The following is a 144,179-nucleotide window of genomic DNA, read 5'->3' on the forward strand; positions in this document are numbered from 1 at the left end:
TTGGTATGCACCACAATACAGTACAGTAAAAAATAAAATGAAAAAATAAATTCAGCATCCTCTGCACATTTGGATAAATGTCATTAGAGTATATAGTACTATTTGGTCTCCTGACACAAGACTATATCTCTAGGTAGTCATTTCTCAGTTCTGCAAAATTGCAGTAGGCTATAAAAAATGGTTACAAATAAAATTTGATAGTCACACTTTTGAAGGTTTACAACAAAAAAAATTAAACATCGTAGCTTCATCGGAATGATACGAAACTTAGTGACTTTTATGGTACTTGGTATATGAACACACAAAAAAATTGGGGACAGGATTTGAAAAGTCTAAGTGGTCGTAAAAAAAATAGTCACACTCGGGGCCTTCGGGTCAAAAATGACCGGCCATAGGAAATGAATGGGAAATTGGCAAAAATATGAAAATACAGAGTTTTTTTGTGCATACAATCTACAAATCAGCTACAATCCAGAAAAAAAGCACACAACAGTGAAGGGGTGACTCTCTAAAACATCAGTAGTGCAAAACACTACAATACACTCACACACACACACACTTATACACACAAAAACACACACACAAATGAACGTGTGTCATTTCAAAAGCTAATTTTGGGAAATGTGTGAAATAGAAGCAATCAATGTAAGAAATAAAGTGCACAGCAATGAAAGCATGAGACTGTAAGCCATCAAGGTTGCAAAATAGACACACACACACACACACACACACACACGTACACACACGCACACACACATAGGGAAATATGAGACTGGTGAGACTGTAACAGAGAAATGTGAGAATATGTGAAACAAAATCAATGAATCAAATAAAAGGGAGACATTGGATCCAAAATGCAAAAGTCACACACCATGTCTCTCTCTTGAACACACACACACACACACACACAGGGAAATATGAGACTGTAACAGAAATGTTCTAAAGCAATGTTCAGGTTTGACTGTATTATAAAGTAAAACTGGCGCTTCAAATTACCAGTTAAACCAATCAAACAAACAAAAAACTTGGCAAATAATAAAAAAAAATTGTCTTTGATAATCTCATATGATATATTAAAATCCACAACCTGAAAAGGCAAAGGCAAATATGTGCAAAAACAACTAGAATTCACAAGCCCTTCTACAGAGAGCAGTACATTCACCTAGTGGTTAAAATATGATATTGCTTGATAATTATGCTCACTACACCACCAGATAGCACCAATCTGACTTCAAAAAATTGTTTTCTATAGGCCAGGTCTCTACTTTAAACTGAAATACAGCATTAATTAAAAAATAATAAAAATTATATATATATAAAAATTTTCTATTATATTCAAAGGGGAAAAAATAGATCATAATTATTGCATAAATATTAATTATTATCATAAAATTCTCTCAAAACACCACAAAAAAAAAAGAAAAAATATTATTGAACAAAAATACATTTGATTGATTTTACTGAAAAAAAAAAAAAAAATGATTTCAGGGGTCCGGTCACTTTTGACCGTGAAGGTCCCGAGTGTGACTGGAAAACGAAGAACCCCAGAGGGTTAAATATATATATATATATATATATACACACAAAAACACATATACACTCGGTCAAAAATGAGATAAGGAATATATATATATATATATATATATATATATATATATATATATAGTACTGTGCAAAAGTTTTAGGCCACTAGTATTTTCACAAGCTAAAAAATTGTTTAAAGTAATTTATTTCTACCTTTTGCTGTAGTGTGTCAGTAAAAAAATATCGGTTTACATTTCCAAACATTCTGTTTGCCACTAATTGTAATAATCTAATGAGATTTTTGTTTGCACAAGGAGTCTGTCAACAGCCAGTGCTCCACACTGAGATCTGATCTCACCATCATCCAATCTGTCTCTGGAATGACATGAAGAAACAGAAAAACTGAGACAGACTAAATCCAGAAGAACTGTGGCAACATCTCCAAGATGTTACAAGTGACCTACCTGCAAAGCTACCTGAAAAACTATGCACAAGTGCACATAGGGCAAAAGCTGCTTTAAACACAAAGGATGGTCACATCAAATGCTTATTTATTTTAGTTAATAGAAGTTCATTGATAAAGAAAATCTATTTATGACATTGTTTTTGACAGCATCCTCATTTTATGTTCCTAACTGCCTAAAAAATGTAACAGTACTGTAGCTTTGTAGGTATAGGACTCTTAAAGCATCTTGGAGATGTTGCCACAGTTCTTCTGGATTTAATCTGTCTCAGTTTTTTCTGTTTCTTAAAACAGACTGGATTGAATGATGGAGAGATCAGATCTCGGTTTGCATAAGGAGTCTGACAACAGCCTGTGCTGTATACAAAAATCTCACTGGATTATTCTAATTAATGGCAAAATTAATGTTTAGAAATGTAAACTGATATTTCCTACTGACACACTACAGCAACAAACTGACTTTAACTGACTTTAAACCATTTTTTAGCTGATGAAAATACTAGAGGCCTAAGACTTTCACACAATACTGTATATATATATAGGTATTTTTGAATCTAACAGGTTCTCAGAAGATTTATTTGCAATATACAATAAATTATATTTATTCTATTAGAATTTCAACCATGTTAGTTTCACATTCCACCCTAATTCTTTTTTTTTTTTTTATCCATAGCTCTTTGAGTGATCAACATTTAGCTCTCTAATCATCACAGATAAACCGAACTTTTATAACTATTTCAGATATGCTTTTACCTTTTTTTTTTTTTAACTGGACAAAAATTCTCCATAACAGCCTAACAAGGTGGAACTTCAAGGTAGGAGTGAGATATGATGCTTACCTCAGTTTGTACAGTTGGAGTCTAGCAGGAAAAAGTAAACAATATCACTTTCTAAAATGGTCTTAAATGGAATTGTAGTGTATTTTGGAATGCGAGAAAGCACATACTAGCGAGATATAATATATATATGCTTAGATGCAGTTTAGCCTAGTCATACATAATTTAAAAATATTTGGTTTTTATCATTTCATGGTTTATATTTATTGTGGAAGTTGATTACTTTGCACAGAGGACATGATAAAATTGAATGCATATTTCAATAAAAAGGTGTGTAAAATACAAAATAGTATTTTTAATGTCTATTATCTCTGTTTAAGTGATAAAGAAGACCTAAATATTTAATTTAAGTTTTCCCTGGTGTTACGTTTTAAACAGAGAAATAATATACTATTGCATTCTTTCTATAACGCTTAGCTCTGTGGATAGGAAATAAAAAAAATGTGAGTTAAAGCGATGCAAATTCAGCTTTAACAATTCAAAGTGAGGATATCGGCATAATCAGTCAAAATATTTAAACTGGATTTTGATTTTCGGCAGGATGGAAAGTTGTGAGGGATCGCACAGGTGGGTTTAACAGCAATCACAAATCGAAAGTGTTTCAAAGATTTAGATTCTCTTCCTTGTGCACAAGACAAGTGCGAATAGGGATTATTTTCAGGAGATGACACGTGATGTTCCACTTGTCTTGATTGTTACCAAATTACAGGTCATGTGCACGTTCATTCTTTTTAATTTCCTAAATATATTTTCAAACACCATCATTATAGTACAATTTTATTGTTGCTAACGGGAAAATCTATAGCATTATAATACCTAATGTGAGTTAAATTTGTTAGTACATATGTAGTTGGCTAAACTGCAGTTGTGTGTTTGCACACGATGAAAAAAAATAAAAACAACTTTTTAGGCGGTCCCTATCTTGCTTACCCCACTACGTGGCCGTTCGCAAGTAAGTATGCTGTTGAAACAATACTTGCCCATTTTGTGAAAAATCGTTGGTCGTCAACATTATGTCGCTGATTAGAATGTGCAAACTTTATTGCACATGTAATTAGAAAGTTCTTGAACGCGGAATGTGCGGATATAAAAACTTACTTTACTTAAGTCTTTCGGTTAGAGGAGTTACTGAGCGAATGTTAAACTTCTTAAGGTTCTAAATGTTTCTGTGTTTGGGTTTGTTTAAAAAATGCTACGAATCAGCCGCTGTATAGAATATTTTTATTTCATAAAAGCGGAATAAATTAGTGTCTATTAGAAAACTACATAGACTATGTGGACTGTCTTTTTTTCTTGGTGTTTTAACACTGTTTAATGTTTGCATAGTAATTTTATAGAAATCCGTGTTGTGAGGAGTGATTGAAATGTGCTGAAGTGATCTGAAGTGAAAGAACTCTCTGTCTGAGATGAGTCTCTCTGAGAAAAAGAGGTAAGACTGCTTTATGGCCAGTACAAGAGTGCAGTTTTATCGTTGCAGATTGAAAAAAGAAAGAAAAGAAAGAAAGAAAATGAAAAAAAAAAAAAATGAGGGCTTGATCTTATCCCACTGAATCTCTGTGGAGTGACAAGATTATTGAATCCTCTCTTTGGTTAAGATGAGAATAATAAAGCACAGTTATTGTTGAAAGTCAAATGTATTTAATTTCCATTTACAACTTCAAATGAGACTGAAGGTCTTGTAGTATTTTTTTTTCTCTCTCTGTTCTCTCTCATTAGTGAAAGATCAGGCTCACATGTGTCCAGCTCTGTTTCTGTGAAGATTGACCGTCCAAAAGAGAAAAAAACGTCATCTATTAAAAGGTACTTTATTTGTTTTACATTTATAGCACAGTAATAGCTCATTTCTGCATTGCAATATGTAGAACTTGATTAAATAAAACAATAAATCACAGAAAGACATGTCATGTAATCTGCTTCTGTCTTTAATGAACTGTGACTGGAGTTTCTTTCCAGTAATTGAGTTAGACATAAAGCCAGTAGGGGGCATACATTCAACATGGAAAGACATCAGACAGCCAAATACATTCAATATGCTTCCATCTACATTCATAAACAAATGCACATTTACTATATATTGTATTCAGTTACTGCATTTTATCTTCACTGAGAAAACTCCTGTAATAAGGTGTGTTTTTCTCTGTTATTTGTGTCATTAGTGTGAGATCAGGCTCAAATGTGTCCAGCTCTGTGTCTGTGAAGAGTGACTGCTCAAAACAAAGTCTGCCACCAAACTTAAGTGAGAAAAGAACATCATCTACCAAAAGGTATTTTGTTAGTTTCTCCACCTTAGTAGTTTGTCAAAGGTAGGTTAGCAAAGACTGCTTTTTTTTGTTTGTTTGTTTTTAGCTGTTCAATAGACATTGGAACAGTGGAGAATCAGAAATCTGGGTTTCAAACCATATGTAAGCTGGATTTTATTTTTCAGGAACATTTTTTGAACAAATGTTATGAAAAACTTGTTTTAAGAAATTCTGCAAGGTCAAATTCTGAATTCACAACCCTAACTGCGGTTGCAAACGTGCATTTCTGTGTAGGGCGAGAGCATGTGCAGATATCAGACATAAAAATCCTTCTGTAGTAAAGCATTTTTCTTTCTGTGCTTTGTGTTATTAGTGCAAGATCAGGCTCACATGTGTCCAGCTCTGTGTCTGTGAAGAGTGACTGTTCAAACCAAGGTCTGCCACCAAACTTAAGTGAGAAAAAAACATCATCTACCAAAAGGTATTTTGTGTGTTTCTCCAAAATTAGTAGTTAAGTTAGTAGTCAAAGGTAGGTTAATAAAGACTGTATTTTTTTAGCTGTTGAGTAGGAATTGGAACAGTGGAGAAATGGGACATCTGGGTTTCAAACCTTATGTAAGCTGGGATTTTTTCAGAAACATGTTTTGAACAAATGTTATGATCAAAAGTTAAGAAGAAATTCTGCACCATTTCTAGGTCAATCAAATATGAGTAACAATGATCATGTGACTAATTGTAGACCTGATTTTTATTCCACTAAATCTCAAGAGAGACTAGTTAACTGACAAAAACAGCACAGTTCCAGGACCGCATTTCTAGGACCCTATTTTTTTTGTGACAGCGCCATCAGGAGGAGATCTGATTTTTTTGCTTTTGTGTTATTAGTGTAATTTCAGGCTCACATGTGTCCAGCTCTGTGTCTGTGAAGAGTGACTGGTCAAAACAAAGTCTGCCACCAAACTTAAGTGAGAAAAAAACATCATCCACCAAAAGGTATTTTGTTAGTTTCTCCACCTTAGTAGTTTGTCAAAGGTAGGTTAGCAAAGATTGCATTTTGTTTGTTTGTTTGTTTTTAGCTGTTCAATAGACATTTGAACAGTGGAGAATCAGAAATCTGGGTTTCAAACCATATGTAAGCTGGATTTTTTTTCAGGAACATTTTTTGAACAAATGTTATGATAAATTTTTTTAAAGAATTTCTGCAAGGTCAAATTCTGAATTCACAAACCTAACTGCGGTTGCAAATGCGCATTTCTGTGTAGGGCGAGAGCATGTGCAGATATCAGACATAAAAATCCTTCTGTAATAAAGCATTTTTCTTTCTGTTCTTTGTGTCATTAGTGTAATTTCAGGCTCACATGTGTCCAGCTCTGTGTCTGTGAAGAGTGACTGGTCAAAACAAAGTCTGCCACCAAACTTAAGTGAGAAAAAAACATCATCTACCAAAAGGTATTTTGTTAGTTTCTCCACCTTAGTAGTTTGTCAAAGTTAGGTTAGCAAAGACTGCATTTTTTTTGTTTGTTTGTTTTTTGTTTGTTTTTAGCTGTTCAATAGACATTTGAACAGTGGAGAATCAGAAATCTGGGTTTCAAACCATATGTAAGCTGGATTTTATTTTTCAGGAACATTTTTTGAACAAATGTTATGATCATTTTTTTTAAAGAATTTCTGCAAGGTCAAATTCTGAATTCACAAACCTAATTGCAGTTGCAAATGCGCATTTCTGTGTAGGGCGAGAGCATGTGCAGATATCAGACATAAAAATCCTTCTGTAGTAAAGCATTTTTCTTTCTGTGCTTTTGTGTCATTAGTGTAAGATCAGGCTCACATGTGTCCAGCTCTGTGTCTGTGAAGAGTGACTGTTCAAAAGATGTTGTACCACTTAATTTTAGTGAAAAAAAAAAAACATCATGTACTAAATGGTATTTTGTGTGTTTCTCCAAAATTAGTAGTTAAGTTAGTAGTCAAAGGTAGGTTAACAAAGACTGTATTTTTTAGCTGTTCAGTAGGAATTGGAACAGTTGAGAAATGGGACATCTATGACAAATATGAGTAACAATCGTCATGTGACTAATTGTTGATCTGCTTTTTATTCCACTAAATCTCAAGAGAGACTAGTTAACTGACAAAAACAGCACAGTTCCAGGACTGCATTTCTAGGACCCTATTTTTTGTGACAGCACCATCAGGAGGAGATCTGATTTAAGCACAAACCAAAAACTATTCATTTTTAATCTTTCCAGCTTTTTTTTTTAATGTTCGAGGCATGTCAGCAATCTCCATTTAGCCTATTTAGCTGTGCAAAACAGATCATTGTTCTGCTGAATGTTATAAACTAACATTTGTATTCAAACAAAATTACTTTTATTAATGTACTAATAAACAGTAATTTGTAGCGCAATTGTTTTACCGTTTATTCCAATTCTTGTGTGTCTCACATCAGATGTGAATCGCTGTGCTGCGGCTAATGAACTGAACTCTGCTAAAATACAAGTCTTTCTTTACAAGAAAATGGATTTTAACACCAGAATATATATAGAATATATTGAAATAAATTAGGTAAAATATTTCAAACGGGTTACCAATGGGTATGTTAAGGGTTAGGAATGGGTTAGGACAATAATTAAGTGTATACAATTAAACAACTACATATTCTTTAAAATATAATAATATACTGAATTGAATAGCAAGCACTATTAAATAGTATGGGATGCTAATACATAAATATATACAATAAATAAACAAAATAAAATAATACAAAAAAACTACAGGGTCCTAGAAATGCAGTCCTAGAAATGTGGTCCTGAAACTGCAGCCTCCGGTTGTGCAGGAACACCCTTCTCCAATAAACTCAAAACACACGTGATCATTGTCATGTGGTGAATCTGGCCAATTGTGAAACAGCCATGTGGTCATCAGAGTTCCTGCAGCCGCTCTGAAGAAACTGCACCGGCTGAGTCAGTCAGCTGCTCTCGAATGGCTATCGCAGTACTTTGATGCCACACGTGACAGTCATGAGGCGTCGGTGCCACCTCAAGTCGGACAAAATTTCTAACCAGCATGCACTGCTTCAAGTCAGAATTTGATCGAGCTGCGCAGCGCTGCGTTAAGTCAAACACACCTGTTGTTTGCAATCACATGATTCTGAGGATACGCTAAATGCAGCTGGAGGGCAGGAAGTGATTTTTCTCTATAGGAATCAATAGAGAAAATGTGGAAATTGGTCAAATCGAGAAATTTTATTTCATATTGTGTATGAACATTTGCTGCTCATAAGGAGGAAAAGGCAAGAAATTGACTGAAAAAAAATTGGGAAAAGTGGCTTGTAAACCTGCATCTGGGGTCAGGAGGAGGGTCAGATAATGCGTGTGTGTGCGAATGGTTAAAAGAAATAATAATATTAAGATATAAAGAAATATATAAATAGATACAGGGTGAGACAGTGAGAATTCACTCAGTGCTAAGACCAAACATACATACAGTGCAAATAAGATATTATATTTGCAGTTGATTACAATTGAACCTTGTGAGATTGCGATAAATTGAAGTGACTCACAGCTTTTTTGTGACTATACGAAAGCGCTATTTGCTCACTTTCTAGGCTATAATCAATTCAGAATTTGAAAAAAAAGTTTCGCTTTACATGCTGCTAACAGGAACAGTGGCCAAAAACCCTGTACAGCAGTAGTTTTAGGAGTGACATATGTGATACATAGATTTCACATCTGAAAGAGACGCATACGTGCATTTTCTGTAGGTATGTTCATTCTATGAATCACACGTATGCATGTTTGAGAAATGATAATAAGATCAAATTTAGGATGGTTTCTGCACAACCTTTAATAAATTAGGCCCCAAATATCTTCATATGAGACTGAAGAACCTCTTGTGGTATTTTTTTTCCTCTTTTTTTTGTCCTTTGTGTCATTAGTGTAAGATCAGGCTCACGTGTGACCAGCTCTGTGTCTGTGAAGAGTGACCAGTCACAAAATCATCCACCAAACTTAAGTGGGGAACGACCATCAAGTTTTCAAAGGTAGGTTAGCAAAGACTAACCTACCTAATTTTTTCTAGCTGTTCAGTAGGCATTGGAACAGTGGAGAATCAGAAATCTGGGTTTCAACCTGTATTTAAAGTGGATTTTCTTTTATAAACAAATGTTATGATAAAAAGTTAAGAAGAAATTCTGCACTATTTCTAGGTCAATCAAATATGAGGGACAATGATCATGTGACTAATTGTAGAGCAGATCTTTCTTCCACTGATGCTCAAGAGGTTAACTGACCAAAACGGCACTGTAAATGTCTATGACAGTGCACTGCATCTTTATGGCCAGGAAAATTCTGAATTTGCAAACCCAACTGTGTCTGCAAATGCACATTTCTCTGTAGGACAACATAGCGAGAGCATGCGCAGATATCAGATATGAAAACTTTCTGAAGTAAAGCATTTTTTCTTTCTGTTATTTGTGGTATTAGTGTCAGATCATGCTCACATGTGTCCAGCTCTATGTCTGTGAAGAGTGACGATTCAAAAAAAGAACCACCAAACTTCAGTGAGAAAACATCACCAACCAAAAGGTATTTCATGTGTTTTGCATTATACTATTGCATTAACCAGTTTCTCAGCTGTAGTGTATATGATAGAATATGACTAAATAAAACAATACCAAACTTTATTGAAAACCCATTGAAAAAACATTACCTACCAAAAGGTATTTTGTAAGTTTCTCCAACATTAGTAGTTGTCAAAGACAAAGCAAAGACTATATCAGTTCAGACAGAATATGCTGTAGAGTCAACATTAGAGATCTGGCATTCAAAAAGTTCATGTAAGCCCAGAACCTTTTAGGAACAGCTTTATTAAAAAACAATAATAATAATAATAATAATAATAATAAAGTCAAAGTGAAACAAATGTTATGAACAATGAAAATTAAGAAAAAAAAAATCCACTATTTATAGGTCATTATTAAATATGAGCAACATTGATCATATGACTATTCAGAACTTATTTTCAGCACCAATTATTTTGTGTAGTAAAAACAAATCAAGACAGATGCAGTGGAATCTTGTGAGACTGCAGTTAATTTATTGACATTGTTGATTGTGACATTGTTTTTAAATCAAACATTCATTGAAAGATGTTAAAAACTGGATAAACATAATTGAAGTAACAGAGCTTGATTATGCCTATACACTAGTAACCTGTAGCCTACTATGATTAGAAAAAGTGGACCCACTTTATTTTGTTGTACGTTTCTTGCTGTACTACTATGTACTACTATGTAAATTAGATTTAAATTAATAATTTAATTCAAAACACTATTAACCCTTTCACTGGTGAGTTTAAAATATTCTATCTGACCCCCCAGAGTGAGTTTTTTTAGGCGACCGTTATTTTAGAATGTTCCCTTTATTGTTTCCATAGTGACGCATCATGATTGTCACGTGACACACTGCAGCAGCTATAGCGCTGTATGACAAACCTATCGCTTTTATTTTGTTTTTGTTTTTTATTCAAAATATTCACACACTTGCTTACCATGTCTTGAACTATCTCATATTCCAATTCACGAATACATGTAAGTGAGTGTATTTTGCCGTTTTAAAACTTTTATAAATGATCTGGATCGTGATCTACAACGTGAGATGGGCGCCGCCATGTTTGTTCGCACTGCCGTTCAGAGAGTCCTGTCAGCTGGATTTACAGCACGTAAATTCACCAGTTTCTCCCGAAATACATGCAGTAAGTGGCTGGTGAACTGGGAAAGGACTGGAGTGAATTATATTGTTACTTACACTCTGTGTATCATATATAAATCAACCACGTCTGCAAATTATACTTGAATGGATTGTTATTGCTGCTTCAGTAGACATCCGTGTGTATTTTACAAACTCTAAATGTATTGTTTTACTAGTACTTATGTGTATTTAAATGTTTGAAACCTAAAATAAACGTTATGTGGTGGAAAACACTGCATAATTGTGATTATATGTCTCTCTCTGGCTCAGCGGCCGCCAACGCGCGAAAACTGAATTTGGCAGCTGGGTGAGGTCACCGAACGTTCTAAATCCCATATGTGGGACCGTACTCCCAGGGGCACAGAAATTAGAATCCCACATGTGGGACCGTACTGCTCAAAGTGTTAATGAAGTTATGAATCACTTAATTTACTCAATTTGTTGCATACAAAATTCAGTACCTGCAATAAGAACTTACATATTAGTAAAATATTTGGGACCCCATCAGCAAAGAGACTGAAAGTGAATGTGTACCTAAATGTTGAGTTAAAAAATAGCTCCTTAAGTACTTCCAGAAATACAACCCTATTGGTAATTCTAATTATTCTTTGCTTTGTTTAATGTAATCAGTGACCAGATTTATTTTGCTGACAGGGTTCAATATGAGAAATCAGACACAAAAGTTCACGAGAAGTTCAGAAAAAATCTCCACAGCATATTCCAGGTAGGAAACAAATTCATATATATATATATATATATATATATATGGCAAACAAATAGGTTGATAAATACATTGAATAATATGTATAACATTAGTAAATTTCTCGACATTTGTTCTAGATGTAAATTATTTATATTTTAATAATCTTTGATATGTGAACATGCAATTTGGTTAATTTGTTTTTTTTCTACACCTTTTTCCTTGCTTATTTTTAGGATCTTGAGAACAAAATGATAACGTTTTTGAAGTACGAGCTGGAAAAGTTTAAAAAAATTTTAAAAAAGGAAAACACACAATACTTTTTGAGAGATACAGAGGACACGAGGATCAAAGAAGCAGCTCTTGATCTCACACTCTACTTTCTGAGAGAGATGAAGGAAGATGAAGCTGCTAATACTATAGAAGGTAAGAGTCTTATGAACATACACTGTCAGATTGTCACTTATAAATGTAGTAGATTTTAATGGAAATATATTTGTTTTCCTGTGTTTAGATAAGATGGCCTTCATTCATCTTAAATCAAGCCTAAAAAAAAAGTATCAATGTGTGTTTGAAGGAATTGCTAAGCAAGGTGATGCTACGCTTCTGAACAACATCTACACAGATCTCTATATCACTCAGGGTTGTACTGAACAGGTCAATACTGAACATGAGGTAAGACAGATTGAAGTTACTTCCAGGCGTCATGAATCACAAGAGATACAGGTTGAATGCACAAATTTATTTCAACCTGGAAAAGGCAAGAAGATCAAAACTGTACTGACAAAAGGAGTTGCTGGCATTGGAAAATCAGTCTCTGTGCAAAAGTTTGTTCTGGATTGGGCTGAAGGAAAAGAAAATCAAGATATCAGCTTCATAATTCCTCTTCCATTCAGAGAGATGAACTTAAAGGATAAAGAAAAACAAAGTTTGATGGACCTTATAACTCAGTTTTTCCCAGAGACAAAAGGACTGAACCTTGCAAAGAGGAATAAGTACAAAGTCCTGTTCATCCTTGATGGATTGGATGAGTTTCGTGTTCCTCTGAATTTTGAGGGTAATGAGACGTGGTCTGATGTATCGTCACCAGCCTCTCTGGATGTTCTCCTGACAAACCTCATCAAAGGAAATCTGCTTCCTTCTGCTCTCATCTGGATCACCACCAGACCAGCAGCTGCCAGTAAGATTCCGCCTGAATGTATCGATCGGGTGACAGAGATACGAGGATTCAATGATGCACAAAAGGAAGAGTACTTCAGAAAAAGATTCAAAGATGAGAATCAGGCCAAAGAAATCATTGATCATGTTAAAAAATCAAGGAGTCTTTTTATAATGTGCCACATCCCAGTCTTCTGCTGGATTTCAGCCACTGTTCTCAAGAACATTTTGGAAATGAAAACAAATAATGATCAGAAAAACAGTCAGGCTAATGATGTCTCCAAAACACTGCAGGAATCAAATACTGAAGACACTCCGAAGACTCTGACACAAATGTACACACACTTTCTCCACTTTCAGATCCTGCAGAGCAGACGAAAGTATGATGGAGAATACACACCAGATATTTCCTGGGATAAAGACACCATCCTTTCACTGGGAAAACTGGCATTTCATCAGCTGGAAAGAAACAATGTGATCTTCTATGACATCGACCTGGAAGCCTGTGGTATTGACGTCTATAAAGCGTCAGTCTATTCAGGCATGTGTACCCAGATCTTTAAGAAGGAAAGAGGGATCATTCTTGGTACCATGTACTGCTTTGTTCACTTGAGCATTCAAGAGTTTATTGCAGCCCTTTATGCACATCTGTTTCTAGACATCAACAAGAAAAGTGTGTTTGTTCATAAGTCTACTGAACAGGAAAACAAAAATGAAGCCATGATTGATTTGCTCAAGACTGCAGTGGACAAAGCGCTTGAGAGTGACAATGGACACCTGGACCTTTTCCTTCGCTTCCTTCTTGGTCTGTCAATCCAGTCCAATCGGCTACTCTTACAAGGTCTGCTGACACAGCAAAACGACAATGGCCAAATCAAAAAGGAAATCATTCAGTACATCAAACAGAAATTTGAAGCTAATCTGTCTCCAGAGAGATCCATCAATCTGTTCTACTGTCTGAATGAACTGAATGACCAAACTCTGGTGAAAGAAATTCAGACCCACCTTAACAAAGGAAGTCTCTCATCTGCTGATCTTTCACCTGCCCAGTGGTCTGCTGTGGCCTTTGTGTTGTTGACATCAAAGGAGGAGCTGGAGGAGTTTGAGCTTAAGAAATTCAAGAAATCAGATGAGTGTCTCATTAGACTATCAGCAGTCATCAAAACATGTAAAAGAGCTCTGTAAGTCATTTAATACAATTTGGTTATTTAGCAGCTTTTTAGTTAGCAGCAGAAGAACAACAACATTTATTATAAACACATCATTCCATTGTTATTTTCACTCCAATATGAAGTTATTGTTAACTTCAACTTCCTTATTTTTTTTTTTTTTTTTTTGATTTTGATTGATTGATAATTGGAAGTGATAATTTGTCACTTAATCAAAAATACTAATGATGTCTAGCCAACCAATCTTACAATATTTTACTGACCATATAAGAGTAAGAGTAGGTGGAAAATACATTTAATATTTGTATTTAGTTCATGCATTTTACTGTATTATACTGTATGTATTCAATTTAATGTGAATTGTTTTCCTTGTAGACTGAATGATTGTGACTTAACAGACAGAAGCTGTTCAGCTCTGGCTACAATTCTTGGTTCAGATACCAATCTAAAAGAGCTCAACATTAACAATAATAATCTACGGGATTCAGGAGTGAAGCTGCTCTGCATTGGATTGGAGAATGTAAAGTGTGAACTGGAGATACTGAGGTAAGTAGTGATAACAAAAAAAAAAAAAAACTGATCTCAACCAAACCTAAACATTATGATTTTGTTTTACATATTCCTTTCAAAATGTACATTAAATGGACAAATTATGAATTTCACAGTTTACTAAAGATTTGGGCGTTATGCAGCATGATTCATTTAAATCTCCTTTTGTTTAACTGATAATGTCTAACTTTCATTATCAAGATGTTGAAAAGCAAAATTTCCTAATACACACTAAAAGCAACTAGGTAACGTTTATCATTACTACCATCTAAATCACATATATTTCCAATGTGTAATTGGATGTAGAAGACCCTGTAGATATAGACCCTTTAGATATATAAGGTATAGTTAATTTTTCCAAGTTAATATTCTATTTTGCTTTTGTTTTTCTACGTTTATATATTTAGGCAACCATTAGTTGCTAGAATTAAGTCAGAATTCAGATCCATTTATTAATTTTGAGCTGGTTAATTTGAGCAGTAAGGAAGGCTTAACTTTTTTAGCTCAGTAAAATTTATTTGCTTTCCAGCAAAAATCGTATGTTCTGATCCTTAAATGTGGACTTTAATTAGAACAATCCAAAATTATTCTGATGTAGTGTTGCTTGTATGTTGTGGACCATTCAGATGAAAGAATTTCACACCTATAGTGTTTTAGACAACTGAAACATTGCAACTGGAGATTATCGGGCGAGTTAATGTCTAACATTTTAACCCTCTGGGGTCTAAGGGTGTTTTGGCACCCTGGAGAATTTTGACATGCCCTGACATTTGTGCTTTTTTTTAGTATCTAAAAAACATATTAATGGCTAAAATTTGATTACATTGTAATCAGCACAAACTGGGCCACAATAATATGCAAGCAACATTAATGTACATGTTTGTGTTTTTGAGAAAACAAAGTTTATGCGTGGTTAGTGAAATACTACATTTCTTAAGTCACTGAAATAAGGCCATGTGACATGTTAAATAAGACTGGATTCAGTTTGCGAGAGTGCAACCAGTTTATTGACAATAGTAGATGAAAAAACAAACAAGACGTGAAGTGTGAAGTTGCACAAAGCTCCGGGTGGCACAGGGACACGAATGGGCAGCCGATCTTCCGGGGAGATAATCCAGAGCAATGGAGCGAAACAGGAACAGGACCCAAGCGAGGAATGCAGAGTAACTGGAAACATGATCCTAACATGAAGACGGAAGACAACGATCTGACAACATAGGACGGAAAACACAGGCATTAAATAGACCCCAACAACCACCAGCTGGAGAACAATCACGGTAATACTGCCACGCCCACACACGACACTCCAGAAGCACACACACACAGAGAGAGAGAGCGAGAAATGAGCCCATGAACCGTGACAGTACCCCTCCTCCTAGGAGCGCCTTGTGGCGCTCCCAGGCGAGCCTACCCGGTGATTGTAATCATCAATAAGGGAGTGATCCAGGATGTCCTTAGCCGGAACCCAACTTCTCTCCTCCGGACCGTAACCTTCCCAGTCCACCAAGTACTGGAATCCGCGTCCCCTCCGCTTGGAGTCCAGAATACGTCTTACCAGAAAGCTTCACTCAAATGGAGAAAGGCCCGTGGACGATACTGGTGACGTTTAACCGTTGCTCTGTGGATGGAAACCAGAGGATAGACTGACAGTCGCCCCCAGTAACCGATAAAACTCTTTCCAGAATCTGGAAATAAACTGGGGCCCTCTGTCGGAGACCACGTCATTCAGGAGGCCATGAATGCGAAAGACGTGATCTACAACAGTAACCGCTGTCTCCTTAGCAGAGGGTAATTTGGGTAAGGGAATGAAATGAGCCACCTTCGAGAACCGGTCCACTATGGTTAAAACAACCGTGTTACCTTGGGAGGGTGGGAGGGCAGTAATGAAATTGAGTGCATTGTGGGACCAGGGTCTCGAAGGGACTGACAGTGGTTGAAGTAGCCCCTCTAGAGGTCGATTGGAAGTCTTACCACGGACACAAGCCGAACAGGCCAAGACAAAATCCTGGATGTCACAAGCCATGGAGCGCCACCAGAATCGCTGCTTAACTAGAAAACTAGTACGATTGACTCCTGGATGATAAGCCACGTTGGAACAGTGACCCCACCGAATGACGTCGGACCGTACTCCCTCCGGCACGAATAATTCGACCCGGTGGGCACCCGGGCAGAGGCATTACCCCTTCTAAGGCCGTGCGGACCTTTGACTCGATCTCCCAAGAGAGTGTGGAGACCACAAGTCTCCCCGATATAATGCTCTTGGGAGAGGGTGGGTGTTCCGAATGGTCAAAAATACGGGACAACGCATCGGGCTTGATGTTCTTAGACCCTGGGCAGTAGGAAATAGAAAAATCAAAACGGCCGAAAAAAAGTGCCTACCGAGCCTTGAGCTGGTCTTGAGTCATTTAGCGGATCTAATGTACTCTAAGTTCTTGTGATCAGTCCAAACGATAAAGGGTACCCCCGAACGCTCTAGCCAATGACGCCACTCCTCCAACGCTAACTTGACTGCCAGCAACTTCCTGTTACCAATATCGTAATTGCGTTCAGCGGGAGACAAACGACGAGAGAAAAAAGCACAGGGGTGCATCCTGTCGTCCGAGGCCGAGTGCTGGGAAAGAACCGCACCTACCCCCACCTCCGATGCATCGACCTCCACCACAAACTGACGTGTAGGGTCAGGGGCCACGAGGATGGGAGCTGAAACGAAGCGGCTCTTGAGGTTGGTAAAAGCAGAATCGGGTGCACTAGACCACCTGAACATCGTTTTGGCGGAGGTCAAGGCAGTCAGAGGCGAGGCTAGTTGGCTGAAATTGCAATCGAAACGCCGGTAAAAATTGGCGAACCCCAGAAACCTTTGCAGGGCCTTGCGAGAATCTGGAGTTGGCTAATCCACCACAGCCTTAACCTTGTCGGGATCCATGCGCACTCCCTCGGACGAGATGATGTACCCTAACAACGGAACCGACTGTGCATGGAAGACGCACTTCTCCGCCTTGACAAAAAGCCCATTCTCTAGCAGCCTCTGGAGCAACCGCCTGACGTGCTGAACATGTTCCTGGAGAGAAGAAGAAAATATCAATATGTCATCCAGGTAGACATATATGAACTGATCTACCATATCTCTCAACATGTCATTAACGAGTGCCTGAAAAACCGCGGGGGAGTTGGACAACCCGAAGAGCATGACCTAATATTCAAAGTGCCCCCTGGGGGTATTAAACGCAGTCTTCCATTCATCCCCCTTCCTAATGCGGACCAAATGGTAAGAGTTGCGTAAATCCAAAAAATGGAGGTGCCCTGCAACCACTCGAAGGCTGAAGACATCAACGGCAAAGGATAGGTATTCTTTACTGTGATGTTGTTCAACCCTCGGTAATCAGTGCAAGGCCGCAGGGACCCATCCTTCTTACCCACGAAAAAAAATCCTGTCCCGGCGGGAGAAGAGGAAGGGCGGATGAACCCTGCTGCTAGAGAATCAGAAATATATTTCTCCATGGCCTCCCTCTCAGGAGCAGACAATGAGTATAATTTGCCTTTAGGGGGAGACGTGCCTGGCACTAGATCTATAGCACAGTCATAGGGACGATGTGGACTTACTGAACACTTCCTTCAGGTCAAGGTACTCCTTAGGCACGTTAGACAGGTTCACCGACTCATTCTGCAGCAAAGAACAAGACACAGACGAACAAGCAGACACAAGACAAGAAGCATAACAAGAGTCACTCCACGCAGACACAGCATTGTGACCCCAGTCCACCCTGGGATTGTGGTGGACCAGCCAGGGATGGCCAAAAACAATTGGAGCCAGTGGGGAGGAAGTGAGCAGCAGGGCGATCTTCTCAGAATGGTTACCGGAAGTGATGAGGGTAACCTGGCCTGTAGTGTGAGTAATGTCGGGGAGAGCCTGTCCATTGAGTGCATTAACAGCAAAGTTGTGAGTGAGGGGAACAATGGGAATGTGAAGGCGATGAGCTAGATCAAAGCCCATAAAGTTACCTTCCGCTCCAGAATCCACCAGGGCCAGACAGTTGTGGGATGCGGCTCCCCATTACAGTCTAACCGGGAGTCGTAGATGAGGCTTTCTCAAGTGATACTCCGCCCGACAGTAACCTCGATTCTACTGTCGGGCTGTTCCTTTTACCGGACAGTTCATCAGGAAGTGGCCGGCTGCACCACAGTAAAGGCAAAGTCCCTTAGCTCTCCGTTCTCTCTTCTCCCGGGAAAGCCGAGCTCTACCCACCTGCATGGGTTCTTGGTCGAATGTGTGGCTGACCGTATTCGTGGAGGCAGTAACTGGACTAGCGGAGAAATCCGATATTGGGGTGTTGGAGCAAAGCTGATTAAGCCACTTTAACCCGGCGTCAACTCAGAGCGCCAAATCAATGAGTCCATCAAGATCCCACTGCGCCTGCTCGTTCCACCTGCACTCTGTTCCTCCTGCACTCTGTTCCTCCTGTTGGTCCATACGAGCGTTATTGAGCGATAAAAGCTCCTGGACGGTTGGTGCACTCGTGGAATCCATGGTTTGGTCAGATCGTTCTGTCATGTTAAATAAGACTGGATTCAGTTTGCGAGAGTGCAACAAGTTTTGTGGCAGTCTTCATGTGGCATTCATGTAGCATTCATCTATGGTGCAGGTATCAGATCACTAGAAAAAAACTAAACAAAAAAACAAAAAAAAAAACAAAGGAAAAACAAACATCTGTGAGCATGTTAATATCAGGAGCATCTGTAATATATACATATAGTATGATTTTGTAGTCATAGACTCACACATGCTTTATACTATCATACAAAATTGACAATTTATATCTGAGAAACTAATTATTATTGTTTAGCATGTTAAACACCTACTCACAAACACAGTATTAAAAATAAACTAATATTACTTTTATAACCTATTGTTATACAATAAATAAATATGATTTTATAGTCATAAACACAAGCATCCTTTGTATTGATTATACAATACAAAGCCATTTTATGTCTGGGAAACTAATTTATTATTGTTAAGCACGTCATAATCTATTCGTGAACAGAGTATATGACAGTAGTTTTGTCTAAACAATCTTAGACTCTATTATTCAGTGTTACAGCGTAAACACTATTACTTTTATATTGCATCATTTTTATTTTATATAACATTAAAAAGATCCTGGCGTCGTGAAACATTTCGATGCAATGAAATGAAACATACTTCATAACGTTTCACTTGATTACACGTAGTCAGGAATTATAGTTTGGAAAAAATCGAACTACTATAATGTCTACAAGTTATATCACAGTAACACAACAACTAACGTAAGTAAACTAATAAAAGAAAGACTTACTCTTTCGGTGGATCTCGCCGTCAGTCGCATCATGCTCTTCCTCTAAGGGAAATATAAATCTTTCTCCTCACAGCGCATCTTCTTCCAGTAACAAGATGCAAGTAGCCGAGATGAACAATGAAGTGAAGTCTCCCGCTTTTTTTACGTTGATGTGGGCGGTTCACCGCTTGCGCCTCCACGTGGCTGATTATAATAACAAACCAAAAGTAGCTTGTGGGCGTGATCAAATTAAAAATAATTAGGTTTGACCAGAAAGACTGGACATGGGGTTGGTTTCATACAGATTACTTTAACACATGGTATTTGTTTTCGATAAGACTTACTCCAGTACTGAGTTTTAGGTCATTGTAGTGACACATTTCTTAATGACGATCAGAGAGAACAACGCAGCAGACTGCATACCCTGTTTGTTTGCTTTATTTCACAAAACCACAGAGTAGTGTTGTTACTATGAGCGTACACAACTAAAAGTGAATTCCTTACAGATTCCACTGATGTATTGCTCTTATCTATACGATCAAAAATGACGGAGTAATTGAAGTTCTTTTTGGCATTATCAGAAAAACGGCCACAAACCGTGCCGGGGGCGTTTTTCGACCCCAGAGGGTTAAAGGTCTCTGGGCCTTGTGTTTGTATCAGTTTTTACTTTTCATTGCAGAATTCATTGTAGAATCTCGCTTTAGGGATTAATATTGTTAACTCTTTCCCCACCATCGACAAGTTATCTTGTCTTTCATTAAAAAAAAAAAAGCTTTTAGCCAAATATGAGATTTTATGGCTTCCCATGTTTTCACTGTTATATGCTCAGTGGTGCTATTACAGCTCTCTTGAATGATACCAGAATCTTCTGTTCCAAAACACAGACAAGAAAGTGCAATTGGCTCAAAATATTGCTTAAACAGAGCTTTTTGTTTAAAAGTAGAAGCTCTGTTCTTTATTTTGATGTATTGCATGTTCAGATATTTTGTCATACAACAGTATATTCTGGGGGATATGGAATTCTAGTGAAAATGATCAAAATGCTGGCGGTGTTAAAAGAGTAAATTCCTGCATCGCTATTTAATCAGTTTAACTTTACATTTTCACTCTGGTTCTAGACTTTCTAACTGCAGTCTCACCGAAGATGGTTATAAAGATCTGGCTTCAGCTCTGAGATCAAACCCTTCACACCTGATAGAGCTGGATCTCACAGGAAATGATCCTGGACAATCAGGAGTGAAGGAGCTCAATGATTTACTACAGGATCCAAACTGTCAACTGAAGAAACTGAGGTGAGATGTGATGAAGTAATACAAAATAAATGAAAATGCAGGTGAATTATTTATAGAAATATTATTTCACTAATGCAAACCTGCTGCATTAAAGTAAATTCAAGATTTCACACTTCCGGCGATCATATTTGGATGTTTTTTGTTTTTTGTTTAAAGTTTTTTTGGGGGAATTAGATTATATCCTACTTCATCATCTCTTCTGCAGGTTTTTGAGTCCTGATGCAGAAGAAGCCTGTCAGTATGTGACTGGAGTTGTGGGTATAAACCTGTTACTCCTGAGAGAGCTGAATCTGAGTGGACATGAACTAGTAGACACACGAGTGAATCAGATCGCTGCTCTACTCCAGGATAAACACTGTCAACTCAACACACTACAGTGAGTATTTTTAATGTAGTTTTTATTGCACATTTATGTTATTAAAAAAATAAGGTAAACATAAACACAGTTCTTAGTAATCAATGAATGTTGGAATCAAGCACTTTGTGTTTGTAAATTCTCCCTCTCCTGTTTAACATGTTAGGCTGCGTGATTGTGGTCTAACAGAGGAAAGTTGTTCAGCTCTCTCTACAGTCCTGACATCAAACAACAGCCTGAAAGAGCTTGACATTAGCAACAATAATCTGCAGGATTCAGGAGTGAAGAAACTCCAGAACGGATTAGAAAATACAAACTGCACACTGGAGAAACTCAGGTAAAACACTGTTTGATTTTATAGTAACAATAACTATCTCTTTTGAGTTTTAATAATTATTTATTTTGATCAAAGAAAAATTACTGTAGTAAACAAAATCAGAGGGAAAGACATGCTTGTGTCAGATGATGAATCATGTTTTTCTCCTCTGACCAGAAGAGGAAAGAATAAACAAAATTCTGTGCTTTGCAAAAAAAGTATTCTTTGTATACGTTGCAGCCTTATGTGAAACTACTTTAAATGACTTTTTTCCCCCCACATCAAACTACACTACATACACCATAATAATTTGTGACAACTTCCCAAATTTATTACAATTAAAACACCTTTAAATTATTACTTACCTGAAGCTCTCTGTCAGCTTAAATGGGGGCATATGCACGTTTTAAGGTTTCTCAAGAAATGTTTGATTGAGTTTAACCCCAGGCTGTGACTGGGCCACTCAAGGACATTCACAGAGTTGTCTATAAGCCACTCTTGCTGTGTGCCTAGGGTCATTGTCCTGTTGGAAGGTGAACTTTCTCCCCAGTCTAAGGTTCTGAATTCTCTGGCCTAGGTTTTCATTAAGGCTCCCTATGTTTTGTTGCATTGAGCTTTCCTTCTACTCTGACAAGTCCCGCAGTCCCTGACACTGAAAAACAGCCCGAACTGAAAAAATAGCATGAAGCTGCTACCTCTGCACTTTACTTTTGGGATGGTGCTTTGCAGGTGATGAGCAGTGCCTGCTTTCCTCCAAACATGATGCTTGGAATTAAGGTTCATTAAACCAGAGAATCTTGTTTCTTACAATCTAAGAGATCTTTAGGTAATTTGTTGCAAATTCCTAGTGGGTTTTCATGTGTCTTAACTGTGGAGAGGATTAAGTTTCAATGCAGAGGATTTTCTTTCTTCAGATCCATACTTCCTGTCTCTGAGCTCGATAGGCAGGTTCTTTTGACCTCAGGCCTTGGTTTTTGCTCTGAAATGCATTTTCAGCTGTTAGACCATTTATTGAGAGGTTTGTACCTTTCCAAATTATACTTATTCAAATGAATGTCACAGGTTAACTCCACTCGAAGTGTAGTAACATCTACAAAGATATGAGTGCTCCTGAGCTAAATTTCAAGTGTCCCAGAAAATGTATTAAGTATGAATACTTATGCAGTGGAATCATTTCAATTTTTCTTTATTTCTAATAAAATTTCAAAGTTGGTGGTATATGGAGTGTAGATTGATATGGAGAAAAAGCATTTTAAAGCAGTTTAAAATAAGGCTACTTTCTCAAAGTACTGTAAATTAGACATTTTTTATTAAAACTTTTTTGTAGTAACATTAATTAAATACATTTGATTGTAATAAAACATCTTCTGTAGACTTTCAGACTGCAGTATCACTGAAGAAGGTTATAAAGCTCTGGCATCAGCTCTGAGATCAAACCCTTCACACCTGATAGAGCTGGATCTCAAAGAAAATGATCCTGGACAATCAGGAGTGAAGGAGCTTAATGATTTACTACAGGATCCACACTGTCAACTGAAGACACTGAGGTGAGATGCGATGAAGTAATATGAAATAAATAATGTGCAGGTAAATTATTTATAAAACATTTATTATTTATAAAATATTTATAATAAAATGTGTTGCAGTAAAGTAAATCTAAGGCAAACCCTTTCACACAGTTTCAGAATCTATTGCCATTGCAATCCATGCCATTTTTCACTGAGTTTAGTAGAAAACTGGGTAACACTTTCTATGAAGCCCCTATTTATAATACATTATAATGGCATTTCTAAGTGATTATAATGAATGCATTATAAAAAACCTTATAATATGTTAAATCATCTCATGAATAATCATAACAACAATTCTAACACATTATAATACTTGAGTATTTGAGGTTATAACTTTTAAGATTATGATTATTTATAACACACAATGTTCAGCATATAAAATCTACTTAATTTATAATGGACTATATCATATTATATTTATTTTTTACATTGGGGGGGCCTTCAGGAACGTGGATAGGAACCTGCCTTAGAGTATTAGTAGACTTAGGTTAAGGTTAGGCTAGGTACCAGGTTCACGTACTTGCACGTTGAGTTACTTATAATCAGTTTGTCTTTTGGGGAACCATCAAAATACAGTGATAGCATATATTTAGCATACTACAATAATAATTACTGCTAGCTGACATGCAGTATCATCAAAATAATCAAACTGATAATACAAATGTGTCATATTACACATTCATCTGATCTGATACCTGATCTTATGGCTCTTTGAGAATTATTATTATTATTATTATTACTTATAAGTGGTCTTTGTATGCTTTAAGTAAAGTGACATGCGTAACATGGCAAGATATGAGACTTATAATACGTTATAAATATGAGGAGGTAATCATACTCTTAAAAGCTATAACCACAAATAAGTAAAAATTATAATACATTAAAACTGTTCTTATGAATACTCATGAGATGATACAACATACTATAAGTTTTTTTTTTTTTATATATAATGCATTATGCATTCATTATAATGCCTTAAGAATACCCTTATAATGTATTATAAATACGGGCTTCATAGAAAGTGTTACCGAAAACTAAATTGAATCATGCTCCATCTTCTCTTCTGTAGGTTTTTGAGTCCTGATGCAGAAGAAGCCTGTCAGTATGTCACTGGAATTGTGGGTATAAACCCGTTACTCCTGAGAGAGCTGAATCTGAGTGGACATGAACTAGTAGACACACAAGTGAATCAGATCTCTGCTCTGCTGCAGGATAAGCACTGTAAGGTCAACGCTCTGATGTAAGTTTTTTTTTTTTTTTTTTTTCAATTCAATCTTGCTGCTAGGTGTGTTTTATCTTTTATAAGAGAGTGCTAACTGAAAGAACATATGGAACTTTTGTAATGTGATTGTCATCATCTCCATCAGTAGTTTTCAGCTGTCAACTAATACATACTGGGAAATATTAAGATGAAACTGAATCTGTGTTCTCTTTTTGCAGCCTGAATAACAGCAGCATCACAGAAGAAGGTTGTCATGTTCTGGCTGCAGCTTTAAATTCAAATCCATCAAATCTGAAAGAGCTGGATCTGAGTATGAGTAAATTAGGAAACACAGGAATGAAGATCATTTTGACTCTGTTGAAAAATGTACAGTGTAGATTGGAAACAGTGAAGTAAGTATTTTAAAAGTGTATCCCATTAATGACTCTGCTTCTAACTTGCATTTGGAAGGTTCACTTAACTTTACTTTTGTGGAATTTCCAACATTTTTGTGGACTGACGTTTACAGCTTTTCACCAGATTTGTAGCAACATGTTTATAGTTCTGTTGTGAAGTAAACACAGAGACTTAAAGGTCACTGTGCAGTTTTCCACCAAAACTAAAAGCTTGAGGGTTTAACATTCAAAGATAAAGAAATAAGAATGATATATTAGTACATTATAAATTAAAAATGGATCATTCCATCCATTCTTCAAACGTTTTGTTCAATGTATATGAAGTAGCAGCTAAAGCAGTTGGTTACATAATTGTGTGTGTGTGTGTGTGTGTATATATATAGCCTATTTTTTTTTATTTGTTCAACAGGTTAAACTGCATCAGTATTACAGATGAAGGTTGTGCTGCTCTGGCATCAGTGGTTAATTCAAACCTCAGAGAGCTGGATCTGAGTGAGAATCAACTAGGAAACTCAGGAGTAACTGAAATCTCCAGTCTGCTGAGAAATTCACAATGCAAGCTACAGATACTCAGGTCTGATTTTTTTAAACATGAATCATTGTAAGGTTAAAGCTCCAACTGGTCTGTAAACTGGCATTGTGTAACAAGGAACAAGTCAGTTTATAAAGTATTGACAAACAGTTTCCATTTTTGAGGTGCTGGGAAATATAAATATCCAACTAGTGTGAGGAAAGCTAATACTAATGAAGTCATGTTTTGATCTTTGTTTTTTACTTTGTTGTTTGTCTTTCTGCAGACTTTTGAACTGCAGTATCACTGAAGAAGGTTATAAAGCTCTGGCTTCAGCTCTGAGATCAAACCCTTCACACCTGATAGAGCTGGATCTCACAGGAAATGATCCTGGACAATCAGGAGTGAAGGAGCTCAATGATTTACTACAGGATCCAAACTGTCAACTGAAGACACTGAGGTGAGATGTATGAAATTATACAAAACAAGTGACATTCTGTTGAATTATTAATAAAAATATTACTTCACTAAAGCAATGTTTTGTGCTGAGGTAAATTCAAGATAAACCATTTCTCACTGTTTCCCATCAGAATCAGATGCTATTTTTATTACACCAAGTTTAGTTTAATTGAATCCTGCTTCATTATCTGTTCTGCAGGTTTTTGGGTCCTGCAGCAGATGAAGCATGTCAGTATGTGAATAGAGTTTTGGGTGAAAACCTGTTACTGCTGAGAAAACTGAACCTGAGTGAAAGTGAACTAGGACCCTCAGCATTGAAGGATCTTGCTGTGGTACTGCAGGATAACCACTGTAAACTTGACAAACTGATGTAAGTTTTATCATTATTATGAGATTTTTTTTTTACACTTTTGAACATGCTGCTTGGTGTCTTTTATGTATTGTTGACTTTTAATTCTTGATAAATATATAGTTGAAACTGTTTTTTTAGTTTTATCTGTATTTCTGTTAACACAGTCTGAAAAACAGCGATATCACAGAAGAAGATTGTCATGTTCTGACTACAGCTTTAAATTCAAACCCTTCAAATCTGACAGAGCTGAATCTGAGTGGGACTAAACTCAAAAACACAGGAATGAAAATTTTCTCAACATTGTTTAAGAATGAACAGTGTAGACTAAAAAAGCTGACGTAAGTATTTTAGTCAGTGTGTAAATCAAAGGCCAACTATTAAAAAAAAAAAATCATGCAAATCTCATGTTGGAGGACTAAAATTGTTATAGCCAAAGCTACTAGTTGCATAATTGCATGTATAGCTTATTTGTTTTTCCTCTGTTCTACAGGTTTAATTGCATCAGTATTACAGAAGAAGGTTGTGCTGCTCTGACTTCAGCATTTAATTCAAATCCTTCAAATTTGAAAGAGCTGGATCTGAGTGGAAATAAGCTAGGAAACTCTGGAGTGACTGAAATCTCCACTCTACTGGGAAACTCTCAGTGCACATTGCAGATACTCAGGTTTGAAAAATGAACAGAAAATTTCTGTCAGTACTATATTTTACAGTAGTAAAAATCAGTAGTATGCTTTTGTCTAAAATCATAAATAGAAATGACAAACATGTTTTTTTTATAGACAATTATAGATATCCCAATATGAAAAATTAAGTCTTGTTTTTACTAAATGAGTAATTGAGTACATTTGAGACTGTATTTGTCCTCCTCTAGACTTTCAGACTGCAGTATCACTGAAGAAGGTTATAAAGCTCTGGCTTCAGCTTTGAAATCAAACCCTTCACACCTGATAGAGCTGGAACTTACAGGAAATGATCCTGGACAATCAGGAGTGAAGCAGCTCAGTGATTTACTACAGGATCCAAATTGCCAACTGAAGACACTGAGGTGAGATGTGATAAAAAAATTATACAATATAAATGATATGCAGGTTAAATAGTCATACAAAATACTATTTCAGTAATACAATAAGCTGCAGTATGGTGAATTGCTTTACAAACTGCATTATGGGTGACATGTCAGCACAGTTTAGTTTTAGTTCAAGCTACAGTACAGGTTAAATAGTCATTATTTAGATGTGCTGATAATCAATAGTTTGATATTAATTTTTTCTGAACATGCTTAATTTCCATTCAATTTTCAAACTGTTATTTCCAGTTCTTCACAAATATGCTGTGTCTAGAAAGATCTTGAGACCAATCAGAATGCTAATGTCACTGTCCATATTTGTATAGAAAATCGATATAACAAAAAGTTTTCAAAATTAGTTTCATTCAAATAAACTTGGATGTCAAAAGTTTTTTTTAGGTACAGTAAAGGTTAAATATTTTTCATTAAGAATAATAATGAATATGTTTTGTAAGGCAATGGGACATTTAGCATTCAGAATTAAACTGAATCTTACTTTAACTTTTACAGGTTTTTGGGTCCTGCTGCAGATGATGCCTGCCAATATGTGATTAAAGTTCAGGGTGAAAACCCATTACTCCTGAGAGAGTAGTGAAAATGAACTTTGAGACATCTAGTGAATCAGACCATGATAAACATTCAAATAAATATTTGAGGTAAATATCTTACATCATTTAACATGTATTTGATATAAACACTATTTGCTCATTTGTTTCATTAGGATCAATAATTATTTATTTACTGCAGGATAACATTTAGTTCTGTAAAACTCAAAACAGTTTTGAGCCTGGTGCAGATGAATCAAATTAGTGATCATCATTTAACAGTCATAAATTTGATAACACTGAGTGAATCAGATCTGCTAGATCTTGCAGGATCACTGTCAACTTTCATGTGTGACTTTCAAATGACAAATTATACAGTCAGTTTGATCTTGGGTCCAAATTTAATTTCAAGAACCTTAGATGATCTTCATAGATCTGATTCATTATCTTTTCTCTTTCTGTCTTCAGTCTGTGTGAATGCAGTATTACAGAAAGACAGTGTCTCATCCTGACTTCAGCTCTGAAATCAAACCTTTCACACCTGAGAGATCTGGACCTGAGTGGAAATAAAATAGAAAACAAAGGAGTGAAGCACATATGTGAACTACTGATTGATTTCCACTGTAAACTGGAGAGACTGAGGTGAAGAATATTTACATACAAGAATCAAAATGCTTAAAATCACTTCAACACTTTTATACTCAATGTCTTATAAGGAGCCTAAGTGTTTTGTGATCTGGTGAAGTCAAGATGATCTCTCTCCCACTGTTTTTTTTTTTACAGAATAAAGAGTTTGCTTCTTCTGTTTTATTTTGTACTTTATCTTTTTCCAAATGTAGGTTCAGAGGCTGTGAAATGACAGATGAAGGTTGTTCTGCTCTGACTTCAGCTCTGAAATCAAACCCATCACACCTGAGAGAACTGGACCTGAGTGAGAATAAACTGGGAGACTCTGGATTTGAAAACCTCAGTGATCTACTGATGAACCCACAATGCAAGCTGGAAATACTAGCGTTAGTATCATTATACTGTACAGCACAGCACAGTGTGATTAAAAGTCACTGTTTAGTTAAACAGGCCCAGTTTACCATATTTAAACTGTAGCACTGCATCTGTACTGACTGTAACTCTATAAGTGTCTAAATAAGAAATAATATAATTTAATTTAAAGTATTAGAGAAAATTTACTTGTTGTGTATATGTTCTTTGAGATATTATGAGATTCACATGAATAAGAGACAACAAATGTATGTCTGTAGTTAAAAAAATGAATAAGAAAACAACAGTTTCTGGAATTCGAAACTTAAAAATCAATTACAACTCAACTATAGACTATAATGAAGACTATTCCTACTATTGCTTTTTTTATAAGATGGGCATCAAGCATCTGAATAATTGTCCTTTCTGTTTTTGTCTTCAGACTGTGTAAATGCAGTATTAAAGAGAAGCAGTGTATCTTCCTGACTTCAGCTCTGAAATCAAACCCATCACACCTGAGAGAGCTGGACCTGAGTGGAAATGTACTTAAACACACAAGAGTGAATAAATTTTATGATATACTGAAGGATTCACACTGCAAACTAGAGAGACTGAGGTGAGGAACATTCACGTACAACAAACAAATCAGTGTTTTGGTATTTTAATGAAACAAAATGAAAAGTTTATTTGTCTCATTTCTCTGAATGCAGGTTAAGCTACTGTGCTATAAAATCTGAAGATTGTTCAGCTCTGATTTCAGCTCTGAAATCAAACCCATCACACCTGAGAGAGCTGACCTTAAGTGGGAATGAACTAGGCCAGTTGGGAGCAACAAACCTCAGTGATCTACTGATGAGCCCACAATGCAAGCTGGAAAAGCTAGAGTTAGTATCATTATACTATACAGCAGTCACAGTGTGATTACAGTTTATTATGCTATTAGCTAATGGACTGATGATTCAGTATGTGTCAGTAGAAAAAAAAAAAAAAGCAAAAATAATTTCTGCAAAAAAAAGGACAGACTAAAAAACTAGCATAACATGAATGACAATAGATTATTCTGATAGTTATATGGTTTTTACAGGACTAATGGTACTTTTCACTAAATCAGTTTTTATTAAGGCAATGGTAAACTAGAATCTAAAAATTCTGTACAATTTTCATGATTTTCTCAAATGAACAATGTGAAGACAGTCAATTTAAATGTCCTTTTTGATCTTAATCTACAGTCAAATTTTCTGTGTGCAAGTGTGAAGATGCTCCAGACTTTGGTATCGTAACTTGTATAGTCAAGTCTTGGTTTATGGTTCTATAATTAAGTTTACAGGTTTTGGTGGAATATTATTGACAGTATAATGTTTATTCATGATGCATTTAATTCAGATGTGAACTTAACATTGTCTTTTTTTGTCTTCAGTCTGTGTAGATGCAGTATTACAGAGAAACAGTGTCTCATCCTGACTTCAGCTCTGAAATCAAACCCTTCACACCTGAGAGAACTAGACCTCAGTAAGAATAAACTAGGAAACTCTGGAGTTGAAAACCTTGGTGTTCTGTTGGGCAGTTCACAATGCAAGCTGGAAAAACTACAGTTAGTATCATTACACTGTACAAAAACTTGCATGACAATACATTCTGCAGAGCTAAAATGGATTCTGTAACATCGATGGTACTTTTTATGAAATCTAATAAAAGAGGTAATGAAATGTATGTTTTTGGAGGTTTGCTTATGAAATAAACGCAGTCTACTGTGATTTATAATAACAACAGTAACTACATTGGCATGCAGTAAATTAAACTTGACTTTCTTCACTTAAATATGCTTCCATTTAAAAATTAAAGAAGTTTAAGCTACACTAACATGACATTAAATTGACATTGTAATTTTCTCACAGTAGGAATGTGAAAATAGCTGTTCAACAATTCACAAATTTGTACATCTACATTTTTATTGTTCACAATTTTAATCTGGATATTAAAAAATGTTTTTTTGAAAGTTTCTTCTTACTTCTTGATCATATAAATAACTGCACCAAACTGCAAACATTTACTCGGTTTGGAATAAAATTGAGGTGTTTTTGAGCCCAATATTTCCACTATAACATATTATTGTATATGAGCCATTAAATGTTTTTCTTTGATATTTTGTCTAAAGGTTAAAAAAAAAAAAAAAAATAATATTTTCTTTATCTGTCTTTTATCTTTCTCTTTCTAGTCTAAATGACTGTGGTATTACAGATGTTGCTTGTTTGGCTCAGTCTTTGGCTGAAACAAAAGCACTGCAGTTTTTAAAAGAGCTTGATCTGAGTAACAATAAAATAGGAGACTCAAAGCAGCAGCTCAGTGACGTGCTACGAAACCGGAGGTGAGTAAACATCCATTTGTTGCAGACATGCTAACACAAACAGACAAACATCATGTCAGTTGTTTGAAATGTATTATATTTCAAACAAATATTGTTTTAAAATTGTGTATGCTAAATCATTTAAAATCAGTAACTATTTTGATTACAGAAATGTAATCTTTGTTAAAGTCTACTTTGTACTCAAAATAATTGAAATATAGTAATTAATTTTAAACTTGTTCTACTCAACACCGTTGTTCTCTTCTGATTCCTCCTTACAGCCTGGAGAAAGAACATTTGCTCAGATGGAAAGCTGGTGTGAACTACATTGGTAGCTTTAGTGGATGGTTAACATCCTGGTCTAAAGCTCAGGAGGAACCTGTGGAATTAACAGAACAAGAAAAGTCACTGTCAGATGATGAATTCTCCATTTAGTACTGTTATAAATCAAGATGTTTGGCAGTAATTTTGGTGAAATATTGCTAAACCACAATTAATAAATACAAAAATGCCAAACTTACAGCTAAGCTTCAAATAGCATTGATTTAACAAATTGAAAGTTTACAGGTGGAAAAGGTTTGAAAACCTCTAAATTAAATAATGCAGTATTAATAGAAACACATGATTAATGTTACATGTTTATTGTTAGTTTAGTATTCCATCTACATCAGGGGTGCCCAACCCTGTTCCTGGAGATCGACTTTCCTGCAGAGTTTAGTTCCAACCCAATCAAACACACCTGTCTGTAATTATCAAGTGCTCCTTGAGATCCTAATTAGCTGGTTCAGATGTGTTTGGTCAGGGTTAGAGCTGAACTCTGCAGGAAAGTCGATCTCCAGGACCAGGGTTGAGCACCCCTGGTCTACATCATAATGATGTTCGGATTAAACTCATCCATAATGAAGCAATTAGAAAATTGCTCACAATTGTGATATCAAATGATACAAACTGAAATTCTAAAATAAAAATTTAGTTATTGTGGGCTAAATATACACAAATTCTTATTGTCACACCCCTGTGGTCTGTTTTTGTGGTTTCCCCTTGTGTATGCCCTTATTTGGTCTTTCCTGTTCCGTTTCCAATTATGATGTCATTGTCTAATCTATCACACCTGTCCTCATCTGATTAGTCTGTGTATTTTAGTTTGGTTCTGTTCCCCTTTGGTTTGTCAGTTCTTTTCGTACAAGTCTCTTGCGTACTGTTTGTGTGTAATTCTCTGCTGTTCCTGTTCCATCTGTGGATTATCTAATAAATGTTCATGTTCCTGATCTCCTCATCCCTACTCCTCATTCCCCACACACGACGCCCGTGACCGAAGAACCGAACGCAAACAAAATGTTCTGGGTTGAGGAGTTCCTAATGAACATTCAGCAGGCGGAGAGGCCGTTAGAGCAATATGTGGAGGAATTCCTGAGAGTTATACACCTGGTGAGTTGGAGCGACGCTATGATCAACGTGTGTTTTCAGATGGGGCTAATTGATGACAAATTGTTCTGTTTCATAACTCCTGACGATAGCCGCAGACCCATAGTGGATTTTATCAACTATGTCCTTGCTCTTTGTAATTCCAATTTCTATGTCGCTGTGGAAGATTCTAATCTAATCTCGTAAACACGCGGCCGCTCCAGCTCACCACCAGCCAGTATCCTCCATGTGCTGCTCCAAACGAGCTCACTGTCTCCTGTGCTCCCTTGCTCACCCAGTTCTCCAGAGCTCATCCTCAGCTCAGAACCCGTGGTCTGCTCCCGGACTCAGGCCGCGGCCAACTCACGGACTCGTGCTCGAGTAAGCCTGTGACAGCCCCGCATTCTGGAATTAAGGTGTCAAATATGGCAAGCCACATTTATCATAAAGACACTATGGACCCATTTGGATTACATTCTCCTTCATCTCCGCTGGTCCCGTCCAGCTTTCCCAAGCCCTCCAGAGTGCCCTCCAGAGCCTGAGCTTCCTCCTGAGCACCCTCCAGAGCCTGAACGTCCTCCAGAGCGTCCTCCAGAGCACCCCCCAGAGCCTGCGCCTAGTCACAGAGTCATAGTGGATACTATAATGCTTTTTTTGCCATTGTTTTGTATTGTACTGTATAATTTATTGGCATATTGTAAATGTAGGATCGCATATAGTTTTATTTTCAGTCTTTATTCTTCTCATACTGTGTAACATATAATCATAGTTTTATATGCAAGGCTGAACTACCTCCTATGTTTCCATTAAGAACTGATCAACAAATATCATGGTGCACACAGGAACTGGGAAGTATGCTAATGCTTAAGCAGGCAGAGTGGGAGATCTATGTAGTAGTGATTTGTGTTTCTTATCTGACACTTTTCTAGTATGTGACATTAAGAAAAGACTCTTCATTTCCACCCTGGACTCTGTGTCTCTTTATTCCATGACCAGCATTCTTGATGTCACCTTATTCATGATCTAACATTATTGGCATCTCGAACAGAATAAAACCCGTGTCCTTTGTCTGCACAAGTTCCTGTTTTTTTTAGAGGAATACTGGGATACTCTGGAATAGTGAGGATATTAAAATTTGTATACTTTTTAAGCACAAAAGTTTGTGTAGCACAGGCTCTGGGATGGGCGTCCACGACACTACAAATCACGTCAAATATAAACAATTTTTTATGTTCTGAAACAAAATATAATCTTACCCTTTAACTCCATTCCAAAATCTCAGATAGCCATACAATGAAAATAAATTTTTTCTGGTGCGTTCAATGGACGCATTACGTCATCACTTAACATGCTCATAGAACTCAGTGTATAATCAGTGACATCATTATTAAGAGGCTGCTCCTCCTTTCTTTAATTGTTGATCCTCATCTGCCTTCACTCAAAAGCACATGGTGCTCTACAAGCATTGAGTAATGGATGTAAGAGATGTACTATAAATATAGACAGAGATATACTTTCATGATGTGAACAATAACAAATCAACATTAGATCAATATCACTGTCTCCACTGTGTGTGCTGTCAGATTTAATCAAAAATTCAATGTTGATCCAACATACTTTAAACATGAAAATTTCACTCTCAACTAAAATGATTATATAAATCAAAACTTCCACCCCAAAAAGAAAATGTAGTCATTAATCACTTACCTCCATGTTGTTCCAAACCTGTAAAAGCTTTGTTCGTTTTCCGAACAAAATTTAATTTTGGATGAAAACCAGAAGACTTTTCACTGTCCCATTGACTGCCAGGTAAATACCACTGCCAGGACCCAGAAAAGTATGAAAGACATTGTCAAAATAGTTCATCTGCCATCAGTGTTTAATTTTATGAAGCGACGAGAATACTTTTTTTTATGCAAAAAAAAACAAACAAAAAAAAAACATTATTCAACAATTCGTCTCCTACTCGTCAGCGTAGCGCCATTTTGGAGAGTACGCAAACTGTGTATGCCGTTCTGTGTCAGCCGAAAATGGATAGGTTTTCTACGTATGTTTATGCTCTGATTTGAACAAATATCGTATACGGCATATGCAGTTTGCTGATGCGAATGAGACAAATGGTTTTTTTTTTTCTTTGCGTACAAAAAGTGTTCTCGTCGCTTCATAAAATTCAGATTGAACCACTGGTTCATATGGACTATTTTGACGATGTCTTTCAAACCTTTCTGTTATAACTCTTATTATTGTCTCCTTGCTGTCTGGGTGCTGATCATGCTCACTGCTTCCAGTTAATCGATCAAACTGCAGATGGGTTATTTTCATTAAGTAAAAATAACTTAAAAATACATCTTGCTAACACAATAAAACAAAATAAAAACATGACAACATAATAAAAACATGATTTTTTTAAAACAAATGTAAAAAGTTATCTTTTGCAAACACTCTTTAATTTCCACTAGCTTAATCATGCACCTCTTAAAAGTAAAATGTGTGTGTTTTCTTTTGTGAAAATGCATTTGTGTTTATGTACCACAGAACAAACAGGATCAGAGCACACAGATGAGAGGACATCGAGAGTCACTTTAGATGCTGCAAAAAGACTTCCTGAACAAAAAGTGCAGCTATTTCCTAAACAAAGATTGCTAAATAAAATGTCTAGTTTAATGCATTCTTTATCTTTTTAAACTGCATTAACATTTTTAACATTTCAATAACATTCTGCATTGCTCTTCATCAGAAAATTCTCATTTCAGGTTATTTCTATGTCTAACAGGCTTTCTGAGGGTTAATTTATGGTTGAATGAATAAACTTCTCAACATCTCACACTCTCATGAACATGCATACACAATGTCTAACATTGCATGCAATAAACCACATGCATTCAGCTCAGAGGTCACATTTACTGACCCCAAGATGGTCTGACTTGAAAACATAAACATCTGGTTTCCACACGATTTTTCAACAAATTGCTTTCAGCTGTCTCTTTGTAAATGACTGAAATTAAATGGTTTCTTCTGCTTTATTATTCTGCTAAGATCAGACGCACTGATGTTGGACAATAACATCAGTTATTGTTTATTATTGTTTATTATTCTGCTAAGATCAGACGCACTGATGTTGGACAATAAACCGTTTCCTTTATACCAGGAGAGACTCACATCACTCACATTCACCACTGAACACAGCAATGAACAATTCTGCTGTGATGATCTTTCTGATACTAAGGGTTTTGAGGAAAATCACTGATGACAGGAAGAGTTAGAATACCTGAAACGTGAAGGAAAGAATAACATTTCAGAGACAATCAATTACTGAAAAAGATGTGTGTAAAAATCCTCAATCATAGATCTAAAAATAACTCAATCCCAGATAGTTCAGACTTAAATTTGATTAAAAAATCCATTTCAATATAATTTATTCAGTTTACTCACCACAGACAGCAAGATTGAAGCTCTTGTATTTGACCCCTCCATAAATGACTTGTAGTTTAGAAAGTCCAGAGTGTAATTTGTTGATGTTTGTGATGGTCAGAGATCCTGTCTGCTCATTTATCTGTAGTCTGCCTCTGAATATTTCATTATATTTTTTGCCATCATATATAGAGCGGATCAGACTATGGATTACAGCTAGACGATTCTCTGAATTTTTAAGCATAAATGTCCACATTATCTGATCATTTTTCTGTACACTGTAAAAAACAATTTGCTGAGTCAACTTGAAATAATTTGTAACCTGGCTGCCTTAAAATGTTAAGTTCAGTCAAACTCAAAAAAAGTTAATTCAGCTTGAAATGTTAAATTATACTTGACAACTTAGATATTTGATTTGAATCAACTTAACATTTTAAGGCAGCTGGTTTACTTACCCATCTGTTAAGTTTAGCAAACACAAATATCTAAGTTGTTACTTAGTACAACTCAACATTTCAAGTTGACTAAACTTATTTTAGTTGACTGAACTTAAAATTTTAAGGCAGCTGAGTAACAAATTATTTTAAGCTGACTCAAAATGTATGTCAGTAACATCAGTGTGTAGAGTACCAGAATCTCCCACCATCACCGATATCATCTCTATTTCATCTGTATAAACACCAGACACACCTGAAATGAAACAGTCAACAACAAATCACAGATTCTCATCTCACATATCTTTCAGAGTTTAATAATTTATACGGCGTATACTGTAAAGCTTGCTTTATTCATTTTTCACATTTAAGCATTTGGGGTATGATTTTATCCAAAGTGATTTACACTTAACCCTTATGCGGTCTCAATTTTGGGTTGTACATTCATGGTCTTTGGGGTCTCTAGAGACCCCACGCAACAAAATTTAATTTTGTAACAAAATAAGTTTTGTTTTGTTTTTGTTTTTTTCTAAAACAAATTACATTTTTCTGTTCATTAATGTTCTTACTACATTTGTGCCATTTTCGGAGGATTGATTATGATTTTTTAAATTTATATAAATTAATAAATATATATATATATATATATATATATATATATATATATATATATATATATATATATTATAGGTTTTTATACAAAAACAGCTTTTTGTGTAAAATTCACTTTATGAAAGACCCACATTTTTAAATTTCACTCATGGGTATAACATGGATCATTTAACATGGTTTGGTGTAAGATTTTTGCCCATCATTTGGAAAATGCCTTTTTAAAATTAAAAAATTATCATTTTTACCAGTAGATGGCTGCAGAGCCCCACTATTTACTATGTGCAATTTGACTTACTGAAAGACATTTTTTTACAAGTTTTTTCAGTAGGAAAGGAAAGGACGTGACATGTGGTCAAGTATTGTGACCCATACTCGGAATTTGTGCTCTGCATTTAATCCATCCAAGTGCACACACACAGTAGTGAGTAGTGAACAAACACCCGGAACAGTGGGCAGCCATATTGCTATCGCTGCGGCACCCAGGGAGCAGTTGGGGGCCTTGCTCAAGGGACTCACCTCAGTCGTGGTACTGAGGGTGGAGAGAGCACTGGTTATTCACTCCCCCCACATTCAATCCCTGCCAGATCAGGGACTCGAACCCGCAACATTTCGGTTGTAAGCCCGATTCCCTAACCATTAAGCCACGTCTTTTTTTTTTTTTTTTTTTTTTTTTTTTTTTATTATTTTATCTACATATTATGAAATCACAATTATAAACATAAAAAATACTTTTTGTCAAAGTAATGGATGAACTGATACATTTTGAATGGATGAATTTTGAATTGACATTTTGATTCTAATCGTAATGTAACATTATTGAAAAACTTTTTTTTTTTTCAGTACAAAAAATATTAAACTTTGACAAAAAGTAATTTTTATTGTTATAATTGTGATTTCATTACATGTAGATATCAATCCAACTGAAAAAAACTTGTAAAAAGATGTCTTTCAGTTAGTCAAATAGCACATAGTAAATAGTGGAGCTCTGCAGCCAATTTTAAAAAGGCATTTTCCAAATGATGGGCAAAATCTTACACCAAAACATGCCAAATTATCCATGTTATCCCTATGAATGAAAGTTAAAAATGTGGGTCTTTTATAAAGTGAATTTTACACAAAAAGCTGTTTTTGTATAAAAACCTAATTAAAAAATATGTATTTATTAATTTATATAAATTAAAAAATATACAATAAATCCTCCAAAAACAGCACAAATGTAGTAAAAACATTAATAAACAGGAAAATAATATTTGTTTTTTAAATTTTGTTGTGTGGGGTCTCTAGAGACCCCAAAGACCATGAGTGTGACTGATTTTACACTAACATAAAATCTTTTTTTTTTTTTTTTTTTTTGTAGATCTAGATAGTGCTGACAGTTTTACAAAGCCTCATGTCATTTCGACAAAGAGAACATTTTTTAAAAATTAAGCAAAAGTCATTTGCGGGTCAAAAAGACCCCGAAGTCCGCATAATAATCCAACTATGCACATTGCTTTCTCAAACTCCCAAGCTAAAATGTAAAATCCTCCTTCTTGATGAATCTTGAACATGTAAAGCATGTAGAACACACTGGACGACAAAGATTGAGTCCAGACACCAGTTAGTTACGTAATCCATACAAATAGAACAATTCGGAATAAGACTTTCCATCAAATATATAAACAATCTGTGCATATAAAAATGTACAAAAGAAAAGAAGAGCTTATGTTTATATCATCAGAATGTTAATCTACTGTCAAAGTGCTTGAATTTATAAACTGATTATTTCCATAAATTTACTTCATTGTACAGTTTGATAACACACTTTCATAAAAAAAAGCATTTTTATACATACTGTATTTACAATTTATATTGTTACATTAGTGTTCTGCTTTAGTTTACATAATAACATCCTTATTAAGATAAGAATTTCATGCATGGGTTGTTACAATTATTTCTTCAGAATAAACAGATAGTTTCTTAAGGCCCTTAACAGATAAAGTTTTGTCACACAGATGGTGTAGTTGCAAGTAGTTCTTACTGAAGCTCCACCCATTGGCTCTGCAGTGAGCAGCAGAACTTCATTTGGAAAGCTTTAAAGGCAGATTTTTTTTTGCTCCCTCAGATTCCAGATGTTCAAATAGTTGTATCTCGACCAAAACCGTACATGAAAGCTTATTTTTTTCAGATTTCAGATCTCAATTTAAATAATTCTCTTATGACTGGTTTTGTGGCCCAGGGCCACATATGTAGCTCATGCTGGTTCCAGTTTCTTCTCTTGATCTGTTTTTTGTTCTGTTTATCGTGAGTTCATAATCAGAACAGTATAATGGGATACTCTATTGTCTGTTGTGAAATCTGTCTGTTTGTGTACTGAATGCCACATCAGTAAAATCCACCTCTTCCTCAGAAGTCTGAGCGGTTTAGTAAAAATACATTTACAAAAATAAAAAGTAAAGCTTTAATTTATTTGAAATGGAGGTTAGACAAATTTGTTGGTGAGTTTGAACACTACAGCTGCATTAAATCTTGATTTCACAACAACATAGATACATAATAACTTATTATTTTTTACTAATATTAAACTAATATTAAACAGTGTAACACCAATGAGAAATTAGTATAAATGAACAATACCAGCAACAACAACAAAACTATATACATTTAAGCAAAGTTTAATAATTTTGTCAATATGGTGGCAAAATCACCATGAACATCATTAACTTTGAAAGAACATTTTGTATTTTCAAGTCAAGTGTTTAACAATAACACCAATAAAATAACACATGAAATAACTTGTTAAAATGTTCAATTTAAATTATTTTATTAGTAATTACTATGGACTTACGTTAGACCTTGCACAAAGGCTAAAGGGAGCAGAGGATCTCCCAGAACATCTGTTGTATCTATAAAATAGACCACAATATAGGTTTTAAATTCAAATGTGCACAAACGTGTCAGATTAAAAAAAAAAAAAAAAATGGAGCTTTATTTTTAACAGGGAAAGTTCTGTTCTCTTTTACAATTCTTTTAAAATAAAGTTTTACAGTTATCTAACTTTGTTAGTCAAAGCGGTATATTTTGCAACAGTGAGAAACCTTCTGAAATATGGAAATCTCAAAAGTTTGTTTTTTTCCATTTAAATTTGGTTTCAGGGGGTGCATGCAGAAACATCCCATTATATCACAGTAATCATTAAATTTCTTATTTCTCTTCTGTCTATATGTGTCAACACAAAATTATTTTATGTTTTTTTTTTTCATTTCTACCTATACTGACTTTTAGATAACATTATTTTTTTTAAATACTGCAAATAAAGAAAAAGAAATTCTGTTGTGTCCCACATGGTTGCTGATCATAACAGAGATCCAGAACCAAACACAACCCAAAATTAACCCAAATCAGCTGAACATTTTTGTGGGCCTCTGCATCAAAAACACGTTTCTTTATTTAATGGGCTACATATGTTGAAGACAACGCCCCCTGGTGTCTCTCTATGTTCTGTCTTACTGAACGCTTCCAAATCTGAAGTCATAAACTGCAACAGCAACAGCAACCACGCCCACCAGAGCAGAGACGACTAATCGGATCACAGCTTCAGTAGAACCACAACAATGAACAGAGTCTGAGGAAAGAAACCAAAGAACACGGAAATATTAGTATGAATTTTAGCTCTTTCAGGTCTGTAAATAGCACTAATATTACCACTGACGTGCCTGAACATATATGACAGAGTTTGCTGATGTCCAGATGTTTGGTCTGGTTGCTTATGGGATTGTTGATCACACAGCTGTAGGTGTTTTTATCCTGATATTCCAGAGAGAGACTAATGCTGAGATCAGACACACTGATGCTGGACAATAAACTGTTTCCTTTGTACCAGGAGAGAGTCACATCACTCACATTCACCACTGAACACAGCAATGAACAATTCTGACTTGATGGTCCTGATGAAGATGAGTCTATAATGAGATGAAATGAGTCTCTAGTGATGACAGGAACAGGCAGATGAGCTGGAAAATAATTAAGGAAAGAAACATTATCATTCAGATGCTCCAAAACATATTTAACAAAATAGTAAGACAACTTCCAACTATGTACGCATATAAAATTAAAAAATTAATGGTTCTGCCTAAAGGAAGAAGAAACAACAGCACAAACAGACAAGGTTTCTCACAATCCCAAACTGTGTAATATTAAAATGAGATTATTAGAGTACTACTTTACTCACCATAGACAGTGACACTGAATCTCCTGTATGAATTTCCTCTGATGATCTTGCTGACGATCAGTAGTTTATAAAGTCCAGAGTTTTCAGCTCTGATGTTTCTAATGGTCAGAGATCCAGTTTGATTGTCCATCTGCAGACTGTCTCCAAATGTCTTATAACTGTCATACATAATGATGTTCTGGTTATATATTTCAGCAATGCGAGTTTCTTGAGGTCCAAATATCCACAATAGCATATCTTTACTCTGAACTTTAATGTTAGTGTGTAGAGTGACAGAATCTCCCTCCATCACTGATACTGACCTAATTTCATCTGCATCAACAAACACACCTGAAACACATATACAAATACAGTATATTATTATCAAACTGAGACTTTAATTTAGTGATTAAATAATATACTAAGAAAAGTTACTTACCGCAAAGGATAAACATGAGAGCACACAGATGAGAGAACATCATTCTGGATCTGGAAACTGTCATGTTAGATATATATCTAACAGGTTTGAGTCTAACAGGTTCTCTGAAAATGTATTTGTGGTTTTAAGAAGAAACTGGCCCCCTCACACTCTCAAGAACACACACACACACACACCGTCTAACATTGTGTGCATTATCTGAACATCCTCTCGGCACTTCAAACCACACGCATTCAGCTCAGATGCATTTAATGACCGCAATAACACAAGATCTGACACAAAAACATGAACATGTGCTGGTTCACACTGGCAATGTAAAAATGATTGACTTTCGAAATGAAATATTTTACACAACACATCAAAATGCTGTGAATAATCCCCAACTTGAAAGAAACATCATAACACATCATAACACGCCCACATAAAAAAAAAACCCCAAGGGTTTACTGATTTAATCTCAACACTCTCACGTGTCTGTGACATTGTTTTAGTAGAAATGTATATCTCATTGTATTAAATACAGTTCTCTTTTTATAATTGTGATACTCTTCCCAGATAGCACACATAAATCTGCAAGATGTCTGTTAAAAATCGCTTGATATGTAAAACCCTTGGTAGCACACATATATCACAAAGACGTCTATTTGACGTCTGTATTTACATCTGGAAGATGTATTTTTTAGAGTGTTTGGTCATCTGCAATATGTCTATAGGACGTCTCCTATAAGATGTCAAATAGACATCTATTAGATGTCTTCAAGATGTCTGTCAGACATTTGTACACAGCAGATGCTTCCCAGATCAAGTGATCTTTAAAAGACATCTTGCAGACGTGCATGTGCTATCTGGAAAGCATCTACTATGTACAAACATCTGACAGATGTCTGTAAGATGTGAGTTCTACAAACATTCTAAATCATAAACATCTTAAAGACATCTAAAAATACATCTTTCAGATGTAAATGCACGTCTATTTGACATCTGATAGGACCCAGATAGAAACGTCCAAGATGTCTGTAAAGACTTGATCTGGAAAGCATTGCAGATAAATGTCAGACACATTATAAATCATAAACATCTTAAAAAAATATGTTTTATGTAAATGCAGAGAAAGACACTCAAAAAAAATATGTTTCGTAAAAAATGCAGAAGTAAAATAGATATCTCTGTGATGTACGTATGTTATCAGGTGAGAAGAAGTCATTATTTTTGTTTTCTTTGCACACAAAAAATATTCTTGTAGCTTCGTAAAATTATGGTTGAACATCAGATGTCAAATGGACTATTTTAACAATACTAGATTTCAGTGCCTTGACTGTGGTAGTACTTGCTGTCTATGGAAGGTCAGAAAGCTCTCAGATTTCATCTCAAATATCTTAATTTGTGTTCCCAGCCTGTTCTGAATAGCACATTGAAAAAAAAAAGAAAATAGGTTAAAAATGTGTCTGATGTATAGCTTAGCATTGCTGACAGATCTCAGTAACACTGAGATGTTCAGTCTGGTTGCTGATTGAGAATTAGAGGAGCTGAAAAACATAAGGAAAGGACCACTAATACTGACAAAAGTTGGTAGGGTTTGTATGTAGCAGGCATTTATTAATTTTGTTGTCCACTGGGTGGCACTGTGTCAGTTTGAAATGAATACAACTGGAGCCAGTTTGGTAGCCCTTTCCTGATTTTTTTCTGAAAAATGTAATAAACCAACAATTTATCTATTCAATGTATATTTGTAATAATTTGTATGATCAATTCCTTTTGTGTAATTTTACTGATTCATAATTATAACAAAAAAAATAGTGCTGCATGATTTTAGCTGTCTTGATCATTGTGTCATGTGCTTATATGTCACAGCCTGAAGTGATTTCTGTTACAGACAGAGAAAAATGTCAATAAAAATTGAGTAAATAAACTCATCAGACAAACTGAAACACATTTAAGAGCTAAAACTGTGCTTTTAAGAAATAAGCCTACTTTCATTCTCTCTAAAAATGAGTTGAGAGGAAGTAGATGAACAAAGTCAACAATCACATAAAATCTTTTGTATTGATTGTGAAATCAGTGACCTGTGACAGATCTCTCATCTGAAGGCTGTAGATGATCTGTGTGTATTCTGACATGCTTTTCTCATCTACAAACATAAAACAAGTTGATTCAGTGTGGTTTGTCATTTATGAAAACCTGAGTTAGATGAGATGAAGGAGAGACTGACCCTCTAGTCCTGAATTATTTTTGTTGCACAGATGAAACACCACAGGACAAATCACCAAAATCACAGCTGATAGAGAAATCAGCACAAATGGAAGAAAAGATACTGACAGAGAGGCTGAAGTAATGAGAAAACATTATGATAAACTCAATACATCAAACTAGAAATATATAGCATGTTTATGTTAATTAAAGGGGTCACCGGATGCCCATTTTTCACAAGTTAATATGATTCTTTAGGGTTAATGAAAAGTCTCTAATATACTTTGATTAAAAATTCTCAATGGTTTTGTAAAACAACACCATTTTTACCTTGTCAAAATGAGCTCTGCAAAAATCACCTCATTCTAAGGTGACGGCACACCGACAGGCATCTGAGAATGGCTTGATTTGAAAAAGGGGGTATTATTTTTACAGATTAATTAAAAACCACTGCATGGATTTTTATCATTATATGGTAGATACACTGCCAACACACATTAATGTTCAAACAACATGAAAAAGTGAACTTAGCATCCGATGACCCCTTTAATACACAGTTTAATCTTTATGATAAAATGTTTCACATACCTACACGTGTGTAACAGAATTGAGTGATGTCCAGATATTGAGTCTGGTTGCTGATGGGATTGTTGATCACACAGCTGTAGATGTTTTTGTCCTGATATTCCACTTCCAGAGGCAGTGAGAGACTGATGCTGAGATCAGACACACTGATGCTGGACAATAAACTGTTTCCTTTGTACCAGGAGAGAGTCACACGACTCACATTTACCACTGAACACAGCAGTGAACATTTGTACACTGCTGAGCTTTCAGATGATGAAGGACAGTTTGAAGAGTTACTGGTGATGACAGGAACAGGCAGATGAGCTGGAAAACATGTGAAGAACGATATATTCACCTCAACAAACCCTAATTTTTATTGTCGTAATTTCTGATTCACTACTACCAGATCAATAATAAGCTTCACAGCCATTTATACATATAAGAATTGAAGCTATTTGTCTTGCCATAGACAGTAATATTAAATGTCTTGTCTGAGTTCCCCTTGTTGCTGCGGATCTGTCGTTTATAAAGACCAGAGTCTGTGGTTCTGATGTTTCTGATGGTCAGAGATCCAGTGAAAGAGTCCAGCTGCAGTCTGTCTCCAAATGTCTCATCACTGTTAAACATATCAATGCTCTGCTTATAGAGTTCAGCTGTTCGAATCTCTTGAGGTCCAAACATCCACAATATCTGATCATCTCTCTGTACTTCAGTAACATCAGTGTTTAGAGTGACAGAATCTCCCTCAGTCACTGATACTGACTTCATTACATCTGTATCACCAAACACACCTGAAGAACAAATAAAAATATATCATTATCAGACATAGACTGAATAATTTAATTTCCTGGAGCTTATTCACACACTTCTAAAATATAAAACGTATCTTTAAAGTTTTGTGGAACTGCACTTGTGTTTAACTAAATGCTCCACATTTACTGATTAAATGTATTATAGAAGTATTTTAAGAGATACTTACCACAAAACACAAACAAGATCAGAGCACACAGATGAGAGGACATCATGCTGGAAACATCCAACTGAGAGTCACATCAGACACAGAAGAGAAACTTCCTGAAGTGCAGCTACTTCCTAAATCTAGACTGCTAAATGTTAACTAGTTTTAGTGGTCTTCATTCACATTTCAACTCTGACTGCACTATCTATTCAAAGTTTAATCATTTTATTATCTTTTTCTTAAATTGCATTGACAATCACAACATCATTCTGGATTACTCTTCACCTGAAAACTCTCATTTCAGTGTCTAGCAGGTTTTCAGAAGGTTTATTTGTGGTTGTAAAAAAACAAAACAAAAAAAAAAAAAACTGCACATCTCACACTCTCATAAACATGAACACAAACACACATTGTCTAACATCATGTGCATTAGCTGAAGATCCTCCCAGCACATTAAACCACATGCATTCAGCTCAGACACATTTACTGACCTCAATAACTGAAGGTCTGACTCCAAAACATCTCATGAACGAGTGCTGCTTCTCTCACAATATAATCACAAATCTTTTTCAAAAGATTTGCGCAATAAGTAACTGAAATAAAACAGACTAATCTGAAGTCAGAAAACACTGACAGAGAACCAAACATTTATTGTTAAAATTTTAAACACAACTATATGACACTGTTTTAGCACAAATTCATATTTTAATATGTAGGAATTCACCAGGTTCATTTACAATCAGCTTTAAATTAAATGTTTAAAATGTTTATATTTTATAAAAATTGTTGAAATACATTTTTTTTTGTTCATTTTCAACCTTGTTAAATTGCATGATTTATTAATACCATTTAAAGAAAATGTGTATGTGAATAATAAAGTATTTTTATAAATCATGTTGTAGTCCAGTGAAAGCAGTCCTGTGGTGTATTATGGGTGATGATCAGTGATCTGTGTCAGATCTGTAGATGGTAGATGATCTGTGTGTATTCTGACAGACTTTTCTCATCTACAAAAACAAACACATGCTGATGTTGAGTGTATTTAACATCAGGTGCTGATTCTGCAACTTCACATTAATTATATAAAGCATATTTCTGATTTGCACATAAAAAGTCATTTTATGTCAGTTGTAGTAATACTTAACTTCTGGTGTTTCTTGGTTGCATGTCCTGCAGCAACAGCAAAACACACATGCAGAAATGAGCAGCAGCAGCACACAAATGGCTGAAAGTGGCAAGAAATATGAACAGTAGGCTGTTTCTGCAAAAAACAAAGAGAAAATAGTCAGTCCATTCATTCTGACTTTATTCAGACACAATATAAACAGAAAATTTGGAAAACAATTTTGAAAAAAAAAAAATATATTACTGCTGACATACCTGAACATGGCCCGCAAAGTCCACTGATGTTGAGATGTTTGGTCTGGTTGCTGATGGGACTGTTGATCACACAGCTGTAAGTGTTTTTATCCTGATATTCCACCTCCAGAGGTAGAGAGAGACTGATGCTGAGATCAGACACACTGATGCTGGACAATAAACTGTTTCCTTTGTACCAGGAGAGATTCACATCACTCACATTCACCACTGAACACAGCAGTGAACATTTAGACACGAATGATCCTGATGAGGATGAAAAACACTGTGAAGAATCACTGGTGATGGCAGGAGTGGGTAGAGGAGCTGGAAAACATGAAAGAGCAAGTATTACCTAATTATTATCATCAAAAAGCAATAAGATGATGCAGATGTTTTCTTGCAAGGCTAATAAAAAATAATAATTTTAAATGCAAGACTAAGAAAGAAATTAATGCTTGTACATCTACTCTAAAACAATGACTGATAATGAGCTTTTAGACACTTTTATACAGTATGCTAAGTTCAGACTAGAACTAAAAATAAACAATTATAGCATTAGTGATATTACTGTTTACTCACCATACACAGTAACACTGAAGCTCTTCAATGAGGTTATTCCATTGATGATGACAGTCAGTTTATAAAATCCAGTGTGTTCAGATCTGATGTTTCTGATTGTCAGTGATCCAGTCTGATTGTTCAACTGTAGTTTGTTTCTAAATCTCCCATCATTACTCTCAAAAATAAAGTTTATTTGGTCCCTTTTAATGATTTCAGCTATTCAAGTGTTTTGAGGTCCAAACGTCCACAGTAACTGATCATCTCTCCATACTTTAACATCAGTGTGTAACATGACAGATTCTCCCTCCATCACTGATACCAACTTTATTTCATCTGTCACAGCAACAAACACACCTAAAAGAGATTTTTCCCCAAAAAGGTAGTTTAGTTCAAATTAAAAGTGAGGAATTAATTTAACTAATTATGGCACATTTTTGTCACGCCTGGTTTTACAAAAATATTGATCATAACCTGAATTCAACAAAAGCAAGTTTAAAATTTAATCACTTACAGTTTGTGATGAACACACATAGAGAGAAAACAACAGACCCCATATTCTTTAAAATGTGTTCAAAAACAATTAACAGGAATTCAAGAATAATCCAGTTGCACAAGCTTTCTCCAACGAACACATCAATTCTTCTTAATGAGCTGTAAATGAACACACTGCTCACTATTACACAATGAAATGTTTGAGCCCAGACCCCATAAACTGGTCTAAAAAAAAAAAAAAAAAAAAAAAAAAAATACGCAGACCACAACAGATCTCAATAAAACTCTCAAACTGAGCTGCTACTGTGTCAAAGTGTATGAAGAGCCTTAAACAAACTTTTAACAGATAACTGTTTTGCAAGTGGGAGAAACTCTGCCAAGGACGGTCCCAAGCCCGGCTGCAAAAGGAGGAGGGTGGTCGCCGTGCCGACGCGACCAGAACCAGGAAACTGGGGAAACTAGGCACGAAACCGCATGGCCACCGAATCAACATTATTCGTTCAAGCTACCGCATCCGGGGGAGCCGATGCGATAGCACTGGGGACCCAGGGTGCTGTCGAGAAGTGGACTACTGGCCAAAGAAGAAGAACCATCGGAATTTCGCCTAAAGTGGCAATAAATTTGGGCGCTTGGAATGTCCGCACTGGTCATCATGTCGGCCAGAAAGAACTCATCGCCGAAGAACTCCGGCGATGTAACATCCAAGTCGCCGCTGTATCGGAACTTCGACTCGTGGGCTCGGGCACGACGATTGTTGCATCCCCAACCACTGACGTGACGACGATGCTGTATTTCTCTGGCGGTGAGAAGCGAGAAGCCGGTGTTGGTTTTATGGTCGATCATCGAACTTCCGCCAGCATCATTGCTTTCCAGCCAATCTCTGAGTGGCTTGCCGTTCTGACTATCGAGGGCACCGTCACAACACACGTCATTGCAGTCTACGCCCTAACCGAGACAAGCCCCGATACGAACAAAGACGACTTCTACGAACGCCTTCAGCTTATCCTGGACGCCACGCCAAAAACCGATCTTATCGTCATCGCTGGTGACCTAAACGCGCACGTCGGATCTGAAAGACTCGGCTGGGAGGCCACCTTGGGACGTTTTGGCCATGGAGAAATCAACGACAATGGACTTCGGCTCCTGTCCTTCGCGGCAGCCAATAACATGGTCATCGGGAACAGCATCTTCCAGCATCCTCTCAAGCACCGGCTCACCTGGAGAAATCCGAGTGGTAAAGATTCAGCGATGCTGGATTACGTCCTCATCAATACCCGATTTCGATCATCCCTTCAAGACGTCCGGGCGATGAGGGGCCCGGACTGTGGATCTGACCATTATCTTATCCGCGCCCGACTACGACTGAAGCTCCATTGTGCCAAACGAGCAGCACCAAAGTCACCTCGACTTGACTGGCGACAGCTAGCCAATGCTGACCGTCGCCAAGAATTCCAACTAGCCCTTTCGAACCGGTTTGCCCAGTTAGCCGACTCAGATGGCGTGGATGAAGAAGAGCAAAAGATCGCCGAGGCTATCATCGACAGTGCTCGTCCACTGTGCCCGCCTATTCGACGTCGAACGCAGCTCTGGATATCAGAGGAGTGCCTTGACCTGGTGGCCAAGCGGAAGAAGGCAAAGCTTGTCGACTTTGAACGGTATCGGCAACTAAATCGGGACATCCGTAGGATGATGAAGAGGGACCGTGAAGCCTACTGGGACCAAGTGGCTCATGATCTCGAAGAAGCAGCGTCGAGGCACGAGTACCGAACACTCTACCGCACGTTGCGTGATCTTAGTGGCAAGTCCAAGTCCATAAATGACAACATCAAGAAAGCCGATGGCACTTTTGTTCGCTCGGCGGCCGAACGCCTGCAACGTTGGAAGGAATTTTTCGACGGTCTCTATAATCACGACCCGCCTCAAGGCCCGCCTGTAGCGCCGCCAGTGATTGATCTACCACCCGTGCTGATGTCCGATGCCGAACCGACTCTCGAAGAAGTCAAGCTCGCTGTGTATGCCTTGAAAAATGGGAAGTCACCTGGACTGGATCAGGTTGCCGCGGAAGGAATCAAGGCCGGTGGCGACACCCTCCTCCCTCGACTCCACAACCTCATTAAGTTGATCTGGAGACTCGACAAAGTTCCAACAAGATGGAAGAAGGCCATCATCATCCCGATTCATAAGAAAGGTGACAGCCGAGAGTGCAATAACTATCGCGGAATCAGCCTTCTTTCAGTCGTCGGCAAAGTCTTCATGAAAATCCTGCAGTCGCGACTCCAAATGCATCGCGAACAGACGAGCTGAGAAGAACAAGCTGGATTCCGACCAGGGCGTGGATGTTGCGATCAGATCTTCGCCCTCCGGCAATTGGTCGAGCGATATATCCGATATGGACAGCGAACAGTGATTGCCTTCATCGACTTCAAATCCGCCTTCGACTGCATCGACTGGACGGCGTTGTGGAGAACGCTAGAGGCAGACCATGTCCCTCCGAAGATCATCAGTCTCCTTAAATCGGCGTACGATGGCTCAACAAGTCTTGTGCGTATTCGGAACGACCTCTCCGATGAATTCGAGATCAAAACAGGCGTCAGGCAAGGTGATGTAGCGTCCCCGCTGCTTTTTAACATTGTTATTGACGCGATCATGCGCAGAGTATTCAATGGTCGCCGCGGGGTTCAATTCGCAGATGACCAATTCGTAACAGACCTCATGTTCGCCGACGACAGCGCCATCTTTGCGCAGGATGATGCCGAAGCCACGGACATCCTCTATGACATCGCCCGCCACGCTCGACCCTATGGCCTCAAGATCAGTGCCGAAAAGACTAAGGTCATGACAACCGATGGATCACCAGCAATTGTATATCTTGAAGATGTGCACCTGGAACAAGTGCAAAAATTTAAGTACCTCGGCTCATTGATCCAAGAGAAGAAAATTGCAGCGACGGCGGACATTCACTCAAGAATCGGACAAGCGACGGCTGCTTTCGCCTCCCTCCGACGGTGTGTCTGGAGGAAATCCAACGTCATTCTTTCTACGAAGATCCGCCTGTATCGATCGATGATACTCCCAATTCTCCTCTATGGATCTGAAACCTGGGTCATTCTCAAGCAAGACCTCAACAAGCTCGAGGTATTTCAAATGCGATGCCTGCGACAAATCCTCCAAGTCTCCTTGCGTGACCGCATTAGCAACAACGAGATACGCCACCGATGCCATGATCAACCATCAATTGACGAACAAATTCAGAGACGGCAATTGCGATGGTTCGGCCATGTTTGCCGCATGAGCGATCATCGATTGCCGCATCGTCTGCTATGGCGGCAGTGCCCTGACCACTGGAGGATTAGACGCGATGCGCCGAAGAAGATATGGGTCAAACAGATCGAACACGACCTTAAATCACGTCGTCTCAACTTCGAGCAAGCAAAAACTGTAGCCACGGATCGACAGGCTTGGAAGAAAATTGTTGGTGAAATCGATACCCCTGCGGCACCCACAGCAGTGTATTGGCTTCGAGGACGACCCTCCCCGCCGACCGCCAGCTAGGGACCAAAGAAGAAGAAGAAGCAAGGGGGAGAGCTATACATTCTGACTTTTTATTTCAACAGTTTCATTTCTCTAAAATATTACATATATGATTACAAGAAATATCTTAATCTTTCACTTATTGCTTCATCTCGCTTACAAACCACATCCTGTGAAACCAAAAGGCTGTTAACCACAGTTAACAGAGAAACATAATCTAATCACATGACTGAAAATAATGTCTGATTTTGAAAAATCATTGAAATAAATATATAAAATGTTATACATCTGGACATTATTGTGACATAAAGAAGCAAACATGAATGAACACAGAGAGTATGTTTTAGTTTGTTTATTTTTCAGCAAACACAAACTTACAGCCATTAAATTTACACCACAGTAAAAACATCAGGTACAAAAGAACAAACCTGCTTGAGTACAAATGCTAAAACCTATTGCTATCAAACAATTTCAGTGAACACAATACTTCAAGAAGTTCATGCTAGTAAAGTCAGCCTTTTTCACTCAGCTCTAATGATGAGTTTGACTAACTACTGGTTCAGATCGTATTTTGTCAAGAGCGCCATCTGGCGTCGAAAAAACCGCATTATACAGACTAGTTTCAAAAACATGCAAGACTGTATTCTTTAGTAAACCTAGATTAACAGTGCATTATTTATTGTAGTTTACATAATGTCAGCATTCTTTACGGGAAAGCAAATGTGTGGCACTAGGCATACTTCTTAGTTCTAATTCTTACTGCATACTTCTTCATACATCTTTTTACTTTGTACTGAACACCGTGCTGAAAAAAAACCAGCTAAAACCAGCTTAAGATGGTTGGCTGGTTTTAGCTGGTTTAAGCTGGAAGTAGCTGGTTTTAGCTGGTCTCCCAGCCTGGCCAAGCTGGTCAAGCTGGTCTCCCAGCCAGGCTGATTTTAGCTGGAAGTAGCTGGTTTTAGCTGGTCTCCCAGCCTGGCCAGGCTGGTTTCAGCTGGTTTAAGATGGAAATAGCTGGAAATAGCTGGAAGTAGCTGGTTTAAGATGGAAGTAGCTGGAAGTAGCTGGTCTTAGCTGGTCTCCCAGCCTGGCCAGGCTGGTTTTAGCTGGTTTAAGCTGGAAGTAGCTGGTTTAAGCTGGAAGTAGCTGGTTTTAGCTGGTCTCCCAGCCTGGCCAGGCTGGTTTTAGCTGGTTAAGCTGGAAGTAGCTGGAAGTAGCTGGTTTTAGCTGGAAGTAGCTGGTCTTAGCTGGTCTCCCAGCCTGGCCAGGCTGATTTTAGCTGGTTTAAGCTGGAAGTAGCTGGTTTTAGCTGGTCTCCCAGCCTGGCCAGGCTGGTTTTAGCTGGTTAAGCTGGAAGTAGCTGGAAGTAGCTGGAAGTAGCTGGAAGTAGCTGGTTTTAGCTGGTCTCCCAGCCTGACCAAGCTGGTGTCCATTTGACCTAATTACAAATTAATCAGTTTGTTTCACTTACTGACAAGATTCAATTCAAGGTAAGTTTAGTATCATAATCAGGTAGGCTAGATGATACCTCTTAAATTATTCTAGTTGTTAATGATAATATAATTTTAATATAATTAAAAAAGACACGTGTTGAAAAACGTGACAAATTTTTGAACTTTTATAAGGAAACAGCCAAGCGAACAAAACTAAATTAATGTTATAATAAATCAATGAAATGTGCAATGTGAAATGTGAAATGTATTTTTATTTTGTTTATTTATTTATTTATTTTTTTTTACATGATTCCCAATTATTTATATTCACAATTTCTAATATTTGTAGAGGCTTTACATTTTTTTATTTCAAATGTAATAATTAGCAATTCATTACATTTTATCTTTGAAACAAATCTGTTACATGACTGCATTAATTTAAGTTTCTTAAGGGTCAAGATCTCACTTTATCTGCATCTCATGTGCTCCATAAAGGTTTTAGTTGGTCTCCATTTGACCTAATTACAAATTAATCAGTTTGTTTCACTTACTGACAAGGTTCAATTCAAGGTAAGTTTAGTATCATAATCAGGTAGGTTAGATGATACATCTTAAATTATTCTAGTTGTTAATGATAATATATCTGAGAAGAGTCTTAAATAAATTGTAGTATAAAGTATAGCATAAAATAAAGCTAGCACTCAAAAAATAAGCATAGAACTCAAATCAGATTAAATTATTGTCTGAAGAAATACATTCACCATAGTTGTATGACCAAATATAGTCAGCTGTTTTATTTTTAAGGAGTGTTTTGGTATTAGATTTTTACACAAAATATAAATTAAACAAACACAGTCTTTATATTATAGATAACAATCACCTGCAATTAAAAAACACTAGGAGAAAAAAAAAAACGATATCTTTAACAAGAAGTGCTTAAAGCATAATCTGATCACGTGGATCACGTGGTGGTTTGACACAAACGTACAGCATATTGCTGTAAATTTTAAATTTACAGAGGCGGGATTTTCTTCAACGGTCGACATTCGGGAGCAGCAATAAGTACGATTCACAACTGCGGTAAGTGATTTATTTCACTTTTAATTTGTCATGTTTGGTAACTGCAGTAGTGTATTAAGGTGTCTACATTCGCGGTAACCGCAGATTAACGAATCCTCCGTCCGCGGGGCGTGAGGGAGACTTGTGCCGGGTTTAAGGAGCGCGGTCGCGGGAGGATTTCACACATTCCCCGGCCTCATAGCGGCTATAGGCGGAAAATCTCTGGGTTCCTACGGTAATAATTACACGCTTCATCGACAGCAGTTGTGATTCACGGGAACGTCGTGTTGTTCAGCACACTTTCTCGTTATTATTTTATGATGTAAATCAAATTTGCACAAGCAGTCATCTGTAAAAACAGGGGCGCCGAAATGAAACGCGTGACGTTACTTAAGTCTCGCAACTCACGGCCTGTCACGTAAACTCTGAACGGTGCTGTTAAAGCGGTTAACGTAAGCAGAGAGATGTGCGAGAACCTTTGATAACTCGCTAATTCGCTTATTGTTTGATTTTAATGCTTTTTGCTAACTTTGGTTTAAAGAATGAGTTAATCCAGCCCATGTTTTTGTCTGGCCTTTTCGCAGCATACGGTATATTCACTCCAGAGTAACCTTACCAGGAGTACACAGATGGTGATGTGGAGTTAATTCAAAGGTAATGTTGCATTCTAAGAATTTGAATACCTGAATTTTACATGTAGATATGTTAGATGTTTCTCAACTCCAGAAGAGAGACGATTTTTAAGGGAGAATGATTCAGATATCTCAAAAGCTAAAACTAATGTGAATTACATATTGTTTGTTTCCTGACTGATTTGTAGATATTGCAGAGGAGCTAAGAAGTCGAAAGGAAAAGTGCCATCTAAAACAACAGGGCAAATGGTACAGAAGAAACCGGTTGAAGTGAACTCAAGTTGCCACTCTTCTTTGCAAAGTGAAGGATTGTCAGCAGAATTTCTGAAATGTAAGACATACACACATACCAAGATCTCCTTTTTCCTTTTATTATATTCTTTTATTATCTACATTGCCGTTCAATAGTTTGGGATTAGTACGATTTTTTATGTTTTTTAATAAATAAGTCTCTTCTGTTAATCAAAGCTGCATTTAATTGATCAAAAATACAGAAAATAAATTGAAAAAAAAGTAATGTTGTGAAATATTATTGCAATTTAAAATGTAGTTTTTTGGGGGGTTTTTTGTCTATTTTAATATACTTTAAAATGTAATTTATTTCTGAATTTTCATTTTTCGTAATGTCTTTTCATTACTCCAGTCTCACATGATCCTTTATAAATCATTGTAATATGCTGATTTATTATCAATTTTAGAATAGAATAGTTTTTTTGTTTTTTGTTTTTTTTTTGGAACCTATGATACTTTTTTCAGGATACTTTAATGGATAAAAAAAGGTTTTTTTGTTGTGTGTTTTTTTTTTTTTTTTTTTTTTTTTTTTTTTTTACTTTTATCCAACAAGTATGTGATAAACTGAAATTGATAGTAAAGACTTCTATTGTTAGATAAGATTTCTATTTTCTGTTTTCTATTTGTTGAGAGGTAATCTAATTTTTCTATTCATTCATGCATGCACTATATGTAATCATTTGGCCTGCCCATGACTAAAAATTTCTGGTCAACTTAAATTATAATAAACTATATAATTTATAATAATGAACCTTTAATTGCCTATAGCCCATCAGCACTCAAGCGCACACAAAGCTTGCCACAGAACACTGGCAGAAGTAATGATTATGAATGTGTCAGGTAAAGAAAAAAGCAAAAAAGACTGCCTTAACATTATAATAATTCATTAATATGTGTTTTCTGTATTTTTGGCTGCAGTGATAAAGTCGATAACACTTGTCATCTCTACAGTGGATGTGCACGTTTGATTGAATGGATTAAACAATCTGAAAATATTTGTTTTCCATTTTAACTGGCTTATTTAAAAGTAGACATTTCGCTTTCTATAGATACATTTTTTCATGTCTGTGAAGTAAGCATGGAGTTTCTGTTTTTTTGACACCCTCAAGTTCATGTGTGTGTGTATATATGTGTATATATATATATATATATATATACACACACACACACACACGTTGGGTTTACATGTTTTATGGGGACATTCCATAGGCGTAATGGTTTTTATACTGTACAAACTGTATTTTCTATCACCCTACACCTACCCTACACCTAAACCTAGCCCTCACAGGAGACTGTGCACACATTTACTTTTTCAAAAAAACTCATTCTGCATGATTTATAAGCCTGTTTCCTCATGGGGACCTCACAAATGTCCCCACAAGGTCAAAATTTACTGGTATTACTATCCTTGTGGGGACATTTGGTCCCAACAACGTGATGAATACCAGGTGCACACATGCACACATATACACACACACACACACACATGTATACACACACTTCCATTTGGATATATAAATTTTATCTTTATTTTAGCAATAAAAGGAACAACTATCAGGGGCATGTTTCTAAATTATTGCAGGCTATGTCTGGGATAAAAAAGGGAAAAATACAACAAAGACATGACACTATAGTTTTTTTTTGTTTTTTTTTTAAGTAGTTTTACTTGTTGAAAATTAATAATCTAAATTATTTCTTTTTTAAATCTGTTTCAGTGACTGGCGGAAACAAAGGGAGCCTGAAAGAAGAGAGAGAGAAGAGGGAGAAACAAGTGGGGCATTACATATCCCAAAAAAATACAAGATATAATAAAAAGAAAAGAAAAATGAAAATGCATAATATGTTTAGAATTCTACTATTGTTCATCTTCACCATTAATCCTTAAAATAGTTTTAGAATTGTAATCATTCCAATTATTTTGTAAATATTTTGTAAATATTTGTTATTAAAGGGGCTGTAAGATCAAATAAAAATTGTTTTAATGGTTCCTTGTGGTCCTGCAGATTATTAAAAGTAAACATATTACTTATTTGTTTCATTATTTGTCAGGAAAATTGGGGCAGACACTACGTAATCAATCCATCATCAGAAATTTTGACTAGCTAAGACCAGCCTGACCAGCTTAAACCAGCTAAGACCAGCCTGGCTGACCAGCTAAGACCAGCCTGACCAGCTTAAACCAGCTAAGACCAGCCTGGCTGACCAGCTAAGACCAGCTTAAACCAGCTAAGACCAGCCTGGCTGACCAGCTAAAAAGACCAGCCTGACCATCTTAAACCAGCTAAGACCATCTTAAACCAGCTAAAACCAGCTAAGACCAGCCTGGCTGACCAGCTTAAACCAGCTAAGACCAGCCTGACCAGCTAAGACCAGCCTGGCTGACCAGCTAAAACCAGCTTGACCAGCTAAAAAAGTGGCCAAAACCCCTCTAAAAACAGCTATGACCAGCCTGGGAGACCATCTTAAACCAGCTTGACCAGCTTAAGCTGGTTTAAGCTGTTTTTTTTTCAGCAGCGCACTACCTGGCTAAAACTTGTTCTTGGCAATTATAATTCTACAATGCTCAAAGCAGTGTAAATTCATACATTTTACATCAATAATCAAACCAATCTGAGATTACTGTCTTAAACGGATTGTACTTATACTGATAGGCAGCAATAAATGACACATAACATGTTTTAATGACATTAGCTTTAGCATAGTTGTTTTTAGCTAAAACGTTGTTTAAATTACTTCTTTAGAATACACAAACAATTTTTAAAGCTGTCGATTGAGAATTATGCCTTTTGTCACACAGATGGTGTAGTTCAAATTATCTACCAGCAGGGACCGACTTTATCATGGTACATGTAAAACTCAAAAAAATAGCCAGCAGATGGAGCCTCAGAACAGCGATTATACATGTATTCAATAGTACTGTGTGTTTGTTTAATACACGTTATTTAATACATGTTAATGGTTTTTCAGTTTTTTTTTTTTTTTTTTACTTTTCTTCCTTTTTTGATGTCTTTTTCGTATTGTTTATCACGACTATGGTATCATTATCAGAGCTTAGTGTAATGTGGATGGCTTTGAAAATATTTAGCTATACTAAACGCACATTCAAGTCAAGACATGATTGTTATGAATAAAGCTGTGCAGCTGCAGACAGCGCGATCAAAAATGCATGAGGAGTCAAGTTAACTTGGCAGCAAGGCACTTATAGTGCAATACTCGATTGTCTGTTGTGAATACTATGAAATAGATTTAATAGCAGTTTAACTTTTATGTTTCAAGGTTTTTCTATACTATCATATGTCACAACATGATCTGTGCTAATAAACTAAGTGCTGTAATAATACGGTCTGAATGATTATAAACTGAAAGCCACCTCTGAATACTCAGTCTGATTCTGTCCATTAGTCTCCTGTAAGAAAAAAAACACACATCATATGCTTTGAAGCACAAAGATTTAGAAACTCAAAGCAGCAAATTCACAAAATAATACAAATTTAGAAAAATAAATATTGTAAGTCCAAATTTTACCAAGGCTTGGAAATTAAAACATGGAATTAAATATCATTGGATCCAAAATCAGAGCCATTGCACTCAAAAGGATCAACAGACCATGAGCATCATTTTTGAGATATTGTCATATCTGAACAAGATAAAATACATTTTACTGTTTTAGGGCAGGTTTCATTATTCATGTTGCAAAAGAAAACAAGCAAGAATCAGCACAATAAGAAAAAGCCCAGTTTTTTCGTAAAAGTGCAGATAATAACAAAAATATCTTACCATATCCTGAGTTCTGTTTGTAGTAAATGTTGGATCAGTATAATCCACCTCCTCCACTGCAGTCTGAGCTGTTTAAAGCACACACACACACACACACACATTTGTTTTTTGTGAATTGTGGGGACTTGCATAGACTTCTATAGTTTTTATACTGACTAAACGATATTGTCTATCCCCTAACCCAACCCAAACCCTAAACCTACCCCTTACAGGAAACATGTTTCCATCATTACATTTTCAGATGAACATCATTTACTATTTTTAATAATTTTTTTAACATTGTGGGGAAAGCAGGCCGAATGAAAAAATGAAAAAATGAATGAAAAAATTCAGGTTTCACTATCCTTGTGAGCACAATGTAGCAAAAACAAGTACACACACACACACCTTAAATGAAGGTTACAAGATTTTATTGGCACTTTTGTGCACTATTATGTCATAAACAGTCAATACTTGCTTTCTTGTGCTGTTTCTTTGCAGATCCTGCGGTGACAGAATATCTTCATAGCTAATACTGAGCTCACTAGCAGCAGCAGCAGAAATACAGCAGCAAATATCAGTGGTTTGACAATCACAGGTCGAACATCTGCAATGAATAAAGAGAAATCAGTCATTACGGTCCATTCATTTCACCAGACTTCAATCAAGGTGAAACAACAGCAGATCTTGTGGGGTATATATCATAAAAAGATGCAACTAAATAAACCAAACTAAAAAAAAACTTTGATAATCAATTAATCTGCCAATTATTTACCTCAAACATGTTATGTTTCTATCACTTATAGATATAACACATAATATAACAGTAAAGTGCAGTTTATGTGCTAAGATACAGCTCAGGCACAAATATGTGACAATGTGAGTTCAACAACTTTCATGAATCATTTAGTGACAAACCTAAACAACAGTATTAACCAACGTAGTTTGGTGAAAAGATGTACCTGAACATGTCTGACAGACATCAGTGCTATTGAGAAGTTTAGTCTGGTTAATGGATGAATAAGCAACTGCACAGCTGTATGAATCATCTAGACACTCAATCTCCAGAGGTAGAGAGAGACTGATGCTGAGATCAGACACACTGATGCTGGACAATAAACTGTTTCCTTTGTACCAGGAGAGACTCACATGACTCACATTCACCACTGAACACAGCAATGAACATTTCTGCTCTGATGATTTTTTTGATACAGGAAGGTTTTGAGGAGAATCACTGATGACAGGAACAGGAAGACCTGAAATATAAAAGAAAAAAATATTTTAGGAAAAAAAAAAACAATTACTAAAATGAATGTGTGTTCAGATCCTTAATGATAGATTTTTAAAAAAAAAAAAGCCCAGATTAAAAAAAAAAAAAAAAAAAAAAAAATTTGAACATTTTGATATGATTTATTCATCTCACCGTAGACAGCAATACTGAAGCTCTTGTGTTTGACGTCTCCTTTCATGATCTGTACTTTATAAAGTCCAGAGTGCAATTTGTTGATGTTTGTGATGGTCAGAGATCCTGTCTGCTCATCTATCTGGAGTCTGCCTCTGAATCTCTCATTATTCTCTTTATTGTCATGCATAGAGATGATCTGTTTATAGATTTCAGCTATATGAGTCTCTGAACTGTTATGTCTAAATGTCCACACTATCAGATCATCTCTCTGTATTTCAGTAACATCAGTTTTTAAAGTGACAGAATCTCCCTCCATCGCTGATATTGTCACAGTTTCATCTGTATCAACAACAGACACACCTGAAACAAAACAGTCAAAAAATAACAAATCACAGAATCTCATCTCAGATGTACTTCATTAAAAAAAAAAAAAAAAATACTATTGAAATTTCAAAACTTTGAAGTATAAATGATAAAAACACATCAGATACAAGGAGTATCCTAACATGACCTCCACACCCAACACTCAAAAAAATAATTCATTGGATGAACTTAATTAAGGGCAGGATTTCCATCCAATAAATATGTGTAACCCCAACTCATAAAAATTAAATTCATGCAATGAAATTTAATTGAGTTGAGCCAACTCAATTTGATCAAATATAGTTTAAATGAAATTGATACATTTATGAAGTTAATATTTTATGCTCAAACTAAAACATTTAACTGGAAAACAAATAACTAGACAGAAATCCTTCTACACTCAAAAAATTACACATTTGATACTTAAATTTAGGCATTAACCAGCTTGTTAGGCATTAGCCATAAGATGGCTTTCCATGGCATGCCCAAAGTAGTTGTTTATTTTATTATTAGTCCTCAACCCAAGCTCATGCTCTACACTTCACCACAATGGTAACCCCCCAAAACATTAACTCTTCAGAAACTGTTTTAAACACAAACATTAAAGAGGTCTCCCTATTGTATAAAATAACATTTTATTTCAACATTTACTCTCTTTGTACAAAGCATGCAAAGCATGATGGGAAGGGGAAATTCACTTCCTAGTTACACAAGTAAAATAATTTATGTACTCTCAACTCAAATTAATTAAGTGAAGTGTTTGAAAAAATTGTGTTGGATTAACTTAATTTACTTAAGTAAATTGAACAAGCATCAAATGGTATTTTTGGTCTATTTAATTGAAGCATGTTCTTTCAAAATGAAAATACTGAGTTGTACCAAAATGCAACTGTTTCAAGTCAGTTTAACATAATGCAAGTGTATAAATGGGAAACCTAACACAATGGTGTTAAATGAAAAGGATTTTTTTTAAATAATCTGAACAGTGTTGAAGAATCATTTTTATGAGTGAAGGAGATAATTATTTACCATTTTGTGTTGACCTTGAGCTCTTTTTCTAGTGTGATGGATTCTGGGAGAAAGAATATGACTGAATTTGTTGCAAAACATTTTAAAGGGGTCATCGGATGCCCATTTTCCAAAAGTTGATATGATTCTTTAGGGTCTTAATGAAAAGTCTATAATATACTTTGGTTAAAATTTCTCAGTGGTAATGTAAAAACACCCTTTTAGCCTGGTCAAAATCAGCAAATCAGCCTATTCTATTGCATGTTCCTTTAAATGCTAATGAGCTCTGCTCACCCCCCCCTCTCTTATCTTCTTTTATACTGTGGAGTGATGAGCTGATCTTTTTACTTCAGCGCATTTAGCCGCAAAACTTGCTAGCAGATTATTATCAAGGGCGATTTGCAAAGAAGCATAAAAAACCCCTTATACTCACTTCTACTGTTGGTGAAGCTGGATCATGAATGATTCACGGGAACATAGAAGCATTTAGGTAGACCAGGGGCGCATTCCCTTTACAAACAAAAGTAAGGTTAATCATCTGAGTCTTCAGCAGTTCAGATGTGGGGAGTAAACGAGGTGGTATGTGAAGAAGCTGAGAATGGCTTGATTTGAAAAAGGGTATTTTTTACAAATTGAATAAAAACCATTGGGTGGATTTTTATCATTATAAGGTGGATGTGTACACACACTGCCAACACACATTTATGTTCAAACAACATGTAAAAGTGAATTTTGCATCCAATGACCCCTCTAAAGTTAAAATTAGATTTCATATAAAATATGAACGAGTAAAATATGAGATGAAAATACTACAATAAAAGTGGCTTTGATTTAGTTGGAGCTAAACTCTTTTTAATAAGAGCTGGACCTTGAGCTCAGCTGAGAATCCCTGGTTTATGGTTTATGGTTTTATCAACACATTTGTACATTTGTATTAAAATAAATAAATAAATAAATAAATATTCCCTGATTAACCAAGCTTTACATAAAACTAACAAAACAAGCTCTAATTTAAGAAAATATATTATGCAAACATCTCATATGTAATTATATTAAATTATTTGTTAATTGTATTCAACAGATTTTTTTTTTCACTTTTTTGTTTCACTTTAAATGAAACACTGCAAGTGTATTGCAAAAGGTGTTTCATGCATGTTTGCCCTAAGTTTTTGAGGATTTACAACGTTCTGTCATGCAGACATCACCAGCGTTTTATTTTGCGAATAATTTGGGGAAGCAGTTAGTTAAACTGATTCAACGTTTAGAAACGCTTCGTTGGTCCCATCACTATATAAGACTAAGCTACATAAAATGAGGCCATAAAAATAAATTTGTAACTTACCATCTAAAAGCCAGAAGTAAAAACAGATAAATGAGTAAACCATATTTCTCAACAGCTCAGACAGATTGTAATCTGTTTACGCACATGAATGAAATGGGGGCTCTGTGCCCACGTGCTATAACAGAGTACGAGGCGGGGCTCTAGGTGGGTTAAAAAAATGTAGGCTTAAAAAAAAAAAAAAAAAAAAAAAAAAAAGGAAAAGAAAAGAAAAAAAGAGCGACAGAAAGAAAGAAAAAGTCACTAAAATGTAATTTAATTTTTAATTGAATGTATTTGTACCTTTTATATATTAAAACAGTCCAGTGCAGGGCTCTAACTTCCTTGCGTACCGCCAAAGTCACAGCATTAGCGGTTCTGCTTTTTGGCATCAAAAGGTTGCAGGCAAGCTCATTTTGCGCTTGTTTGGACAAGCTTGCTGTCTATAAACGCGTTATGGCAGCAAGGGCTCATTTTAATCATACAAATTAAATGCAATGTAAGGATGATAATAACAATTGTAAGGTTGAGTATAGATCAAAATATTGATATTTTAATAGATAGATAGATAGATAGATAGCTTTTGGAGTTAAAAAAGATAATGGTCTTAGTAGAACAAATGTATTTATTCCACAATATGCAATCAGACAATACACTGTTAAAAAATAAATAAATAAAAAAAAAAAAAACTGTAGAGAGAGTGAAAAAATAAGAGTTTATTTTCTAATAGACTAATAAATTAACAAGAGAATGTTATATATAATCAGATGCTTGTAATTGTTTTGTAGGAAGTTGTGAACTACCTTTGCCTTTGCAAACACAAGTATATACACTGCAGAAGGTGGTAGCTGACAGTAAGCCACGATTTCCTGTAACTCAGACAGCATCTTTGTTTAAATGTACAGGTGCAAAAAAAAAAAAAAAAAAAAAAGAATATCATGAAATCATGAAAAAGTAAAAAAAAAAAAAAGTTAAAAAGTGAATATATTCTAGATTCATTACATGTAAAATAAAACATTTCAAAAGTTTTTAGTTTTAATTTTGATGATTAGAATGTACGCCTCATGAAAGTCAAATATCCAGTATCTCAAAATATTACAATATTTACATTTGAGTTTCATTAAGTGACCATCCCTACATTATAAATTCCAGGTATCTCTTGTTCTTTGAAACCACACTAATGCTGCTTGGCAGTGGTCCAGGAGACAATCATTGACACCCTCCACAAAGACAGTAAGTCACAGAAGGTCATTACTGAATGGGGTGGCTGTTTACAGAGTGCTGTATTAAAGCATATTAAATGCAAAGTTGACTGGAAGGAAGAATTTGGGTAGGCAAAGGTCCACAAGCAACAGGGATGACCGTAAGCTTGAGAATACTGTCAAGTAAAGCTGATTCAAACACCTGGGAGAGCTTCACAAGGAGTGGAATGAAGCCGGAGTCAGCGCATCAAGAGTCACCATGCTCAGACTTCTTCAGGAAAAGGGCTACCATGCCACTTCTGAAACAGAAACAACGTCAGAAGCATCTTACCTGAGCTAAGGAGAAAAAGAACTGGACTGTTAGTCCAAAGTTCTCTTTTAAGATGAATGTAAATTTTGCATTTCATGTTGAAATCATGGTCCTAAAGTCTGGAGGAAGACTGGAGAGGCACAGAATCCAAGCTGCTTGAAGTCAGTTGTGAAGTTTCTGAAGTCATTGATGATTTGGGCTGCTGTGACGTCTGCTGGTGTTGGTCCATTGTGTTTTATCAAGTGTAAAGTCAATGCAGCCATCTACTAGGAGTTTTTGGAGCAATTTATGCTTACATCTGCTGACAAGCTTTATGGAGATGCTGATTCCCTTTTTCAGCAGGACTTTGCACCTCCCCACAGTGCAAAAAAAAAAAAAAACGCTTCCAAGTGGTTTGCTGACCATGATATTACTGTGCTTTATTGGCTAGCCAACATGCCTGACCTGAACCCCACTGAGAATCTATGGGATATTTTCAAGAGAAAGATGAGAAACAGTCGATCCAACAATATACAAATGAATAATAGAATAATAGAATAGTAATAAGAATAATAAAAAAAAAAAACTTTTCATGATATTCAAATTTTTTAGATGCACCTTGGAAATAAATCTGTTAAATAAATAAACAAAAATAAGACCAGACGACAAATGCAATGTAACCTACAACTGTTAATACTTAATAAATGAATAAATAAATAATTCCACACAAAAAAGATGAAGATACTAAACTGCTTCAGATGATAATTATTGATATATTTATACTATCAACATTAGCAGTTAGCATTTAGAGTAAGACTGTTTATTCCGATGCTAAAGATAAGTGACACAAGCTACCCTTTAACAGACCACCAACCTGCCTATACACTGAAAGCATGTGCATAGCCATACAATCAATAGCCTTTGGCCAACAGACTTAGAGAATACCACAGATTATTTCACCTTGACTCAATAACTGAGCTGTAGTGTGTGAAAGTACAAGAAGAACCTTTTGTTTATTCTGCTTCTGGCATACAAACAAACAAATAAACAAAATAAATATACATGAAATGTGTACCATGCAAGATCATTAGAATATTTTCTTTTTAAACCCATTTTGTTTACATTTTTATTTGCAATTACATTTGTGATGTTACATACTGTAACACTGGCCCACTTGACTTTCATTGTATGGACCAGAAGAAAAAATAATCTTCAAAATATCTTCTTTTAGGTTCCACAGGAGAAAGTAAGTAGTTTATAACAACATGATGGAGAGTGAACTATCCCTTTAAGAGAATGGAAAAAGTGTTGTGTGGCTGTTTGCATCTCTTACAAAAACCACATCCTGTAAAACGTCACTCAAAAAAAAAAAAAAAAATCTCATCACACAATTGGGTCATACTCAGAAAATACTATAAAAAAATCATTTAATCAATCATCATTCAAAAACATTATTAAATCTAACTTAAAAAAATAAATAAATAAATAAATATAAATTTAATAGATTTTATACATTATAGATTTAATAATGTTTTTGAATTGATGGAAAAATCACAACAAACATGTTTGAACTGCCTTTTCGTCCTCTGAACTTTTACGTACTAAACTTTTTGTAATAATTTTATTTGTAATCATTTTGCACACTTGCTTGACCTTGCACCAATGTTTTACAAAAATAAATAAATAAATAAAATTAAAAAAAAAAATGAGTAAAAATACATAAACAGTAAAGTTTATAGTGTAGAAGCAGTGTATTCAGTGAAAAAGGAGAACTTTTTGTTTTTCTGAACCCTATAATTTCAGAGGGTTGCATTTGAAAACACACACTGCCCTACTATTGTCATGTCATGGTGTGCGGGAAATGAGGAGTGATGACGAGAAGGTCCAGAACAGGCACATTTATTAGACAATCCACACAACAAGCAGGAATGGACAGGAACAGCAGGGAATCCAATGTAAAAACGACACGGAAAGACTTTGAATGAACGGAGCGACATCAACAGAATGACATAAAGTGACTTACAAAAAGACAGTAAGAACCGACCACCAAACGGTGAACACAACCTAACTTAAATACACAGACTAATCAGACGAGGACAGGTATAATCGATTAAACAGTGACATAATAATAGAAGACAGAACAGGAAGACCAAATAAGGGCATACATGGGGAAAAACACAAAAACAGTCCACAGAGGTGTGACAACTATAGTGTATTGTAAAATATTATATGAAAAGATGTCCAAATTCACAGTACTCATATAACAGTCAAAGAAAAATACCAGAAGACCTACTATTTGATGTGTGCATCTGATGGAAACTATCCCATGAGGACACAGGAGAGGATTTGTGAATGTAAGTATGTAGTCTGGATTACATTCATTGCTACCCATATTCATACTATATAGAACATACTTTTATTCATACTATATAGAACATACTTTTTAACAGTCGCAGTGTAAGTACTTGTTCAAAAGAAAAACATACTGTATGATTTTGGATGCAGCCTAAGGTTTATAGATAAGTCTATAAGCTTCAGCTGAACATGTGTAACCCCTTCTGGTTCTCATGTTCGACTCTCCTGGAAAAGATCACATACAGACAGTTTACAGAGTTCATCCATGTACTGTATTTACTAGAAAGACCAAAGATAAATGAGAAAACACCAGACAGACATGAATCGATGCTCATCCGTTAACAACACTGACATTCATCTCAACAGCTCGTCTTGAACTGATGGCTTTACAATCAATAAATGACTTTGAGGTTGTCACGAATCTGGCCGGTGACCTTCGGTCTGCTCACCACCAGATGTCGCCCTCTCACTCCATTGACATTCACATTACACTGACTGTTACACCACACTCGGACTATGTTCCCCATCAGCCATTGGGCTGATCACCTTCATCCAATCAGACACAGCATATAAAACCTTGCCAGCTGCTGAGTATTACATTGTTTTTACATTCCTACAGAGCCGTTGGCTAGTTAGCTGTGTTAGTTCTCTGAGTTTTGTATTTTCGCCTGCTTTCCTTGTTTTGTCTGTTATGCTGCCTGCCCTTTGAAACTCTAGCCTGTCTATTCGGAACACCCTTTTGCCCAGCCCCTTGGATTACATTCGCCGTTGATCAACCCTCGCCTGTTCCGGATTACTCTCTTGTTTTGTCCATATATACCTGTTTGCCTTTGACGACCCTGCCTGTGTTTGACCATGTCTCTGTCTAAAGCCAATAAAGTTATGCAGATGGATCCGCCCGCTTCATGTCTCCCTCGCCACGTTAGAGACATGATTATGAACTCGGTCTCTTTTTTTGTTATGCTTTTTGTGAACATGAACAACATAAAATTAGACAAACAATAATACACCTGAAGATAAATGAGAAAACACCAGACAGACATGAATCGTTGCTCATCCAGTATAAAACTGCTGAAAAATCATACACATAAGAATAATCAAAGTAAATACACAGAAATAAAAGAAATACAAAAGATTCCATATACACGTGGTGCGCTCGATCACATGTAAAATACAGTGTTGGGAGTAACGCATTACAAAAGTAATAATATTACAGTAGTATATTACTTTTTGCTGTAACGCATTACTAATTAAATTTGGGTAATAATATTACTCCTTACAGTCTGAGTAATGCAAGTTACAACAACATATTTTAACTCAAAATTAAGTAGTGAATGCGACACCAAACTCTCAACAAGGAGAAATAGCACGAACAACTCCTGGAGACACCTGGACTGGTGCCCCTAACACTAAGGTAACGGAGAGAGAGAGCTGCAGGGTCGGACAAGAGAAAGAATGCAGCGGAGGAGCGTAGACAAGCAATAAAAATTAAGTAAAAATAAAAATAACAAAATCTGTTTTTTCAAATGAAGTCATAGTCATATAAAATAACTTGAAAAAAACTGTCAGGGCTTTGTTTTTTTTTTTTTTGTTGTTGTTTTTGTTTTTGTTTTTTGTTTTTTTTGAATGGTTACGTTATACTTGCCTACTTGCCAGCTATCTCCAGGAGTTACATTTTATATTAATAAACATTAACTTCAGATACCAGTCAGCAATCGCAGGCAGTTTGTGTCAAATGAAAACAGTTTCTTTTTATTTAAAATAACTTGAAAATGTGTCAGGGCTTTGGTGTCAAATAAATACATTTCATATGTTGGTAAGGTTACATTATACTTGCCAACGATCTCCAGGAGTTTGCATCAAATACATTATATATTAATAAACATTAACTTCAGATACCAGTCAGCAATCGCAGGCAGTTTGTGTCAAATAAAACATTTTCTGTCCAAATAAAATAAATTGAAAAATGTGTCAGGGAGCTGGTGTCAATAAAATACATTTAATATTTTTGGTAAGGTTACATTATACTTGCCAGTGATCTCCAGGAGTTCGCGTCAAATACATTATATATTAATAAACATTAACTTCAGATACCAGTCAGTAATCGCAGGCAGTTTGTGTCAAATAAAAACATTTGCTGTCCATGTAAATTAATTTGAAATGTGTGTCAGGGCTTTGGTGTCAAAATAAAACATTTTATATTTTTGGTAAGGTTACATTATACTTGCCAACGATCTCTAGGAGTTCGCGTCAAATACATTATATATTAATAAACATTAACTTCAGATACCAGTCAGCAATCGCAGGCAGTTTGTGTCAAATGAAAACATTTTCTTTTTATATGAAATAACTTGAAAAAACTGTCAGCGATTACATGTTACTTGCCAGCGATCTCCAGGAGTTTGCTTCAAATAGGTTTTATATTAATAAACATAACTTCATTAACTTTTGCTTATTAGTATGTCTGAACTGCATCATCAAAGGTCAGCAGCAAAGACACTGGTTAATAAAATGGGATGAAATACATAAAGAATATTTGTTACTTGAAAAACTAATATTATTAGGTAACTTGCCTTACTTGTAATGCGTTACCCCCAACAGTGGCCGTCGGTGTTGTTTGAACACAGCAAATATTTAACTGTCTATATCACCAGCTTTTAAGAGTACACAATCGTCATTCAAAATAAACGCAGATATATGAAATGTGAACAAAGCAGTGCTTGATTACCATTTTGAATATCAGTTATGCTGATCACTTTCTTCATTTTAAGCCCTCATGTTCTTATGATAATATTCACATACTGGAATGCTTGGGTACGATGGCATAACATCAAAGTCCTTTTAAGGCTTTTAGGGTATTCAGCTGTCTTTGGTAAAATTAGAGTGGTCTTCTGTTTGTGCCGCCTTCATTTACTCATTTTCATCACTTTCGTTTTAATTCTCTTGCACTGACTTGTTCGCGAACTAGGCCGACTGTCTCGATGCAATGCTCTGAAAGAAAGTCTGCGGGAGCGGGCGGGAGTGGACACGCACATTGCGGGCGCGGACGGGAGTCGAACACGCAGGTTGCAGGAGTGGGCGGGTTTAAAAAAACAGTCCTGGACAGGGCTCTACTTCGGAGCTTCCGCGTTGAACGTAACATTACTACTTGTCTGGCATAGTTTCTATTTTATTTGCTACTTTTTGATATTAGGGTTTTTCTTTTATTTATCCGTTTAGTAGTTTAGTTGAGTTTAGTTGAGTTCCTGCCTTTTGGTTCAGTTTTTGTGAAACAAAAACAAATATGATAACAATCAGTACAGAGTGAATGTTTCACTGTAGGTGTTTAATTACCAGGAGATACTTAAGTCATTTGTGTATGACAACAGAAACAAGAAAAGAGCAGGTTATATGAGTAAAAAATTAAGTAGCTTTCAAATTGAAAAGGTGAATAGAGCAGCATTTTCCCAATACATTCCCCTACTGCACATTTAGCACATTTCAACTCAAAATATTAATGAAGTCATCCCTTACCTAAAGTGCATTACCAGACTTACCCATTATCACAATTATTAAGTTTCATTAACAGCCCAGCAGAGGGAGCCCTTAGCACAGCGATTACACACACCCTACAGCAGGGGTGGCGAACTGCGGTCCTGGAGAGCCGCAGCCCTGCAGAGTTCAGTTCCAACCCTAATTAAAACTCACCTGCATGTTGCTTTCTAGTAACCCTTCAGACCTTGATTAGCTGGTTCATGTGCGTTTGATTAGGGTTAAAGCAAAACTATGCAGGGCTGCGGCTCTCCAAGACTGACGTTCGCCACCCCTGCCCTACTGGAAGGATTTGGTCTCATTATGCCAGTTCTTAATCTAGCTAGTTGTGTAACTTTTCTAAGCTTTTTTTCCTTCATGTGATCCCTTTTCGTTCTGTTGGTCATAAGTATTGACTGTCTTAAACTCTTAATAATCTCCAGAAAGAGTCAATGACATAAAACATACCCAAGAAGACAGTTATCGTTCATAGATTCACTTTCAGTAACATACTGGACCCAGTTCCAGTACAGCACTGATGTGTTTAAAGGCTGGAAAATACTACTGTTAAGTAGCTTTCTTGGACTGGTTTAACTTAGTGGGGATCGTCACGGGGCATCGGTAAGAATGCACAAAAGTCCATGAATCCAATCACTGTTTTTAATAAAGTTTCAAGCCAGCTGCATACACATTGCAGTGTGATTGTGTATGGGTTTACAAAGGTGTGTGTGGTTTTCTATAATAAAACAGAAATACAATAATCAATTCACGGCAATAAACGACAAAGAAACACCCAGATCAAATGTACAAACACGTGTGGACACCATACTATATATATATATAATTGACCAGTACGGCATGCGATCATCGTCTTTGCTGCCTCTCAATCATACATAATCTTATGAATCCACACAAATACGGCTTGCTGACATTTGTACAAGATATACATAAAGTAAATACGAAGTATTATTCATTACCACACTTATGCTGTGCACGTTAGATCGCACGTGCAGAGACAGCGTACATTTAGAGTGCTAGCATTAGCTTCACGGCGATATAGATGCATTAAACATCAGAACGTTTGAATACAGCGATATAAACAAGCTTAAAGAACATGTACAAATATATATATATATATATATATATATATATATATATATCGGAAATAAACTTACTTTGAAGTTACGCACACTCATCTATGGCTTGAAAACACAGGAGCCCTTCATCACATTTTAGCAGAACATGAACAGATGCGTCAAACTTTGGGGGTGGGTCTAAACTACGCTGTCAATATGACTCCCAATCCACCAATAAGAACAGAAATAATAAACTCCGGTAAACTTACTAAGCCTTTTCAACAGCCGCCCCAATTTACGTAGTAAATTCTACTTCAGAAAAGGCTTACGAGTCCTTGTCATCATCAGGTAGTGGTGGCAAACAGACAAGTTTACTCACTGGTCGGATGTATTTCCGACCCTGCACTTGCACTTCAGCAGTTCGGATTCTCCCGTCAGCCCCTGGTACTGTGGCTGAGACCTTACCCACTGGCCAGAGGGCTCGAGGCAACTGGTGATCTACTATCATCACTACTGTCCCAGTCTTCAGATCTTTGCCAATTTCAGTTGTCCACTTATTTCGAGTTTGCAGCTCAGGTAAGTATCTCTTGATGTAGTGTGCCCAAAAATGGTCGGCCAGGACTTGGCTGTGTCTCCAGCGTTTTCTGCTAAGTAATTCTGACTCAGGGTATACAATTTGGGGTAAATCAGGGTCTGGCCGCCCCAATAAAAGGCTGTTTGGGGTGATGGGATCCACATCTGCTACATCCGATGACACGTAGCCCAGGGGTTTCGAGTTTAAAATCCCTTCAATCTCTGTAAGCACTGTGCTTAGCACTTCTTCCGTTACATGTTGGATTCCAAGTGTAACATTCAGGGCGGACTTTAGAGATCTGATTTCCCTCTCCCAGAGTCCACCAAAGTGGGGAGCTCCAGGAGGATTAAATTTGAACAGAATTTTCTGCTTTGCCAGCTGATTTTGCAAGGTAGGTTGCATGGCGGCAAACGCTTCTGATAGTTCCCTTTGTCCTCCCTTGAAGTTTGTTCCCTGGTCAGAATATAGTTCATGGGGAGTTCCTCTACGTGCTATAAATCTACGCAGGGCCATGAGGAATGAATCTGTATCAATTTTGGGGAGTAAATCAATGTAGACTCCTCTGGTCGTCATACATTTAAATATGATTCCCCACCGTTTTTCAGTGCGTCGGCCTACCTTGATTGTAAATGGCCCAAAACAATCAACTCCAGTCGAATAGAATGCTGGGCGGTAGAGCCGAAGTCGGGCTGGTGGCAAATCCGCCATCCTTGGCACATCAGGCTTTCCTCGCCATTTTCTGCATTCCTGGCATTGATGTTGGTGTCTTCGAACCGCCTCACGGCCCCTAATGATCCAGTATTTGCGACGTAACTCAGCGAATACTCTCTCTGGGCCAGGATGATGAAGTTTCTCATCATAATGCTGGATCAGGAGTTGACTGAGTGGGTGTTTGGGATCAAGGACAATTGGATGGGCCATATTTGGGTTAAGGTCACTACGTCTCAGACGGCCACCAACTCTTATAAGCCCAGTAGACTGGTCAAGTTCTGGTGCAAGCGATATTAATCGGTTGTTGGAAGGCAAGGATTGGCCACTTGTTAATAATTTGAGCTCAACTGGGAAACACTTAGCTTGGGCTTGCTTTAGGAGCGAGATCTCAGCAGCTGCGTAGTCTTGTGCAGATAAATCTTTGGTCTGATTTGCTTGGTTTGACAGCTCTTGGGCTTCATGTTCTACCAACTGATTAAAGCTGCGGTACAGTGAGAATTCTTGCTCTAGATCAGAGAAGTCTACGGTGGTCAGACTGCAGAAGGTTACCTTTTTCTCTTCATCTGTACTCTCTGGGACTGATTCCTCTGGGTCTCCAGGCCAGGTACTTGGGTCTTGCTGCAAAAAGTGCGGTCCTTGATTCCACTGACTTGACATTGATAGTTGCTGAAGTGTTCTTCCATGGGTAATGTCATCAGCAGGATTGCTCTCAGACTTTACATAACGCCATGCTTGAGGAGAGGTCAATTCCTGAATTTCTGCGATCCTTGTACCCACAAACACCTTATATCTGCATGAATCCGACTGGATCCAAGTTAAGACGGTTTTTGAATCACTCCACAAAGTCACACTTTGAATGTTCAAAGTAAGCTCCCTTTCAAGAACTCTTGCCAGTTGAGCTCCACTAAGTGCTGCACAAAGTTCTAGCCTGGGTACAGATAGCTGTCGTTTTGGTGCCACCCTTGATCTCGCTGTGACAAATGCAACCTCGACTTGGCCTTGAAGACTCTGTGTTCTCAGGTATGCCACCGACCCATAAGCATGATTTGAAGCATCGCAAAATATGTGGATGTCTCTTATGCAGGTCTCAGAGTCTAATTCTTTGCTAGTGTAGCAGCGTGGAATTGCAATACTGTCTATGTACTGCAGTTCCTCTTCCCATTCGCGCCAGGCTTGTGAGAGTTCACTTGGTAGCAATGGGTCGTCCCACTCACGTTTTTTATCCCACAGTCTTTGAATCAGTACCTTAGCTCTTGTTGTGTAGGGAATAATATAGCCTAGTGGGTCATACTGACTAGCTAAGACTTGATAGACATACCTCATTGTGGGCACTTGCGGTTCCCTCGGTCGAGTTTTGTAGCCAAGTGTGTCCGCTTGGCAAACCCAACGGAGACCCAAGGTAGACTCAGTGACATCCCATTGCTTTTCTGAAAGCCAAAGCTCAATTTTCTCTGATCTGACTTCCACAGGAAGGTGAGCAACGACAGAAGGAATGTTGCTAGCCCATTGTCTTAACTCGAACCCACCAGAAGCTAGAAGAGCTTGCAGCTTGTTCACCAGTTCAGGCGCCTTGTCCGCAGAACTCACACTCTGCAGATAATTATCCACATAGAAATGTTTCTCTACAGCCACACGTGAGTTTTCACCTGGATCAGTGTTCTCTTGGACGTGTTTGAGTACGGCAAAGGTTGCGCAGCATGGACTGCATGTAGTCCCAAATGGCACAACTTGCCACTCGTAGACACTGGCTGGAATATCACGCTGCATATTCCGCCATAGAAATCTGAGAAGCGGCTTGTCCTCTGGAAGCAGACGAATCTGATGAAACATGCCTTTGATATCACTTGTGATCGCAACAGCATGCTCCCTAAAGCGAAGCAACACTCCTAGTAAGGTGGAAGTCAGAGTCGGTCCAGGCAACAGATACTCATTGAGGTTATGGCCTTGGTATTGAAAGGAACAGTTGTACACTACTCTATGCTTACCATTATGGTGTACCATGTGGTGTGGTATGTACCATGATTCAGGAGTCTGGTCAACTGCTTCAGCTGCCAGCTTGACGACATAACCACATTGCTCAAGCCTTTCAATTTCTTGGTTATACACCTTTGTGAGTTCTGGACTCTTGTTGAGACGTTTTTCCAGTGCTCTGAGGTGGGGAAGAACCGACTCTTTCGGCGCTTTCAGTTGAGGCATGTCTGGTTTTCTCAAAAGGGGTGTAGCATAGCGGAGCACTCCCTCTACATTAACCCTTGTTGTCTTGGTCTCCAGAAGAGTTATGGCCTCTTGATCGCAACGTGAGCGTGTGACCACTTTCTCATTACGGTATGGTAATAAGTCAAGCTGCCAGAGCCTTTCCACATGTTTCAATAGTTCTGATGGTGCTGAAGTCACTGATGTGAAAAGGCACTGTTGCTCTGGGATCTGGTGCTGGACTACGTTAGCTGGCCCTTGGAGTGTCCAGCCTAATCTGGTCCTGATAGCAGCTGGCCCACCTGGTGGGCCAAAACGCACCGGCTCCATGGGGGTGATCAAGTGGTGATGATCAGAGCCTATAAGCAGCAATGGCTGAACTTGAGAAAAGGCTCGCAGGGGTAGTCCTCTGAGATGTTGGTATTTCTTTTGCAGAAGGGTAACTGGATGTGAGTGCTTGGCCAAGCCCAAATTTTCGGCAGTGAAAGCACCCTTTATTTTGAACCTTTTGTTTGGCTGAAATGCAGGGGATAAAGTGAAGGATACTCTTTCCCCATGAATTACTTGAGCATCATGTCTGACTGTTGTCAAAGAAAGGTTCTCAGTTTGCCCCTTAAGCTTGAGCTGCTGTGCTGCATCATGAAGCAGGATGGTGCGTTCAGAACCATCATCCAAAATTGCATAAGCCATCAGTGAATGCTTACCATTATGCAACAGGACTTTACTGATTTTCAGAAGGACTTGGCTACCACCTACTGGCCGATCTAGGTACAGTGTCTGACTTTCACGAGGTCCTTCAGAGTCTTTAATCTCTGTTGATCTGCTGTTGATGTCATGCAAGACAGTCAGGTGTTTGCCCTTGCAAGTTTTACATGTGGCTTTTAATCTGCAGTGGGCAGCTTGATGCTTCCCTCCACACCTCCAACACCTCTTATTCGACTTAATCCAGTTAGTTTTGAGCTCACTGGTTAACTGAGTGAAGTTGGTGCATTGATTAAGATAGTGGTGGTTATTGTCACAGTAATGACAGTATACATTCTTGCCAGGGCTTTGAAGTTCTGCGGGTTTAGCAGCGGGAGTGTTGGTAGGCTGATCTACACCGTGCAGGATGGTCGTTGTCTGAAAGATGTGCTTACGCTGTCGTGGAGCCTCTTTCAGCTGAGCAGTACGTCCCCTTGCATCACTTGTGTTGAGATTACTGTCAGTAGGTTGCACCTGCAGCTCGAATTCAAGCCAGTGTGAAAAATCAAGGAGATTCGGAATAGGATTTCTGAGGGGGTGAACATATCTTTTAAAGTTAGCCTTGAGATCGTGAGGGAGTTTGGAAAGGAGTCTTGCCACATGTGAGCCACATTGCAATTCAATAGCTCCCTTTTCATCCAACTGATCAAGCATACCCACCAATGCTCGGACTCTGAGAGCAAACCTCCGAAAGGCCTGAGTGTCTCCACTTCGAATATTTGGCCCGTCCATTAAGTCAGCAATTTTCTGTAATGCCAACTGATGAGGCTGTCCATAATGCTCAGTTAGTGATTGCATTGTCTGGGTGTACGGATTACGAGAGTTGCTGTAAGAATCAGCTATTAATAAGGCCTCTTCAAATTTCAGATGTTCGAGCAGAATTTGATATTTAAACTGTTCAGTTGCGTCAAGTGGCAGCAAATTATCAAGAGATATTTTGAGTCTAGCAAACTGTCGTGGGTCCTCTGACGTGAAGTCCGGTATTGAAGGTGTAGGACCTCGATAGATGCTCTCTCTGGTCAGAGGTGGCGGAGAGTGAGAAACAAAATCTCTTGGCTGATAATGAGGCCTTGGGTCGTCAGTTCGTTCTCTGGTATGGGAGTCAGGTAAAGGGGGAAGGCTGCGTACCTGAGGCTTTGGTGGGATGTTTCTCTGATCATGCGAATAGCTTGGGCCATGTGCAGGGTGTGCACTTGTTGCCTGCTGAGGTTGCAATGTACCTGGAGGCCGTGGATGATTGTGGATATGTCTGCTCCTTGGCGTGGACTGCAATCTCAATTTTGAAAGATCACCTGTCAACGTAGCTTCATGGTCAAACTCCTCAACTGCTGCCCTTGCAGTTCCATCATCTGCCACTAAATTTTCTGAAGTCTGCTCACTTACTTGAACTATTAGTGACTTATTAGAACGTGGAGCTGGCACTGGAGGGACTGTCTCATCTCTCATCCCTACTCTGCGTAGTGAATAAATGCGAGGCAAAGGTGAAGGACACTGAGAGAAGTCAGTTTCATCCCTTCTGGAGCTGCGTTTTAAGTCCTCTATTGTTTCATGCAGATGTCTGTTCTCTTCTCGAAGCTTCTGAATCATCATTTGCGCATCTCTGTCTACATAAGGTTCTCTGATATCTTCAGCCCCATCTTCACTACCTATTTCACGCCAACTGGTAAGGGGTGTCATCTTGGCAGCTCCCTCTATCTGGTAAGAAGTACTCTGAATTTCTGACTCACTGTGGCGAGGCTCTGGTGGTGCCCTAGACAAGGGTGGATATGTATCCTGAAAGCCTCTGTACTCCACTTCATAATCTTCCAAGTGGCGTGGAGGACGTGACAACCGCTTTGGTCGGACATCAGGCTCATGCTCTGGCTCTGAATAGGCTCTGGACATCTTCTTCCGTGACAATGACCAATCCGGCTCGAAGGACCATTAATGTTAAGTAGCTTTCTTGGACTGGTTTAACTTAGTGGGGATCGTCACGGGGCATCGGTAAGAATGCACAAAAGTCCATGAATCCAATCACTGTTTTTAATAAAGTTTCAAGCCAGCTGCATACACATTGCAGTGTGATTGTGTATGGGTTTACAAAGGTGTGTGTGGTTTTCTATAATAAAACAGAAATACAATAATCAATTCACGGCAATAAACGACAAAGAAACACCCAGATCAAATGTACAAACACGTGTGGACACCATACTATATATATATATAATTGACCAGTACGGCATGCGATCATCGTCTTTGCTGCCTCTCAATCATACATAATCTTATGAATCCACACAAATACGGCTTGCTGACATTTGTACAAGATATACATAAAGTAAATACGAAGTATTATTCATTACCACACTTATGCTGTGCACGTTAGATCGCACGTGCAGAGACAGCGTACATTTAGAGTGCTAGCATTAGCTTCACGGCGATATAGATGCATTAAACATCAGAACGTTTGAATACAGCGATATAAACAAGCTTAAAGAACATGTACAAATATATATATATATATATATATATATATATATATATATATATCGGAAATAAACTTACTTTGAAGTTACGCACACTCATCTATGGCTTGAAAACACACGAGCCCTTCATCACATTTTAGCAGAACATGAACAGATGCGTCAAACTTTGGGGGTGGGTCTAAACTACGCTGTCAATATGACTCCCAATCCACCAATAAGAACAGAAATAATAAACTCCGGTAAACTTACTAAGCCTTTTCAACAACTACATTACTTTTGTAAATATTTATTTCACACAATTTTGTTGTGTAGTGATGGACACGGAGACTGACATTTCATTTGAGACTTTGATTTGATCCAGTTGGAGGATATCAGTGTAGGAATGAAGCGCAGGTGAGTTTGCAGTGTCCAGAAGAACTGCTCAATTACTGCGGCAGGCTCTGGCTCTCCGTCTGCGGTGGGCTCAGGTAGCTCTGCCCCGTGGGGTGGCAGTTGACTGGGCTTTGGGCTAGCAGCCATGATGGGAGATGACTCTGGGCTGGTGACACTCACATGTGATGACCCCAAGCTGGACTCCACTTCGTCCACGGTGAAAGCTGTTCCAGCGATCCACAGCACGAAGTTGATGTAGATCTTAAGTGACCAGCTCGGCGTTGCCGAAGCGGATATCCTCTACCAGCCCACACCAGAATCCCTCCAGGTCTCGGCCGTCTTGGAAAATGAAGATCGTGGCCCCTGAAGGGCTATGAACAGGGCCACGTTAATTGAGGCCAGTTCTAGCCTTGTTTCTTGTGGTCAGTTATTCTGTCACGTGTAGTCAATGGAAGGCGATGAAGATAAAGGCAATCAACAAAAGGCTTTAATTATAAATCACACGATACATGACGAATAACAATTCAAGGCAACATAAACACATGTAGCTCTAAAGAATAACCGACAGAAAAGAGACTTTAAATAGGGTAGCTTAATGAGGGGAACCAGGTGATGGGAGTAATAACGAACTAATGAAAACAGGAACATAACCAAATAAGGACAAACAGGAACTGGAAGGAACCAACATAAAATGACTAAACCAATATGCAAAACAAAACACAAGAAAAGAGTTCATAACTGTGACATGTAGTATCCTTAAGACACACTTTTAACGTGTACTTATAAAGTATAAAAGGGCATTCAAATACATAACCAGTATAATGTCAGGGATTTTAAAGAAATAAAACACTATGATTCTAAACACCCAAACCAGCTTAACATGTTCTGGCATTAAAATGAAAAGAATCTGCTCTCTCATAACTACAGACAAAATGTCCTATGAGATCAGGAATTATCACAGGAATAACTGGAAAAAAACATGGCATGATATCAGTGCATTTTTGACACTTCAGACTTGTGGTCTTCCTTATAAAGATTAGATTAAGAAAAAAAAAAAAAAAAAAAAAAAAAATATATATATATATATATATATATATATATATATATATATATATATATATATATATATATATATATATATATATATATATAGCAAAGAAATACAATGTTAAAATAACAGTCACATTTTAAAATGTCAACTAAGAAATCTTTCATAGTATAAAGGTTTAGGTGTTGTTACATAATGACATATACCCCTACATGATCTGCCCTATAATACACAGTCTGCTACCATCCATCATCCATCTATAAGGAGAAAAAAAAAAAAAAAAAAAAAACACTTCAGGAAGTGCTGAACAAAAAAAGTTTAAATTAAAGCAAAGCAAATTCACCAAATATTATCCAGAAATGGGAGAAAACTGTAACACCAACTGGCAAGTTCCCACAAATTCTGAAATTCTGCAAAAATGGTAAATTAAATATCCCAGAGAATCCAAAATGCCAGTACCAAAACAATCCAACATCTATTCAACATAAAAGTTTAATGATCATGAAAGAAATTGCACAGATTCTGCAGAAGTACTGGACTGCATAATTAGTCTGCATAATTAGAGCTGTTCAGTAGGTCAATTATAAAATGAAAGGCATTTTTAAGAATTTAAAATGATGGTTAGAAGAATTTGCTGTAATTTTTCTGAAAAAAAAAAAAAAAAGATTTTATCTGAGACCACTAGCAGCAAAACAGCAACAATTGCCAGTGGTATGAAAAAAGAATGGAGAACTGGCTACTGTAATGGATAATACAATAACAATCATTACTGTAAGACACCAGATCTGACAGGGCAAATATGCCAGACAGGTTAAAGTTGAATATTTCATGAGGGAAATATGACAAGTTTCACGTTTTTGAAGTGAAAGTGTGCAAAGAATGTGAATATTATGCTCACAGTAAAGAAAAATGCTAAAATGCTCACATTTGCTTGTGAAAATGTGAACTCAACAACTTTTATCAAACATCTAGAAATACCCTAGCAGAAAATTTAAGTTATCTAATAGGAAAGTATTTATCATTAGGCAAAGAATGAGAGATCAGATGCACTGATGCTGGACAGTGAGAGAGAGACTGATGCTGAGAGCAGAAACGCTGATGCATCATTAGCGCTGTTTTAACTTACTGTTTGAATGCTTTCACTTTTGACTGGAGTTCACCGTTTTAAAATTATATGATGGCAAAAACCTGCTTCGAGGGCCCGGTCTTATATAACTGTGTATCAGTAGCACGATTTTCTATTTGGCGTTTTTGCTAGCATATAAAAGGTGCACACATTCATTCACGCAAACACAAAACACCATCATGGTAACACACAACACTTAAATAATGCAATAAACATTCATCAAACAACAGAAGATGTACATAAAGCCCAAATGTACATAGCTGTTAACACAATCTATTTAATATATAATATAGTGAATATCAGTTTACAGTTTGGACTGTAAATTATGATGATTTAAACTTTACTTTCACATGTGTATTGTCACGCGAGGAATTCAGTGAATATCAGTTTACAGTTTGGACTGTAAATTATACATTGATTTGTTCTTTTTTACTTCTGTATAATTAATAATAATTAACAGCTTTTTACTTTAAAATTACATGAAATGTCTGGCTAGATCTTTTATAGTTTTTCCCTGTATTTAGTACTCGAACTTAAATTATTAACAGTTTTTTTGTTTGTTTTGTTTTTTTTTTTTTTTTCTGTAGCGTTTTTACAAAATTTTACTGTTAAAATTACATCTTTTTTCAGTGCACTGATGACGGGAACAGTTAGAAGAGCTGAGAAGCACTAAATAACTAAATAAATTAATTAATTAATGTGGAAAAATCAGGTATCGAAATAGATGTAAAAGATCCTTATTCATCATCGATCAATAAATGACAATCCACATCCAGATGGTCCAGATGTACATGTCTTAAAATAAATTATCTTTTAATATGATTTATTAAGGGCACACTGCCGACTGCTCTGTGTGTGTTCATGGTGTGCATGTGTGTATACTTGTTTATTCCCCACAAGGGAAATAAATGATTAAAAGTAGTAAATTATATTTATCTGAAAGTGTAACAATGCAAACAGGTTTCCTTTAAGAGGTAGGTTTAGTACTATTGTTTGGTCAGTATAAAAGTAATAGAAGTCTATGGAAAGTCCCCCCAGTTCACAAAAAAAAAAAAAAAAAAAAAAAAAAAAAAAAATCAGTGTGTGTGCACATGGATGTCTCACTTTCATCCACTTTCACTTTTTGTTTCACTAAACATTGACAACAATATTGAAACTTTGTGTCTGACATCATCTCTATATATTTAAGAAACATCAGTGCTTAAAGAGAATCTCCCTCCATCACTCCATTTTTGCTCATACAGATCATTCCAAACTGCAGTGTGTTTGCTTCTATTTTTGTCATCGCGGTTTCCTTTCAGTGAACTTTCGTAGAGCGCCGCGCCACATGATATGAACCAAACTCAGCAGCATATGTCACTCAGTCTTTTCCTTTCGTTTCGTTAATCTGATAATTAGGCTATTTTAAGTAAATTACTTAGCGTATTAATTTTATATATCTTTGAATTAAAAAAAAAAAAAAATGATTGTGTTATTTTTAAGTAAACTTAATTTTTGTTGCTTTTCCGACCACGCATCTCTCTCTCTCTCTCTCTCTCTCTCTCTTAGGTTAGTCTTAGTGGCACCAGTCCAGGTGTTTCAGGTGTTACTCTCTATTTCTCCATGTTAGGTTAGTGTTAGTGGCACCAGTCTGTATTTTATACCACTATATTATACTACTACACTACTACAGTAATATACTACTGTAATATTATTACTGTATTTTATACCACTATATTATACTACTACACTACTACAGTAATATACTACTGTAATATTATTACTTTTGTAATGCATTACTCCCAACACTGATTAAAGAGCAGCGTTGGGCTGGATGTGCTGTCAGCAGTGGCCACCTACTGGTTGCTGAGTGCTGTGGATGGATTGACTGCAGTGAGACGGGCTTCATTACAGTAAGTTGCTAAGGAGGGTCTCCCTTCTTCCTTGAAAACCAGGGGTTTTCTAGATGCAGTTTATAAAAGCAGCTAAGACTCCATTCCACACAGACTTCATGCCCATGATTGAAGAAGCATACCTTTAACAAGAAAGAAACGGCAAGTTAAAGCCAACATCATTTTCAGGTATGTTAGCAAAAGGTTGAAGTGTCTTTCTCCAGTCCAATGCACTTGTCTAATGCAACTGTCAAGTCATATTGTAATAGTTTCACATTACATCTGTATGTTTGGGGTTAACTCACAACAAATCTATTTGTGCTTTCTTTCTTTCTTTCTTTCTTTCTTTCTTTCTTTCTTTCATTCTTTCTTTCTTTCTTTCTTTCTTTCTTTCTTTCTTTTTGGTAACAATATTACATGTAATATTTTGAGTAGTTTTAAGGCTTATTTTTATGGAAAATACATAAATCATTTAAAATTTCCTAAATTATTTAGTTTATGACTTTAATATAGATTAATATAAATTTAATATTATCAATCTTAATTTGATTGTTTGAATTAGAAATTTAAACAAAGGCATATACATTTTTGAATTTGACATAAAATATGTCATACTTTTAGTAAAATAATGCCCAATAGCAAATTCAGTGCACAGGGCGCAGAAATCCTAGTGACAGCCCTGATGGTGGTGTACATTAAAGAAACACTGTTTGTAAGATCATTTGTATAAAATCGAACACAGCAGATTAAAGATAAAAATCTAAATGCTTAACCTTAAACCTTAAATTTGTCATTGTTTTTTCTGTGGCAAATAATAGTGTGGCTTAAAAGTTGTTAATAGCAAAACTTATAAAACCATTTATAACACTATATTACAGAACAGTCTTAAAAGTGAGAATGGGACATCCCTAGTTTTGAACCTAACAAAACATTATGTTGTTGAAAAAACTGAATGGTTGTGATGCTGTATATCACAAGTGCTGAGCAAGTTTCTCTCTGGCTCTCTCTGACTTTTAGCCTGTGCTTGGTGACATACAAAATGATGCTTTTGCTCCTTTTGGAAATATTTGTACTGTGAGAGAAATTAAATATAGTTATTACCTGACAGATTTTATGAATGGTCTTTTCATAATTCTATTAACAAAGGGAAGGACATATGTGGTGATCGCTGATGTCACACAGCTAACTTTCATGTTGCATTTAATAGTAGGTTTAAAGTCTCAAATGGGTTTAATCCAGACTCTGCCCCTTCGAAGTAAGTAAGGCATAGGGATGGAGTTCGCCCGCAGTAAATACACAAAAAATAACAAGCAGTGTTGGGGAAAGTTACTTTTAAAATTAATTCAATGTTGCATTACTTCCTAAAAAGTAACTAATTACATTACATAGTTACCTTTTATGTCAATTAATGTCTTAAATTACTTTTGCATTACTCTGGGCAGGGCTTTTTTTGGGCTGAAGGAAAAGTAAATTCACAGTAAAATGCAGATGAAGAAAGTTCAACACTCTTCAGCAATAAAGATGAAGCACCAATGTCAGTTTTTCGAAAGTAATGTTTGTTTATTTGTATGGTTAAATTGGATCATTACAGGTCAGCAGCAAAGACAATGGTTAATAAAATGGGATTGAATACTTAAAGAATATTTGTGTTAATTTCTCCTGAACTTATTCCAGAAGAGGAGAGCTTTCAGTTAATAAATGGAAAAACAAAGTAACTGGCATTACTTATTTTAAAAAGTAACTCGGATATTTTCGTATAAAATAAAAAGTAATGTATTACTTGAAAAAAGTAATCTGATTACAAAATTCACGTTACTTGTAATTCACTACCCACAAAACTGATAATAAATGCAACAAACATGTGAGAACAATCAGAGGAAACAGAAAACAGGAGCACAAGACTGAACTACTAACAAAACAAAAGCACAAGGAATTTGTGACTGAATATTACCTGAGGATATTATTGCTGAGATCAGCAACACATTTGTTTGATATTGCTAGCTATTTTTTTGGCTATTTTGTTCACTCTATATCACAGTTAAGACAATTTTCTTTATCTCAAGGCTCAATATTTTACATTTCTTTTGGAGTTAATGTGAATTCAAATTCAATAAAAATGGCAATACTTACAACCACTCCAAAACACTTTTTTTTTTTTTCAATATGACAGATGAAATCTGTCAGTTACACTCTTGAGTTGTTGTTGTTGTTTTTTTATTAATCTAGTGTGTATTTACAAAGTATTGCTGTTATTGTGAATGTGAATTATCATTTAATATTGACGTGTTGAATTACTAAATAAATAAATTTTCTCTTTCCTTATCTTTCAAACTTGCAGTGTTATGGATTTGCCGTCTTTGGAGGCAGTTCTTCGGCTTCTAAATGAGGGAATTCTCTGTATCTGTAACATCTGCAAGTCTCTCTTGGATGCACAAGGTGGAACAAGTAGCATGGGCTCCACTATTGAACAAACCTTATTGAGGAACCTTATTGAGTATGCTGAGCAGTGCCTGAAAAACTCAAAGACAAAGATTGAAAAAAGATAAAGATATTTAGAAGAACGCTTGGAGCAGCTTACTAAAGAAAAAGAAAATGCTGAACAGCAGAACACACAAAATGCCACAGATAAATCTGTAGAAATACAAAAACAGAGAGCTAGACAGAACACAGGTAAAGGTGTAACAATTGGAGGGGCAGTACTGGCTGCAATACCAATTATAGGATGGATTCCTGGTGAGAAATCCTCCCTGATCCACTACTACTTTTTATCATAATCGTAACAACTAACCAATATTTGTGGCTGATATAATTTCTTGCTTTCCACTAGGTATAATAATGATGGCTGTAGAAACCAGCGAAATTGTTAAGGCTTCAAATGCAATCAGGGATGCTGAAAATGCAAGAGAGAGGGAGATCGAAGAGTTGAAGCAGAATCTACAGTTCACAGCTGATATTCAGGAAATGGTCAGGAGAGCTGTGAACCTTCTAAATGTTCTTAAAGGAAGACTCGCTGTAGTGGATAGACAAACTCAAAGCTTCATCTTCTGGGAGCCTGTGAAAAAGGCCATGGAAGATGTGATGAAGGCAGCAGAAAAAGTTGCAGAGAATCGGCTCGTCTTTGGTCAGAATGTATCGGGTCTTGTAAATACTTTGAGGGAGAATATTGAAGAAATACTGGCTTTAATTAACTAACCCAGTATTTCTGAACATGACCGCTATCACTGATCATCATCAAATTAATGCCTAGAAATCAACCTACAAATGCAAGAGGGGCAAGAAACAAATAAAGACAATGAGATACAAAACATGAGATATTTCATATAAAAGCATGACATAATAAACAACCTCAAAAGTGCATGTTATATCAAAATGTAACAAATTATCAGTACTTTTAATAATTAACAAATGATGATTATGATTTATGCAAGGGCTTGACAATGTCATGGCAAAGCTGTGCAGGATTTTGCATGATTACAGATATGTGAATTACAGTTAATTCATGTTAAATAACATGTTAGATTTCTTTGATTAATCTTCTTTTATACTGTTTACTTGTTCATATTTACAATAGTAATGTTAGTAGTAAAACATTATTAATAACACCAATATTACTATACTCAACTACTAATAATGAATAGCATCGCTAGAGTGATGAATGAATATGTTGATGATTATTTCAAGTAAATATAAATTTTCAAGACATGCATTACAAGTACATCACTTCGAAGAATATTAAAAGTGACCAGCAGATATTACTGTTTTTACACAGAACAATTCAAGCATAAAATTCTAAAGGTGATGGTTTAACCTGCAGTTATTGGACAAGTTGGTTGTCAGGATTATAGTCTTGTTTGTTCTGTTTTCCTTGTGTTTTTCCCCTTGTGTTTCTAGTACATTTGGTTTGTCTTGGTTTTCCTAGTGTTTTTCCCTTATGTTTCTTGTGTTTTGGTTTGTTCCATTTGCTCCCCCTTTTGGTTTCGTGTATTGGTTTAGTCCTTGCCCATATTTGTACTTCCCCTCGTTTGCTCGTTTGTAGCCACTCCCCTGTCTCTGTGTATATAATGTTCTCTGTGCCTCACTCCCCTTGTCTGTGATTATATTGTCTTCAGTGTCTTTCCGTTTGTCGTGGTTGCTGGTTCCCTGTGTTTTCCTGAGTTTGTTCATATTGGATTATTTAATAAAGCCGCATTTGTTGGATCTCCTCTCTCCTCCTGCTCCTTCCACGCACACGCACGACGTACAAACCGTGACAGAATCACCGACCACAAAACCGAAGATGATTCGGGCTGAGGTAGCTTTGAGGAGACTGCGGCAGGGCGGTCGTGAGTTGGAACGGTATGTGGAAGAATTCATCGAGCTCTCCCACCAGGTAGGCTGGCACGAAGCTTCTCTCGGCGCTGTGTTTGTTTTGGGGCTGGATGATGAGACGATACGCTGCGATCTTCCCGCTTGTAGTTTCCCCTTGATCGAGCTAATCAATCTGATTCTCTATTTAAACGGATCTGATTTTGAAGTAGAAGAAGTTCAGAGTCCGATTAGGTCTCATCTTCCGGCCCCCTCCCAGACACAGCGCAACGCGCCAGCCTGCCCTAAGCCGAGAACCTCCACATACCGTGTCAATGGCTCGAACCGCCAGCCCAGTCCCAAATCCCCAGTCATCCTCCAGAGCTCCACCGCTGTCCTCAGCCCGATGCGGCCGGCCTCATCCCCGCGCTCTAATCCGCCGGCCACCGCCCAGAGCCCAGTCCCTCAGGCCGTCACGCCAGAGTCTGCACGCAAGATGGCTGCCGCCACGCCAGCGTCTGCTCGCAAGATGGCCGCCACGCCAGAATCTGCACGCAAGATGGCCGCCACGCCAGAGTCTCCAGCCAAGATGGCCTCCGTTCCTGAGCCCCCAGCCAAGATGGCCGCCAAACCTGAGCCCCCGGCCAAGATGGCCGCCAAGCCTGAATCCCCGGCCAAGATGGCCTCCGTTCCTGAGTTCCCGGCCAAGATGGCCGCCGAGCCTAAATCCCCGGCCAAGATGGCCGCCAAACCTGAGCCCCCGGCCAAGATGGCCGCCAAGCCTGAATCCCCGGCCAAGATGGCCTCCGTTCCTGAGTTCCCAGCCAAGATGGCCGCCAAGCCTAAATCCCCGGCCAAGATGGCCACCAAGCCTGAGCCCCCGGCCAAGATGGCCGCCAAGCCTGAGTCCCCAGCCAAGATGGCCGCCAAGACTGAGCCCCCGGCCAAGATGGCTGCCGCACCCGAGCTCACTGACCCGCCAGAGCGCCCTCAAGCGACCGCTCGCACAGAGCCTGCTCATCCAGTGTCTCCGCTGGAGACGCCCAGCCCTCCAGAGTCTCCGCTGGGGTCGTCCAGTCGTCCAGAGTCCGCTCGCCCCGAGTGCCGTCCAGGGCTCGCTCCACAAGAGCTTCCTTCAGAGCCCACGTCTCCTTCGGCACTTCCTGAGCCAAGTCAAGACACAGCTCCACTTCCTGAGTCCAGTCAAGCGGCTGAGTCAAGTCAAGCCACGGCTGTAGTTCCTGAGTCAAGTCAAGCCACGGCTGTGTTCCCCGAGTCAAGTCAAGTTGCAGCTGTGTTCCCCGAGTCAAGTCAAGTTGCAACTACTGAATCAAGTCAAGTTGCAGCTGCTTCTCCTGAATCAAGTCAAGTTTCCGAGTCAGGTCAAGTTACAGCTGTGGTTCCTGAGCCAAGTCACACTGCAGCTGCATCGGCTGAGCCAAGTCACGTCACGGCTGAGTCAAGTCACGTCACGGCTACATCTCCTGAGTCAAGTCAAGTTCCTGGTGCGTCTCATGAGCCAAGACAAGTTCCAGAGCACACACCAGAGCCCGAGATGCCTCCAGCGCGCACCCCAGAGCCTGAGCTGCCTCCAGCGCACCCTCCAGAAACCTTGCCTGCCGGAGAAGCCGCGCCAATGCCTCCAACGGTGTCAGCTTCTGCTGTGGAACCGATTATGGTGGCGGCGTTCATCTCTGAACTCTCTGCTTCTCCCCTTTCTCTGTCCACCTTCTCTATCCCTGCTCTCTCCAGGTCCCCGTCCTTGACGCGGTTGCCCGCACAGCCTTGGAGGGCTCCAGCTCGCCCTCCAGAGCCGGAGCTCCGTCCAGCTCGCCCTCCAGAGCCGGAGCTCCGTCCAGCTCGCCCTCCAGAGCCGGAGCTCCGCCCAGCTAGCCCTCCTGAGTCGGCTCCTCCTTCAGCGCACCCTCCTGAGCCGGCGCTTCATCCAGCGCTCACCAGGGCTGGCAGAACCCTAAATTCCCCCAAGAAAATTTTGGGGGGGGGGTTACTCCCCTGTTCAGCCATGGCCCAATGGACTGTGTGCTAGGCCATGGCTCCCTGAACTCCCCGATCCGCCATGGCCCAATGGACTGTGTGCTAGGCCATGGCTCCCTGAACTCCCCGATCCGCCATGGCCCAATGGACTGTGTGCTAGGCCATGGCTCCCTGAACTCCCCGATCCGCCATGGCCCAATGGACTGTGTGCTAGGCTATGGCTCCCTGAACTCCCCGATCCGCCATGGCCTCCCGAGCTCACTGAACCACCATGGCCTTCTGGACTGTCTGCCCGGCCATGGCCTCCTGAGCCCCCAGACCCGCCATGGCCTCCTGAACTGTGTGATCCGCCCTGGAGCCCGTCCCTGTATCCTATGTCTCCTGTGTCCCTGCCTACCGGCCTCCAGGGCGCCCACCCTCCCTCCCCCTTTAGTTTGTATTCGGCGCGAGACGCGCCTTTTCGGAGGGGGGCGTTAATGTCAGGATTATAGTCTTGTTTGTTCTGTTTTCCTTGTGTTTTTCCCCTTGTGTTTCTAGTACATTTGGTTTGTCTTGGTTTTCCTAGTGTTTTTCCCTTATGTTTCTTGTGTTTTGGTTTGTTCCATTTGCTCCCCCTTTTGGTTTCGTGTATTGGTTTAGTCCTATATTTGTACTTCCCCTCATTTGCTCGTTTGTAGCCACTCCCCTGTCTCTGTGTATATAATGTTCCCTGTGCCTCACTCCCCTTGTCAGTGATTATATTGTCTTCAGTGTCTTTCCGTTTGTCGGGGTTGCTGGTTCCCTGTGTTTTCCTGAGTTTGTTCATATTGGATTATTTAATAAAGCCGCATTTGTTGGATCTCCGCTCTCCTCCTGCTCCTTCCACGCACACGCACGACGTACAAACCGTGACATTGGTCAATTACTATAAGTGTTCTACCTATATTTATACTTTAGAGTTTAGAACATCAAAGTGTCTCTTTAAATGCTGTTCAACCATGCCATTGTTACAATTAATTCATTTAAAACAGCGGATTGTGCTGTACAAGGTATAAAATAAAACTACTAGTAGTAAGAATAACAATGCTGAACAAAATGTCACTTAACAACAGACTTGAAAAAGACTACAATGCGTGTTTTGGTTTGGATCATCATTTAGAAAATTTTTAAAACACTAATAACCTAGATAACATTCAGTATGTTTGCAAAGTAATATACACGTGTAGAAGTGCAGTGGGTTTGCTTAGTAACACAATATTTTAACAGTTGTATATACCCTATATATGCTATACTTGTATATCTTTAATGTATTTGCTAAACTCTGCAGAAACATTTTGAAAAAACTGTGATCCAGCCTTTTTTCCTAAAATTCATCAGTGTAAACAATTCTCCAAGGGCATGTTTTCTGTCAAGCAAAAAAAAAAACACCACTGTATTATATTTTTTTTGCATGTTCAGTGTGCAGTAGTTTGTCATAGCACTCATGTTTGTCAAATAAACAGTGTTAATTATGAACAACTTCAATTTTGAATTCAATAGTGTCATTATTCAGCACATTTTAGTTGAATGTTAGTTGAATTCATTCAGCTATAAAGCATGTGCACAAATACTGTATATACAGTATGTAAGTATATTCAGTACATATTTATTCTATATACAAAACTGCTAGAAGGGATTATTTCTTTCTCAAACCACTGTTAGTTTTTATTTCACATACTGACTCCACATACACTACTATAATATACTATTATGATTTGGACCATAAACAGGAAGAGTAATAAAGAGCTGCAAATTAATCTGTGAGTATTATTATCTTAAGAAAATTGTAGAACTCCAAATAAGAAAAAAAATAAGTCCTTTTACTGCAAGTGTGTAAAGCCAATAGAACATGTAAACACAAACAGGAAAGTGGCTAACTGCACACTCATCCAATACAGGCTGAAAAAGTCTAGCAAAACATATTTTTACAATTTTTTTTTACAACCAATATTCACCCTTTTTCTAGGTAGATAAGAAGACAGATAAACAAGAATCAGCTGAATTCAATATTCACAAGTATAGAACTCCAAGACAGTCTGGTCACTGACATATACAGCATAGGATATTAAAAGTATATAGCTACAACAGATGAAGTTGCTGCCATGCAGCAGGGGTGCTGTAAAAGGGTGGAAGGTTCCAAGGGCCCAACGAGGGAGCGAGGGCCTGAATGTGATTTTTACCTATAGCTTTAAAAAAGGAGTAGTGAACAGTCAGTTCACTGTCAGTTCACTTTTGAAGTACTTTTTTTTTTTTTTATTATTTATTTATTTTTTTTATTTACCTATGTTTAGTTTAGGGCAGTGGTGTTTAAATTATTTCTTCAGAATACACAGATACTTCTGGAGAAAAGCTGTTATTGGAGAAAGATGATTTGTGACTAACAGATTTAACCATGCCAACCAGCCCAATACATTATCTTACTGATTCCTGTAAGTCACACAAACAGTCAGCAGAGGGAGCCATTAGCACAGCGAATAGATTTACACTGGAAAATAAATAAATAAATAAATAAATAAATAAATAAATAAATAAATAAATAAATAAATAAAAATATGGTTTATTCTTTCATATTAACAGTACGTTCAGGCTGCATATGACTTTTCAACAAAAAGACACATATTGTCCAAGAAAACAACTGTATAGACTCTTTTCGGTAATGTTTGCAAGTTACCACTTTTTAAGGTGGAGTAATATACTAAAGGCATTTTTACATGCATGAGCCCCTGAAACTCCTAGCATTGAGTTGATGGTATATCCTACAATCGTCTCAACACGACTTATACCATTGAATCACATCCATTAGCTTCCTGTAAGAAAAGAGACGCACATCAAGAACAGAGCTGATACTACACATGCTTAAAGCACAGATTCAGTGTGTCCCATAGAATTCAGCCATCCATTAAATAAATAAATAAATAAATAATGTATATAAAAATGGCCACAAGCAGACACACACAGACACACACACACACACACACACACACACACAAAACAATACTTAGCAGGGCGTCTGTAAGCAATGCGATTTAGTGCGGAGAATAACAAACATCTTACAGCATCTGGAGCTCTGTATGGTATTAATGTTGCTTCCGTATAAACAACTTCTTCATTAGCCTGAGCTGTTTGATAATAATTCATCAAATTAAACAAATTGTGTTTACAAAATTTGTTGCCACTTCTAAACATTTGTATAATTTTTTGTTTTTAAATTATTCATAATACTTGCCATCTTGTTTAGTTTGTGCATAGTTTTTACGGTGACAGAACATTGACAAGACTACAACTGTGATCAACAGCGGCAACAGCAGGAAATACAACCAAAAAGTAAAGATCGTCTGGATTCTGCAACATATAAAACACAAGAAGTCATCAGACTACTGTAAACACAAACAGTCATTGAGCTTCTGCTGCACATTATAGCACCGAACTGATAATAAATAATTTAAGGGGCACTGGGAACGATCAGATTCTGATTGATTCAGTGTGAATATAATATTGACATACCTGAAGGTGTCTGACAGACTTCACTGATGTCCACATGTTGAGTCTGGTTTCGAAGGTTTTCACTGTCATCAGCTTCCAGTTATTTTTAGTGGTACAAAACAGCTCATTATTTTCCTTGATATCACAAACTAGTATTTCTTAGCCAGTATTTCTTGGTAAGATGTTATGCACTTTAAAAATTACACGTTACAGCTGTGTTTACTAGTCCATTTAAAATTTTCATGTATACAGACACAGTCTATATTTTATTACACATAAATGACTGGCAGTAAGTGAATTATTACAGTAAATGTATGTGTAAAAATGTATTTCCTTTGCATATATAAATATATTTTTGGTCCCTTACACACTTAATTTATTCGAAGGGATAACAATACACAAAACGTGTAACAATTATCCACAATAAATATATTAAAAAAAAAAAAATCCTGCATTACATAATTAAACATTCTGTTTAAAGAAAGGATATTGGTTTATAGTTTGCTGATGGAAAATAAAAGTAGATGGGAAATGCATTTTATTTTTAAGAAACCCTAATTTTTATTGTTGTCACTTCTGATTCACTACTACCAGATCAATAATAATCTTCACATGCATTTATACATATAAGAGTGGAAGCCATTTGTCTTACCACAGACAGTAACATTAAATATCTTGTCTGAGTGTCCTCTGTTGCTGCGGATCTGTCGTTTGTAAAGTCCAGAGTCTGTGGTTCTGATGTTTCTGATGGTCAGAGATCCAGTGAAAGAGTCCATCTGCAGTCTGTCTCCAAATGTCTCATTGCTGCTAAACATATCAAGATGAGATCAGACACACTGCTGCTGGACAATAAACTGTTTCCTTTATACCAGGAAAGACTCACATCACTCACATTTAACAATGAACACAGCAGTGAACAATTCTGTAATCTTCCTGATACTGAAAAGCTTTGAGGAGAATCACTGATGACAGGAACAGTCAAAAGAGCTAGCAACAACAAAGGAATTATTGAAGACAATTATTAAAATGAATGTGGTTGCAAATGCTATCTGTGCATGCATCAAAAATGCATGCACAGATAGAGTAGATTAAAATACTTCTTGATATAATTTATTCAGCTCAGCACAGATGGCAATACTGAAGCTCTCATGTTTTATGTCTCCACCGATGATCATTACTTTATAAAGTCCAGAGTGTAATTTGTTGATGTTTGTGATGGTCAGAGATCCTGTCTGTTTATCTATCTGTAGTCTGTCTCTGAATCTCCTATTCTCACCACTATCATATATAAAGACACTCTGTTTATAGAGTTTAGTGATGTGAGTCTCTGAATTTTGTTTAAATGACCACAGTATATGATATTCGCTCTTTATTTCAGTAACATCAGCGTTTAAAGTAACAGAATCTCCCTCCATAACTGACACTGACTTCACTTCATGTGTATGATCACCAAACACACCTGAGAAAAAAAGAATCAACAACAACAACTCACTGACTCTCATCTCAGATGTCTTTATATCCGTTTATTTTATTTGAAAAAAATAATTTATTAAACAATAATAATTTTAAGTTCAAGAGCTAAAACACACCAGATACAAGGAGCATCCTGACATTATTAGTCTACACATAAGGAGATAATTATTTACCATTTCCATTTGATAAGCTTGATGTCTGTTTCAAGTATAATGGATTCTGAGAGAAAGAATATAACTGAATTTGTTGCTGTGTCAACTTAAAACCTGCAAAAACATTTAAAATCATTATTAATAATGATATAAACATCATAAATAATATGAACAAGACAATATGAAGTATCATAATACTGCACAATAAAAGTGGCTTTGGGTTTCCTCCACTTTATCTGAACTTGACTTGTTTGTTTGAACATTTATGCAGAGGCTTTTATGCCCAAAGACTTACATTTGATGAAAGTTTGATCAGTTCAGTCAGGTCATTATTGTTACAACTGTAGAAATATGACTTATTAAACCTAGAACGATGCAATGTACTAGTGCATTTATCTGAAAAGGCTTAATCCTACCAATGCATGCAAGAATAATGAAAAGCACTGCATTGTGTAGCTTCAAACCAGTAGTTTGGAGCATGTGTTAAACTGGCATGATTCACATGATTTTGAAATGTTTAAAAATTTCAGTGGTTTGCAGCTAGGGGCGATCTCTGTGAAGCCATGAACCATTGTCAATGTCAAGGGTTTTCAACCAGGAATCACTAACCCTGCACCTAGAGAGTTACCATCCTGGGATACATTTCCCAAATGCATCTTTATCCAACTATGGTCACAAGTTCCGTTGAACTTGGTAATGATGGAACTTGCTTTTGGGAAATGCATCCCTGCAGATGTCAGTTCCAAACTTGCTCCATAATACCTGTCTGTAATTATCAAGTAACCTTGAACACCTTGATTAGCCTGATCATGTGTGCTTGACTGGGGTTTTAAACAATCACAAAAGACTGGGCCATCAGACCAATCGCCGCAAATTACTGTCATGCAAAGGAGTGGTTTGGACAAATGATTCGTTTTAACGAACCGTTTGGGAGTCGTTGAGCAAATAAGGTAAAAATAAATGCATATTATAAGACAGTAAAATTGTTTTTGACCTTGCATGCATGTCAACTTGTTGTTGGGGACTCCCAAAATCAAAATATGAACCTTTTATAATCCATAATAGGGGCACTTTAAGCCATAAAAACAAATTTGTAACTTACCATCTAAAAGCCACAAGTAAAAACAGAAAAATAGGTACACTATATTCCACTACACTATATTATAGCACTATACATGCTATAACAGAGAGCAGAGTTTAAGTGGGCAGGGCTTTAAATGGGTTGTACTAAAGGTCCATACATACATAACCACCCCTCAAGTGTAACCTAGAAAATCCCTGCTTACCATGAATGTTTGTATATAAGCAAGTTGTTATTTGTTTGTTTGTTTGTTTGCTTGTTTGTTTGTTTTTTGTTTTTAATTATAATAATAATGAGAACTGTGAAAATGGTCAATAATGTATTTGGAGACATAAAAGGTAGCTAGCTAAATTGGTATTAGCAAAACAAAAGTGTCAGTTTATTCCACACTATGCAAATTAAGTACAGTACAGTGTTACTGCTCAGCTAAGTCACAAGTTTCATGTTATGGAACGGGTTGTGCTGAACACATAGATGCACAAAGAAAAAGCCTGAAGGTAGTCTTTCATAAATTCATATGTGACAAATCCACAGAGAGAACAGCAACACATCCACACATACAAGGATAATTAACAATACACACCTGAACTGAATGACGAAATCAAATCAACAACCATGACAACCATGAGTGAAAATGTGCAAAGTGAAAGTCCAAACTCAGTGATCTGATCATGACAGAATGCCCCCCTCTCGGAACGTGCAACCTCACGCTGTAAGAGAGAGGAGGAGGAGATTGCGAAGGAATGGTGAAAGGAACTGGTGGATGGATGGTATACAGGCAGAGAGATGCAGGAGGAGGACAGCAAACAGAATCTACCCAGCCGGCACATGACCGACCTTCAACGTTGAAATTTGGTTGAAATAAGGGCAGTTGTTGTTTCAACGTTGAAATTTGGTGAAATAACAATGTTGTTTATGAAACGTTGAATGATGAATGATAAACGGTTGAAGCCCAGTCAACACAAGACCGAAATTCAACATATGGTTGAAGTAACATCAGTTGATGTTTTAGTGAAACAATACCTTAAAAGGTGAAATGGCTGAAATAAGATCTGTGTTAAATCATGTCTTCAAAATTTCTTCCTTCAAAAATGTTTACTTTAATAATAATAATTAATTATTTAATAAAATATTACAAAAATAAAAATGTACATGTTAAAATAATAAATTATCATTACCAACAATAAAATGTTAAATCATTTTTCAAAACCATGCCTTTTAAATTATTCCTATTGATCATGTTTTATTTCATGAAACCTATTTTAAAATGTAAATGTACATGTTAAAATAATTATTATCATTACCAACAATAAAACTAAATACATTTTGTTACCATGTTGAAACAATTCCTATTGGTTGTTTTACCTTAGTGCTTTGATCATGATTGGTTAATGTGGCTGTCATCACTGGCCAGTGAAACTGCACACTTTTCAATTAGTGAGGCTGTGAGCTGCTCACTGAAATTATTTGGTCCGTCGATTTATTTTATATGCGCATGTTAAATTTGTATTTTGAGCTAATCTGAATTGTGAAATGTCAACGCGGAGAACAAAAACCGCAACACAGAGGAAGTAGATGTGATCTGCTTGGTCCTGCAAACATACAGTACTTGCTAAATCAGGTATAAAAAAAAAAAAAAAAAAAAAAAAAAGAAAATAAATGTTTATTATTACCTTTCAAAAATAGTACAAGCGTTTACAAATGGGCAAAGGACATGTAACCTGCAGAACTTAAATACCTATGTGTGTATGTGTGTATGTGTGCATATGTATACTGCTTTATCACAGATGTTAAAAGTTAGATGCTAATCGCAATTAGCATATTATCACCCTAACAATATTCACTCATCTGATGTTATGTGTTGCTGGTATTTGTTAATGTCTGTCTTTCAGAGATTCACATGTGAATGCTATGCATTACTATAGACCTGTTTACATTTTTAATCGTATAATAGCAGTCTCAAAGATTACATATTCTGTTTTTGTTTTCTGAATATCATAGAATCAGAATCAGAATTAGCTTAATTCGCAAAGTGTGTGCAAACACACAAGGAATTTGTGGTTTTTTAAGGTGCTCCTGGTACATACATACTTTCAAACATACATACATACATACATACATACATACATACAACATTTAAATAAAATAAAAAACTTAAAAATAAATAATAATGTATGAATCTGGAACAGATGATTTATGTACAGATTTGTGCATTATTTTCTTTATATAGAGCTATATAAATAAGAGATGTGCATGAGTATTTACATAATAATACTACAGAAGTTTACATAATACTACAGAAAGAGACAATAATTAGAAATGGAGAAAGAAATACAAAAATGAATTGTAGAACCCAGGTAATGATTCATGTTTATCTGTTTAAGCTGGAGATGGCATTTGGGAAAAAGCTGTTTTTATGTCTAGATGTTTTAGTGCTCAGGGATCTGTAGCGTCTGCCTGAGGGGAGAAGTGCAAACAAGTTGTGTCCGGGGTGAGAAGGGTCTTGGATGATTTTTTCTGCCCATTTCTTCACTCTGGAGATGTATAAGTCCTGAAGATTGGGCAGGTGCACACCAATGATCCTTTCTGCTGTCCTAACAGTCCGTTGCAGTCTTCTTATATCTGATTTACTGGCTGCCCCAAACCAGACAGTTATAGAACTGACTCAGTGACAGTGGAGTAAAACTGTGTCATCAGTGCCTGTGGTAGATTGAACTTTTTCAGTTGACAAAGAAAGTACAACCTCTGCTGGGCATTTTTTACAATTGAGTCAATGTGAATGTCCAACTTCAGGTCCTGGGAGATGTTAGTTCCTAGGAACCTGAATGAGCCTACTGCAGCCACAGTGCTGTTCATGATGGTGAGAGGGGGAGTGCAGGGGGCTTTCTCTGAAAGTCCACCGTCATCTCTACAGTTTTGAGCTTGTTGAGCTCCAGGATGTTGTGACTGCACCAGAGAGACAGCTGCTCAACCTCCTGTCTGTAAGCAGATTCGTCGCCATCCCAGATGAGACCGATGACTGTGGTGTCATCTGCAAACTTCAAAAGTTTGACAGAGGGGTCTTTAGAGGTGCAGTCATTTGTGTAGAGGGAGAAGAGCAGTGGGGAGAGAACGCAGCCCTGTGGAGCTCCAGTGCTGATGGTGCAGGTGCCGGATGTGAGTTTTCCCAGCCTCACTAGCTGAAAATGTTTTTATTTGACACAAACTGCCTGCGATTGCTGACTGGTATCTGAAGCTAATGTTTATTAATATATAATGTATTTGACGTGAACTCCTGGAGATCACTGGCAAGTGTAATGTAAACTTAACAAAATATGAAATGTATTTATTTGACACCAAAGCGCTGACCGTTTTTTCAAGTTATTTTACATGAACAGAAAATATCTTCATTTGGCACAAAGTGCCTGCGATTGCTGATTAGTATCTGAAGTCAATGTTTATTAATATATAATGTATTTGACACAAACTCCTGGAGATCGCTGGCAAGTAAAATGTAACCTTAACAAAATATGAAATGTATTTATTTGACACCAAAGCCCTGACACACATTTCAAGTTTTTTTTTTTTTTTATATGGACAGAAAATGTTTTATTTGACACAAACTGCCTGCAATTGTTAACTGGTATCTGAAGTTAATGTTTATCAATATATAAGTTATTTGACGTGAACTCCTGGAGATCACTGGCAAGTGTAATGTATCCTTACCAAAATATGAAATGTATCTATTTGACACCAAATACCTGACACACTTTTCAAAATATAAAAAGAAAATGTTTTTATTTGACACAAACTGTCTGCGATTGCTGACTGGTATCTGAAGTTAATGTTTATTAATGTATAATGTATTTGACGTGAACTCCTGGAGATCGCAGGCAAGTATACTGTAACCTTACCAAAATATTAAATGTATTTATTTGACACCAAAGCCCTGACAGTTTTTTCAATTTATTTTATATGAACAGAAAATATCTTCATTTGACACAAACTGCCTGTGATTGCTGACTACTATCTGAAGTTAATGTTTATTAATGTATAATGTATTTGACTGGAACTCCTGGAGATGCTAGCAAGTGTATTGTAACAATACCAAGAAAAAAAAAGTTTTTTTTTTTTTTTTTTTTGACACCAAAGCCCTGACAGTTTTTTCAATTTATTTTATATCGACAGAAAATGTTTTTATTTGACACAAACTGCCTGTGATTGCTGACTGGCATCTGAAGCTAATGTTTATTAATATATAATGTATTTGACGTGAACTCCTGGAGATGTTGGCAAGTATAATTTAACCTCACCAAAATTATGAAATGTATTTATTTGACACCAAATCCCTGACACACATTTCAAAATGTTTTGTATAAAAAGAAAATATTTTTATTTGACACAAACTGCCTGCAATTGCTGACTGGTATCTGAAGTTAATGTTTATTATTGATGCAGCTGTGCTATTTTTACTTCCTCATTGTGATTTTAGCTGTTTTGTGGAATCATAGTTTCACGAAGGCCTAGTTAGTGAGGAAACTGACTACGTTAGAAAACTCATATATATGAAGCTGTATATGTGATGACAACATTCTAAAGTATCAATTTTGAAATCACGCAGGATGTTAAAATTGTTTTAAAACCATAATATAATATTCAGCAGTAGTAATCCTCTGAAAATCAGGCTTTATTAATCAAAACTCTGCTTGTAAATCATACTGTGTTTGAAAAGGAATCAAAGTTACTGCCTCTAGCATTCATTTTAACTGGAAACTGCAGTGATTCATACATATAGGTAAGTTTTTTCAGGTTTGCAGAAATGTATATAGAGGCGCGCATGTCCAATGAGCCTAAGTTGATTTAAACTTAAACCAGAAACTTTTTTCAAGTTATTTTATATTAACAAAAAAAATGTTTCTATTTGAAAGAAACTGCCTGCGATTGCTGACTGGTATCTGAAGTTAATGTTTATTCATATAAAATATATCTGATGCCAATTACAGGAGATCGCTGGCAAATCTGAGGTAACTGTTCAAAAATATGAAAAATCTTAATTTTACACCAAAGACCTGTGTGAAAGAAAATTTCATTTTACTCATCTATTTGCTTATGGATTATTGTGTAAGGGTCTGCTTTATTTAGACCTGCTATAAGAATGACATAAGAGAAGGGTGTTAGGGCCCTAAATATAAAGATTTGAATCTTGGGAGTATGACGTAGCAGAATGTATTTGTCTGACTCTTACTACATGTGGAAAGTAACCAGTTAGGAGATGTAACCTTGAAGACTAGGGAAGAGATATAAATTGGAGTGAGCCCTCCCTTCTGGGTCGCACTCTGCAGTAACCTGTGTTTCTGTATGACTGTCTGACCTTCTTTGCAAAGAATAAATTATAAAAGAAATTTGATTGACTTTGTCTCTTACTTTGGTAAGAGTCGATTTTATTTTGCCACAAAATAAGTGGGAAGTGGGATTCCTTGGATGTGCCTTTTGGACCCGAGAGCGGACGGTGATTGATCATCCTAGACTTAGAAATCACAGCCCAACCTGACTAGATTGAGGGATGAGGGACCGACCGCCAGGGCCCAGGAGGGACACCACTGGAATCAGTAAACAAACCCAGGTGGCATCAGAACTCTCCGAGACAGATCAAAATACTCTAAAATAATTTGGTTATGAAACTAGAGTTTTATTGGAATTGGGGTTAAAATAATAAAAAAAAAAAGAATATAATAAGAAACAAAAACAAAAACGGGACGAAGCATAGTGGCTGGTCCGATTCGGTGGGCAACATGATTAGATATAATTTCCAAGGGAAATTAGAATCACGAATACAGCAAGACCATCAGCAATGTCAGCGAGACCGGCAGTACCATCACCAATACCGACAGCACCGCATCCACAGGCGGCAGCAGCTGGAGGGCAAGAGGAAGAAGAAGACCCCGAAATGATTCCCGAAACCCCCAACGAAGAGGAAAGAACTCACAGACATCCCCCATCACAGAAAAGTATGACAAGAAACACCGTAAAGGAAGAAACCAACACGAACTATTGTACAGCTGTTGCAGAGCTGGCTGAGGCTATAAAAGTAGCTTTTCCAGCACGTTTGGACACATCAAAGATTAGCAATTGCTGCCAGACCAGAGAGGAGTCTGTTCAAGACTATTATCACAGACTGTACGAGACTTCAACAAGCACAGTGGTTTGGATGAACCCGACGACAGGGGAAATCAACCCGGCACCTGGGAGTGCCACCTGCGAAGCTGGTTTCTGAATGGATTGAGACCAGAAATTGCGCAAGCAGTGAAGGGCAACTACATTGAATGGAAGAACGGACGTCTGGCTGCCATTTTAGCACATGCTCTGCACGCTGAAGAACAACAAGCGACAAAGAAAGAAAGAGCAAGGGCCAAGACTGACAAAGACTTACAGCTAGCCTTAGTGCAGGCTGTGTCAAGACCGGGAGGCTATTCGGCCCCCCCGAAACCAACAGATGAGGGGGGAAGAGGAAAAGGACAGGGCGGAAGACCCTCAAGCTGGACTGAAAGAAACCCAGAGCAATGGGGTTGTGTGATCTGTGGGACTGATGATCATCTGACCAGAGAATGCAGCAAATGCAGGCTGTGTAAGAAGCATGGTCACTGGAGCCGAGAATGTCCAGAGAACCAGCAAAATCAAGCAGAAGACTGAAGCAAGAAAGACGGAGAGCAGGGAGGAGGGGTCCCGGGTGAGCAGTCAACAACTACAGTGCAGGGAAGTGAACATCTTTTAATATCACATACACACACATACACTGATGAAAATACTGCTCTTTGCAATGAAGAAAAAGCTTGCTTTTGTTTGAGTGTTTCAGATTTAAACAATGAAATTTTTGATAAATTATGTTTGAAAGTGAGGGGTTTCTAAAAATGCCGAAGTACCCCTTGTTAGTGGAGGGAATATAAGTTGAATTTTTACAGATTCTGGGGCTACCAGATCTTGTTTATGGCCATGTGACTTGCCATGTCAACCAGTACTGACTGATAACATAAATGACTCCACTTCTGTATCAGGTCATAAAATTTTTGAAAAATTTACAGTGCCTTTGAATTGTGAAACAGAGGGAGGCCGGGTGTTAAAACATGCATTCACTTATTTACCGGCATGCCCTGCACCCATCATGGGTCGAGATTTATGTGGGGGTCAGAGTGGCAGAACAGGAGGAGCAATTGTGCTGTCTGTGAGCTGAGCATCAGTGGGTTTATGATTGGCACATTAAAAAAAAACAACAATGATTGGGCTCAGATGATATGTGAATTGGCTAAAGATCGAACAAAGCCATTTAACACAAATCATGCAGTTTGACAATTTACATTGCATGTCACATGTCGTACCAGAAAAAAAAAAAAAAAAAAAAAAAAAAAAAAAACACTATGAGAAAGATTGGTTTAGAGAAGAAAAAGAGTGAAACTTTGAGCTGTGATGAAATGTTTTGGACAGAAAATGTGTGTGCGGTTTCAGTCAGCCTGACAGAAAAACACTTTCCGTTTTGTCTAGTGGCAGGAGAGTCTGTGCCTCACTTATCTGTTTCCAAGGCCACGGATCAGTTATGGTGTAAAGTAGGGAGATTTGTGAAGAAATCTGTTCATGCAACAGACTGGTGTGAGATAGGTGGGGGTATGAAACACAGTAAGAGTGTCAGACTGCAAGTATGACATTAAAGTAAATAGAATTGTGACCCCTATTGATAAAAGCACAAAAGAAAATCATTGCAGGGCAAATATTTGCACCTCAGACATACACCCTGCTTTGGCAGAGGTGCCTCCTAAATTGTGGATAAAACACAAATATGATGTGGGTTTGATCAAGGGATGTGAACCGGTTGTAATCACTCCAAAATCTGATTACAGGCCGTGTCAACAACAGTATCCTCTGAAGGCAGAGGCAATACTGGGTATAAAACCAGTATTTGAGAAAGAGGGTATTATAATGCCATGTAATGATTCTCCAGTGTGCACTCCAATATTTAATGTGAAAATGATAAGGGATAAGGGCCAACCTACAGAATGGTGTTTTTGTCCAAGATTTACAAGCAGTGAATGCAGCTGTCAGACAAAGAGGCCCCATCAGTGCCAAATCCATACACAATCTTGTCACAAATTCAGCAAGATGCAACACTCTTTTCAGTGGTAGACTTGGCTAATGCATTTTTTAGCATGCCACTGGACAAAAAAAAAAAACAGTGGCTACTAGTTTGCATTTGAATTCAATGGCAAAAGACCATAAATTTACGTGTTTGAGTCAGAGTTTCTCAAACACCCCCTACGATAGATAAAGTGCTTCAAAGAAGCCTAAAACCTTTGACCCTGACAGTTGGAACTGCTTTGCTATAGGAGATCGCTGGCAAATCTGAGGCAACCGTTCAAAAATTAAAATATTTATTTTACACCAAAGACCTGACACTTTTTTTCAAGTTATTTTATATGAACAAAAAATGTTTCTATTTGAAAGAAACTTACAGGAGATCGCTGGCAAGTCTGAGGCAACCGTTCAAAAAATATTTAAAATATTTATTTTACACCAAAGCCTTGACACTTTTTTTCAAGTTATTTTATATGAACAAAAAATGTTTCTATTTGAAAGAAACTGCCTGCGATTGCTGACTGGTATCTGAAGTTAATGTTTATTAATATAAAATGTATCTGACGCCAATTACAGGAGATCGCTGGCAAGTCTGAGGCAACCGTTCAAAAATATTTAAAATATTTATTTTACACCAAAGCCCTGACACTTTTTTTCAAGTTATTTTATATGAACAAAAAATGTTTCTATTTGAAAGAAACTGCCTGCGATTGCTGACTGGTATCTGAAGTTAATGTTTATTAATATAAAATGTATCTGACGCCAATTACAGGAGATCGCTGGCAAGTCTGAGGCAACCGTTCAAAAATATTTAAAATATTTATTTTACACCAAAGCCCTGACACTTTTTTCAAGTTATTTTATATGAAAAAAAAATGTTTCTATTTGAAAGAAACTGCCTGCGATTGCTGACTGGTATCTGAAGTTAATGTTTATTAATATAAAATGTATCTGACGCCAATTACAGGAGATCGCTGGCAAGTCTGAGGCAACCGTTCAAAAATATTTAAAATATTTATTTTACACCAAAGCCCTGACTTTTTTTTTTTTCAAGTTATTTTATATGAACAAAAAATGTTTCTATTTGAAAGAAACTGCCTGCGATTGCTGACTGGTATCTGAAGTTAATGTTTATTAATATAAAATGTATCTGACGCCAATTACAGGAGATCGCTGGCAAGTCTGAGGCAACCGTTCAAAAATATTTAAAATATTTATTTTACACCAAAGCCCTGACACTTTTTTTCAAGTTATTTTATATGAAAAAAAAATGTTTCTATTTGAAAGAAACTGCCTGCGATTGCTGACTGGTATCTGAAGTTAATGTTTATTAATATAAAATGTATCTGACGCCAATTACAGGAGATCGCTGGCAAGTCTGAGGCAACCGTTCAAAAATATTTAAAATATTAATTTTACAACAAAGACCTGACACTTTTTTCAAGTTATTTTATATGAACAAAAAATGTTTCTATTTGAAAGAAACTGCCTGCGATTGCTGACTGGTATCTGAAGTTAATGTTTATTAATATAAAATGTATCTGACGCCAATTACAGGAGATCGCTGGCAAGTCTGAGGCAACCGTTCAAAAATATGAAAAATATTTATTTTACACCAAAGCCCTGACACTTTTTTTCAAGTTATTTTATATGAAAAAAAAAATGTTTCTATTTGAAAGAAACTGCCTGCGATTGCTGACTGGTATCTGAAGTTAATGTTTATTAATATAAAATGTATCTGACGCCAATTACAGGAGATCGCTGGCAAGTTCTGGGGTAACCGTTCAAAAATATTTAAAATATTTATTTTACACACCAAAGCCCTGACACTTTTTTTCAAGTTATTTTATATGAACAAAAAATGTTTCTATTTTGAAAGAAACTGCCTGCGATTGCTGACTGGTATCTGAAGTTAATGTTTATTAATATAAAATGTATCTGACGCCAATTACAGGAGATCGCTGGCAAGTCTGAGGCAACCGTTCAAAAATATTTAAAATATTTATTTTACACCAAAGCCCTGACACTTTTTTTCAAGTTATTTTATATGAACAAAAAATGTTTCTATTTGAAAGAAACTGCCTGCGATTGCTGACTGGTATCTGAAGTTAATGTTTATTAATATAAAATGTATCTGACGCCAATTACAGGAGATCGCTGGCAAGTCTGAGGCAACCGTTCTAAAATATTTAAAATATTAATTTTACAACAAAGACCTGACACTTTTTTCAAGTTATTTTATATGAACAAAAAATGTTTCTATTTGAAAGAAACTGCCTGCGATTGCTGACTGGTATCTGAAGTTAATGTTTATTAATATAAAATGTATCTGACGCCAATTACAGGAGATCGCTGGCAAGTCTGAGGCAACCGTTCAAAAATATTTAAAAAATTTATTTTACACCAAAGACCTGACACTTTTTTTCAAGTTATTTTATATGAACAAAAAATGTTTCTATTTGAAAGAAACTGCCTGCGATTGCTGACTGGTATCTGAAGTTAATGTTTATTAATATAAAATGTATCTGACGCCAATTACAGGACAAATATGAAATGTATTTTTTTGACACCAAAGCCCAGACACACTTTTCAAGTTATCTTATATAAATAGAAAATGTTTTTATTTGACACAAACTGCCTGCAACTGCTGACTGGTATCTGACGTTAGTGTTTATTACTGTATAATGTATTTGACGTGAACTCTTGGAGATCGCAGGCAAGTAATGTAACCTTACCCAAAACATTAAATATTTTTTTTTTTTACACCAAAGCCCTGACAGTTTTTTCAAGTTATTTGTTTCAGGTCCTGTTGACTTCCATTATATGGACAAAAACACAATGAAAGTCAATGGGAACTGAAACTGTTCGGTCAACAGTATTTTTCTAAATATCTTTTTGTGTTAAACAAGAAAGAAGGGCATACAGGTTTGTAACGACATGAGGGTGAGTAAATGATAATTTTTATTTTTGGGTGGATTATTCCTTTAAGGGATTGTTTACTCAAAATGCAAATTCTCTTATAACTTACCCTCATGCAATCCCAGATGTACATGGCTTTCATTTTTCTTTTTCCCTTTAATGCTTACTTAATATTTCAGCTTATTGCAAGATGTACTTACCTCTAAATAAACAAAGTAGTGGCTTCCACTTAGTACTTGATGTTAAGCACATAAATGAAGAGAACAGCAAATGCAGAGGACGTATCTAGAAGGTCAATCACAGGAAAGAAGACTTTGCTTTCAATCAGCAGCATTTTTTTGCTGTGTAGAATTGAATCTCCTAAAAAAAGTCAATTAATTTATTGTGTTCATGTTTTTTATAGTGATATTTGTGACTTTACCCCCCCCCAAAAAAAAAAAAAAAAAACAATTTTCACATTTGATTATGGTGTCAATAAAAGATGTAGATGTTGGGGCCTTGCTCATTAGTTCAAAAGGATTGTTTTAGTGTTAATTTCGTCACCTATTTTTAATTTAGTCTTAGTCTTAGTCTTGTGCCAAATGTCCTTGTTAGTTTTAGTCATATTTAGTCATTCACATATCTTTTTTTTGTTAGTCAAGTTTTAGTCAACTAAAAGTCTCGTCATTTTTGTCTAGTTTTAGTCAAAAAAGAACTCAATATATTTTAGTCTAGGTTTAGTAAAAAAATTGTAGTCTTTTTTTAAAATAACACATTATTACTGAGATTATTACTGATACACATTTCAGTAAAAAAAGTGTTTCACATATCTCAAACATTGGTTAAATGTCATAATTACCTGACAAAATACACTTGTTGAATGATTTTTGTTGAATGCAAATGTTAAACGTGTCTGGTTTTCAATTTCTGATTTAGGAGACACATTCACAAATGATTAACCTGTTCTGAAGAGCATTTTATTTTAACCAACACAATTCAAAAGCTGGGTCCCAACAGACTCCGACTGACAACTTAAGTTACAAAGGTTTTTAAAACTGTTTTGGTTGCCTTGTGTCTCATGTTTCTGTTCAAATCAGAAATAAAATAAATATACTCGGAAAAACTGAAAAGAATAGGCCTACTTTACTGTGGGCCTAAAATACAACCTATTTACAGTCTAGGTTGATCTTGGGAAATAACAAATAAGATTTAACAAGGCTTTAACAAGGATCAACAATTAACAGTGATGTTGTTACTACAGCTGCTGATACTAAAGCTTACTACAGCTGCTGAAACTTCCACTTTAGGAATGAATTAAACAATCAAGTTCAAAGGCAAGATTTGCAACAGAATGCAAAATCCAAACCATTGAGGGTTATTTAAAGTAAAATAAAAAAAAAAAAAACTCTAACCAAACTTTAACCAGAGCAGTATTGCAGTTATCACTCTAGGCTTTGTTAAGTTTTAGAAAAGCACTTCTTTCTAATGTAATTCTTGCTCTGTTGCGGCGGCCACTTGAAAGCTCTCCAGTTAAACTGAAGACCCGCTCTGCAAACGCTTCGGAAGCTGGCATTGCCAGAAGGTCTAATGCCAGGGGTTTCAGCAGTGGATACATGGTGGAGCTTTGAGAAGACCAGAAATCCATGCCGGATTCTTCTGGGTTTGCATGGGACAGGGATTCTTTGAATTTTTGGACCTCTTGTCTGATGGAGGCCTTTGGCTTTGATGATGGCCGATGGGCACTAAAAAACCTGAATCTAGGCCGCTTTTGCAGAGGCACCTCTGAGACCTCTGCATTTCTAATGTCCTCATCATCTGTCACCTCTTCCTGGTATGGTACACTGCGAGACGTGCGAGTGATGTACTCTTCAGCTTTACTGAGGAGATTCTGTATGTTGTCATTATCATTGTCAATCAGGGTCTCTGCTGACACACTAGCGTCAACAAAACAAGCAGCTGCAGCAAGAGGAGAAAAGTTGCTTGCCGACACATCCAGAAAACAGCTGAAGCGTAAATCCATGTTTGCAGACATCTTCTGTGCCAGTGTAGCTACATCCCTGTAGCTCCTGGCATGAGCAAGGGAGAAGTCTGAAAGGTGGCTCCTCAAATCCAGTATTGCAGGGACAACCAGGGAGAAACAACACGTGTCACTTTCAAGCACCTTTGTGTGTTCTGCAAATGGAAGGAGCAAATCTTTGAGGATGGCCACCTTTTACCATTCACTGGGCAGCAGGCAGTCCCAGCCCATGGTGTCAGCCACCGATGTCACGTGGTCCTTTACTTTGAGTAAACGAGACCACATCAAAAAAGAACTGGACCATCTGGTTTCACAGTCTTTGATGAGAATGAGTCCACATTGTTCCAGCAACCATTCTGTGGCAACAGATGATTTGCGAAACTGTCTCACCAGATGCCGGACCTTGTCCAGTAGACGTTTGATTGCTTGTTCCTTTTTTACCATGTTGACGACAAGCTGAAGGGTATGGACCACACATGGGGTCCTCTCCAAGGTTCCATATCTGATAGAAAGTTTAACACAAAACAACAATTATTTTCATTAAATCCTACAATAACTATTAATCTATACAATAGCACTTTATCACTACATAAAATTAATTAAACATTTATTTCAGATTCTTTTTAGATTCAATATCAAATATCTATTACAGTGAACAAGCTCTCTGTAATAACAAACACCATTCACAGACTGACCTTTCGTCTGCCTCTTCCTCTTCATCACTATCCTTGTTGGAATCGTTCTCATCAGAACTGGTGTCCTCTTCTTCAACGCGAAATGCAGAAACCATGTTGCTTCCATTATCAGTTATTATCATGATAATTTTTTCCTTTAGGATCCCCCATTCTTCTGTGCATTCCTCCACAAGAGTGACAATAGAATTAGCAGTGTGTGGGTGAACCATTTGCTTTAGGTTCAGTAGTATGTGTTCAGCTTTACTGTCCTGAACATTCAAATAGCAAGCACTGACACCCAGGAAGGAGGCGGTAAGCCCCTTTTTAGTCCATATGTCAATGCCGATGGTTACTTTGCGGGCCATAGCCAGTCTGTTTTTGAATTTTACCTTTTCAGCTAGGTACATTTGGTCCACTAGATTTGTAATTTTGGTCTTTTTTGGCACAGTCAGTCTTTTATCTATTTTCTCCAACATGTTGATGAATTCCTCATCTTCTACTGTCCGTGGAGGGTGGGCTGTCCGAGCTACCCATTTAGCTATAGCCTCCTCTTTAATGCGTTGTTCCTGGGAGTCTGGCTTGTACTTGATGTGAGAAAAAAATGCACCTGACATACAGGTCCTTTTCAAAAAATTAGCATATTGTGATAAAGTTCATTATTTTCTGTAATGTACTGATAAACATTAGACTTTCATATATTTTAGATTCATTACACACAACTGAAGTAGTTTCAAGCCTTTTATTGTTTTAATATTGATGATTTTGGCATACAGCTCATGAAAACCCAAAATTCCTATCTCAAAAAATTAGCATATCATGAAAAGGTTCTCTAAACGAGCTATTAACCTAATCATCTGAATCAACTAATTAACTCTAAACACCTGCAAAAGATTCCTGAGGCTTTTAAAAACTCCCAGCCTGGTTCATTACTCAAAATCGCAATCATGGGTAAGACTGCCGACCTGACTGCTGTCCAGAAGGCCATCGTTGACACCCTCAAGCAAGAGGGTAAGACACAGAAAGAAATTTCTGAACGAATAGGCTGTTCCCAGAGTGCTGTATCAAGGCACCTCAGTGGGAAGTCTGTGGGAAGGAAAAAGTGTGGCAGAAAACGCTGCACAACGAGAAGAGGTGACCGGACCCTGAGGAAGATTGTGGAGAAGGATTGATTCCAGACCTTGGGGGACCTGCGGAAGCAGTGGACTGAGTCTGGAGTAGAAACATCCAGAGCCACCGTGTACAGGCGTGTGCAGGAAATGGGCTACAGGTGCCGCATTCCCCAGGTCAAGCCACTTTTGAACCAGAAACAGCGGCAGAAGCGCCTGACCTGGGCTACAGAGAACCAGCACTGGACTGTTGCTCAGTGGTCCAAAGTACTTTTTTCGGATGAAAGCAAATTTTGCATGTCATTCGGAAATCAAGGTGCCAGAGTCTGGAGGAAGACTGGGGAGAGGGAAATGCCAAAATGCCTGAAGTCCAGTGTCAAGTACCCACAGTCAGTGATGGTCTGGGGTGCCATGTCAGCTGCGGTCAATGCAGCTAGCTATCAGGAGATTTTGGAGCACTTCATGCTTCCATCTGCTGAAAAGCTTTATGGAGATGAAGATTTCATTTTTCAGCACAACCTGGCACCTGCTCACAGTGCCAAAACCACTGGTAAATGGTTTACTGACCATGGTATTACTGTGCTCAATTGGCCTGCCAACTCTCCTGACCTGAACCCCATAGAGAATCTGTGGGATATTGTGAAGAAAAAGTTGAGAGACGCAAGACCCAACACTCTGGATGAGCTTAAGGCCGCTATCGAAGCATCCTGGGCCTCCATAACACCTCAGCAGTGCCACAGGCTGATTGCCTCCATGCCACGCCGCATTGAAGCAGTCATTTCTGCAAAAGGATTCCTGACCAAGTATTGAGTGCATAACTGAACATAATTATTTGAAGGTTGACTTTTTTTGTATTAAAAACACTTTTCTTTTATTGGTCGGATGAAATATGCTAATTTTTTGAGATAGGAATTTTGGGTTTTCATGAGCTGTATGCCAAAATCATCAATATTAAAACAATAAAAGGCTTGAAACTACTTCAGTTGTGTGTAATGAATCTAAAATATATGAAAGTCTAATGTTTATCAGTACATTACAGAAAATAATGAACTTTATCACAATATGCTAATTTTTTGAAAAGGACCTGTAGATGGCCTCTCCTCTTTCCTGGCTGGTTGCTTGACCACATCTGGAATCTATTGTAAGAATAAATACAATGAGGCCTCATTAAATGAAATAATATCAGGAACACAAGTGTTATAGTGGAAATAAATAACTTAATGAAAAGCCTAAGATCAAAACTGTAGGTGTATATATTGTTTATATATATATATATATATATATATAGTAAATTACCAACTGAATGCAAGTTATAAATGGTATTGCACACACCATTATTAATGATATTTGGAGGAATATTAGCCTACATGTAATTGTTCAACTTGATTCCCTTACATATACATTTGCTTCTAAGCCTAATTACATTAATTTTGATTATGATGTGATTGTGACAGGGCGTAGGAGGAGGTTTCAGGTTGGGGGTGCTGAGTTTTTTTCTGTCACCACTTTTGAATAAGAAACAATATCAAGGCTATAAAACTTGTCAAAACTCCGCAAATCACAAAAGTATCAGTGAGAACACTCGTTTAAACAGAGCTCTGGAGCTTGACTGCAGTGCACATCACATTTTTTACTTTATTGATACTGCTTTTAATCGTAATGCAACGGACCCGTCATCGGGACGTCATGTACAATAAAAGAGCCTGCGCAGCGACAGGAAATATAATTTAACACAAAAAGCCTGCCTAGACGGTGGACTTGCGCGGCGTGTGGACGAATTCTTTCTACGCACACACTATTTTATTTCTTGATAACAGACCGCTGCTAACTATAACACACCGTTGCCATGAAAAACAGAGCGTTGCCATGAGCACACAGGATTCTAACCGTAGAGACGGAGCGCACTATCTTCTTTAGCGGAAGCAATACAATCGTTTTTAACTCAATAAACTCCTTTTTAAATCATAATTTTGTGTCAAATTATTGATTTATTTGGTAGGTAGGCATGTAATAAGCGGGATCCGCTTCGCGTTGGGGTCCTAATCAGCCTGTTGGTGTTGTATTAGCTAACGTTACAACCGCCTCGCTCTATCCTTTACATAATTTAACATAAAAATAAAACTTTTTAAATAGCCAACTCAAAGTGTTTATTACAAATAAATGTTAATGAAAAAACATGCATTTACAGCACCCCCACTTTCCGCGCCCGTGATGTGAAGACCCACACATGCATGTGGCAAAATAAGTTAACATAAAATATATATAACCTGCTTAATGTGCTAAAACACCATAGCTAACTGGTTGATTTACAGCGTAGATGCCTAAAATCAGCATTAGCTTATGAGACGTTAATTTAGGTTAACTTACCTGAATGTGTGGGTGGTTAGCCTTTAGATGTCCTTTAAGGTTGGTAGTGTTTTTCCCCGAAATTCTTTGTCCGCAGTGTTTCCCGTCAGTTATGATGACACATTCTGACTTTTTGTCAGTATCATTGTACTTAAAATGCGACCAAATATCGAGCCTCTTCCTTCGACCTAGCATGTCGTCGTCGCTCGTCACTCGTGTTCGCTTTGTGTGTTCAGCAGGAGTATGAGACCTGTAACTTGAGCAACAGCGCGAAGCCGCGAACTCGTTCTGAATATTTTAAAGCCGTAACAGCTGATGAAAAAGCAGAGACGACTGTAGACAAAAATGAAGAGAGATTTTATCTTAGTTTTTATTTTATGCAAAACATTTTCGTCTCGTCTTTTTTCGTCAACAATAATGCATGTTAATTTAGTCTTAGTCAGCGTTTTTGGACAGTGGTGCAGTCTTGTCATCGTCTCGTCTTAGTCATGAAAAAAAAGGTCGTTGACGAACATATTTCGTCTCGTCTCGTCTGACGAAATTAACACTAGATTGTTCGCCCAAAAATGACAATTCTATCATCATTTACTTACCCTTGTTATTCAAAATGCATTTGAGAAGATGCTAGGTAGAAAGTTAGATATGAGCCATGAATAAAGTGACAAAAGGTTTATTTTTAAAAACCATCCCTTTAACATCGCTAAATCATGTACTAAAAGATCTTACCAAGCATGATCAGAGTAGTGAAAGTCTGGTCTTTGCATCTGCTGCAGTTGTTGTGACGCACCCACCCACCGTTTTTCTAAGTGTCAGTTTTAGAAATTATCAGTTGTCAATTACACAAATGGAAAAAAAAAAAAAAAAAAAACTACTTACTGGCTAAAGCTGGCCTCACACTACAGGATTTTTATTCCGATTTTGCTCTCCCGAGAATCGGAGCAAAAATCTTATCGAGCACCTCGATCGGTCCCGATGTTCGACACGGATTATCTGGTAATGTGAGACGTTCACAGATCGAATCTTGCACTTCCCGATCTGCTCTCACACAAATCGGGGCCGCCCCGATCATATCAAACATGTTTGATATTCAGGCATGGGCGTCGGAACCATTGAATGCTGGTGGGATAGGACCCACCCACTTTTAAAGACCAATGATATCGGACCCACCCACTTTTACCGTCTCTAATTCGCGAATTCACTTTTTAGAGCGCCATCAGTCAAATCCATTCCACATGACGAATGCGCTAATAGATTAAGCTCTATGCTCACGTGGATGAACATGCAGCATCTGGGGTGGAGGAGTGGACGGAGCGGGAGCGGGCGCAATCATCAAACATATTTCAAAGGAAGCGGGCGCCACGGTCCTGACCGAATCGCTGTCTATACTAGGTGTGTTTAGGGAATATTCGCGCCTGCTGAACTCCTGTAACACAGCAAAATAAACGAAGCATCTGAGCGTATCTGCTCCTCAGATACACCTAAGCCTACCCGATACTTTATTCAAACTTTTCGATTATTTCCTTCACTTTTATTTTTATTGAAAACAAATGCCTTTCCGATGTAAAATGAGATGTGAAAAAGCAAAAGATCGATTTCGGCAACTCGCGGAAGCGAACTCGGGTCGTTTGCATTAAAAAGCACTAGCTATTCGCCTTACCGCTTATGCCAGTGGAAACGCATCCTGGAACAGGCAATATGCATAATCACTTTATATACAGTAATTTTTGGGAGGACCCACCCACATTTATTTTGGACCCATATATTGATTGTTAACTGCTTTTTTTTAAATGCTATTTTTTTTTTTTATTTATATACACACACACACACAAAAATCATTAAAATTTATACATAAAAGAACAACTATTTCTAAGAGTTCCTTGTAAGCAAAATAATAAAGCGTCATGTAAGCAAAAGAAAAATAAAGGTCTCTAAAAAGTTGCTGAGCTGTCTGAATCACATCGATTCACATTGTTCATTTGTTAGTAAACTAACTGTGCTCTATTATAGTATGCATACTAACTGCAGTAATAGGCACTTTGTACCATATTGATGAAGTAAACTACTGATTAATACAAATGCATTTCTATACTCAGTTCAGTTTACTTTATGCTCTTAAAGGATGGAAGTTCACTTCCAGAACAAAAAACAAAAATTACAGGTAATTTACTCATCCCTTGTCATCCAAGATGTTCATGTCTTTCTCCAGTTGATAAAATGTTTCTGGAGGAGAAAACTTGCAAAATGCAGCTTCAAGTGGCTCTAAACGATCCCAGCTGAGGAAGAAGGGTCTTATCTAGCAAAATGATCACTCATTTTTTTGAAAACAATTGACAATTTATATACTTTTTAACATCAAAAGTATATAAACACAAGTTGGTCTGTGTGAACTTTTTTGCCCCCAGTTTAATACAGTCAGTAAAGTTAGGGTATGTTGTTTGCAGAAGTACTGACCCAGTGTCTACAAAGTGAACATGCAAAGACCAACAAATGCACTTTACAAGAAAAAAGGTAAAACAGCAATATAGGAAGATTTTGAAAGTAGTATTAACTGTATTGACTCCGATTACATAGACTACGCATGTGCATTGTTTATATAAAAGGGTTAGAATTTAATAAGGTGCCAACTAGAGAACCAAAGAAACCAACCAGTCAACTGTGTCAGCAGTGACCAAGCCTCTCATCAGCAGAATAAATAAAGAATAAAAGGCTAAGCTCATCTTTGCTGAGGAGCATGTTGTGTGGAAAGAGGAGAACTGGTCCAAAGTTCACTTTAGTGATCAGAGCGAGTTTAATTTATTTGGGTCAGATGGCACCAAACTGAGAAAAGACTGAAGCTAGACTCCGTAAAGAAGTCAGTGAAAGGTGGAGAAGGAAATTTGCTGGATGTCATCACAAAGTACCATTTATACCTTACTAACTGCATATTTGTTAACTGCAGAACAAATAGAGTTTAATAAGTTTAGTTGTGGACTCCTTTGTCTTTGGGTGTTGTGAAACACGTACAATGATTTTGCACAAATGCTTTGGGAAACTTGAGTACAAATGTATTGATGAACAATAACATTGAGCTGTTGTATAAAATAAATACCAACAGTTGTGTTTTAAGTCGTTTTGTAAGGTAGAAGTCAAACTGTGAGAGTCATGAGCAGGAAGCAGGGAAAAACAAAAAAAAAACAAAAAAATCCCACTGTCAACCACATGCTATTCATAGACACTACTGACACCTCATAAACAAACCTAACGTCCAGCAGACACATTCTCATGCACAAACTCAACAGATAAAAACATGTCTATACAGAATGAAGCAAGGTTCATTCTCACTACTTTTGATGAGTATTTCACCTCTACATTTTGCACTTGGAGAATTACACACAGTTTTGAGACTGTAAAGGGATAATTTGCCAAAAAAATAAATTTGTCACCACACTCACTCTAATATCATTCCAAACCCATAAAATGTTGTTGTCATAGTACCAAAATTTCAGTATTCGGTACCAATACCAGTGAAAATCCACAGTTCTCTGTACCAATTTCAGTACCAAAGCAAAACACAAAACACATTAATTGAACAACACTGTTTTAATAAGGTTAAACAAAAATAAAATGTACAAAAATCAATGCCATTCTTAATACTTATTTAAAATTGTAATGTAAATAAATTTCACCCAAGTATTTCACATTTAAGTGTTAAACTGCTTTAAATTACTTCTTCCCCTACACTCCATACTCCATAATGACAAAGCACAAACAGGTTTGTAAACAACTCTGCAAATTTATTAGAAAAACAAAACAAAAAAAAAAAAAAAAAAAATGATTCCATTGCATAAGTATTCTTACCCTTTTCTGGGACACATGAAATTGTAGATGTTACTACACTGCAAATGTGCTTCAACTACGTACTGAGCGTTTTATTTTCAATAAATTTACAAAGTTGTCACAAATCTGTTTTGTGCTTTGTCATTACAATGTATGGAGTGTAGACTGATGTGGGAAGAAAAGCAAAATAATTTAACGCTATTTAACATATGGGTGCAACAAAACATGAATTTTTTTTTTTTTTTTTTTTTTTTTACATAAATATGGCGCTGTTACACGTGTGATGATTATAAAGACAAAAACACAAGCACTCACACATCAATGTGACACAGCTAAACTGACATGTAGACTAAATACAGATTAAATGATCTTACCGATTGTGCTTTTCTTCTACTTAACGTTGGCCCTGCATAAGTGATTTTCTTCTTCTGAACTGTTCAAACATAAATAGTTGCATTAAAACAACTAGACTCAATCCTAACTATATCCGTTTCTTTACAACACATGTATTTTTAACAAGCAGTAACACAATTTTTTTTATTATTTGTAATTAAAATATAAATGCAGTTTTTAAAATTTTTATTGTAATTTTGTCTATTAATTGATTAAATATTTAGAGTATATTTTTCATAGTTAACGCTTGCCTTTTCTGTCAATTTTTCTACATTTCTTGCAGATGCAGCACATCACGACTCAACAGTTTGTTAAATGAAGGTAGCTCCTGATCTGTAATCAACAAAATGAGCCATTAGTGTGAGTGAATGTCAGTCTAATCTACAACAAACACTATCAAACATCAGCACTATAACTTAATAGATCATAATAGATCAAACATACCAACATACTTGAACATGGCCAACAAAGTTCACAAATGACCAGATGTTGAGACTGGTTGCTGATGGTATTGAGCACACAGCTGTAGGTGTTTTTAGAGAGTTTGTAGAGAGAGACTGATGCTGAGATCAGACACACTGATGCTGGACAATAAACTGTTTCCTTTGTACCAGGAGAGTCACATGACACGCATTCAACATTGAACACACCAGTGAACAATTCTGCTGTGAAGAATTTTGTGAAAAATCTCTGGTAACAAATAACGTATCTGCCATTGCCATTAGCCCTTGACAGGCTCAGATTACAAGTTATGGTGGGCTATTTGAAACAGCGATACCAAGAAAGGTTACTCACTACAATATGGTGCACATGTAACAGTTATCATGCTTTTGATATCACGTTTTGCTGGTTAGCTTTGTCCTTGACAGGGTACAAGATGACCTACAATCTAAAATTTTAAATTTCTGAAATTGTTTTGTTTAAAAGAAATAATGGTAAATTAAAGAAACTGAATATAAATTAGGAAATACAAAAAAAAAAAAATAAAAATAATAATAAAATAAAATAATATATATATATATATATATATATATATATATATATATATATATATATATATATATTGCATATATATATATATAACTGCACAGGGCACCAACGACCTGGTGATGTTTTACTTCACAGTAAAAATACATTTGTATTTAATGTATTACTATAAGATTGAAAATGTATATTTATGACCCTGAAATACATTTTGAAATATATTTTGCTATATGAAGGACGAAATTAAATCTATTTTCAGTTTGAGAAATATATACCTCACTGTTTATAACATATTGAGCAAATAATTAAATTATATTTTGGCCAGAAAAAAACCTGTATTGGTCTAATTCATTGTTTTGACAAGTGCTATTATAACCTGCATACATTTCCTATAATTATATTTAGTTGTGTACGTTTCGCATTGGACATTGTTCGTAGACAATTTAAATAAACTCCTGAGAGTGAGAAGTGTGCTTTAAGAGAGTTTAATTTCTGATGGTTTAATGTAAAATATTGCAAGGATTTTAACAAACACTTAATTTTTTTTTTTTTTTTTTTTTTTTTATTAATATTTTATTACTACTATTTGCTACTCTATCCACTGGTTTCACAGACAAGGCATAAGACTAAAATGCATGTCTAGGCTGTTTTAACTGAAAGAAGATATGCACTGGCATATCTTAAAATACGTCAGTGTAAATGTTTTGTATCAAGGTTCCCACCAGTCATTTTTATAGGTCAACAATCTCGCAAGAAGCTGTCAGCGACACCTTCTGTCACCCACCGAGCGATGCATCTTTGGGTGTTGTGAAACACGTACAATGATTTTGCACAAATGCTTTGGGAAACTTGAGTACAAATGTATTGATGAACAATAACATTGAGCTGTTGTATAAAATAAATACCAACTGTTGTGTTTTAAGTCGTTTTGTAAGGTAGAGGTCAAACTGTGAGAGTCATGAGCAGGAAGCAGGGAAAAACAAAACAAAACAAAAAATAAGGTGAGGTAATAAATGAGGTAATAATTCGCACGCTCAGGTGCAAGAATGTAAAGCAGCGTCTCGCTATGGTAAGAGTGCTTCAGATGAGAGATGGGTAAATGAGCGTGTCACACCACCGGACGCCCTGGGTCATTCTTATTGATATGGTGTGATGGGACAGCACTCACCACCCAACTTTATCCACCGCCATCCAAGACAGCAATCCCGCGAGAAGTTGACTACACAGGTCAATCAATCACCCACTGAGATGCTTCATCAACAAAAGCTGCGATGCGAACATTACCTTGTCTTTTATTATACTAGCATTTTTTTCTATATTCATACATATTCTATTGTCCTTTATAAAAATTATTTTGTTTTTACTGCATTTATTGTATAATAACTATATTATTACTAGTTATTTCATACTTTTTTTATATTTTAATACATTATTGTTTTTATTTAATTGATCATCAACTAATTATTTTATTGTGTATTTGTTATTTTATTATACATTTAATATTAATGAATTGTATTATTGGTATTAATTGTTGTTGCTATTATTTTACTTTCATTCATTTTTATCATAAATATTTTATTATTATTCATATTTTAAACGGTTCCCTCATATTTGCCAGCGATCTCCTGTAACTGGCGACAGATGCATTTTATATTAATAAACATTAACTTCAGATACCAGTCAGCAATCGCAGGCAGTTTCCTTCAAATAGAAACATTTTTTGTTCATATAAAATACCTTGGAAAAAAGTGTCAGGTCTTTGGTGTAAAATTAATATTTTTCATATTTTGAACGGTTCCCTCATATTTGCCAGCGATCTCCTGTAATTGGCGTCAGATGCATTTTATATTAAGGAACATTAACAGATACCAGTCAGCAATCGCAGATGGGAATTTCCCTTACACAAAGATGCTCTAAGGGCAGAAAGGAAAATGATTGGTTGACAGATTCAACCAATGAAATTGAAGCAAAGGCGGGGTCAGGAAATTTGGACGTGTGGAGGGAATACTTCAGACAGAAACGTTATTAGCGCTTCGTGGGAGGCATTTGTTGCAAGGTAAGTGAATTTATCATGTATTTTATATAAAAAAAATATTAATAGATCAACATAACTCTAACGTTTACTGAGATAAATAGCCGGCAAAGACGCACAGAGCAAGTAATCATCGACTACATATTATATCATATGCATTTTCATTCAACTGCTTTATCAGTCAATCGCACCAAAGCTGCTTATGGGGTAGATTGAGTAAAACATGCTCTTCCAATGCTAATGCGCTGTCCGTGATACCGATATGAGCGAGAACAGAACTCGTTCAAATCTCCGTGACATTTCATTAGTCAGTTAGCGCTAGCATTAACATTAGCACTACTCTCAGGGCAGGAGTAAAACTAACAGTACTAAACTGAATTATGCACTGCTCTTGGGGCAGGAGTACTCAGTATTTTAGTATTACCATTATGTTTAGTGTACTATGTGCTGCTCTCAGGGCAGGAGTAAAAAATAACAGTACTAAACTAAATTATGCGCTGCTCTCGGGTCAGGAGTACTCAATAGGTTCGTATTACTGTTATTTTTACTAAACCATGCGCTGCTTTCTGGGCAGGAGTAAAAATAACAGTACTAAACTGAATTATGTGCTTCTCTCAGGGCAGGAGTACTTAATAGGTTAGTATTACCTTTATTTTTAGTGTACTATGCGCTGCTCTCAGGGCAGGAGTACTCAGTTGGTCTGTATTACATTATCATTATATTTATAAAACAGTAGACAATTTCTGTATGATTGGTTGATCTTTTATTTTATTCTTCAGTTACCTGGAGGAGTTGCAAAATCTGGACAGATCAAAGGAGCTAACACTGAAGATCTGATACTACTGAGTCCAAAATGGTGCAAAAATGGAGATGTATGAAAAATGGTGTAAGTTTGGTTCCACCTGATAAAAGCACATAATAGCCAGATTCAGTCGGTAACTGTTAATCATGGGGATGCAAGCGATTTTCAACATTTACAGTGCCATCCAAATCCAGAATGTTGGTGTTTTTCTCCCACCACCCTCATAAAAATTCTCAGCCAAACTACATGCTGTTTTTTAGACACCAGGGTTGTGTGGTCGAAGAAATCGATTCAAAATGAACTACAACAAAAATATTTCATAACTTCTCCAGCACAGCGGGTAGGAGCTGTTAAGAACAAAAAGACAAGAAAAGTACTTAAACATTTTAAATTAGTCATTATTATGGCAGTAATAGGTATGCAATACAATTTTAAAATATAGGCCTACAATTACATACATAAAAATATAAACCAAGCAGCCTTGTCATTATAGTCCCTCATGTCCACTGCGTTCTCTAAATTTAAAAAAAACCCAAAATATCAAAAGCAACTGTGGCGGCAGATCATTTTCTTATTTAGCGCCTACATTCTGGAACAATCTAGCTAACACTGTTCAGGAGGCAGACACACTCTGTCAGTTTAAATCTAGATTAAAGACCCATCTCTTTAACCCAGCCAACACAACACATTAACACATTTCTATAATTCAAGTCCATTAAAGGATGGTTAGGCTGCATTAATTAGGGCAAACGGAACCAGGAATAATTTTCATAACACCTGATGTACTCATTGCATCATAAGAAGAATGGCATCTACACTAATATTAGTCTGTTTCTTTCTTATTCCAAGGTCACCAGATGATGGATCAGCAGCTAGAGACGACTTCTACATCCCTAAATGTCCTAAATGAGTCCTCTGCAATCTGACTTTGCTGCAGCATGGAACTTTTGCATTATTGACACACTATTGTCCTATTAAAAACTGTTGCTTTGACACATCCCGTTTTGTTAAAAAGCGCTGTATAAATAAACGTGATTGATTGATTTACCTTATTTCTGCTAATCTTCACATTTCTCATGACACCTATCATTTTGAGAGATAAAATTTAAGAAAACCATTTCAGCTATAGTGGGTCTCTTTTTGAACCTGAGATTTAAATAAATAATGTATTATTAAATTTAAATTTATTCTTAATCCAAGCATGTGACATTTAATGTATAGCAGACAACTACAGGTCCTTTTCAAAAAATTAGCATATTGTGATAAAGTTCATTATTTTCGGTAATGTACTGATAAACATTAGACTTTCATATATTTTAGATTCATTACACACAACTGAAGTAGTTTCAAGCCTTTTATTGTTTTAATATTGATGATTTTGGCATACAGCTCATGAAAACCCAAAATTCCTATCTCAAAAAATTAGCATATCATGAAAAGGTTCTCTAAACGAGCTATTAACCTAATCATCTGAATCAACTAATTAACTCTAAACACCTGCAAAAGATTCCTGAGGCTTTTAAAAACTCCCAGCCTGGTTCATTACTCAAAACCGCAATCATGGGTAAGACTGCCGACCTGACTGCTGTCCAGAAGGCCATCATTGACACCCTCAAGCAAGAGGGTAAGACACAGAACGAAATTTCTGAATGAATAGGCTGTTCCCAGAGTGCTGTATCAAGGCACCTCAGTGGGAAGTCTGTGGGAAGGAAAAAGTGTGGCAGAAAACGCTGCACAACGAGAAGAGGTGACCGGACCCTGAGGAAGATTGTGGAGAAGGACCGATTCCAGACCTTGGGGGACCTGCGGAAGCAGTGGACTGAGTCTGGAGTAGAAACATCCAGAGCCGCCGTGTACAGGCGTGTGCAGGAAATGGGCTACAGGTGCCGCATTCCCCAGGTCAAGCCACTTTTGAACCAGAAACAGCGGCAGAAGCGCCTGACCTGGGCTACAGAGAAGCAGCACTGGACTGTTGCTCAGTGGTCCAAAGTACTTTTTTTCGGATGAAAGCAAATTTTGCATGTCATTCGGAAATCAAGGTGCCAGAGTCTGGAGGAAGACTGGGGAGAGGGAAATGCCAAAATGCCTGAAGTCCAGTGTCAAGTACCCACAGTCAGTGATGGTCTGGGGTGCCATGTCAGCTGCAGTCAATGCAGCTAGCTATCAGGAGATTTTGGAGCACTTCATGCTTCCATCTGCTGAAAAGCTTTATGGAGATGAAGATTTCATTTTTCAGCACGACCTGGCACCTGCTCACAGTGCCAAAACCACTGGTAAATGGTTTACTGACCATGGTATTACTGTGCTCAACTGGCCTGCCAACTCTCCTGACCTGAACCCCATAGAGAATCTGTGGGATATTGTGAAGAGAAAGTTGAGAGACGCAAGACCCAACACTCTGGATGAGCTTAAGGCCGCTATCGAAGCATCCTGGGCCTCCATAACACCTCAGCAGTGCCACAGGCTGATTGCCTCAATGCCACGCCGCATTGACGCAGTCATTTCTGCAAAAGGATTCCCGACCAAGTATTGAGTGCATAACTGAACATAATTATTTGAAGGTTGACTTTTTTTTTGTATTAAAAACACTTTTCTTTTATTGGTCGGATGAAATATGCTAATTTTTTGAGATCGGAATTTTGGGTTTTCATGAGCTGTATGCCAAAATCATCAATATTAAAACAATAAAAGGCTTGAAACTACTTCAGTTGTGTGTAATGAATCTAAAATATATGAAAGTCTAATGTTTATCAGTACATTACAGAAAATAATGAACTTTATCACAATATGCTAATTATTTGAAAAGGACCTGTATGTGACAGGCCATATGAGCAGTGCATTCCTGGGTCATATGATCACACTGTGAATAAATCAAATCCATGAGTCTTATCACTGAGGTGCCATGTACATCAATTTTTACATATGTTCCTACTGTTTGAATAGGGCTTCTCTCACATTCACTTGGTGATACATAAATGTGATTACAAAAGATACCAGTCAATTTTTGTGCAACCACTTAATGTTTCTCCCATGGACTATTGCAGAGAAATTAAGACTTGTAATTTTAATTATAACTTGTGAGTTATTTATTTATAATAATTATTTTTTTTAATAATCGTGTTGTTAATGTTGTATCATTCAATGTCTGTTGTACAGATTGTTTAAGAACAAAATGAAAGAAATGTTGATTAAAACAGTGAGTTAAATGCATGTATAAAACACAGGAACGTTTCACAACAAAAAAGTTCAGCAAGATGTATTATTAAACTATTATTAACTAGTGGATATCATCATTCCTAGAGGTTTTTAAGTGTTTTGTTTTTATGTTTTTTATTTTTATTTTAGACATGAGTCAACAAATTTGAACAGGCTCCCTTTAAACCAAGCCCAAAGTCAGAGGTTGCTTTTCCAAATATCTTCCTAAAGCCAGTTTCTCAGTCTCCAGAAATCTTTGTAAGGTCTTCCTGCAACTGAAATGCATAAAGAATTTTGCTTCAGTTTACACCGACAGTCATAATAAAAGAAAGAAAGGGAAAAAAAAAAAAAAAGAATTTTACCTAAACTATTTAGTATGGGATATTGAATCATGAACATCCTCATTTTCATATATTTTCTGGACCACTTTCTTTTGTGCAAGAAACTTCCATGCCAGGAACACTACATCACTGACCATCTCACTGCACAGCATATGAAATATAGCAATGTAAACAAACAGAATTACTAGCAAAATCATAAGATTAAAGATAAAAATCACTTACAACTCCCTCAAAATTCCTTACAGTTCCTCACAATTTCTTAAAGACATGTAATACATCCTTAAACGCTGCCATTCCTAGAGCCTACTATACTCAGTTTGGCCTCAGCTACAACAACAATGATTGAGGGCAGATCAGAGTAGACGTTTGAGGGAGAGCTAATGAAGTCCATAGGCTGGAATTATGCAAAAAAAAAAACTAACCTAAGGTAATTGGTAACAGGAAGTGAGACTGGAGTTTCTGACACTTAATATGGGCACTTAAAAAAAAAAAAAAAACAAGATTCTCAACTAAAACTAGATGAACTTAAAAAGAAAGTCCAGAGATTCCCTTTCTCCAAGTATGGACCAGTGACGACTTCTGCTTTTTCCAAGAAGTTTTTCTGCAAAGAGAACAAAAACTACATGAAAGAGTCAATGACAGGCCTATAGTCATACAGAAATGATGTGCGTAGTGCATAGTACATGACAAATAACAGTAATACGAACCTATTTTTACTCCTGCCCTGAGAGCAGCACATAGTTTAGTAAAAATAACAGTAATACTAACCTATTGAGTACTCCAGCCCCAAGAGCAGCGCATAATTCAGTTTTAGTACTGTTAGTTTTACTCCTGACCCGAGAGCAGCGCATAGTACACTAAAAATAATGGTAATACTAACCTATTGAGCACTCCTGCCCTGAGAGCAGCGCATAATTCAGTTTAGTACTGTTATTTTTACTCCTGCCCTGAGAGCAGCGCATAGTTTGGTAAAAATAACAGTAATACGAACCTATTGAGTACTCCTGACCCGAGAGCAACGCATAGTACACTAAAAATAACGGTAAAACTAACCAATTGAGTACTCCTGCCCCAAGAGCAGCGCATAATTCAGTGTAGTACTGTTAGTTTTACTCCTGCCTTGAGAGCAGCACATGGTTTAGTAAAAATAACAGTAATACGAACCTATTGAGTACTCCTGACCCGAGAGCAGCGCATGGTTTAGTAAAAATAACAGTAATACAAACCTATTGAGTACTCCTGCCCTGAGAGCAGCGCTAATGTTAATGCTAGCGCTAACTGACTAATGAAATGTCACGGAGATTTGAGTTCTGTTGTCGCTCATATCGGTATCACGGACAGCGAGGTAGCATTGGAAAAGCATGTTTTACTTAATCTACCCCATAAGCAGCTTTGGTGCGATCGACTGATAAAGCAGTTGAATGAAAATGCATATGATATGATATGTAGTCGATGATTACTTGTTCTGTGCGTCTTTGCTGGCTAATTATCTCAGTAAACGTTAGAGTTATGTTGATTTGTTAATATTTTTTATATAAAATACATGGTAAATTCACTTACCTTGCAACACATGCCTCCCACGAAGCGCTAATAACGTTTCTGTCTGAAGTATTCCCTGCACACGTCCAAATTTCCTGACCCCGCCTCTGCTTCAATTTCATTGGTTGAATCTGTCAACCAATCATTTTCCTTTCTGCCCTTAGAACATCTTTGTCTAAGGGAAATTCCCATCTGCTAAGTACGCAACCCTGGGGGGCTCCAGTGTTGGTGATGATGGTTGATGATGTTGTTATCCTTATTTTCACTGTCTGTGGCCTGTTGCTGAGAAAATTGTTTATCCAGTGAATGAGAAGAGGGGTGACATTCAGGTGCTGTAGTTTCTTGATGAGTAGATGTCTTTGGATTGTATTAAATGCGGAGCTGAAGTCAACAAACAGAACTGAGGCAAAGTTATGGGGAGTCTGGAGGTAGTGAAGGAGGGAATGGAGAAGGCATGCCACTGCGTCCTCTGTCCCTCTTTTCGGCCGGTATGCAAATTGGTATGGGTCCAATTGTGTGCTGACAGTAGGTAGGATGAGTTGCAGTATGATTTTCTCCAAGCATTTCATGACTATTGGGGTGAGTGCGATGGGACGATAGTGATTGGGCTCTGAGGGGTGGGGTTTCTTGGGTACAGGTGTGATGGTTGATATTTTCCAGAGGATGGGTATTGTTGCTGTCCTGTAGGATTCCCAAAAGATGAAGTGGAAGATGGAGGAGAGCTCCATTGCACAGCACTTCAGCACCTTTGCCGGGATGCCGTCTGGCCCTGGTGCCTTGCCAGCTTTGCACCTGGCCAGCTGCTGCCGTACATCCTCCTCTGTGAAAGGCGGGTGTTGAGGTTAATGGATGGGGAGGGTTCTGAGAAGTTCCTCACAGGTAGGAGTGTGGTCATGGGTGTCGAACCGGTTGAAGAAACTGTTCAGGGTGTTTGCAAGATGAAGAGGATCCGAACTTGATTGATAGTGGTGATTTTGTTCTTGACCTGTAAGTTTTTTGATTTTCTGGAATGCTTGTTTTGTGTTCATGTTGCTAAACTCCTGCTCCAGTTTGTTTTTGTATTGCATTTTGGCTCTGTTAATATCATTCTTTATTTGTCTGTTGAGTATTTTAAGAGTGACCCAGTCCTTCTTCTTAAATGCTGCCCGTTTTTCTTTTAGTGCATATTTTATGTGGGGGGTAATCCAGGGTTTGGAGTTGGGGTATCTTTTGACAGTTCTGGTGGGGATGGTGGTGTGGATACAGAACTTAATGTAGTCAGTGATGGTGGATACCCTCTCGTCCAAGGTGCTTGTAGCCTCTCTCCATGGAGCACTTAACATGCAGCAGGTCCATTTTGTACCTGAGCGAACGGACGTTCGCGAATATGATGGAAGGGTGAGGGGGCCTGAAGGGACGCTTTTGGAGTCTAGTTCTTACACCTCCTCATCTGCCTCTTCGTCTTAGTTTGATCTCTGGTGGAAGTGCAACTGGTGGTTTTTGCTGGCAGAGTGCAGAGGATCGGAGCTGAAAGAGATCTGCCCGGCTGTAAGTAAGTGGTTTCTGGTCGCTGGTTAATAATGCCAGCGCCAGATTGTTATTGTGTATAATCCATGATGTTATGAGCGTGATTGCGATGAGTGTGCATAAATTCCTCATTCTTGACAATCAGTAGAATGATGTGTGAATAAAGACGTAGACACTAGAGAGAACTTCTCACGACAGACACTGGTACACTAGTACGGCACACTAGTACAAACAAACTGGTACAACAAACCGACTGTAGACAAACACGTGACGCCGCCATGGAACATTGACTAACTGTGTGTCGTTGCAGCAGAGCATGCGCCGTAAGCCGACATTACATTGCAAAAAATTAGAAACAGAAAGCTAAAAAGTGCTAAAAAGAAGCACTGTGTCAATTTAATTTGGTTAATTAAATGTTTTAATTTTAATTTTTCTTTACTGACTGAGGCGAGTCATGAAGATGAATTCCAGGGTTAAGTGGAAATGTCTGGCTCTTTGGGGTCGAGAGCCACAGCTCTGTATGTTGGGGCCTGTTGGGCCCGCCAGGCACACCCTGTGCAGGCTCAGGCTCCCCGTGGGTTCCTCCACATGGGCTGCAATCGGAAGAAGAGAGCGAAGAGTGAAGAGAGAGAGAGGCGATCAGTCGTTTGATGCCTTTAAGCTCTGCCTGCAGGAGGTCCACGAACCAATGGTAACTTTATGAGTGAAAGTTTACGACTCTTTGTCTGTGAGCATGGTATTTTGCATATGTAATTCGATTGGGTGTTGATGCAGAAACTACTAAGGTTTCTTAAAACACTAATATGTTGCATAGTTATCAACATCTAATTTACACCATCATTTAGATCATCAAAATACGAATTCAAAGAGACCAAACATGTCATAGGTGGGTTATCTGACTAGTCATCTATCATAACGCATGCATAAAACAGTAGAAAGACAAATACAAATACAACAGACAAAATTAAAATACAATGCAGTAATACTATACACAATGACCTGGGCTATGCGTGATAGGAAGGTCAAAGAAAGGTTTGTCTGTGAATGAGTAGGAAAGAGTCTATTTCTATAGGCATTGTGTCTTTCCTATGGGCAAATGTAGCATGGGAAAATGTGCATTCCTCTGGGCAATAAAACCTCTCGTCAGATAGTCGTCCTGGCAACTGAGCCCTTTTGGGATGTTATTTGCTTTGGGGGGTTGTCTCTATAGCTGGCTTGTTGGGTTGAAATACTATTTGTTAAATGTAACAATTAATGTATGTCTGATTGGTCCAGATGCTACACTTATAACTTTGTGAAATACTTTGATGTGTTTGTTCACTGACTTTGCTCACACAATGAGTTCATGATCCATTGTTTTCAGAGTATCAGAAGAGGGGTGGGTCAGGTCATCACCCATTTTTCTTTGTTCAGTTTGCACACTGAACATGGGTTAACCTATAGCTCTTATTTTTACCTTTCAAAGTGCACAAGATTAATAAATTTAACTTTAAAATCTATCAAATTTTCTTCTGGGGGACATGCCCCCAGACCTCCGTAGATGGATCCAGGTTCACCTGTATCTAACAAAATCCTACGTAATTATGATGTGAGCTCCCATCCACCACCACTAGCCCAGATGTTTTCAAATCATAGAAAACATAGAAAAATCAAAGAGTGCACTAACTTGTGCAACTGGTACACAAGTTTAATTTTCCAGTGTTGGGTAGTTTTTCGTGTTTTTTGTTTTTCTATTCTTTCCCCTCAGCAGAGAGTGAGTCCTCAGCACCACCGGCACCACTGAATTAGTGGATATCTTCGGTGAAATTAAGGTTTGTATATGTTTTATTCCAACTATAAAGTCTTTATTGTACTGTAAATGATTGTATTTTATGCAACGCAACATACAGACGAGATGTCAGTCAGCTAAATGCGTCAGTTTCACGTGATGGAAATTCTTTGCCTTGCATAACATTATAATACTGCTTCTAATGAACTTAGGTTTTTAAAATATGTTCTCAAAACTCTGTACTGTTATCTTTCAGCTACGAGTGAAATGTAAGGAGGCGGTCTGAAGTTCGCAGTTCGCTGCCCATTGCCGGCTCAGATTTCAGCGACACACCAGCATGAGAATCTGCACTATTTTGGTTAAAAAGGATAACAGAGAACAGTTTAATACATTTTTATTAAAATGTTACTTTTAAATGTTATATATATTTTTTATTATTATTTCTAAAATGCTTGTTAAATGAGTTTAAATGTATGCAAAGTTGAAAATATTCTGCATAATTTAAGTTCTTGTATTTTGGTCAATGGGTGTTTTCACTTATTAATAAATGTTCACATTTTGATTATTACTGTTGCCTCTAGTAATTCTGTGTCTGCATTTTAATTTTGAATCTATTTTTGGTTCATTTTAAGCCACCAATAGTAATTTCCATTAAATATTTGAGTTAAGGAAAACAACCAGTTTTCCTAAAAAAATAAGATTTAACTAAAAAAATAACCCACTGCTGGGGTTGTCCATATTTGACCCAGCATTGAGTTATCAAAATAACCCAAAGTGGGTTGCAAACTCCACACAAAAAGGAATCCTGGCTCAGCCGGGACTCGAACCAGGGGCCTTCTTGTTGTGTTGGTCACAGCAAGAAGGTCCCTGGTTTCAGTCCCGGCTGAGCCAGAGGAGCCAAAAAGGAGTGTGTCACATGACCCAACTCACCTCCAACCCTGAACAGAACATGAAAAGGAGGTTCTGAAATATCTGCCCTCCACAGTTATGGCTGTCCAGTCACTGTTTGAAAGGTGTAGCAAATCATGCATTTCTGAGTTCATGTGAAGTTCATGCCCTTCATGCCCTGTTTTACGATTATGCTTTTCTGTGAAGCACTTTGGTCAGCCTGAAGGCTGTTGTAAATGTGCTATATAAATAAATTGAACTTGAACTTGAACTTGAACTTCATGTTTACTTTTGCTTACAGTTGTTAGCTTGATTGCTCTGTTGTGGTCTACACCTGTTGTATCATCAGTCATTAAAGGAAAACAATGCAGTTGTTTCAGTTCCTTTATTCTAAATGCAAAACACATACGCAGAAAAAAAACACACATTGTACACACATCGATTCAATTTGCAGATGATTTTATTCAAAGTGAGAGAAATAGAGGAATAGAATAGCAGAAACCATTATTTATAAAAAGCCAACCATTGTAACAGTGCAACTAGTCAAACAGAGTAGCTTCAGTAGTGGTGTACTGAAAGTGATACTTCAAATTATCATTTTTTTTATTTTATTTGGGCAATCATAAAACACCATCTTACAATGGCAGATGGTAGTGTACAGTAGTTTCTGCTTTTGATAAAAAATCAGATCCTGTTTATCTAAACACTTTCATCAAGTGCTGAAGATAAAAGGCAAAGCCAGAATGTAACATGCAGAGTTTAAAGTATCATTTGTCTAGTTTAGCACCTAAACCTAACATTGGCCTCCAAACACTTGAAAAGGATGCCCATAGAGATTAGTGAGTACAGTCTCCAGGTCATGCACAGTCATCTCAGTGGGAGGGTTATTCACCCGGTTCCCTGCAATATAACCCCTAGAATGCTGGACAATGAAATTGTTATTAATACAACAGAAAGCACTCCATATGTGGCTTGGTATGTTTAAATTGTTGATTTGATAGTGTGGATCATTGCTTGGAACTGCCCCTACCACAGCATACACACTGTAACCTCGGTTCACACAGTCACTCATAAGTGTGGCAACTGCACCTTCCAGCACCCTCCACTGGCCTTGGTTCAGAGCAGGAAACTGTGGTATTGCATTAATGAGAGTGAATGTGGACTCAGCGTCTATGTTAGTAGATGTGTGATGAACAGGATACAGATGACCTCGGTGCCAAGCTCCTCCAAATCCATTATAATCCATGTTGGAGGCCTGCTGGTTATTGTTGAGCTGTTTTGATGGATGCAAGAACAGAATGTGGACTATTAAGATTATCATCAACATTTATATTAATTATACATCAGACAAGTTTAATAGGACTTATACAGGATGTTCCATTGACAAAGACTACAGTTTCCTTGTAACTCCTCAAACATTATGATCTCCATATAGAAAAAGCTAAATGAATCTAATCGTGTTAAAGACTTCATAACAGAGATGGAGGAAGTGGTCTTATCGTTTGACACTCCAGGAATTCCTAAATTACCATATCTTTAATCTTGGGACTTTTTTTATTAATTAATTTATTAAGAGCTAATAAAACTGAAAACTGTTTATTTTCAATGAAAGTATAGGCTAATGAAGGATGAAAAACAGAAATGTAGCCACTTCTGCACTACAAATGGCATAGCAAAAAGTTTCAGTTCTATTCTTGTTTGAACTAGTTGCCCAATGTAATGAACATTAATTTAAAAGTGATATAATGAAATTAAATGATCACTCGATGTTTGCATTTATTGCCATTTTAATGTAAGCATTCTCTGGTGATCTAAGAAAAATGATGCAATTATTTTAGACTGGTTGACACAAAGCAACACCTGCAAGGTTTTCATGACTGGAGACTTTACAAATCAGCCAATATACTATCATTACATTTAACAGATGCAGAATAAAAATAAATAAATGTGGAGTGATATCACTGACTGATATTGTGTTTAAATGGAAAAGAACACAGTCTCACCCCAGGTTCAGTTCTCCATCCATCCAGGGTCTCGTGTTCCACCAGTTCCTCTAAATCTATATGCTGTCCAAATAGGAATATGCCAGTGGGTATCATAATATGTGGCAAATCTGTCAATTATAATTCTGACAGATTCTTGCATAATGAGTTCCTGGCAGAATAGTCGGAGTGACCCGACCCAGTTGAGTGTTCAGAAAGAATGCAGGACATCCTGCAGGTCCAGGTGCTAAAAAGTTTGGCACCAGCCTGCCTGAAACCAGCAGATTGGAGACCAACAGAACAAAGAGAGACCATGGTATTTTCATTGTAGAAAATGACAGCAGACGATGTTCACTGAGGACCAGATGATGATGATTATATGACAAAGCTGGTAAATGGACACTCTTAGAGCTTATTGTTGGTGCCAGTAAAGAATGAAGCTGAACAGGAGGACCTAATGTGCTTATAAAGACACTGAAGGTGTGGGCTGGGTTCTAGAGAGGTGTTCTAAATTTGTAAGAGAACAGTTTTACTCCATTCAAGACAAGATAAACATGGAGGTTATCTCTTCAACTGTAGCACCACAGACAGGACCTTAATCTCATATCATTTAGATCACACCTCAGATGTATTTTATTTGACTTGGCTCATGAAAATCTGCTGTAACTACTGAAACTTGACTTGGCTCATGAAGATCAACTGTGGCTTGGCTCAGGAACAACAGCAGCAACTTGACTTGGCTTATGAAGATCAACCGTGGCTTGGCTTGGCTCATGGACAACAGCAGCAACTTGACTTGGCTCATGAAGATCTGCTGTAATTTGGCTTAGCTCATGGAAATCAGCTGTGGTTTGACATAACATAGACAACCCAGCTGTAACTTGACTTGACTCAGGAACAACAGCTGGAACGTGACTTGACTCAGGAACAACAGCTGGAACGTGACTTGACTCAGGGGGAACAACTGTGACTTGGCTTGACTCGTGGGACACAGCTGTGACTTGGCTTGATTCATGGAGAACAACAGCTGTACCTTGGCTTGACTCATGGAGAACAACAGCTGTGTCTTGGCTTGACTCATGGAAAACAGCAGCTGTGTCTTGGCTTGACTCATGGAGAACAGCAGCTGTGTCTTGGCTTGACTCATGGAGAACAGCAGCTGTGTCTTGGCTTGATTGATGGAGAACAACAGCTAGGTCTTGGCTTGACTCATGGAGAACAGCTGTATCTTGGCTGGAGCGGCAGGCATGGCGTGAGCAGGCCCTGGAGCGGAACAGGCATGGCGTGATAGAGGCCCTTAATAGCGTTAGGCATGGCTGTTGAGCAGGCCCTGGAGCAGCAGGCCCTGGAGGGCAGGCATGGCGTGAGCAGGTCCTCCTTAAGATGTGCAGGCATGGCGTGAGCAGGCTGTGGACTCACCAGACGTGGTGTGAGCAGGCTGTGGTATTACTGCAGCAAATTATCTGGGGTCCCTCATCCGCAATCCCAACAGTAAAAGGTTAAAGCCAGTTAAACAGAGTGCAAAGTCTATGTATTTTTCAAGTGCTTGAGAAAGCCAGTGAATTTTACATCCAGGTAGCATGATGAGCATGCTGTTTCTATGATTAGCAAGTTACTAGCATGTTGTTAGCATGATTACGAAGGTAATAAGATGTTGTTAGCATGATTAGCATGTTACTAGCACGTTGTTAACATGTTTCTATCATGATTAGCTAGATACTAGCATGATTAGCATGTTACTAGCATGTTGCTAACATGGTTAACATGTTTCTAGCACGATTAGCAAGTTGCTAGCATGTTTTTTAGCATGATTAGCAAAGCTGCTAGCATGTTTCTAGCATGGTTAGCAAGTTGCTAACATGTTTCTGGCATGATTAGCAAAGTTTCTAGCATGATTAGCATGTCACTAGCATGTTTCTAGCATGATTAGCAAAGCTGCTAACATGTTTCTGGCATGATTAGTGTTGAGAACTGTTTTTTCCCTTAGCTGCAGTCTCAAGGCAGTGTCACACCCCTGTTCAGTCCCTTGTTAACTCCAAGCTCAGCCCACCCAATCTCAGGCCAATCAGGACTGCCTCACAGGCATTATTAACTGCACCTGGGCCCACAGCTTGCCCTTTCTGGTTGCACACTGCTGAGCTGTGCAGAGGACTGAGTTTTGTTCCTTTTGTTCCTTGTTTTTCCTGTGTGTGCGTATCTGACCATGTAAGTGTCTTTTGTATGATTTAAGTTTGACTTAAGTGCTCATATGTTTCATGTTTGCCACTTTGTTTAGTTATGTACTTTGTTTATTGGTAAACTGAAACTCTGTATTTCTGTTATTTCCTTTGTAGAAACCACACACACACACACAAGCGCATACATGCCTTTTGCCTTTTTGTTTAATAAAGACAACTAAAACGGGAGTGACTAGACTGGATATTTGTTCTTACCGACAGCCCCACTGGCTTCAAGCTAGCTACCTATCATTCCCTCCTAACTCCTTTTCATGGTCCTTCGAGCCGGAGCTCATTGATGATAAGTGGATATGTCTAGTCACTCCCTGCCCTCATTGTCTCTGCATGAGCGCCCACGCCGCCAAGCTCAGCTCCCTGCACGTTATGATGATTTTATCCTGCAATATCGTCAGCAGCCACTGCCTACAGCAGAAACACAACAACCTCTTCATTCTGCAGATATGCCTGGTACTGGTCCTCATTATCAACCTTGAAGAAAAGAGTCTGAGGATGATTCAGAGGAGGCAGAACAGCCTATGGAGGGAGGCACTCAGGAGGACATTCCACATTCTCCACGTTCTCACTCACCCATCCTATCTGAGAGAGCACAAACCCCTGATGCTGAGCACCCATATGCTTCTCCAATAGCTCCTGTTCCTGATGCTCAGACTGCACTATTACAGCAGCTGATAGAAGAAGTAAGAAATCAGGGTAAATTAATCCAGCAGTGTATGCTTAAAACTACTACTACTCCTCTTCCACCTCAGCAACCGCTTCATTCTCCTGTAAGCCGGTTCCAAAACCGCCTCACATGTGACCTCCTCTAAAGCCCAACTTGCCCCACTTAGAGTTAGTCAGCCTCTCCCTAACACTTCATCTGAACGCTGTCCAGTGTGTGCCTATTGTAACTCTGCTGAACATCATGTCAGCAAATGTGATGATTTCCTCCAGCTCACCAAAGACCAAAGAATTAACTGGATCAAGAAACAGCGACGTTGTTGGCGATGTGCACGAGATCACTATGCAACCCAATGTGACCTGAAGGGACGCTGCAGCCAGTGTAATGGGAAACACCTACAGATCCTGTGCACCATTAACCAGAGGCAAGTGCAGAATCTGTATCTTGACCATCCTAGTGATTGCAACAAAGTACTACTGAAGGTAGTTGGAGTGACCCTGCAAAACGGAAACAAGTCTTTAGACACTTATGCCTTACTGGATGATGGGTCTGAAAGAACAATCCTCTTGTACCCTGCTGCCCAAGCACTTCAGTTAAAAGGAAAACCTGAGAGCCTGAAGCTAAGAACCGTGAGACAGGATGTTCAGACTCTTAATGGAGCTATGGTATCCTTCACTCTCATTCCTAAAGCGCATCCGAATAAGTCCTACGTCATCAGTCAAGTTTTTACTGCTGACCAGTTATCTTTGTCTGACCATTCTCACCCTGTAAAATCTCTCCAGTGACGCTACCCTCACCTTCGTCAGCTTCCTCTCAAACAGCTTAATAAAGTCAGACCCCTACTCCTCTTAGGGGCTGATCAAACACACCTGATTACCCCAACACAGCCAGTGAAATTGGGACCTCCTGGAGCTCCTGTAGCAATCAAGACCCGGCTTGGCTGGACACTGCAGGGTCCTGCCAGAGACCTTCCTAATTCCCCCTCTGCTCACTTTCACTATATCTCCTTTAAATGCCCACCTGATGACATCTACCACAATGTGCAAAAGCTGTGGCAGTTAGATGCACTACCTCAGAGAAGCACTAAAGCGGTGGTTCGATCTAAACAGGATCAAGTAGCAATGCACCAGCTTGACACCCAAACTATTAGAACACCTGTTGATGGCATTCTACGATATGCAGCACCTCTCCTCCGTGTAGAACCCTGGTCCCCTTTGAAGGCCCCCAAGGAGGCAGTTATGTCCCGTCTTCGTAGCTGTGAAAGGCGACTCCTTCAAAACCCACAACAGGCGGAGACCTATACCAGAGAGATCCAGAAACTAATTGATGCTGGGTATGTCAAGAAGTTGCCCTCCTCTGAAGTGGAGAATGCCCCTGAGTCCTGGTACATACCCCACCACGTTGTGCATCACAACGGTAAAGACCGCATTGTGTTTGATTGTTCCTTTTCCTACCGAAATCAGTGTCTGAATTCACAGTTACTTCCTGGCCCAATCCTTGGGCCTTCCCTCCTTGGAGTTCTGCTTCGATTCAGGCAGCATAAAACTGCAATAAGTGGAGACATTAAATCAATGTTTCACCAGGTGCGTCTGTTACCTCAGGATAAACCTTTTCTGCGATTCCTCTGGCGTGACCTGGACTGTAAAGCACCTCCAACTGTGTATGAATGGCAAGTTCTCCCCTTTGGCACAACCTCAAGCCCTTGCTGTGCTATTTACATCCTCCAAAGAATCATCAAAGATGCACAGGCAGATGAGTGCATTAACCATTCCATTCACAATTGCTTTTATGTGGATAACTGCCTGCAAAGTCTACCCACCCCAGAGGAAGCCAAAGACCTCCTTCACAGCCTGTGCACTACCCTCTCCTCTGGTGGCTTTGAAATCAGACAATGGGCCAGTAATGATCCTCAAGTCATCTGTGACCTACCTCCTGAAGCCAGGTCAGAACAAACAGAGCTCTGGTTATCACACCATCCATCTCTTGATCCCTCAGAATCCACACTAGGCCTCCTCTGGAACTGCCACAGAGACATCCTCAGATACAGGCACAGAGCCATTGAACCTACCACCCCAACTATGCGTCACCTTTACAGAGTTCTTGCTAGCCAATACGATCCTCTCGGCTATATCCTTCCTTACACAACAAGAGCCAAAATTATTGTCCAGCATTTATGGGGTAAGACACGAGACTGGGATGATCCAAATCTCCCTCATAATCTCCTGGAAGCCTGGCTTTCATGGGAAAGTGAACTACCTGCTCTCTCCACCATCACTTTACCTCGCTGCTTCACACAGTCAGTAGACCCCACCTCAGCCACCCATGATCTTCACATCTTCTGACACGCATCAGAGCAGTCCTACGGTGCAGTTGCTTATATGCGTACAGAAGATGATCAGCAGGTAAATGTGTCCTTCCTCATGGCAAGGTCCCGCATTGCTCCCAAAAAACGGCTATCCATTCCATGACTTGAATTATGTGCCGCTCTCATAGGAGCTCAGCTATCTAATCTCCTGCAAACAGAGCTCACCCTCCATATCAGGAAGACCACTTTGTGGACTGACTCTATGACCGTTCTCTGTTGGCTTCTCTCTGATTCTTGCCGCTACAAGATCTTTGTCGGAACCAGGGTAGCTGAGATTCAGGAGCTCACTAAGGGCCAGGAGTGGCATTATGTGAATTCACAGAATAACCCAGCGGATGACCTAACCAGAGGAAAGCTGCTGGCTGATCTTGGCAGGCCCTGCAGGTGGAACCAAGGACCTGCCTTTCTGTTTCAACCCCTTGAACTATGGCCCATTAACCCTGATGTATTTCAGTCTGATGACCCTGTAGAGCTGCGTAAGCCCAGTTTTTGTGGTGCTGTGTCCCTCAGTCCATACCCCTCTGTCCCTGACCCCAGTCAATTTGCCACCTTCCAAGACCTCCTTGACTGCACGGCACCTCCCTTCATGGGGCGGCAAATCCTCCATCAGCAGAAAACTACCGTGATGCAGAGACAGCCATCCTAAGACAAGCACAGATGGAATCATTCAAGGATGATTTGGCCTGCCTTCAAAACCAAAAGCCCCTTCTACCTTCAAGCCGTTTACTCTCCCTTGCCCCAGAGTTAGATCCTGCATCAGGACTCGTTCGAGTAGGCGGAAGGTTACGCCAGAGTAGTGATCTACTTCCTGATGCCGTTCATCCAGTTGTCCTGGATCCTGCGCATCCTATCACAAAACTTATAGTTAAGGATTATGATGACCACCTACGCCATCCTGGGGCAGAAAGACTTTTTGCTGAGTTAAGGAGAAGGTTCTGGATCTTGAGAGGTCGTGAGATGGTCCGAAAACATCAACATAAGTGCCCTAAATGCCAGCAATTCCGTGCTCATCCTATTATTCCCAGAATGGCTGATCTCCCTCCAGCCCATCTTCGCCTTTGCAAACCTCTGTTTCATTCCACTGGGGTAGATTGCTTTGGGCCCTACACAGTAAAGCTTGGCAGACGAGCTGAGAAAAGGTGGGAAATAATTTTCAAATGTCTGACTACTAGGTGCGTGCACCTTGATCTACTCAGTCACATGAATACAGATTCCTTCTTGATGGCACTCAGGCGTTTTGTTGCTCGTAGAGGGAAACCATTTGAGCTGCTCTCTGACAGAGGAACCAACTTCATTGGAGGTAATAAAGAGTTACTGGAAGCCTACCAATCCCTAACCCCTGACCTTCAGGCAGCCCTAGCCAAGCAGAGAATTTCCTTCAAATTCAATCCTCCACATGCACCCCACTTTGGTGGAACCTGGGAGTGTGAAATGCGCTCCATCAAAATTGCCCTGGAAACTACCCTAGGTGCTCAAACTGTCAGTGAAGAGGTACTATGTACAGTCATGATTGAAATTGAAGGCATTCTAAATTCCAAGCCCTTAGGATATGTGTCATCTGACATTGCTGATCCTGACCCTGTGACCCCCAATTTGCTCCTGATGGGGCGGCATGATGCTTCCCTTCCTCTCGTAACATACCCAGACTCTGAGCTGTACAGTCGCCGTCAATGGCGTCATAGTCCTTTTCAATTAGCATGTCGCTAGCATGTTTCTAGCATGATTAGCAAGTTGCTAGCATGTTTCTAGCATGGTTAGCAAAGTTCCTAACATGATTAACAAGTTGCTACCATGTTTCTAGCATGATTAGCAAAGTTATTAAAAAAATTTAAAATGTGTCATTACAAGGTATTTTCAGTTAAGATTGCTTGTCATGTTATTAAACATGTTATTTTATTCTGAGACTGGCCTTAAGTCTTGTCTGTGAAACCAGGGAGATAAGGTGTAAACAGCTGTGCTCTCTTATCACAGTTATGAGGATCATACTTACACTTTCAAAGCATCTCTTCCATTTCTTCTTCTTTCCAAAATAAGACAGTTGTTAAGACTCTGAACCTAGACAGAACAGAAGTATATTCATCCGCCTTTGTATTTATACAGCTAATTAACAAAAACTTACGCTTTCAAGCAATAGCCATGTCTAAATTAAACGTGGTAAATGAACATACTGCACTCACCATATTAGCTCCACCCAGGGGCAGATCTAGAAAATAATTTTTAGGATGGCAAAGGGGTGGCATGGGGTCTATGAGAGGTGGCAACACCAAAGAAAGCCCCCATGCATAGTTTTTGGGGATTTATAGTCTGACATACACAGTTGTGTTCACAAATATTGCATTACCCGTAAGTAATCATCTATACTGTTTAAAATTTCAATGTCCATCATGGCACCAAGTCAATAAACTATATACACTGTGTGCAGAATTATTAGGCATGTTGATATTCTGGTCATATTTTTTTTCCAAACACATTTTACCAATTCCAAACCACATCAGTCTTAATAACTACTATTAATTTTGTATTTAATCATTTGTAAGTGATATATAATTGTCCGTGAAGGCTGGAAGTGAAAAACTCCTTATATTCAGGTGTGCAGAATTATTAGGCATGTTTTCATTTACAGCTAAAATGAGCCAAAAAAGAGATTTAACCCAGACTGAAAAGTCCAAATTATTAAATGCCCATGAGAAGAATGCAATACTAATGCATTACAAGAATTTGCAAAGTTAAGGCTTGACCATTGGACAGAGAAATGCTTGTTGAGTCTGCATGGTCAGAAAAAACAGGTGGAGAAGAAAAGATGCATGTTAACTGCAAAAGAATTAGGAATTAAGGTGAAGAATTAGGTGTGACACCATCAGGAACCGTTTCCAGTTCTCCAGCGCCACCATTTTCCAGAACTGCAACCGACCTGGAGTCTTCAGAAGTGCAATGTGTCAGGTTCTCAGAGACTTTGCTTGGGAAAAAATCCTAAAAAATGCCCCTGACTTAATAAGAATAACAAGCTGACGTCTTGTGAAATACATGAAGACAGTTTTTTTTATATGCTTTAGAGACAGATAAGTTGAGAGTGACTCTTGAAGGACAAGCATCACATCCTCTTGTACCTCTGATTCAAGAATTTATCTTCTAAAATCTGGCAGTAAGTTTTGGGAGTTCATGTTTAGTCTCTTATCCTGAAAAGTCTGACTTGCAGAGATGGACTAAAATGAACTCCCAAAACTCCCAAAACTGTCTTCATGTATTTCACAAGACGTCAGCTTGTTATTCTTATTAAGTCAGGGGCATTTTTTAGGATTTTTTCCCAAGCAAAGTCTCTGAGAACCTGACACATTGCACTTCTGAAGACTCCAGGTCGGTTGCAGTTCTGGAAAATGGTGGCGCTGGAGAACTGGAAACGGTTCCTGATGGTGTCACACCTAATTCTTCACCTTAATTCCTAATTCTTTTGCAGTTAACATGCATCTTTTCTTCTCCACCTGTTTTTTCTGACCATGCAGACTCAACAAGCATTTCTCTGTCCAATGGTCAAGCCTTAACTTTGCAAATTCTTGTAATGCATTAGTATTGCATTCTTCTCATGGGCATTTAATAATTTGGACTTTTCAGTCTGGGTTAAATCTCTTTTTTGGCTCATTTTAGCTGTAAACGAAAACATGCCTAATAATTCTGCACACCTGAATATAAGGAGTTTTTCACTTCCAGCCTTCACGGACAATTATATATCACTTACAAATGATTAAATACAAAATTAATAGTAGTTATTAAGACTGATGTGGTTTGGAATTGGTAAAATGTGTTTGGAAAAAAAATATGACCAGAATATCAACATGCCTAATAATTCTGCACACAGTGTATATATATATTTATTTAAAAATAAAATTCAACAGGTTAAACAGTAAATGTTTCAGAGTTTGTATCACTAAAGAAGACATGCAATTCTATTAAATTACTACTAAGATGGTATAAATCACGTTTTAGTGCAAGTTTAAGATGTTAATGTCGATGATTCAAATAACAAAGAACTGTATATGAACTTGGTATGCACCACAATACAGTACAGTAAAAAATAAAATTTAAATTTAAATTCAGCATCCTCTGCACATTTGACTAAATTTCATTAGAGTATACAGGACTATTTAGTCTCCTGACACAAGACTATATCTCTAGGTAGTCATTTCTCAGTTCTGCAAAAATGCAGTAGGCTACACATAAAAAAATGCTTACAAATAAAATTTGACAGTCACACTTCTGAAGCTATACATGTGCTACAGTTTACTGTACATATAGAATAGTGAAATTTTTGTGAAATTTCTATAATTATACTGTATGTGTAACCCTGGTGAAAAAAAAAAAAAAACAGCATATGCTGGTTAGGTATGTTTTGATGCTGGTTTTTGCTGGTCCTTTGTTGGTTTATGCTGGTCCTTGACCAGCAACATGACCAGCATCCCAGCATCAAAACACACCTACCAGTATATGCTGTTTTTTTTTTCACCAGGGAAGTGTAATAACCATGTAAATGATTTGTTAATTCCTCTCTTTGTTGTTGGATGCAGAGATTCTGATTGGTGTGTCATCAGTTTTGCTACTTAATGTTTAACTTACTCATTGTTAAACTTTTTGAGAAATGTGTCTTTGTTTTTAGCACAAGGCAAAAAGGCCTACAGTATGACGAACGTGGTGCGAGCGGTCAGAGAATCAGATCACCAAACAATTACACAACAGCTCCTCGAGTGAAAAAGAAATCATTGAAAGAAAAAAGAAAAAAATTTTAGTCAAACTCGCCGGTCAGGGGTTCAAGCACAGGTGAGTAAGAACACTGGCTATCAACGGATGAGAAATGTCCCGTCGATCACAAAGAGTTTCTTGAGGGACGTGATAAAAGATAAATGGCAGAAAACAATGCCAATAGAACTATCTAAATCTAAATTTCCACATTCATCCACAGCTTAAATTCATACACAATCACAGTAACAAAATGGCGCTGTTACTCGCAGCACCGGTGTGGAGGAGGCGTGGTCACGGTCAGGGGATACATTTCATAATACGAGTTAATTTAAAGTTTATTCACAGGTTAAAATATGTCTACAAATTAGTATAATCTACTTATATTTTATAAGCAATGCAGTAAAACTTAAATATTGTGTTCAATTGTAATTAAATGGTTTAATTAGATACAAAATCTGGGCTTACAGTTATTGCTGTTTTTGAAAGAAATGCACTCTGTTGTGTTGTAGATCAGTGTGTTTGTTCAGTCTAGTTTTGTGATGTGTAATGGTGTTGAATCAGTTCTGTTGGTTTGTTTTGCTGTTATTGTTGCTGTTGTTGTAATGTTCACTAGTAGTTTGTAAGAGTTTGTCTTTATTCTTCTGCTCATGATCAGAAAGTTCCCCAAACAGTTTTCTGCTACGACCAAATCTATAAAATACCAGTCAGATATTTTCATGTTTGTCTGGACACATATACAGTCCCCCACACAATATTTTAATATTTGATCATATTTAGAATTATCAGCTCAATATTCACATTGTAATGAGTTTTTCTCTTTGTGTTTTAGTGCTGATTTTAAACATCTACTCTCAACATACTGAACGTGAGTCAATTTAATTCATATATTTTCATCACATAAGAGTGATCCTACGGTAACTAACAAACCAACTGAGAGTTGAGAAATTACTTACATTTTTTTATGATTATAAATGCACCCTTTTTACACATTGAATTATTCATGTGACAATTCTGAGCTGTGAAAACAAACAAACAAAAAACATCAATCTATCAAAAACAGCAGATACAAAGTTATGGCATGAAACTCTATCATTAACTCATCATTATCACATGGCACAGCCGATTGGTTCTTTCCTGTATCGGTAGCCAATTAGCTCGCTGCTCAACACTCATTGCTGTAGCAGTTTTGTAGCTTGTTTCAGAAATCCTCCACCTTCCCCAGCTCCACCTGTATAGATCTGCTACGAGGTAAATCATGTATGTAATATGGGGGTTATTTCATGTATGTTATATGTGTAGCAGCAGTATTACTTACATTCTCACAGCAGCATGTTGTGGATGTATTGGCAGTATCAAGTCTCTGTAGTTGCTCTGTCGCAGCAGCGTAGCAGATCTATTCCACCAAGACCAAATACATTAACATTGTCATGTACATTACCATGTCAATCCCTCTGAGAGTTGTCATGACAGAAATATATTTCTTACATACTCCATGAAATTAAAATCAGAGCAGTGAGAGACAAGATCCTTCTGTTGGAAAACTTGTTGAAAAAAAATGAATTTTTCCAAATTCCCAATGATTATATACTGACAGATCTTTTATAAATTACTATAACAGCTATAGAGAACAACACTTCAGACTCGTCTGATTTAGCATGTGTGTTTTACAGTCAAGTAACTGTGTTCATACAGTAAAATCAGCACATTATTTCCTCAATATATTTTCATAAACATTTAATGTTTGACAAGGTGGAAGATCTCAGTCTCCCTCTAGTGTCAGTCAACAGCAGAACAGCAGTCAGACATCAGAGCAGAACCAGAGTGAAACAGGAAATAAAACACTCATGTCTGGTCAGTCTTTACCCATTAATCATAAATATTTAATGTTTATTTTTCTGGGGACTTAAATTCATAAAATGCAATAATTTATTACAGGAACTGCTCATATTTATGACTCCATTGATGCAACGATTAATAAAGACACACACATAAGCACAGGTAACTAATGATGTTACAGAAGGTAATTATGTCATATTGATCATTTACCAAGGCAGTACTTATTTTCAAAATAATCAAATCCATCTTTGTTTTACATTTCACTGTGTTATTCATAACACTGTGTGTTATTCATTGTAGACATTGTAAGTGGAGCTACTAAACTCACTTATGCTGAGACTGAACTCAAATCTACAGAGAAACAGAAGAAAACAAAGGTAAACTGAAACAAAAGTCAATGCTGTCATGGTTTTATGATTATGACAATAGTGTACAGCAGAGCTAAAGACCTCTGGGGTAAAAAGCCCCTTTGATTTTAATTTCTCTCACAACAGTAAATAGCAACAAAAACACCTCAGTATTTTCCTAAACACCCATTTTTAAAATCAGCCTCATCCATAAAGATCACTGTATGCAAACTACAATAAGTTGATTTTGAGACATCAAACGTATAATTGTGAATTGTTGTCATTGTACAAAAAAAAACAAAAGCCAAAGTGACCATCAAACTTGCTCAACATGTATTCAGTGGAGAGACAATCACTCTCAGATGTGACATATATGATAAAGCAGTCACTAGATGGCAGTACAGCTGTGATCGTCTCTTCACACTCACACATAAGTTTAACATGTTATTAATGAGTGATTTCTCAACTTCAGTTCCCAGAGCAGTTTTAAGTGTTTCTCCACAGACGTGGTTGACTGAAGGAGATTCAGTGACTCTGATCTGTGAGGTTAACAGCTCCTCTACAGGCTGGACATTTAGCTGGTTCACTGAGACTTTCTCATCAGGTAAAATATAATATGCTTCATGTAGTAACATCTGAATAAACTGAGTTCATAAAAAAAAAATTGGAGATTCAAAATATTTAATCATTGGGATTGTCCCAACCCAAGTAATTTATAAGACATTTTCCTTGATGTTTTTAGAGCTTGAAGTGTCTTGAAATTATATCCTCTCATAATATACGGCTATTTTTTAATGGTGTCAATGGAGAAAGATGCTTTTGCTGTCAGGTGTAGTTACTGCATCTACTAGCAGGACCTAAATAGACCAAACTAACCAGCAAAACCTTGATTCCTGGGTTCCATGGTGGAAAAGTCATGAAAAACTAAAATATAACTATTGTCACAAAAGTGTTAATTACATAAATGGACTTGAGGGAAAATAGTCAAATAGGCATAATAAAAAATGTAATCTGATCTATTTAATATACATTTTCATTATTATATTTATTTTTAATTTTTGTGTCATTGACCACACCTCAATTCTAGGAGGC

The 144,179-nt window shown here is 37.5% G+C and overlaps 4 protein-coding genes and 3 long non-coding RNA genes across 8 annotated transcripts; 3 read left to right on the top strand and 4 right to left on the bottom strand.

Annotated features, from left to right (window-relative positions):
• The first annotated feature begins 3,931 nt into the window (after positions 1-3,931).
• LOC127153574 (NACHT, LRR and PYD domains-containing protein 3) lies at positions 3,932-32,333 on the top strand. Its single transcript, XM_051094746.1, has 22 exons — positions 3,932-4,252; positions 4,540-4,623; positions 4,980-5,087; positions 8,995-9,099; positions 9,542-9,643; positions 11,462-11,531; positions 11,744-11,933; positions 12,022-13,846; positions 14,210-14,380; positions 20,814-20,987; positions 21,193-21,363; positions 21,509-21,679; positions 23,032-23,205; positions 24,299-24,469; positions 27,040-27,213; positions 28,248-28,279; positions 28,642-28,792; positions 29,200-29,373; positions 29,468-29,641; positions 30,175-30,348; positions 30,973-31,122; positions 31,383-32,333. The coding sequence occupies exons 1-22, from the start codon at positions 4,230-4,232 to the stop codon at positions 31,534-31,536; spliced, it is 4,722 nt and encodes a 1,573-aa protein (XP_050950703.1). The 5' UTR covers positions 3,932-4,229; the 3' UTR covers positions 31,537-32,333.
• Positions 32,334-32,947: 614 nt separating this feature from the next.
• Positions 32,948-42,525, bottom strand: LOC127153404 (CD48 antigen-like). The gene is made up of 4 exons (XM_051094458.1): positions 41,591-42,525; positions 41,173-41,502; positions 40,647-40,954; positions 32,948-33,121 (listed from the first exon to the last, which is right to left on the bottom strand). The coding sequence occupies exons 1-4, from the start codon at positions 41,652-41,654 to the stop codon at positions 32,948-32,950; spliced, it is 876 nt and encodes a 291-aa protein (XP_050950415.1). The 5' UTR covers positions 41,655-42,525.
• A 522-nt stretch (positions 42,526-43,047) lies between these two features.
• LOC127153589 (uncharacterized) lies at positions 43,048-43,884 on the bottom strand. Its single transcript, XR_007825292.1, has 2 exons — positions 43,800-43,884; positions 43,048-43,718 (listed from the first exon to the last, which is right to left on the bottom strand). It is a non-coding gene; the product is annotated as an uncharacterized LOC127153589 (long non-coding RNA).
• Positions 43,885-44,357: 473 nt separating this feature from the next.
• On the bottom strand, positions 44,358-45,409 carry LOC127153405 (hepatocyte cell adhesion molecule-like). The gene is made up of 3 exons (XM_051094460.1): positions 45,324-45,409; positions 44,809-45,135; positions 44,358-44,668 (listed from the first exon to the last, which is right to left on the bottom strand). Exons 1-3 carry the CDS (start codon positions 45,367-45,369, stop codon positions 44,358-44,360), a joined length of 684 nt encoding a protein of 227 aa, XP_050950417.1. The 5' UTR covers positions 45,370-45,409.
• Positions 45,410-52,631: 7,222 nt separating this feature from the next.
• LOC127153590 (uncharacterized) lies at positions 52,632-56,818 on the top strand. Its single transcript, XR_007825293.1, has 4 exons — positions 52,632-53,758; positions 54,322-54,391; positions 54,558-54,700; positions 56,376-56,818. It is a non-coding gene; the product is annotated as an uncharacterized LOC127153590 (long non-coding RNA).
• Positions 56,819-58,813: 1,995 nt separating this feature from the next.
• LOC127153585 (uncharacterized) lies at positions 58,814-62,613 on the bottom strand. 2 transcript variants are annotated; one of them, XM_051094762.1, is made up of 5 exons: positions 62,535-62,613; positions 61,626-61,702; positions 59,840-60,181; positions 59,379-59,672; positions 58,815-59,023 (listed from the first exon to the last, which is right to left on the bottom strand). In XM_051094762.1, exons 3-5 carry the CDS (start codon positions 60,135-60,137, stop codon positions 58,884-58,886), a joined length of 732 nt encoding a protein of 243 aa, XP_050950719.1. In that variant the 5' UTR covers positions 60,138-60,181; positions 61,626-61,702; positions 62,535-62,613; the 3' UTR covers positions 58,815-58,883. The 2 variants fall into 2 exon arrangements, with proteins under 2 accessions (XP_050950718.1, XP_050950719.1); XM_051094761.1 differs by lacking the exon at positions 61,626-61,702 and having other exon boundaries at positions 58,814-59,023; positions 62,535-62,606.
• A 56,160-nt stretch (positions 62,614-118,773) lies between these two features.
• LOC127153593 (uncharacterized) lies at positions 118,774-120,651 on the top strand. Its single transcript, XR_007825297.1, has 3 exons — positions 118,774-118,916; positions 119,672-119,778; positions 120,544-120,651. It is a non-coding gene; the product is annotated as an uncharacterized LOC127153593 (long non-coding RNA).
• The last annotated feature ends 23,528 nt before the right edge of the window (positions 120,652-144,179 follow it).

Source organism: Labeo rohita, chromosome 22, assembly GCF_022985175.1.
Source record: "Labeo rohita strain BAU-BD-2019 chromosome 22, IGBB_LRoh.1.0, whole genome shotgun sequence".
Taxonomy (NCBI): domain Eukaryota; kingdom Metazoa; phylum Chordata; class Actinopteri; order Cypriniformes; family Cyprinidae; genus Labeo; species Labeo rohita.

Bases quoted from the DNA above. Each gene is read 5' to 3' on its own strand.
- LOC127153404 (XM_051094458.1), bottom strand. From the start codon at position 41,654: ATGACAGTTTCCAGATCCAGAATGATGTTCTCTCATCTGTGTGCTCTC. The intron at 41,503-41,590 runs GTAAGTAACTTT...TATGTGTTTCAG, and splicing joins TCTCATGTTTATCCTTTGCG to GTGTGTTTGTTGATGCAGAT. The intron at 40,955-41,172 runs GTGAGTAAAGTA...ATTATTTTCCAG, and splicing joins ATTCAGTGTCACTGTCTATG to CTCATCTGCCTGTTCCTGTC.
- LOC127153585 (XM_051094761.1), bottom strand. From the start codon at position 62,577: ATGGTTTACTCATTTATCTGTTTTTACTTCTGGCTTTTAGATG. The intron at 60,182-62,534 runs GTAAGTTACAAA...GTTTTGTTTCAG, and splicing joins TTACTTCTGGCTTTTAGATG to GTGTGTCTGTTGTTGATACA. The intron at 59,024-59,378 runs GTACATCTTTTC...TATTCATTGCAG, and splicing joins TGTCTGTCAGACATGTTCAG to ATGTTCGACCTGTGATTGTC.
- LOC127153405 (XM_051094460.1), bottom strand. From the start codon at position 45,369: ATGATGTCCTCTCATCTGTGTGCTCTGATCTTGTTTGTGTTTTGTG. The intron at 45,136-45,323 runs GTAAGTATCTCT...TTTGTTCTTCAG, and splicing joins GATCTTGTTTGTGTTTTGTG to GTGTGTTTGGTGATACAGAT. The intron at 44,669-44,808 runs GCAAGACAAATA...CATGTTTTCCAG, and splicing joins ATTTAATATTACTGTCTATG to CTCATCTGCCTGTTCCTGTC.
- LOC127153574 (XM_051094746.1), top strand. From the start codon at position 4,230: ATGAGTCTCTCTGAGAAAAAGAG. The intron at 9,100-9,541 runs GTAGGTTAGCAA...TTGTGGTATTAG, and splicing joins CGACCATCAAGTTTTCAAAG to TGTCAGATCATGCTCACATG. The intron at 29,374-29,467 runs GTGAGGAACATT...CTCTGAATGCAG, and splicing joins TGCAAACTAGAGAGACTGAG to GTTAAGCTACTGTGCTATAA.